The sequence below is a fragment of the Panthera pardus genome, unplaced genomic scaffold, assembly GCF_024362965.1.
Source record: "Panthera pardus isolate Hobbes unplaced genomic scaffold, ASM2436296v1 HiC_scaffold_17, whole genome shotgun sequence".
Classification (NCBI taxonomy): domain Eukaryota; kingdom Metazoa; phylum Chordata; class Mammalia; order Carnivora; family Felidae; genus Panthera; species Panthera pardus.
The window spans coordinates 33026495-33130592 of record NW_026526732.1 but is presented as its reverse complement, the minus strand read 5'-3'; the positions used below and the strand labels follow the sequence as shown (position 1 = coordinate 33130592).

General features: G+C 37.7%; 1 protein-coding gene across 2 annotated transcripts; it reads left to right on the top strand.

Moving 5' to 3' along the window:
• Nucleotides 1-12934: 12934 nt before the first annotated feature.
• Nucleotides 12935-88465, top strand: ENPP3 (ectonucleotide pyrophosphatase/phosphodiesterase 3). 2 transcript variants are annotated; one of them, XM_053904484.1, is made up of 25 exons: nucleotides 12935-13083; nucleotides 16638-16713; nucleotides 23068-23190; nucleotides 24944-25069; nucleotides 28061-28121; nucleotides 29592-29689; nucleotides 38170-38249; nucleotides 41378-41497; nucleotides 42015-42124; nucleotides 43575-43640; nucleotides 44382-44454; nucleotides 52161-52269; nucleotides 53326-53454; nucleotides 54194-54225; nucleotides 56795-56922; nucleotides 62180-62246; nucleotides 64827-64914; nucleotides 66463-66641; nucleotides 68141-68192; nucleotides 69530-69684; nucleotides 76567-76702; nucleotides 79225-79302; nucleotides 79916-80048; nucleotides 81645-81801; nucleotides 88211-88465. In XM_053904484.1, exons 1-25 carry the CDS (start codon nucleotides 13006-13008, stop codon nucleotides 88379-88381), a joined length of 2625 nt encoding a protein of 874 aa, XP_053760459.1. In that variant the 5' UTR covers nucleotides 12935-13005; the 3' UTR covers nucleotides 88382-88465. The 2 variants fall into 2 exon arrangements, with proteins under 2 accessions (XP_053760459.1, XP_053760460.1); XM_053904485.1 differs by lacking the exons at nucleotides 12935-13083; nucleotides 16638-16713 and adding an exon at nucleotides 20272-20387.
• Nucleotides 88466-104098: the final 15633 nt, after the last annotated feature.

Below are 104098 nucleotides of genomic sequence, written 5' to 3'. Positions count from 1 at the left end.
GTTTCTCATTCTGAATTTAAAAAAAATTTTTTTTTAATTTTAATTATTTATTTTTGAAAGAGAGAGAGTACATGCATGTGAGTGGGGGAAAGGCAGAGGGAGGGAGAGAGAAAATCTCAATGTAGGCTCCGCTCCCAGCACTCCCAAAGCGGGGCTCTATCTCCGGCCCCTGGGATCATGGTCTGAGCGGAAACCAAGAGTTGGTTGCTTTACCAACTGAGCCACTCAGGCGCCCCTATGTCTTTGCATTTCCATATAAATTTTAGAATCAGCTTCTCAATCTGACCAAAAACAAAACAAAAAAAAACCAACCTAGAATTTTTATTGGGATTAAATTGTATCTATAGAATAATTTGGGGATAATTGATACCTAAATAATATTGAGTCTTTTAGTCCACAAACACAGTGGATCTCTCCATTTATTTAAGTCTTTTACTTTTTCAGCAGTATTTAATGATACCAGTCCTCAGTGACAGAGTGGTTTTGTTAATTCTGTATGCCATAACCAAGAGTCAGTCCATTCAATTAAAATACTCCTCTAAATCCTTAGCTTGAAATTTCTATAAAATGGCATATAATTTCCTTAGCAGAAAATGTCAAATCACTAAACGCTCACTAGAAGGGGGGAAAAAAAAAGCATACAAGGAAAGGACTGGTTGGAGATATGCTTGAATGAGTAATGTATCAACTGTCTTAGTTTTCCTCAAAGATGACCAAGCCTTCAGCAGGAAGGAAATTACCGGGAGCAGGTCAAAGCAGACTGAGTGAAAGTGCAAATGTAAAACTGCACCTAGGGAAATGTGCTAATGGTCAAACCAGTGCAACTAGATTGGTTCAAGGTGGAGGCTTGGTGCTGGGAACAGTCACTAAGTCAGGAAACAAATAAAGGCAGAAATGAAAATAGAGGTGACCAGCAAGACTGGAACAAACTGAGAACAGCCAGGACATCTCTGAAAAAAAGCTGGTACATTCAGATCATTGTTAGTGCTGGACTCAAGATAAACAGTTTGATCAGCCCGGAGGGTGAGGCCAGGGTAGACACCTTTCAGAATTGGAGGGCCCTGAAAGCCACAGTGTGGAGTCTGAGTCAGCAGCTGATGAGATGACTGCTTTGGGTTTATAAATTATAAGAAAGACACAAAAAATAATAATAAGCATATGGTTTAGAAGAAATACTGGGCTAGATTTGAGGGTCTGGGGGTACACCTACCTCCCTAAGGAATGGAGATAGCAAATGTAATGGGGAGTCGGAAACCCTACATGTTGAGGGTAGAGATGAAGTCGTTTAGGACCTTGGGAGGAAGGAAGTAGAGAGGAGGAATACTCCATAAGTCTGTGAGCAACATAAAGGCATCGTCTGTATAGTCATGTTTTCTATTCCAAATTGTAGTATAATGTCATAAAATGAATGAATGAATAAATGATGAATGAAAGACTATTGATATTGTAAAGGAAGGTGTGGAGAGTAGGCTGGGTTCCAGGTTCCAATCAGATAAATTATCTCACGGAGTCATCAATGAAATGAAAATCCCATTAGCTTACCCATAAAAATCCCATTGGTGAGGAATCAGCATTTGGTGGTTTTTGAGGCGGGCAGCTTTGACCTACTTCTGGGGCATGAACCATTGCACATGGATGACAGGAGCAGGGTAGAGGATGCTAGACCAGGAATGCTGGAAGTCTGTTCTTTTTAGATTCTAGAGCGAGAAGTAGAGTTAATTAACCTGAGAACAGTCTCCCCAATGCAAATATGGGGTTTTCACATGGAATGGAGATGACACAAAGACTGGAAGAGTCTGTTAAGCTCCCGTGTCAATCTTTCTGAGTGACCTGAGTCTACATATATAGTTGTAGTCACACACACACTCACTCACTCACTCAAGACAAATGGACTCTGGCATTAGATAGCCTAGGTTCATATCCTGACACATCCCACTTAACTAAACAAGTAGCAAACCCCTTCATTTCTTGAAGCTTCAATTTTACTATCTGCAAAACACCTAAGTCCTGTGGGTAAGAGAAGTGAATGTGTTCAAAGGATTCAGTCTAGCATCAGGCATGCGGTAAGCTATCAAGCATCAATAGCTCTTGGGAATTTATGCGCTTTTTAGAACTCCTTCACTCCAAGATGGCTGGGACCATTAGCAGCGTTCAAGTTGTGTAGGAAAACTATAATATAAATTTAAAAGATGGGAGAGGTGCTTGGGTAACTCAGTCGGTTAAGTGTCCGGCTCTTGGTTTTCGATCGGGTCACGATCTCACAGTTTTGTGGGTTGGAGCCTGTATCTGGCTCTGCACTGTCAGTGCGGAATCCCTGCTAGGGATTCTCTGTCTCCCTGTCTCTGTGACCCTCCACCATTCATACTGTCTCTGTCTCTCTCAAAATGAATAAATAAACTTAAAAAAGAAAGGTGGGAGCAAATCCTTATCTCATGGATAAGACCTTTGGTGGAGACATTGAATCTTTGCTTAATGCATGGATAGTTAAAGAGGAAATTATCCTGTTGTTATAAGACTGGAAGGATATCACTGGAGAGCTGTTCTGGGAAATCTTATAAAGGAACATCATCTAACCATCTCAGTGTAGGTTTTTGTGATGTAATGCAGGAGTGGGGACAGAAGACATTGTGCAGTAATGAGGATTATATGATCCTCAATAGGAAAAGAATTTAACTTTGACCAAAAAGAGATCTGGCCTTTGCCCTTGAATTCTGAAGGATAATGTTTAAACCCTTTGAATGTCATGCCTGATAGAAATGTTTTGGTTTTCCTGGGGCCCTTGGGTTACCCCAAACAGTCTGACAGTGTGATTTGGAGTGAGGAAGGTTGGCTCATGAGGTCAACCTCTGGAGGCACTGGAGGTTGAGTTTGGCTACATGGGTGTCAGCCATACCTGCATGATGGATCCCCAATAATCTCTGGACACTGGGATCAAGCAAACTTTACTGGTCAGTAATGTCTCATGTATGTTGTCATGTATTGATGCCAGGAAAGTAATGCTGTCCACAACTTCATGGGAGGAGAACAACTGGAACTTCCCTGAACCCTGTGTTATGTGCCTTTTTCCCTTGGCTGATCTCCATCGGTATCTTTTAGTTATAATAAACCATACCCATGGGTATAACATGAGTCTTTCTAGAAAATTATCAAACCTAAGTGTTGTCTTAGGGACTCCCAAACTTGGAATGGGTGTCAAAAGTGAGGATAATCTTGATGACTGCTCTTTTTAACTACGCACACCACAATTCCACTTCTCTTGGGAAGGAAAGAAGGGAGGAGAGAAGGGAGAAAGCCTGGGAGGGGAGGAAGGAAGAAGGGAAGGAGGGAGGAAGAGAAGAAGGGAGGAAGGGAAGAAAGAAAACGTCAACCACTATCTATCTGTATAGACATGTGTTCGCATGTATCAGGAGAAAGTATGGAAGTATTTTTGCCTCTGATGGGCAAAATAATTGCCCCCCAAGGATTTCCATGTCCCAATCCCCAGAGCCTGAAAAGATGTTAGATTTCATGGCACAGGGGAATTAAAGTTGCATATGGAATTAAGATTGCTAATCACCTGACCATAAACAAGGGGGATTACCCTGGATTATCTGAATAGATCCAATGTAATCAAAAGGATCCTTAAAAGTAGAAGAGGGAGTTGGAGAATCAGAAGATGTGACTAAGAAAGAATAGTCAAAGAGATGTGAGATTTCTGGCTTAGAATATGCAGAAAGGGAACCATTAGCCAAGGACTGTGAGTGGCTTCCAGAAGCTAGAAAAGTTAATGAGCCCGATTCTCCCCTGAGAGCCTCCAGAAGGGAACCCAGCTCTGTTGACACTTTGGTTTTAGCCCAGTGAGACCTGTAACACACTTGTAACAAACAGAACTTTAAAATAAATTTGTGTTGTACTAAGCCACTAAGTTTGTGGCAATTTGCTACAGCAGCCACAGAAAACTAATCTAAATGGTAACTATCAATATTGGCTACCTAAAGAGATAGAAGGGATTGACTATTTATTTTAAAGTGATACTTAGAAAAATAGAGTAGAGACTTCTTTCCTAGAAGGTAGTCTCTTCACTTTTGATGCTGAAGATTTCAACATGTATGTTCCCTAAAGAATCCAACCTTATTAGGTCCAAAACCTAACTTGTCATCTTTCTAGAACACTAGACATTTCTGCTAAGGGCATCCCTCTTCTACTAGTTTAGAGTTGGTCTCTAAGTTCAGAGGTGCTGCTGTCATATTTCTCAAACTCAACACATCCCTGTTTCCATTGGTTTCATTGACCTTGTCACCTCGCTCTAGGAATGCAACAGCCACACCTACCAGGTGTCTCTATTTTCATCTCTCCCCATTCCAGTCTACTCTATTCTCCAGATCCAGGTAAATATTCTGAAAGCACATCTTCCATCATGTAATTCTTTGACTTTAGATCCTTCTTTGGCTTTTCCTTTCCTACAGACTCACAGTTTAAATTTCTCCAATCCCAGTGACTTCTTTTTTCTTTCTTTTGAAAGAATGGATTTTTAACTCCAAATGTATCATTTTCTAAATCATACCACACAGATTTCACAGCCTAAAGGATTTTGATTTTTATCATTTATTTTTGCCATGTAAAAACGTCATTTTTCCTGGATCATTTTATTTGTATAGAGATGATTTGATTCAAACAGTACTTTGACTCATGCTAGTAGTGTTCATTGTGTTGTCCAGAATTAAAAACTTTAATTTTCTGGTTAAACACCATGAAATCAATTTATAATACTATTAATATAATTCTTAACTCCTTTGTGCTGTTATTATTTTTCAAAATACTATCTGTAAATATTTTAAAAAATGAAAAATTCTCCAAAGCTTATGTTAAAAAAATAAGTTTTCAACCAAACTCCTCCTCATCTTTAACTTCCCTTTCTCAGAAGTTAGTCACTTGCAATTCTTTTTCTAAATATCATGCTTCATTGCAACTATTTCTTGCTGTTTCGGTTTTAGATATTATATTTCAACTTGTTACCGTGAAAGACAAACATTTAGTGTTCTTGGACACGACTCACATTTCCTCCTTCTCCAACCTACTCATATATCAGAATTTGTTGTGTAGATAATTGCAGACCATTCATACTGTTCTGACTCTGTAGCTATTATTTACAACTTAGCAATACAGTGCATTGTGATTGCATTTTCCTTTTCTGTACAATTTTTTTGTTTCGTATTTGGAGTTAATAATTGTCTTGTGGGTTTTTTTGTTTGGTTTGGTTTGGTTTGGTTTGGTTTTCTTCTTTGCTTAGTTTTGGATGTGACTATTGCTAATTCATCCAGAAACCTCTGCCTGAGATGTAAATCTCCTCTCAGGAACTAGACACGTAAGGTATTTATAAACTTCATCTTCCTGTTAGGGGCATCCTCCTGGATCCTCTGCCTGTCTGGATTGGCTGTTGTCATACCTGCCACACGACTACTGTGTATGTGTGTGTGTTGGGGGAGGGGACAGATAGCATCCTGGTGATTCTCTTTCGCCTTCTCCTACATAACATCTTCCGTGTGCTCAGCTTCATGACTTCCTCTTCCTCAATATACTCCCTCGTTTGGAAGATGGAGGAGAGCAGATCCTCCGTTAGCTTCCTCAAAAAACTATTCCTTTTCCCCGAAACTTTTATTTTGAAAAATTTAAAACATGGAGAAAATTTGAAGAATTTTTCAATCAACACATATTTTAAACATTTTACCACATTTACTATTTATCTGTCTCTTCCTCTCTCTCACTTTTCTCTGCCCCTCTCCCTCTCCCCACCAATCTAATTATCTCTCTGTGAACTATTTGAGAATTATTTACAGACTCATAACTTCAACCTGAAATATTTCACCATGTGCCTTCTGAAAGTCATGCATGTAGGACCCAAATTTTCTAGCCACAATACACTCATCACACTCAGGAAATTATACATCAATATAATATTATTACCTGGAATGCATCCACACTCACATTTCCTCCATTATCTCCATACTGTCCTTCAATGATCTTTTTTTTTTTTCCATTTTGTTCTTCCAGGATCCAATCAGGGATCTCATCTTGCATTTAGTTGTTAGATTTCTGTAGCCTCCTTTCAAATTATAGTTCTGTAACCCCTCCCTGTCCCCACCTCATAAAATTGACGTTTTTGAATATTCCAGGTAAATAGTTTTGCAGAATGTCCTTCAATTTGGTTTTGTCTCATTCCTCATGCCATGTTGGTCCTGTTATCTCCTTTAAAGTGTTTTCTACAAGGTTTAGCTCTTTGCCTGATGTAAGCTATAGAGAAAGCAAATACACACTTATCCATATGCATACACATATTCACAAATTCAAGTTTGTGCATAATTTCAAGTGGCTCACTGACCTTCCCTTGAAGCCTACACATGCAGGTGCACAAAACCTGGGCAAAGACTGTTCTCTAAACATAAATGGCATGGGTGATGGGACTTATGATCCTGCTACTCAGCAATAGTGCTTGAGTTACTTTTTAAGTCAGATAATGTTTATTAGAAATGTTACCTCTTAAGTTATGGCATTATTTGTTTCCCTAAAATTCATATGTTGAAGTCCTAGTACTGTAGAATAGGACTGTATTTGGAAACAGAGTCTTTAAAAAGGTAGTTGAGTTCAAATGAGGTCAATAGGGTAGGCCCTAACCGATATGGCTAGTGTCCTTTGAAGGAGAGAAGATTGGGATGCAGACAGAGACAGCAGACAGGTGCATGCACAGAGAGCCAGCCATGCAAAGTCATAGAGAGAAGGTGGTCATCTGTAAGCCAAGGAGAAGGGCCTTAGGAGAAGCCAGCTGTACATCAACTTGATCTTGGACTTCCAGCTTCCAGACTTGTGAGAAAATAAATTTCTGTAGTTTAAGCCACCCAATCTGGGGTATTTTGTCATGGCAGTCCTAGCAAACTAATGTTGATACCTTTCTGAATTCTCTGAGAAAATTAAAAAACAATTTTTAACATTTTTATTTATTTTTGAGAGACAGAGAGAGACAGAGTGTGAGCAAAGGAGGGTCAGAGAGAGAGAGGGAGACACAGAATCTGAAGCAGACTCCAGGCTCTGAGCTGTCAGCACAGAGTCCGACACGGGGCTAACACCCATGAACCATGAGATCATGACCTGAGCTAAAGTCTGATGCTTAATCAACTGAGTCACGCAGGCACCCTGTCTCTGAGAAAATTTCAATTATTTCCTCCTCCATTCCCGTAGCACTTCATTAATGCAACCAAGATAGCACATATCACACTGTATTATGGTTAAAAATGTCTCTTCTGCCAGACAGAAGATCTTTAGAGTAGATGCTAAACATTCTTGCATCACCTGGCATAAAATCTAGGGCTTGATGGTGCTCAGTTGTTATTTCTTACTCTGAATTAAATGAAAGCATCCAAAGGGCTTTTATTTCATGGGCAAGTCTTACCTCTGAAGTGATAGCTATTTCTGAAATGCTATAGATATAGGAAAAGATGTGGATCACATACAAAGTTATATCTAATAAAGTTATCATAATTTATTATAATTTGGTTTATTAGACATTTATGAGAGTGGGCTTAGACATCCCAGGTTGTTTCTGAAACCATTAATGATTTACTTAACAAGTGTCTATTGAATGTCTTCTAGGTGCTGGCCATTGTCACAGATAATGGACCAAATGGCAAGCCAAAACTGAACTTGTTCCTGCCTGCATGGAGCTGACATGCCAGAGAGATTCCAGAGTTTTGGGAAATAATTCAATTCCTTCCAAGCTTCAGAGAAGTAGAACAAACCCACAGCCTATACATTCATAGACCTTGGATAGCCTTGGAGAACTCAGGTAGTATGATAGCCCTCTAGTTTTAGGATGTCTTTCTGGAGATGTCTCTAGAACTTCAGTTACAAATGAGGTCCACTTGAGAACATTGAAAACACAAAGAGCCTACTAAAGCTTGGAAAATTTTTGGAAGTAAAATTATTTCTGAGTTTTGAAGTGAATAGGAAAGAGTCTTAGAATTCTGACATTACTGGGCCATATTTCTGCACTTGAGACAAAGTAAGAGAAATAGTGTTCCAGGACCTAGAGACGACCTTAGAAATGTTGATTATTCAGTAGAAAATAATTGCAATGCTTTAGGAGGCATCAGACCAGCTTCCTGACTTCTGAATCACAAGAGGTGGTAATTGGTGGTTCAAATGACAGGCTGATGCATGTTTCTCTGGGTAAGTACGTTAGTGGCTGGGTAAGTAAGTGGCAGTCTTTGAAACTTGGGAGAATTTAGGGGTAGATTAGGGATTAGCAATACTGTAAAGGTCCAGTTAGTAAATATTTTAAACATTGTGAGCCAAAAAGCAAAACTAAAGATATTATGTAGTTATGTATATAAAATCAGAGATGTGTGCATATTTATATACGAAGTTAAATAAATTTTTGCAATTTTTTATTGATAAAATTCAAAACACAATAATTATAGAGAAAATGTTTTATTTACCCGAGGTTCAAAATTACTGTTCCCTATCTCTAAGTTGATTATAAATGTTCAACTGTGTTTATTGGCAATGAGATTTTATGTGTTTTATGTTGGAAAATGTCATTTCACACACATAGTACTGCAAAATATTGATCTCAAGCTATGGGAATTGATTTTACTTTATTATAGTCATCGTTTGGATGTCTAGTAACCCAGACACTTTATTTATTTACTTATATTTCAGTTTTGAGAACTTGGGTCCTGAGGCCCACACTGAGCTTTTGACCTTCAGGTAAAATGTTGCCTTCCAGCCCTGGTTCAGCATTGCTAACACCAGTCCCACCTGGACTGCCAGTCCTGGAATTAGCTCCAATACGGGATCTTCACTGGCCAAAGACTAGCATCTGCCTTTCCTATACTAAGGAACTGCCTATCAGGGTAGCTTTTTGCTTGCTAGGCATGCTCGTCAACCTCTCTGTAGGTTTTTTTTGCCTTTTCCGTAAAAGAGGCCCTCCTTGAAGTTGGCCACCTGCCCCTCTGTTACTGTGTTATTTGAAGTCTTTCAACTTTGACGGACTCCTTCCTACTGCTGGGCCTGAGCCCAGTATCTGCCTCAACTTCACCACCTCCCTCAGTGTATCCAGTTTCTCTGGGCCTTCCCAGTCTGGCTCGTCCAACTACCACCAAAGCTCTAGTGCTGGAACCAGGAAGGACGGGTTTATGAGCCTTAAGGAAGTTGATGTTGGCGTGCCCCCGGGGCTTTCCCAAGACAGCAGCATACTTGCTGTTTTTTTCTTTGATTTTAGAAAAGTTCTCAGTATTCTGTGGGCACAAGGACCTTGTAGAGTGTGAGAAATATTTATGATTGGTAGGAGATGTAATGATCGCTGCCTTTGAGAGCATAAGTGTTCTAGGCCATTAAGTATTACAGTCCGCACAGGGAAGCTTTCAGAGGACCCAGAAGGTGCAGATTGTTCTAGTTTTTACAGGGGTAAAGAATACAGTGGCTTACAAGGTTCAAGTAACTTAGAGAGTAATAGGATCGGATCCAGGTGACTGTACGGTGTATTCCAAAGTCTAAGTTGCATGGAAGGTATGGATTTGTCCAGAGTCCAATGCTCAGGTGAACTGTTAGGAATAAGTGTTTCTTTTTAATGTTTATTTATTTTTGAGAGAGAGAGAGAGACAGAGACAGACCGTGAGTGGGGGTGGGGAGAGAGAGAGGGAGGCGCAGAGTCCGAAGCAGGCTCCAGGCTCTGAGCTGTCAGCACAGAGCCTGACATGGGGCTCAAATTCATGAACACTGAGATGATGACCTGAGCCATAGCTGGATGCTTAACCAACTGAGCCACCCAGGTGCCCCTGTTGGGAATAAGTTTTAAGACTTGAGACACTCAAAAAAGGTTGGGGTTAGGGTTCATTTAGGGGAATTGCTAATAGCAGAAAATATGACTAGAGACTGGACAATCTAACGTCTCTACTACTCCTGCGTGTAAGTGTCTCAGGTAAATTCCCTGAGGTTTGCTCACCTCAGGATCTGAAGGACTGATATTTTTCCGTTAATTTAGTAAATTTGAGATAATTTGAGATCACCTTAAAATGTAGAATTTGGTCTTAAGAGTCAACCAGTAAGTGAGACAGGCAAGACTTTATCAGAGGCCGCTTGACTTTCTTATCTGGTGTTTTTGTGTTCTCAGGGTTGAAAGAAGATAGAGGATGAGGGTAGAAGCAGAGAGGAAGGAAGTTTGGGCAGTGGGGAGAGGTAATGAATGTAGTAACAAAAATACAGAGCCAGAGTCGGTGGCATTCCGGTGAACAAAGTTGGTATAGAATCAAGTGACATCGTGGAGGGTACCAGCAAGGAGCATTTGAGTGCAACTGGGGTATCAGTACCAGGTAAGCCTTCTGGAGTCAACGTATACAAATTATTATAGAAAATACCAAGACAAAGAGTTAGAAATCAAGAAGACAAAAACCAAGATAATAGATCCTGGAGGGCCAAATAAGGAAGGGAGTTTAAAATAAGGTAAAGTCTTAACAAGAAGGAAAAATGTGAGATGTTCAAAGGATGTATCAGTCAAGATTCTCCAGAGAAACAGAACAAGGTGGAGGTGGGGGGGCAGGGGGAGAGGGAGAGGGAGAGGGAGATGGACAGAGAAAGACAGACAGACAGACAGACAGACACACACACACACACACACACAGAGAGAGAGAGAGAGAGAGAGAGAGAGAGAGAGAGAGAGAGAGAAGAGAGAGAGAAAGGAATTGACTCACTTGATTGTGGGGGCTAGCAAGTCTGAAACTTACAAGGCAGGGCAGGCTGACAGGCTGGAAACTTGGGCTGATGGTGTAATCTTGATGCAAAATTTCTTGTTCTTTTAGTCTGAAACTGGATGGAAAGCCACCAACATTATTAAGGGTAATCTTCTTTCATTAAAAGACAAATGATTGTAGATATTACCACCTTTACAAAAAAAACCATCATGGCAATATCCTCTGTTAGCTTTTGATTAAATAACTAGGTACCGTAGCTTAGCCAAACTGATGTGCAAAACTACCATCACAGAGAGGAAGGTAAAAGTAAGAGCACTGTTAATGAGAGTCAAGGCAGACTAGATAGATTGTCATAAGTGCAAATAGAAAAATTGAAGCTATATGTCAGAAAACTAGATAAAAGCCATAATTCCTAGGAATCTCCTAATTTTGATACAAATTGTGGTGTAGACTGGATTTTTCTTTCTTACAATCTGTTTGCTACAACAGCAATGATGACAACAGTACCCCCTGAAGCGGCAGTTTCCACACCAGGCAGAATCTGACTTCTGAGATAGCACTAACCAAGGTGATCTTGGGCAAGAAGTCAAGCTCTAGAGGTCCTCTAGTCTTATCTTAAACCTAAAGTTTAAGTAGAATCCCTAGGAAATATTTGCAAAAGAGAATTCAAAAGTGCATGTGCTGCTCAAAACAAAGTGTTTACACTGAACTTGGTTACATATAAAATGGCTTGGAGGGATATTTTAGCCCCAAATCCAGAAGATTCTAATTCAGTTGAAGTGGACTGGGCTTCAGGATTTAAAAAATAAAAACGAAAATTAAAAAAAAACTTCTTGGGGTATTTCTAAGTCTATCCTGTGCAGAGAACCTTTTGCCAAAGGCATCCAAACGTGTTTTTGTTTACTTCTTTGCTGTCCATGTAAAGAAGGCTTTGGACTTTGATTTAGGTTTAGGTTATCTCTATGGCATCATCTTCTAAAACTCATTTCTTCTGTGTCAGCAACTCATGCAGGTACTTCCAGTGATTAGGCATGAAGGTAAAGTTGGGGGGGGGGGGAGGGTATCCTGAGCTGAGAAAGAACAGCACAAACCCTTAAAAGGAAACATGGCTCTTATTCTGCAGTTTTCCTTAAGGGCATGGGCTCCAATAGTAGAAAAAGGGATTTTGACATGACTTTCAGAAATAATATTCATATTTATAAGTCATTGTATATTGGGATAGATTCTTTTCCTATTTCTTTTCACTGCTTTTAAGATTGTAATAGTTTAGTGTTTTCCAAAGACTATACTGAGCCTACAGGATTTTTTTTAATAATCTTTACATTAGAAAAGAGTTCTAAAGCTTTATGTAACCAAGGAGGTTTTCATAGGACTAGTGTTCCAGGGAATCACATTTTGAGAATTACTGCCTTAGGGTCATTTAAGCTGGAAGAGCTTATGCCCACCATTTACCATAACTCTCTGGCTACATTGCTGTTAATTTATTTCTTTCATCATAAACCTGTACTCCCCTTCTCAGCATGAAGTGCATGTATGAGGATGCTCTTGTCTATGTAAAGAAGAAAAGAGCGAGTTTAATTGCTCAATGAAAGTTAACTTGAATTTGGGGAGTAGAAGACTTGGGTTTCAGTTCTACTTCTGGAATCTAGTAAATATGTGACTTGGGACAAGTAAGTCACAGACCTGACTTTGAATAATCAGACCTTTATTTGACTCAACTACAAAATAGGAATAAAATGTTTATAAGGGATGTTGTTAAGTTTGATATGAGATAATACGTATGAAAACATTTCAAACTGTGAACCCTTTAAAACAAGAAGACATAATTCTTTTATAATTAAGTACTTTATATAAATTCAACAGAGTTATGGGATTCCTATATGGTTAAAGCACATTTTTAGTAGTTGACTTTCAACTGTGAAATTAAGTGTATTACAAATGTAGAAACTCCCTGGAATTTCTATAACAAAACCATTTGTTTTGGGTTATTTTTGAAGAAAACAAATGATCAAATTGTATTAAAATTTGATTATTATTATTGTTACATGTATTTTGATTAATATGTAGTATTTGTCTACAATGTCCTGGAAGAGGACTTTCATCTCATGACACTATTGTCATTACAGCCTTTTTCCTCCCTTTTGATTGTCCAATCATTAACGAGCTGTGACCTTCCAAAACATTGAAGTTACTCACAGCTGTGTAACTCATTCAGTTTCTCTTTGCTGGACTAGAAAAAGGAAGGAGTACTACTGTCTTCTAGTAAAACAGGTTTATACAGCTAATGGAGTCTACGCAGACTCTATCAATGGAAGAACCTGTCAAGAGGAGCACTGTTAGGACGTATAAGATAATTTGTATTGTAAGTACAGCTTTTAATTTTAGTCTTTGTAGCTTTGTGATAAATGTTAAGTGTATGACTCCCCATTTACATTGGTGTTGCTTTTTGAGTGTAAAGTTTTAAGTGATTGCATTCACTTTGGCCCTTGTGACAGCTCCAATGCCACGTTAATATTTTGAATACCATTTTGCCCAAGAAATTTGAATACCAAGTTAATATCTGATCCATCCTAAAAAGTTGGCATCTTGTGGCAAAACACTTTGCAGCATTGATTTTAGCACGATTATAATCCCATCCCAAATCACCATTTTATTGCGTGAATATTTTTAAGACCACAGAGTAAAAAATCAAAGATCACTGTATATCATATTCTTTGTTGGACTGTTGCTTTTATCTAGTTTTCTTTACTCCTAAAGATGGCCTCTTTTACCTTTTTTCTCTTTGCTTTTTTTTTTTTTTTATATGTTAAGATCTTCCCTGTTCTGAAAAATAAAGCTTTCCTTGATTTGATTACTCTCAAATGTTTGGGGAAGGGGAGCTCCATCCACTGCCCCGGTTTTCTCACCACTCACCCATTCATTCCCTGTTCCCTTGCTTGTTTTCACTCTCCTGAAGTCATCTTCTTGAAAGTCTTTCCTTCTCCTCTGTCCTCCTGCTGTGTCTCCATAACAACAATATGTGGATATTGTTTTGTTCTCATCTTGAATTATTCTCTCCCCATGCTTCCGTGATGGCATTAATATCCCCATTTTTATGACTTTTCTCTTTATCTGCATTCTTGGCTGACTTTCTTCTTTCTTGCACATAGCATTCCACCAAACCTTGTCTAAATATCTTTCCTTTAGGCAATCTCATCTTTTCATGGTTGTAAAAGTCATATTCTCAACCAAGAATTTCAAGTAGGCCGGTAGGTCTGACTTCTTGCTGAGTTTCTGGCACAAGATTTCAAATGCCTGCTTGCTGGCTCTCATCCAGTAACTCCAGCCAAAAACAGTTGCATAATTTCTCACACCTATCCTGCTGCATTTTTCTCCTAAGTTCCCTGCCTTAGGTAATGTCACCACCATTCTGTCACTCAAGCATTGTTTCTAGAAGTAAATGAAGCAATGTGTGTGAGCATTGAGCCCAGGAACTATAACAAAGTAAACTGTCAAGATACTCTATTTAGTCATTATCCTTCTGGGAACTTTAGAGTGCTCTTTTAACTCTTATGCCATTTATTAGATTTATTCCATCTATAAATTAAAGAAATTATAAACTCCTTGAAAGCAAAATTTTGTGCATCACTTATGTTCCTTCTTTCTATCCTTCCAGTGGTTTACTAGTATGTATAATAGAAGCTCAGTACTTTAATTTTTTTAACACTTATTAATTATTGAGAGAGAGAGACAGAGAGAGACAGAGCATGAGCAGGGGAGGGACAGAGAGAGAGGGAGACACAGAATCCGAAGCAGGATCCAGGCTTCGAGCTGTCAGCATAGAGCCTGACATGGGGCTCGACCTCACAAACCGCGAGATCATGACCTGACCCGAAGTCGGGCACTTAACTGACTGAGCCACCTAGGGGCCCCTAGAAGCTCAGTATTTTAAAATTGTAGTTTCAGAAATACCCTGTTTCCAAATTTTAACATAGGTTTCATTCAAGAAGCTTTAGATGTATCTACTGTGTTGCTGGCACTCTTTATACAGCTTTCTAAAGCCAAATGTTGGCTTCTTGGTGATTTTTGGAGTCCGAGTTCTCCCCTGTCCATTTTGTAGCTAGCATAAATAGTTTAAGATGCATATGCACCTAAATATCAAGAAGCTAACTCAGAATTACTCATTTAGGGGAAGTCATTATAGGAGATTAAAAATGAAGCTTCTTTGGGACACCTCAGTGGCTCAGTCGGTTGAGTGTCCGACTTCAGCTCAGGTCATGATCTCATGGTTTGTGAGTTGGAGCCCCACATCGGCTCACTGCTGTCAGCCTGTCAGATCCTCTGTCCCCCTCTCTCTGCCCCTTTAAACAAAATTTTTTAAAAATGAAGAAGCTTCTTCTCAGGGAATTTACAGAATAATGCGAGAGCAAGCCAAAAATACACAGAACAAGTAGAGTCGTCAAGAAACAGACACTAAGATTTAACAGGAGAAAGTTCTAGAGCATCCTAGGGACAGCTAGATGCTGTTTATTTTCCCATCAAGTTTGAATGGTAAAAGGACTAATGATAAGATGTAAACCAAAATATACCAATTTTTAAATCTATGATTTACATAGATTTTGTAAATCTATGAGGTTTACCATAGGGACTATGTCCCAGTGTTTCCCTGCTTTGTATTCCTAGTCCTGGTCATGAGTGGCTTTTTAGCATCATAATAAGGGACTCAGTGCTAGTGATGCTATTTAGTAACTATTTATGTTCACTTTTTCCCTCTCCATTCTTTCCACTGAATGCTGGAAGGTCACTGAAACCTGGGCGAAGTATCAGACTTTATGTAAGAATTGTTTTCATAGGGGGTGCCTGGGTGGCTCAGTCCATAGAGCATGTGACTCTCGATCTCGGGGTTGTGAGTTTGAGCCCCACGTTGGGTATAGAGATTATTTAAAATAAAATATAAAAAAAAAAGAATTGTTTACATAGTATTTTCACATATTTTCCCAGTCCCTGAATCCACTGCTGTTGTAAAAATTAGACATGTTAATTTTCCAGATGATTTTCAGAGTGAAAACAAAATCAGTGGTTTACAGTATTATCGAAGCAAATTTTGTTATTGTGTTTTTTATGAAAGTGATTTTTTAAAAAGCTATAACAAAGGTTATTGGAGTTGTAAAATACATTCCTAAGTAATTCATGTGTTTGTTGTGTTCATATTCTATGGCAATATATGTTTTTCAAGCTCTGTCATCCAGCATGCTTATCATTGGACTTACTGGGTGGGGAAAAAGGTGAGTGGGAATAATTCTCTGCAATTATATCACAGTTTAATTCTAGTCATTGCATAAAGTCCACTACACTGAAGAGCCTTGTCAGCAGTAGTGATAATGAGTGACACACACAATCTTTGGTCACAGAGCTTCCACATCGTTGTCTGTGCTAGAGATCAAAGCGAATCATTTGCCAGTTAATTATTTGAATGCTGTATTTTCACACGTATTAACTATTCTCATCCCCTCCATAGGACAGAGCTGGGAGGGAAACCCCTGCTCCCTAGGAATGAGGTAGTTAACGATTTCACAACTCAGGAATGCTCTTAGATAAATCATCTCCAAACAGGTACCTAGTTAAGAATGAGAAGTGGGCAAAGGTAAATGGCCCTCGTAGTTTCATCCATGCTTTAACTCAATCTGGGGTTATGCTAACCAGGACTCATACATTGGAATTTAAAGATCTGTAGTAAATACTATTTTAAACTTGTGCCCAGAGCTTTCTTATTTTCAGGCCTTTAAAATTGTACGTTCCCCTGTCACTGTTGGATCTGGTGTTATGAATAACTAGCTTGCTGTGGGGCTTTCGATTCACTGATGGAGGGCGGGATCTTTGCACCTTTGTACATTTTTTAAAAATTGTAAAGGCCACTTTTCCTTATTTTAAATATAGGTTCTCCTTGCTTTGTTGGTGATTGTGTCACTTGGACTGGGCCTGGGGCTTGGACTCAGGCGACAAGAGGAGCAAGGTAACCCCTCAGTGTTTTCTCAACACATTTCCTGATTCCTCCTTTCTCCTCACCTTTACCGTTGAAACTTGTCCCCTCTCTCGAGCCCCCTCTCTCTTGCGTGGAGCAGTCTCATCCAAGGTTTCTTCTTCTCCCACACCGCACTTATCGGGAGCCCACATCTGTGGTTAGCATTATCCAATGTCATTTCTGGACTTCACTCTTTTACCCTCACCCCTTACTCCTTTGAGAGTCATATCATTCCTGTATTTTCCCCTCATTTGTTCTCACCTTCATAGAGTATTTGATAACTGGATCAAAGACTCCTTCTGTCTCAACATCTACTCTAGTCATTCCTACCTGCTGATAAACTTGGCCTCAAAAGTCTTGGTTACTCCCCTCCCAGGACCTCCTGGGAGAAGGTATCACTTTCTTCTTGAAATCTCACTATTTCTTGGCTAGGCAATGACACATTCTTGAAATGTAGTGCAGACTAAAAGCTTCATGTTTCTTTATTTTTCCTCCTGAGAAGCAAAGAAAAAATTGGAGAAAGATGCTGCAACATATCAAAATACATCTTTTTTTGCAATATCTGGTCAATATGAACAATAAATAAATCATTTACAAGCATTGTCTAAGTTTTGTTATGTATTGTTTGGGTACTTTTATTAAGGGGAAGTAGGAGGTCGAACATGAGATCATTTGTTCTCCTTTTTAATTTGGCTGATTAACTTTTAGTTTGACTCCCTTGGGGAAGGTCTTTTTGCTTCTTCATTAGGGAGACTCTTGGTGAGACTGATAAACAATTTTTCAGTTATGTTTTCACTTAAAAATTAACAAACATTCAGTACTCCCAGGATAGCATGGGAACACGGCAGAACTGAAAAGGTGGACCTTACCTGGAAAATTACTATCTTTTTTGAGTCACTTGGCTGTTGTGTTTCTGAATTATAGTACAGAGCTACAGGTTGTGTTTCTGAACTACAGAGCCCTAGGCTTAGATCTAACAAGTGTTTCTGGGCCACTTTAGTAGTATTATTCTGATGTAAGTGTGCACAGAAGTACATCACTTCTTGCTTCTCTTAAATTACGTAAATTAATTGCAAGAGGCACATACTAATCTCTGATTATTTTGGCTGTTTCTCTCACCTCCTTATTTTATTGCACCTACTGGCTGGCTTCCCAGTGTCATTGTTCCTTATTCTTGTCCTTTTATCTCCGTCTGTCAACCCTCATGTGGCACCACCCCCTCCAGGACTTTGGTATTTAACTCCAGCCCCTCCTTTGCCAGCGCTCTTGAAATAGTCACTTCCTCATTCTTTTACCACTGATTCCTAATCCCCAACCCTGGACCATTTTCACCATTCTCCATTCCAGTTAACCTGCTTTTCATAGGCAGTGTGAATTTTAAAAGTAGTTCTTCTAGTTTGAGTTTGTATGTATTCTTTTTTTTTTTTTTTTTTTTTTTTTAAACATTTATTTATTTTTGAGACAGAGAGAGACATAGCATGAACGGGGGAGGGGCAGAGAGAGAGGGAGACACAGAATCTGAAGCAGGCTCCAGGCTCTGAGCTGTCAGCCCAGAGCCCGACGCGGGGCTCGAACTCACAGACCGTGAGATCGTGACCTGAGCTGAAGTCGGACGCGTGAAATGCCCAGAGTCTAAGAGACCCCCAAAAATGAACCACCAGAGTCCAGAGTCAAAGCTAAGCAGCAAGGGTCATTTATTGCAGGTTCGAACCTGGACCTCTGCGCCCTTGTTGCCGGTGATGCCGAGAGGTCATGAGAGAGGTTTTTACACCCCTTTTATAGACAGGTACAAACAAGTCATGGGGAAATCAGGAATTTTCCACAGTTACAGAGCTGCGATTGGTTGGTGTTTAAAGTTGGACACTTAACAGTATTCGATTGGTTCCTGCCTTTAGGTCAGACCACAACCGGGGGTATGGGTATCACAATGATTGATCAGGAATACACGGATGTGCCAGGCAACAATGATTGATCAGGAGTACACGGATGTGCCAAGTAACAATGGTTGACCAGGAATATACGGATGTGCCAGGCAACAATGATTGATCAGGAATACATGGGCGCGCCAAGCAATTGTACAGAAGCGGAACAAGCTGGTTAAGCTTGGTTAGGTTTCAGTTTCCCATAACTTAAGCTTTTAAGTTTTAATTTTCTCAGCCCTCTCACGCGCAACCGACTGAGCCACCCAGGCGCCCCGAGTTTGTATGTATTCTTATAAATGTGTTCTTTTGGGGCGCCTGGGTGGCTCAGTCGGTTGAGCATCCGACTTCGGCTCAGGTCACGATCTCGCGGTCTGTGAGTTCGAGCCCCGCGTCGGGCTTTGTGCTGACAGCTCAGAGCCTGGAGCCTCCTTCGGATTCTGTGTCTCCCTCTCTCTCTGCCCCTCCCCCGTTCATGCTCTGTCTCTCTGTCTCTCTCTCTCTCTCTCTCTCTCTCTGTCAAAAATAAATAAAACATTAAAAAATGTGTTCTTTTATGTACACATGCTTTTTACTTACTCTTCAATAATTGAACACTGACTGTATGCTAGGTACTATTCTAATTACTGGGAGACTTCAAAGAGTTTACATTCTAGCATGGAAGGGAGACAATAAAAAATAAATAAGTCATATATATATATATATATATATATATATATATGATAAAGTGCTAGGGAGTAAGTAAAGCTGAAAAGGGGATTATAAAATATTGAGTTGGGGTAGGATTGGGGGTGTATGTGAAATAACTTTTGTAAAGAGCTGAAGAAGTAAGGGAGAAACAGGGATATTTGTGGAGGGACATTCCAGGCGAGAGGAAAAAAAACAAGTGCAAAGGCTTAAGGCAGGAGCTTGCCTGGCAAGTTCATTTAACAAGTAACAAGATCAGTGAGTTCGAACTAAGAGGACAAGAAGGAGGTTGGTCATAAAATGAGATGGACCAAAGGACTGAAGAGAAGCCAAATCAGTGAGGCTGATAGATTGAATATGGCCACAGGCTTTTATTCTGAGAGTGCTGGGAAGTGATTGGAGCAGAGAAATGACATGCTGTGGTTTGCTTTCGGTACACTCATTCAGGCTACTGTGTTTGAATAAATGGCAGAGTGAAACGAGGAGACGTGGGGAACACCAACTGGGAAATTATTGCCATAATCCATACAAGTTTTATGTCTTGAACTACAGCAGTGATTGTAACTGGTGAGACATGTTTAGGTCCTGGATATCTTTGATGTGGTAGATAGATTTTATTGACAGAATGGATACGGAGAAAGAAGAATGACCTCAAGATTTTTGATAGGAACAGCTGGAAATACAGAAATTCCCTAACTGAGATGGGAAACACTGTAGAAGAAGCTGGTTTGGGGAGAATAATCGGGAGCTCGTTTTTGGACATGTTAAATTTGAAATATTTACTAGATGTCCAAGAGGAAAAACCACGAAGGCAGTTGGATATATGAGGCTGTCTTTTGAAGGGAAGTTCTAGATGGACATACAGTGAGGTGGTTATCAGCATCATATGTGGGACTTAAAGCAATGTGACTGGAACACACTAACCTTACAGAATTGGGAACATGCGGTGGGGGAAAAAACCCACAGATGAAGCCTAGGAAGAATTTGTCAGGAATGTGGGAGGAAAGCCAAGTGATTGTTGTTTCCTAGAAACCATGTGCAGAAAATGTTTCAAAGCAGGTGAGTGAATATAAAAATGTAAAGGCCTTTTGTATAAATGGTATAACACTTTTTTGGTTACTTTTTCACTGAATGTTTCTTAAGATCGATCTACATTGTTATCATGCATCTATTCTTATGCATCTATCTACTTACTACTTAATACTCTTTAGCATGTATCTAATGTACTATTTAACCTATGCCCTCCCCCCAGTGCCTGACTGACGTTAGTTCCTTTACACCACATATATCCTGCAGGTTCCCTTATGGACTTGTGTGAGATTGCTTCATCATCTACCAGGGATAGAATTCCCGGGTCTTAGTGATGAAATTTGGGGGTGATGGAGCGTTTGTGGGGTCTGGAGCTGATGGCCAAGAAAGAATTCTTGAAGATGTCTTTGGTGCAAAAAGGTGATTTTATTAAAGCATGGGGATAGGACCCATGGGCAGGAAGAACTTCACTGGGGTCCTGACCAGTAACTCATTACATACCCTCAGATTGGGAGAGGGTCAAGGATAGAGTAAGTCTCTAAGGAATTTTGGAAGCAGGGTTTCCAGGACCTTGAGGGGCTAGCTGTTACTAGGGAAATGCCATTTATTACCATTTTATAAAACCTCAGTCATGAGACCCTTTAGATGTATATCGGGGGGCCATAAGCTTGGAGTATGATTGCCAGCATATATCTTGGGGCAGTTGGGGTAAAGGAAGCAGACTTATGGGATCCTCAAAGTTGGGATAATGTTATGCCAAGATTCCTTTTTGCCCCTAGCAAAGCATTATCCAGCAGCTGAGCTCCTAGAGGGAGGTCACTCTGCCTGTCTCAAGGACTTGTCAATGGGCTGTAGGCAGTAAGGGAATTTAATTTTTCATTTGCTTTAGTTTCCCGAATTACCATGGCAAGCACTTAAACCCCTTTCCTTTGTTCTTGGGTAGCCAGGAGTGTCCGAGGAATATCACACATATTCCACCTGGGTGTGTGTGTGTGTGTACCAACCTATATTTTGCCTTCAGCTTGCCCCAAGCTCCCTCATAATTAGGGTTTGTATTTTAACTCAGTTGAGTAGCCCCAGATTGCTTCCTAGAATGGCTGCTACAGCCTACTCTGTCTTTACCATGTATCCCCACCAACTCTTGGCATTCTCTGGCTCTCTCATTTTTGGCAGTGTAAAGTTAGGTATAGAGTGATATCTTTTATTTTAATTTTTGTTCCTCTGTCCTGCTGCTCTGATCTGTGTTGTTTGCTCTCTTAGTTTTCTCTCTTTGTTTGCTCTCATATACCTATGGTTGTTATTTCGCTAGACTCTCCATTGTGTTGGATCTCATAGTTTTTGGATCTCTTTGTGTTACTTCCTCATTTTGCTAAAGAACATCTTTAGTAGTTTCCTAAAATAGGATGCATATGAGATTTAACTTGAGTTCTTACCTATATAAAGATATCTTCATCACCCTAACTTAACACTTAATGGTTTGGCTAGATACTGAATTCTGAGATGAACATAATTTTCCTTTAAAAAAAATGAAGACATTGCTTTCCTATCTTCTAGGTTCCAGTATTGCTTTTAAGAAATTTGATACCATTCTGACTTGTGATCTTTTACAGATTGCTTATGATTTTTCTCCGTGAGCTTTCAAGATCACTTTATTCCTGTTGAGCTCTTGGTGTGAGTTTTGCCCTGCGAAATGTTGATGTAATAATTTAAGCTTTTCAGTTCTGGTGAATTTTATAATGTGAATTCTTTAATAATATCATCTCCACTTTCTTTGTTTTCACTTTTAGGTACCACATTCCTGTTTTAAGGTCAACTAAGTAATAGCCTTAATTACATCTGCAATGTCTCTTTGCTGTGTAAAACAGCATAGCATATTCAGTCTTGGGGATTAGGGGAACAAATCATGTTGGGAACCATGATTCTGCCTACCACAACCCCTCTACTGAATTTTTCATTACCGCTCTTATGTTTTTATTTCTCATGTTTTTATTCCCAGGATGTTATTTCTCTTTTTTAAATTATAGCTTTCTTTCTTATTTCATGGATACAATGTTGTCTCTTCACAGGATCTCACCATTAGCTGTGCGTGTGTATATTTGTGTTTAACTCTTCCATTCCTTGCATTGTTTCCTTTTCAATCAAGCTTTTCTTTTTCCTTTTCTTTCTTTCTCTCTTTCTTTCTTTCTTTCTTTCTTTCTCTTCTTATTTGTTTTGGTCTATGTTTTTATGTTGGATATTATCTTGCCATTCTCAAATGTCTGGTAACCATCTGTTCACGTTTGTGAATATGGCGTGTTCCTCTTTTCTCCTCGTAGCTATCCTCTGTGTCTGCCTCTGTGAGGAAAGCTACTTTTCCTAAATTTCTCCAGATTATGAGCCTTCAATGTGAAGACAGAAGTGGGGTGGATAGTTGCTGCTCCAGCTCCAGACTTTCACCCAATTCCGCTACATTTAGCCTCTGCCTGTGCCTCCTACCTTCACCTAATGGTGCCTGGTATTTCTGAGTCTGGGACCTCTCTGGAGTCCTACGGAAAAATCGCTTATTATTTATCACTTTGCACTGATGAATCATACAGCGCAATAACAAAATACCTGTTTGACCTACAGAGGTCAGAGGTCTGTACTAGGTACCTCTTCTGTGTGCTTCATCCAGCTCTGAGATACTGGATAACTCCTAAGCACTGGTTTTCTCATTTCCTCTACTCTGCAGGCAGTTGCAGGAAGAAATGCTTTGATTCTTCATTCAGAGGACTGGAGAGCTGCAGGTGTGATATGGAATGTAAACAGCGGGGTGACTGTTGCTGGGATTTTGAAGACACCTGTGTGAAATCAAGTATGGACTCTGAGGATAAGTTCATTGTAACATGTTGGTTGTGCTTTCACGAATGCACGTCCGATGTGTATTAGTTTTCTAGGGCTGCCATAACACAGAAACTGGGGAGGGGGAGACTTAACCCACAGAAATTCATTTTCTCACAGTCCCAGAGGCTAGAAAGCCGGGATATAGCTGTTTTGAAGGTTGGTTCTTTCTAAGGGCTACAAGGGAGAATCTGTTCCTTGCCCCTCTCCTAGCTGGTGGGTTGCTGGCAGTCACTGGCAGTTGTTGGTTTGTGGTAGCGTAACCCCAAACTCTGCCTCCGTCTTCACGGAGAGTTCTCTTGTGTCTTCGCAGTCTTCCCTGTGTGTGTGAGTTCATGTCCAACTTTCCCCGTTTTATAAAAATACCAGTCGCACTGGATAGGGCCCACACTAAGGACCTCATTTTAACTTGAGTGTCTACAGAGATCTTTTTCTAAGCAAGGTCACATTCATGACATTGGGGGCTAGGACTCCAACATTTTGTGGGGACATTATTTAACTCATAACAGCTTGTGTATGGGATCTATGATTACCATTCCCCCCTTTACAGTACTAAACATAGAGTCCACACTTGATCTGATTGAGGTTGAGGAGTACTAGTCTCTAGCAGACAAGATGCTGTGTATGTTGCATGGAGTACAGATGTCACAATGGAGTTTCACTATGACTCAAGTTAATCATCTTAGTTTCATTGGCAGTGGCTCTTAGATTTTAGGATGCATAAGATTCACTTGGAAAGCAGAATCATCTTGGTGATTCTGATGCCAGTGCTCCACAGAACGCAACTTGAAAAACACTATTCTCTGGGGAGAAGAGACCGTTCACAATGTTTAATTTTTTAAGAAACCAGCGACGGCATGTGCATACGGGGGTGGCTAGTGATTCAAGGAGAGTAAGACTGGAATAACAGAACTCCTTACATTACGCTTTCTGAAAAGGATAAGAGGGAAGGGATAACGTACTGTAGATAAGATGTGTATTCCCTTTACTAAACCTTTCCCAGTATTTTCTAATAATAAGTGAAGGGCAATGAAGAACTTCGTGCACAATGGAAGCACACAGCAGTTACCTGTTCAATGCATTTGTCTCCGCACAGGGCTGATGTTGATTTTAGACACTGACTCCTAGCAGGTGGCACTAGGAAACAACGGCGGTGCAGTCTCTTGCTGTTTTTAGCCCAGATGTTTATTTACACTGATGTCATAACTGAGCACATAGCCTGGGATAACAGCAAGGGCATGGCGGAGGCTCATCCACCAGTTCTGTCACCCTCAGCTGCGAGGTGCCCTGACCTCCCTACATCCTTACCCACCTGACCGTGTTCCTGCTACTTCTGTTGTCACTGCCTCTTCCTTGCTGCCTGTCCTTAGATAAAACTGCTCTTGGGTGGCAACAATCATTCAGGCATAACGGTTCATCGCTGTTGGGAACTCCTATTTCCCAATAGGGTGGGGTGGGTGGGGACAGAGCCAGTGTTCAGAGTTTCTCCAAACTCAGAGGTGTACCTGCTAGGTGGATCAGAGCTGCTGCTTGAAAGACTGCACCCGTGCCAAATGAAGAAAAGCGGTGGATAGCCCCTTGTTTGTCTTACATATTCTCATTTATTAGGGCGATAAGCCAAGACTTTGACTGCCCAGTAATACAGGGATAAACGCATGGAATTCATGTTTGATATTGGATACTTACAAGAAGTTAAATGCTGGCAACCGAACTGTGTGATTTTACAGCTCAAATATGGACATGCAATAGATTTCGTTGTGGGGAGACCAGACTAGATTCCAGCCTCTGCTCTTGTTCAGATGATTGTCTGCAGAGGAAAGACTGCTGTGCTGACTATAACAGTGTCTGTCAAGGTAAGCAGAGGAGATTGAACCATTTGCCTCCACGGGTTCAGTGACTCCAGAGCTGACTGGTCTAGGCTGCATAAACGAAAACGAGTCAGAGAATCTTGAGCTACTCCACGTAGAAGAAATGGCCAGTGTGTTTACCGTGGGAAGAAATGCGGCTTGTGTGCTGTAGAGAGAGGGAGCTCATAACATAGGGACTATAGAAAAGAAGAGAAAGGTGAAAGTTCTGTATTTCTTGGTAAGGCAAGGTTTCTCTAGTCCAATGACTATGATAGAAATACTTGTGGTTTGAGACAACAGATGGCAGATCCTAAAGTTAAAACATGAGGAAAGAGATTATCTGGCTTGTATATCAGTCTGTTAAACCAATGTGACTGTTGAAACAGCTGTGTCCTGACTGGTTAAATTACTGATTAAAGACCATGAGAGAGTTAATGCAGAGCCAAGATTAGGATACAGGTTCAACTCCTGATTCCAGCTCTAAGTGAGATACTGTAGATTTTTTTTTTTAATTACTAATCCCTCTGAACACCTAATGAAATTTATGAAAAGTGAGCATAAACACACAGCAACAAAATTGCTTCAAGCTATCAACCTTTTTTTCATAATGCCACACCCGATAAGAGGACTAGGAGGAAGATGTTATAGAAGAAACATTAACTGTAATCTCTTAGTAGAAAATAGGTTTTGCACTAATGGATGAATCAGTTTTTATTACAAAATGTAATTGAAAACCAACTAAAAAGAGCTATCAAAAAAAGAAAAATAAAAGCCTGAAATGGTAACTTCTTTTTCAAATAATTATTGCTTGACATTTAGTATTGTATCATTAAAAATTCTGCTACATTCACAAAGGCAAGCATAATTTCTTGCTTGCTTATTTCTATAAGTTCACTGACCACACTGCCTCTGACCTCTATATTTTCCCAGCTTTTACCCCAAATATATAACTTTTAACTTTTTATCTCAAGACTGGTCCTCAGGTCATATGGTAAAATTTCCTACTGAATTCCTTGCACAATATTGTTCAAACTTAATAGATACAAAAATAATTGTTTAGCAGTGTAGAAGTTTACTACCACCACTAATTGGGCACTTTGATGGAGTTAATTTCATCATTTCAGCTTATTTTTCAAAATAAATGTAAATGTGTTCTTACTGTAAGGGTTCAACATTTTGTTTAAAGAGGTTACATGATTTTTGCCAAAATTAAATCTTTAAGCAGTAGCTTGAAGGCATTTGAATAATTTTGGAAGAAACCAGCCAGTTACTCTTACATTTTAAGTTTGGAATTTTAAAGATTTTATGATAAACTTCTAACACATGTACAGAACAGAATAGTATGGTGATCTCCCCATATGTCTGGCACCTAGCCCCAGCAGTTATCAACTAATGGCCAGTCTTGTCTCATCTTGACAAAGTATAATTTTCAAAAGATAAAAACACAACTCTCATATAAATGTAATGTGAACATGTCAAAGAGTAATTAGCTCATTCATGAGATAACCAACTGGAATGTTCAGTTGGCTTAAAGAGAATGAAAGAGACTAAGTATATATAGTATGGAAAGAATGTTAGAATGAGGTAAAAAGTACTGTAACTTTTGGTGGGATAGAAATGATTTGCATTTCTACAGGAAAATTTCTTTGTTATCAGACAAGAATCAGTTATGTTGCTATCACTTTTCTACCAATTAACTGCTATTGTTACTGTGAAGTAAAATAAATGGTAAAGAATAAGCTAAATAAAGGTATACATTCCTAGGTAATTAGATAATCCATTTGATTAGATAACGTCCATTTTAGATAATTCCCAGAATGATATTAAAATGAAGTTTAGTGATCAGTCCTCCTTTTGCTTATCTTCAAGTTTTGGATTTTGTTTTTCTTAAAAAAAATGTAATTTTATCCACCCCAGCTTTTCTCCCTAAATTTTAGATTATTTCTAAGTAAATCCTAGAGTTAATATTCATCTGTAAATATTTTCAGGACATATCTAAAAAATGTAAGTATTTAACAAAATTATAATACCATTAATAGATCTAAAAATATCAATTGTTGTTTGTTGTCATCAAATATCCACTGTTCTGATTTTTCTGCTTGTTTCATAACATTTTTTAAAAAGATTGTCTGAAGTAGGATCCAAATAGATTCCATACATTACAAGTGGCTGATGTATTTCAAGTCCTTTAAAAGTAGGTTCTCTTTCTTTTTTTCCCCTTGCAATTTACGTGTTGGAGTAAAAGGGCCATTTGTTCTAGTTTTCCAGTCTGAGCTTTGTAGACTGCATCCCCTGTAACTTAAGCAGTTTGTCATCTCATTTCCTGAAAATTGGTAGTTGCAATCAGAATCAGACGACTGTTCAGATTCAGGTGCTATTTATTTATTTTTTTATTTTGCAAGTATACTCCGTAGACGGTGGTATTACTTCCATCAAGAGGCACATCTTGACTGCTTGTCACCTTTTCTGGGATGTTAGCCATTGATGATCTTGCGTATATCCATCAAGGGGTGCAAGTGATGACATTTATGCACTATCATTTCTACTTCATTAATCAGCTGGAATGTTCTATAAACAGAAACATTTATGGAGTCAAATTTTTTTAGTTAAGATCTTTGTTCAGGTTTTCCCAGTTGATATCAATTATTCTCATTGGCTGCTTCTGCCCACCCCCCACCCCCCACCATGATTTCTTTCCTCCTTTCTTTAGATGGTATATCTGTATTTGTTAAACTCATTTTTTCTAATTGTCCCTTTCCAGTTAAATGAATCTCCTTTGTTTTTCTTGGTAAAGATGAGCTTCTTGATATTCGATCTGTGCAAATATCTGGACGCACTGACCTTTTCACCATGTGGAATAACACTTAACATGTTCTGGTGGAATTAAATCATTGGAATAACATGGACTAAGTAGTTTGGAAAGATCAAGGTCATTGAACATTTGTTCTTTTTTTTATGGTGTAGTTGTCTAAAGATTTTGATCTTACATTTTTTTAGGAGAAACCCCATGGGTGAAAGAAGAGTGTGGCACAGCCCAGCCGTCTCAGTGTCCAGAAGGGTGAGAATAAGGGCAGTTTTTATTCTCCTTTAACAGATGGCACATGGAATGTAGTTGAGACACAGGGTGGAATTTCCTCCACTATATTTATATTTCAAAACAATAAAGTTAAGAAACGATGAGGATTCTTCTGACTTCAAACTCAGAGTTTTGTCTACAAAGCATTTTTAAATTAATTTTTTTATATTCATGTCTTACAACAATGACTTAAAAAGATTTGCTGAACTATTACATACTGACATTCCCAAGGTCCTATGATCAGGACTGGAATTTAGATCTGAATTACTCCAGCCAGAACTCTTCTCTATTCACATCCCGGTACCTCGAATTTATGCTTACTGAGGGGAGGGGAAGAAGTTTGCCCATGGAAGGCCTCACAAGGAAAGGTAGACCTTGAAGGATGAGGAGGACTCGTTATGTGTACCTGCGTGATGAACATGTGAGGTAGAACCCCTCGCTGACCCCTCCTATGCATCTCCTCCACACATTTGGGGTGGCTGCTACTGGACTTTTCCCAATCCTGGAAACATGCCCACAGCATGTCCCAGTCAGGATGGATTTCTTCTCCAGTGGCCCCTTATGCCCGTCCCCTACTTCATTCTGGCCCAAGCAGTGGGAGGAAGATGATGAGGTAGAAGAAAAAAGGAGTACCTGGCTATAGGAAGACTTAGTGCAGTCATTTTTAGATAGCATTATTTTATATAAAAAAAATGTGTGTGCATCATGTCTGTTTTTGTACCATGCCACTTTGGTTTACCCCAGTCCTCAGGTCCAGTTGCCCAGTTCAGCAGCATCCAGGAGGAAGAGCCAAGAATTTAGAAAAAAAATACTTGAGTTTGACTCCTGGTCTTGCCCCTGAAACTCTGCACTAGTCACTTCTCTGAACTTCATCTATAAAATTATAGTAGAGGGGCGCCTGAGTGACTCAGTCAGTTAAGCGTCCAACTTTGGCTCAGGTCATGATCTCACAGTTTGTGGGTTTGAGCCCTGCATCAGGCTGTGTGTTGACAGCTCAGAGCCTGGAGCCTGCTTGGGATTCTCTGTCTCCCTCCCTCACTCACGTTCCGTCTCTGTCTCTGCCTCTGTCTCTCTCTCTGTCTCTTTCAAAAAATAAACATTAAAAAATTTAAAGTTGTAGTAGTAGTAATAATAATAATAACAATAATAATGCCAAGTTCAGAAGATTTCATGTGAGAATTAAGTCAGCATCATCATCAGTGCGGATCCTGCTTAGGATTTTCTCTCTCTCCCTCTCTTTCCGTCCCTCCCCCATTCATGCTCTCTCTCTTTCTCAAAATAAATAACATCAAAAAATAAATCTTTAAAAAGGGAAATAAAAAAACACGGTAATTGTCTTAATGTGCTTTCTAAGGATTTTCTAATTTACAGAATTGTAAGTAGTACAGACGTCTTTGTTTTTGTTTTTTTTTTACAATAAAAACATGTACTAATTCTGTTTTCCACTTTCAGATTTGAATTGCCGCCAGTTATTTTGTTTTCCATGGATGGATTTCGAGCTGAATATTTGCAGACCTGGGATACTCTCCTACCTAATATTCATAAACTGAGTAAGTCCTCCACAACCACAGGCACACAAACGATGAGGACACCTAGTTAGCCATCCTGTAGATGTGCACCTTTCTTCCTGACCTTCCATATTAGTAGTTTGTCTTCTCCCAGGACCTCTGGAGATCCTGAGGACTTCACCACTCAGGATACCTAGTTTCATACTTTTGGCTCCTCCTCTTTTTTGACGCATGCTCATCTATTTGTTTGTTTCTTGTGATTCGTTTTGTATTTGAATATAACTTCATCCTATGGAAATCTGTTCACATATAATGTCTCAAAAGCGGTGTTTGTCAGACTTGGGTTCTGGGTCTTAGCAACAAGCATATGACCAGCAAGGACATGATCCTGAAAGAGTCTGAATGGCAGAGCAGAGTCAGCACATCATACGCTCCAGAAGGCAAAACGTCTAGTATCTCTCTCTGGTTCTGGAATGAAACTGCCTGGAACCTGGCTTCACCACTTATTAGCTGTGAGACCTTGGGCAAACTTATCTCATCTATTGGCGCTCTTTCTCTCCAGCTGTAAAATGGTCACTTCCTACCTGATGCAAATACTGTGAGAATGTATATGTGGTACACACTGAATGGTTTTAAGCTGTGATTGTAATTATTGTTTCTGTTATCATCTTTATCAGGATGTGACGCTTCTTTCTAGGACACTTGGCCTTCATACAATTTTATAAAGTTATTAATAAGGAGAAATTAAGTACCTATGGATACAGAGCCAAGAAGTGTATCAGAGCATGGTTGGAACCAGAGGGTTGGTTCCAGAGTCTGTATTCTTCACTGCCTGACAATTCCTTTCTTTCTTCCCCCTTCTACTAGGCCTTCTTTTGCCTCTAAGGTTCTCAAAGTTTATCACAATTTTACTGGAAGCCTGTTTTTATTTTTCTCCAAATTATTAAAAAAGAGCTGTTTGAGCCTGAGTAAGTCAATTACCTCATCTGGGTCTTCGTTTCTTCATTTGTAAAATGAGAGGATTAACTTTATGGAATTCCACTGTTAATTCCAGCTCTAAAATTCCATGACTCTAGAGAGACGAACTGCTTCCCCCTACAACACAAGATACTTTGTCTCTTCAGCTTTTTTCTTATTCCCTGAGGCAGAACTACAGCAAAGACATTGAGAGTTTGGGGCTCTGACCGAATTAGCTTCAAATTCAGGATTTGTCGTTTAACTGCTGAGTTACTTTGGCCTGGAAAGTTGATTAACACTTCCCAGTTTGTATTTCCTCATCTGAATTTTCCTTGACAATCAGGATATCCAATTCTGTATCCAAAAGGGAATTTAGCTAGCCAGGCTGAACCGAACCCCTTCTGAAGGGGAATTATTTGATTTGCTCATCCCACTCAGGGTTGGAAATGACACAAATGAAACATTGGGCCATTGAGAATGTTCCCTTTTTAAAGCTTAATATGTATTTTTTAAGTCATGCAGACAACATTTGATTCTTTAATGTGTAGACATCACTAACTAGGTCTACCAAGGCAAATGGGCTGTTAGTTTCCAGGAGGCCTGATTAAGAATAGATGTGAATGAGACTTAGGATTAGGACTTCCTGGGAAAAGTAGGCTTGAGGTGAGGTGTGTGACAACAGACATCACTTTAAGGAAGTCTAGAACCCCATCTCCAGTATCCCAAGAAGCTGCCTGAGTTGGGTGACAGCGGTCTGGGAAGCTGAACATGAACAAATACCACAGCACAGTGAGTCATATTGGTGACTTACAAGGACTCAGACTCAACTCTAGTGAGAGGACAAGGTCATTATCTTGTCTTAGTGTGGGTGGGGACAGGAAAAAAAGGGTCAGGCCCAAGAACAGCAGACTGTCAGGTGAGATGGAAGTGATTCGACTTGCACCACAAGTCAGGCTTCCTGGAAAGTTAGGTAGGAAATTGGGGATAGATTAAGACTAGTAGTAACAGGTGTATCTGGCAGGCAACATTTGTAGATTTTTGAAGATCAGAGTTAGTTAGCAAAGTTTACTTTCACAAACAATAGAATTCTTAACTTCTCCACAGCAGATGCCGTTTGCTGTCTGCTGCCTCTTCCTCCTCCCCCTCTTCCTCTTTCTTTCTTCTTTTTAATTTTATTGTGGTAAAAATACTTAGGAGATATAACCACTTAACAGACTTTTAAGTGTATAATGAAATATTGTTATCTATAGGCCCAAAGTTGTATAGCAGATCTCTAGAATTTATTCATCTTGCGTAAATGAAATTTTATACCCATTGATTAGCAACTCTCCATTTTTTTCCTCCCCACGGAACCTGGAAATCACCATTCTATTCTTTGTTTTAAGACCTTGACTCTTTTAGATCTCATATAAGTGGAATTATTTGTATCTGTCTTTCTGTAACAGGCTTATTTCATTTAATGTCCTCAAGATTCATTTATATGGTTTCATTTTTTTAAGGCCAAATCAAGTTCCATTGCAATATACACCACTTAAAAATCCATTTATCTATTGATGGACATTTAGGTTGTTTCCACATCTTGGTTATTGTGAATAGTATTGCATTGAACATGGGGGTGTTAATATCTCCTCAAGAACTTGATTTCAATTATTTTGGATAAATATCCAGAAGTAGGATTGCTGGATCATATGATAGTTGTATAACTTTTTTATTCTGTCAGTGCACAAGGGTTCCACTTTCTCCACACCCTCACTAACACATGTCTTTTGTGTTTATGATAATAGCCATCCTAACAGGTGTGCAGTGATATCTCATTGTGGTTTTGACTTGCATTTTCCTGATGTTTAATGACATTGATCATCTTGTATGTATTGGTCATTTGTAGGTCTTCTTCAGAGAAGTATCTATTCAAGTCCTTAGCCTATTTTTTAATTGGGTTATTAGTTTTTTTTTCTATTGAATTGTAAGAATTTATTATCTATTTTAGAAGTCAACTCCTTACCACATATATGGTTTGTAAGTATTTTCTTCCATTCCATATGTTGTTTCTGTTGATGGTTTCCTTTGCTATGCAGAAGCTTGTTAGTTTGATGCAGTCCCATTAGTTTATTTTTGCTTTTGTTGCTTGTGTTTTTGGTGTCATATTCATGAGATCATTACTAAAACCAATATCACAAATCTTTCCTCCTCTTTTCTTGTAAGATTCTTGAGTCTTTAGTTCATTTTGAGTTAGATATTGTTTATGGTATATGAAAGTGTCCTTGCCTAGTTCCTAATTTTACTGGAAAAGCTCTCAGTTTTTCTTAGTTGTGGGCTTTCCATACATGACCTTTACTATGTTGAGGTAATTTCCCTCCATTTCTAGTATGTTGAGAGTCTTTATCATGAAAGAGTATTGAACTTTATCAGATGCCTTTTCTGCATCTATTTAGATGATCATGTGATTTTTATCCTGTATTTTATTAATGTGGTATATCACATTAATTGATTTTCATATGTTGAGCCATATTTTATCCCAGGGATAAATTCCACTTGGTCATGGTGTGTGATTCCTTTAATGTACTGTTGAATCCAGTTTCCTGGTATTTTGTTGAAGATTTTTTTCATCTATGTTCATCAGGGATATTGTCCTGTAGTTTCCTTTTCTTGTGGTGTCTTTGTCTGGTTTTGGTATCAGGGTAAATGCTGTCTTCATAAAATGAGTTTGGGACAGTTTTCTTCTCTTCAGTTTTTTGGAAGAGTTTAAGAATGATCTCCATTGATTCTTCTTGGTTTCATATGAATGTTTATTTTTGAGAGAGACAGAGACAAAGACAGAGCATGTGAGGAGGAGAGGCAGAGAGAGAGGGAGACAGGATCCAAAGTGGGCTCTATGCTGATAGCAGAGAGCCTGATGAAGGACTCCAACTCACGAACCATGAGATCATGACCTGAGCTGAAATTGGACCCTTAACTGACAGCTCCCTAGGAGCCCTGTGCATTAATTTGTCTTTAAATACTTGAGAGAATTCATCAGTAAAGCCTTGTAATCCTAGACTTTTCTCTGGAGAAGGTGTAGTCTAGCTAAAGATTTGTTAATTTTATCTTTTCAAAAAACCAACTTTAATTTTCTTGACTTTTACAAGTACTTTTCTTACAAGTATTTCTCTTTGTTTCCTTTATGTCTGCTATAATCTTTATTGTTTCCTTCCTTCAGCTAACTTTGGATGTAGTTTGTTCCTTTTCTTCTTTGAGTTGTAAAGTTAGGTTGTTTATGTAAAATTTCTTTTTTAATGTAGCTGTTTGCTGCTATACACTTCCATCCTCGTACTGTTTTTGCTGTATCTGTCAGCTGTTTCACCTACTACGCATTTAGTTTTCTGCTCTTTCTTAGAGTTTATAGTTTCTTTTTTAAATTTTTTTAATGTTTATTTATTTTTGATAGGGACAGAGACAGAATGAGAGTGGGTTAGGGGCAGAGAGAGAGGGAGACATAGAATCCGAAGCAGGCTCCAGGCTCTGAGCTGTCAGCACCAGAGCCCGATGCGGGGCTGGAACTCACTGAGCTGTGAGATCATGACCTGAGCCGAAGTCGGACACTCAAGCGACTGAGCCACCCAGATGCCCCAAGTTTATAGTTTGTAAGGATATGTGTTTATTCTATTTATGTTTCCAGATTTTTGGGGGGTTGGTACTTCCTTTTTGAAAAAGTTCTTTAAAGAGTAAAATACACAAATGATAAACTTTTAAAAATGATATTAAAATGTATATAGTAGAATAACAACAACCAACTAACAAACAAAAAAAACTCTTTCCAGATTTTTCTAGCTTTATCTCTGCAGAAGCATCTACTCTTGTTGGCTTCTTGTGTATCCTTCCTTCCTTTATGATTTAGATTATTAAGTTCTAGAAGAAACAATTATAGAATTTTTTGCTTTCTGTGAGCTGTTCTACAACAGCTCTTGTTCAAAGGCAGGTGATCCAAAATTGTAGCATGAGTCATGGATAGTCCGCAGGTGTGTCCTATTTGGGACATCCCAACTAATGTCATGTTTTTACATTACTGGTAGCTTAGTTTGTATTTTATTTTATACTCCATGACTTAAGGCATTTAAGAATTTGATTACATCACCCATGTTTGAAGGAAATAAAAAGAAAAACTGACTTTAATATTTCTGTTTATTGTATGCTTCCTCCCCCACTTAAATTCTTTTAATTATATAAGAGAATTGGATCTCATTTTATTTTCTTATTGTATGACTTCTTAAAAATAATAAATGTTGTCTTTCTCTGGTTAAGTATGAGACTTATGGTAGTATTGACTGAAAAAAAAGGTTATTTTAATCTTTAATTATACTTAGAAATCAAATCCTAGGGCAGGCCTCAAACTTAGGTACATCAGAACCACTTTGGGTGGCTTGCCACAAATGTTGATTTTTTTTCCAGATCTCTTTTCTTCATCTTCTACTTACCCCTCCATTCCTACCAGAGTCCTATTTAGTAAACTTGATATGGAGCCTAAGAAGGTTCTGAAGGAGATAATCCCTAGGTCATATTGGAAACACTGCGTATTGGACCAACTCCAAGCCTATTTGAGAAAACTTTCATTGTTTCCAACTATAAACTTTGTAACTTTCTGGACAACAATCATTTTTGCTTTTTGTTTTAACCTAAATAAAATCAATAATGGTGAAGCTTTCTTTTAGAATTTGAGTTGACAGTATTTTGAAATGGAAAATTTCTTATCCTTCACCGTTGGAGAGGAAATAGCAATGCTGGAGTGGTTCTGACCTTGAGTGGTGTTATTGCACAGATCGAAAACAGCAGAACATTTGAAAGCAAAGTTGATGCCGCACTTTGTGGAAAACAGATCACAGGAAACTTCACTGATCAAATGGAAACTGTACTGAAAATAATAAGTAGTAAAGTTATTTACTACTTATTTTATAAATGTTACTACGTGACATAGGCTTATGCTCGTATATAGGGCAAATTCCTTTTCAGTTACCTAGATAGTTGTGTTGACTTTTGTTATATTGGATGCTGTCACATAAGAACTATTAGCTGGGATGAAAATGTTATATAGAAATTCTCATCATAATGACCTGGGTCAGAAAGAGAGGAGCAACACAAACATACAAAGCTGGTGGCAGTGTGTAATTTGGGGTATGCTTAGCTGAATGATCCCCAAGATGTGGCTCATGGACAAAATGTGGCCCACTCTATTTTTGTGTGGCCTAGTAAATGCTAAGAATTGTTTTACATTCTTAACTGGTTGAGAAATAAAGAAGAGAATATTTAGTCATATGTACAAATTACATGGAATTCAAATTTCAATGTCCACAAATAAAGATTTATTGGAGGACAGCCATGCTTATTTGTTGGTGTAGTATCTATGGATGCTTTTGGCCTCAATAGCTGAATTCAGCTGCTATAACAAGGAACATATGGACTTACAAAGCCTAACATTTATGATCTGGCCTTTATAGAGAAATGTTGTAGAGTCTTTCACTTCTCTATTAAAAACGGACATTCCTTAGAATGTAGGAATTGTAGGCATCAGAATTTCAACCTTTTTGAAATCAAGGAATCGATCCCATTTACAGTTGCACAAAAAACCATAAAATACCTAGGAATAAATTTAACCAAGGAGGTGAAAAATCTATACACTGAAAACTGTAGAAAGCTTATGAAAGAAATTGAAGAAGACACAAAAAAATGGAAAAAATTCCATACTCCTGGATAGGAAGAACAAATATTGTTAAAATATCGATACTACCCAAAGCAATCTACATATTCAATGCAATCCCTATCAAAGTAACAACAGCATTCTTCACAGAGCTAGAACAAATAATCCTAAAATTTGTATGGAACCTGAAAAGACCCCGAATAGCCAAAGCAATCTTGAAAAAGAAAACCAAAGCAGGAGGCATCACAATCCCAGACTTCAAGCTATACTACAAAGCTGTAATCATCAAGACAGTATGGTACTGGCACAAGAGCAGACACTCAGATCAATGGAACAGAATACAGAACCCAGAAATGGACCCACAAATATATGGCCAACTATGCTTTGACAAAGCAGGAAAGAATATCCAATGGAATAAAGACAGTCTCTTCAGGAAGTGGTGCTGGGAAAACTGGACAGCGACATGCAGAAGAATGAACCTGGACCACTTTCTTACACCATACACAAAAATAAACTCAAAACAGATGAAAGACCTAAATGTATGACCGGGAGCCGTCATACATTCTCCTTAAGGAGAAAGCAGGCAAAAACCTCTTTGATCTTGGCCTCAGCAACTTCTTACTCAACATGTCTCTGGAGGCAAGGGAAACAAAAGCAAAAATGAACTACTGGGACCTCATCAAAATAAAAAGCTTCTGCGCAGGGAAGGAAACAATCAGCAAAACTAAAAGGCAACCAACAGAATGGGAGAAGATATTTGCAAATGACATATCAGATAAAGGGTTAGTATCCAAAATCTATAAAGAACTTATCAAACACCCAAAAAACACCCCCAAAAAAACAAATAATCCAGTGAAGAAATGGGCAAAAAAACATGAATAGACACTTCTCCAAAGAAGACATCCAGATGGCCAACTGACACATGAAAAAATGCCCCACATCACTCATCATCAGGGAAATACAAATCAAAGTACAATGAGATACCACCTTACACCTGTCAGAATGGCTAACATTAACAACTCAGGCAACAACGGATGTTGGCAAGGATGCGGAGAAAGAGGATCTCTTTTGTGTTGTTGGTGGGAATGCAAGCTGGTGCAAGCCACTCTGGAAAACAGTATGGAGGTTCCTCAAGCAACTAAAAATAGAACTACCCTACGACCCAGCAATTGCACTATTAGGCATTTATCCAAGTGATACAGGTGTGCTGTTTCGAAGGGACACATGCACCCCCATGTTTATAGCAGCACTGTCAACAATAGCCAAAGTATGGAAAGAGACCAAATGTCCATTGATGGATGAATGGATAAAGAAGATGTGGTATACACACACACACACACACACACACACACACACACACACACACAATGGAATATTACTCAGCAATCAAAAAGAATGAAATCTTGCCATTTGCAATTACATGGATGGAACTGGAGGGTATTATGCTAAGTGAAATTAGTCAGTCAAAGAAAGACAAAAATCATATGACTTCACTCATATGAAGACTTTAAGAGACAAAACAGATGAACATAAGGGAAGGGAAACAAAAATAATATAAAACCAGGGAGGGGGACAAAACATAAGAGACTCATAAATATGGAGAACAAACTGAGGGTTGCTGGAGGGGTTGTGGGAGGGGAGACGGGCTAAATGGGTAAGGGGCACTAAGGAATCTACTCCTGAAATCATTGTTGCACTATATGCTAACTAATTTGGATGTAAATTTTTAAAAATAAAAAATTAAATAAAAAAAAAGAATTTCAACCTCTTTCCATCTTCAATCCACTCTTTAGTTAGCTTTTTATTTCTCTGTAAAAACTTTATGTTTAGATTTTTACTTAAAAAAAACTTACCAGGAAAAAACAACTTCTTCATTTCTCACTATGTTTTGTTGCAGAAACATGTGGAATTCATTCAAAATACATGAGAGCTGTCTATCCAACCAAAACCTTCCCAAATCATTACACTATTGTCACGGTAAGTGGCCCAGTGGCAAGACTGACAGGCCATAGACAGGCAACTGACCACGACAGACACGCTTACACAGGAAGTGGCTGAGTCCCATGTCACACACACATTTCAGAAGCACATGTGGCTTCATTCAGGCTAGGAGGTAGCATCTCATTGTGAGGCCATCCAGTGCTCTGAGATGTTACGTATGAATGAATGTCCCAGCAATAGGCTAATTCACCTGTGTGACAGGCCAGGATAGCTTCTTGGTTGTGAGAAATACCATTCTCCTCTGATCTTTGGATTTGCCTCCACTTTTCTGAGTCTGCTGGGAATTGTAGGTTATGTGTGAAGACAGCCACTTTGAAGTAGGAAATGTCTTTTTTCCCTAATATTTTCATTGTATTTAATTTGACAAAGACTTCTGTTTGATAAATAAATGCATGCTGGCTATATGTCTTTAGATAAAGCAAATAAACCAAGTGAATGCTCCTTAATGTGTAATAAGACATAAGTGAAATGATCAAAATGAACTCAAAGGCAAATTAAATTTTTTAACATTTATAGATTTACAACACATCTTAAGGAGTCCTCTACCTCAGACTTTATTACCAAAGGATATTATGTCTTTACCACTTTGCATTTACTCTTTTATTACTATAGGACAGTAACTATAATTTATTTAAATTTTAACTCTTAAGTTGCAATGTCTAATGTATGTAATGTATATATATATTATGTGTGTAATATAATATATATAATTTATATATAAATATAAATAAATATATAATTTATATATAAATATAAATAAATATATAATTTATATATAAATATAAATAAATATATAATTTATATATAAATATAAATAAATATATAATTTATATATAAATATAAATAAATATATAATTTATATATAAATATAAATAAATATATAATTTATATATAAATATATATATATATATATATATATATATATATATATATATATTTGCAGATTTTACCTAAATATTTGAGTTGCCCAGCTCACATATTCCCAGTTGAGGTCTAAAAGGTGACACTCTGCCTTTCTTGTTTTAACTCTCATGTAGCAAACAAACGTTTTCACGGTGTACTGACTATATGTGTGTTAGATAAGCTTCACTCAGGCATGAGTTATAGTGAACCAACAATATCTATTAAATGATAATTTTTAAACAGAAATAGATAAAAACAAGATTATGTATTGATCAGCAGATAAAAGTGTTGTGACTAGAGGCTTGCACTTTATTTTCCCTAGGAGCAATGGTTCAGTATTCACTCATTCAGTGTTTGTAGCAACTTTATAGAACATAATTACCACAGATAACAAGAATTGACTACTAATCATTAGGGAAATGCAAATAAAACCACAATAAGGTATCACCTTACACCTATAAGGATGGATAGTATGAAAAAGACAACAAATAACAAGTATGGGCAAGGATGTGGAGAAAAAGGAACCTTCACACACTGTTGGCAGGGATGTGAATTGGTACAACCACTGTGGAAAGCAATGTGGAGGTTCCTCAAACAATTAAAAATAAAATTCTATAAGATACAGTAATTCCACTATTGGGTATTTACCCAAAGAAAATGAAAAGACATATAAAAACGAGCATTATTTGCAATAGCCAAGATACAGAAGCAACCTAAGTGTCCATTGATAGATGAATGTATAAAGAAGATGAGTTGTATATGGCACATTACCATCTGTAAAAATGAATGATATCTTGCAATGTGACAACATGGAGGGACCTAGAGGGCATTATGCTAAGTGAAATAAGTCAGACGGAGAAAGATAAACGCCCTATGATTTCACTTATATGTGGAATCCGAAAGCCAAAACAAATGAACAAACAAGCACAAAACAAAATAACAGAAACAAATCATAAGTACAGAGAACAAACTGGTAGTTGCCAGAGGGTAGGGAGTTGGGGAGAATCCGCAAAATATATGAAAGGTATTAAGAGGTATAAACTTCCAGTTATAAAATAAATAAGTCCCAGGGATGAAGAGTACAGCATAAGGAATATAGTCAATAATTACGTCATAATGTTGTAAGGTGACAGATGGTAACTACACTTACCATGGTGAGCATAGTGTAATGTGTAGAAGTGTCAAATCACTGTGTTGTACACCTGGAACTGCTGAAACACTGTATGTCAACTATCCTTCAATAAAAAAAGAATTGACTATATGTGTGCATATATACATAAATATACACACATTATATATAACACATATGTATGTATATATAAATAAGGTGTTATACATAAGTGCTATTAATTTACTGTGTATGTGTGTATGTATCCATATAGTGATGTTCTGAAATAAGGACCCTAAAATCTATCTAGAAATAGTTACAAATGCATGGGATATCATAGGCATTCAATAAAATGTGTGGAATAATTGAATAAATATGTGTTAGTGGATTGAAAAAAATGATTGGATTGATGGATAAGTGGAAGGGAAGATGGAGAGAAATTTGGCAGGCTCCCTTCTAAAGTGCTGGTAACACACTTTAACCCCTTTAGCCAAGATATTTGATACTTAAAAGCTTCTAAGTAGTGCATTTCTTGCTATTATTGCCAGTATAACCAGTGGCTGATCATTATTATCATATAAGAAACTTTAATTAACAGTTATTAATCACGTAAGGGTTATATTAATGTCATTTGCACAAGCCATCTGCCTAATATCATTCATTTACTGCTCTAGACCATGGTGGAACCATGCCTATACTTACATCTATACCTACACTTACACCTACCTATACTTACACCTATACCTATACCTATACCTATACCTATACCTATACCTATACCTATACCTATACCTATCTAGATACATATCTGTACCTATATCTACACTTACACCTACCTATACCTATACCTACCTACATACATACCTGTACCTATATCTGCACTTATACATACCAATACCTACACTTGCACCTATACCTGCATATATACATATACATGTATATATATTTGGTATTTAGGTTCAGACCCAGGGGTTTTGTATTGAAAAGTATATGATGTCTTTCTAAGATATGAGTTATAGATCCTATGATATTTTAATTTAAAAGTGATTGATTGATATATTATTTTAAATCTTTTTTGAAATTATCATTTTAGGGATTATATCCAGAATCCCATGGCATCATTGATAATAATATGTATGATGTAAACCTCAACAAGAATTTTTCACTTTCATCAAAGGAGAAAAACAATCCAGCTTGGTGGCAAGGGCAACCAGTATGTAGCATCTACATGTGGCATCGAAATAATCTCCATTTTTCAGTGTGATAGTGGATCACTTTCCTTTCTGCACTTTTACATTATCTTTCTAATTTCTAAGTGTGGGGTGTAATGGGAAGGTGTTTCACCATTTATAATTTTAATTTAAATCATGTAAATATTCATGATTGTTCACTTAACTTGCCTTCTGTTGAAACTTGGATGTAGTATTCTAAACATAACAATCTAGAGGTTTCTCAGAAGGGTTTTCTGTTAATTTCCTCCCCCCCCTTTCTGTTTTATACTTCTTTAAAAGCAAAAGAGGAGCTATACAGTTTTACCAATTTGAAAAAGAGTGATCTTTCTTACTACCTTACTATGTTCTTGACTTTTGGGGTGGATCCCTACGTAATTAAATTTTGTGAATGTTAATTAATATTGTTTAGTTGCTAAAAAATGGCACCATTTCTACAAGTTCTACCCAAACAGATTATTCTTTTGACTTCCACTTACCTTAGGTTTTCTCTTCTTATAGATCTGGCTGACAGCAACGTATCAAGGTTTAAAAGCTGGTAGCTTCTTTTGGCCTGGATCAGACGTCGCTATCAATGGCTCCTTTCCTTCTATATATATGAGTTATAACAGGTAGTCGTTAAGATATGATTGCTCCTAGGCAGGTATGATTACTAACCTTGGTAGTAATTCTATTTTTCCAGTTGTTTGGGTCAAAAATCTTTTTTTTTAATTTTTTTTATTATTATTTTTGAGCGAGAGAGAGAGACAGAGAGCAAGCAGGGAAGGGTCAGAGAGAGAGAGCGAGACACAGAATCTGAAGCAGGCTCCAGGCTCTGAGCATTCAGAACAGAGCCTGACGGGGGGCTTAAACTCACAGACCGCGAGATCATGACCTGAGCGGTAGTCAGCGGCCCAACCAACTGAGACACCCGGGTGCCCCTGGGTCGAAAATCTTGAAGTTATCATTGATTCCTCTCTCTTACATCCCTCACCTGGTCTGTCAGTAAATGCTTGTGACTCTAATTCAAAATATATGCCATCTATGAACTTTTGTTATTTCCAGCATTACTGCTGTGGTTGGAGAAACCATCATCTTTTGCCTATATTATTGCATTTTCCCCATCTCCCTGCTTCTATTCTTGTCTCCTACCATCTATTCTCTATCTACCAACCAGAATGTTAACTTTAAAAAACAAGTCCAATTACGACGTTCTTTTGCACTAAAAACTTTAATGGCTCCCTGTTTCACTCACAGTAAAAGCCTTCAGGGTCCTATTGGTATGACCCCAACCACCCCACTGTGTCTCAGACCTTGTCTCCCATTATCCCATTATTCCACCTGGTGCTGACCTCCTGGGTAGGCCTTAACACGCCAGAATTGTCTGCTTAGGGCCTTTGTGTGGGCTGTTCCCTCTGCCTGAGATAACTCACTCCATGTATCTGCATAGCCTGCTCCATCACCCTCTTCAGGCTGTTGCTCGAAAATTACTTTCTCAATATTGTCTTAGCCTGATTAAACTAAGATTTCAAATTCCAAACCACCCCCACCCTGAATTCTCACCTTACTGTACTCTGGTGTTTCTTTTATCCCTAGCATTTGTCACCTTGAGACACACAATAGAATTTATTTATGAATCAGATCTATTGTTTATGGTTTGTCTTCACTAGAATGTCATCTCTAGGAAGGAAAGCATCTTTGGTTTTCCCACTGATAAATATTGTTTAAAATGAACAAATAGGTGCCCAATATACACAAATGTATAAATAAATGAAATAAAAATAAACCGAATGGATAGTAATTAATGGTGTTTATTTCAATTGGGGGAAAATCGGAAGATGGAAGGATGAGAAAGAAAGAAAACAATATATATTTAATTTACACTGAGACAAACGTATCTCTATATAAGTATCGAAAACAGGAATCCCATTGAGTAATACTGAATCCCCTTCAGTATTCTGATCGTATATGAACACAAAATGGACATCTGAAAATATTAACTGTCTTTCTGAGTAGGAATATAGTGGAGTTATTTTTTTTATTTGAGTAGTTTTTGAAAATTATTTTTTCTCTCCTTTTCAGAAGTATCCCATATGAAGAGAGGATCTTTACATTGTTGAAATGGCTGGACCTGCCCAAAGCTGAAAGGTATTACTTAGAATCAGAGAAGGGCTGGCACACTGGGATATCTGCGAGTATAAAATGCAATTATTTCTTTACTTTAAATGACCCCTTCTGAAAGAAACTTGGCGTTTTCTTTTTTAAGAAATTTTCAAGAATTATTCCTGAGAGCAGTTGAGTTGACTTTTTGCTCTTGAGAATGTGACTGGCACTATGGGGCAATAGAGATAGAGCCAGTACCAGGAGTAGAGGCAAGTAACACAGAACCTGATGTAGACTGGAGGCAGAGTGGCGAAAGGGTCTGAAACTTCATTATGAGGATTGATTCATGGAGCTAGAGGTGCCAGAGCAAGGCCCTGTCAACAGTCCTGAAGTCAGAGCATCCTGAAAGAGAGCAACATGTCAACAGCGGCTCAGAAACCAGCCATCTAAAGAAAGAATTCAAATGGCAGAACAAAGAGTGGGTGGAAAGCCAGAGACTGGGAACTATAGAAGGCTGAGGCGCACCAAGAGAGGTCTTGGCAGAAAGAATAAGGGAGATTTTCATAAGTGAGTCAGACCAACGCTCATGCCCAGGAAGGTCTTACTTCCTGTTACGAGTACCTCCCCTCTGGGCCAAGTGGAACGACTGGGCCTGGATGAAGACAAGGAGGCCAGAGAAAAGGAAGGAAACTGCCACCAAGTTCTAAACCTATGCACTTGCCAAATCCAACCCGTAGGTTTATTCCAAGTTGATAATGTCTTTCTCTGCTTCAATTTTACCCCTAGACCTGCTTTTTATACCATCTATGTGGAAGAGCCTGATTCTGCAGGACATAAAAATGGGCCAGTCAGTGCCGGAGTAAGTTGGTTTTATTGAACAAATATAAAATCATCTAGCCCTAACCCACAAAGTAAAATATTCTTTAATTCTCACTGAATACAAATGTATCTGATATGAACATGAAGACATTAAAATAGCGAACAGTCTAAAAGTATCTCTACCTTATTAAAAATTTTAAAAATTACCAAAAAAATTAAAAGTCTAAAAGATATACCTGGTTTATGACAACATCTCGATTCATTTGATAAACATTCATTGAAAACTTAGATGTAGCACTGTTATTTCATACAGTGGAACCATCAAGGCTAGATACTGCATGCCAATTCAACATGCTAATGTAGCTCATTCCAAATTAAGTCACTTGCAAGTCTGTTGTGAACTATCCAGCTGTCTATTCACACACTATGTTCCATTCACAACATCCTTATAATTGGACTTTATATGCTGGTGCCCCCAGCAGAGTCCTTCCTCTCCTGGGCCTCCATTAAAATTGAAGTAGACTTTTAAATATTAGTTTTGCCATTATCTAAACCGTTATGTTACATTTTTACTACAGAAATAAAGACCTTAAATATTACTTAAAAAAAAATCATCTCCTTTATTGCTGTTATTATTGTTACACTGAAGCCTGTATTGTCCTGGACATAATAATGTAAAGCTATGAAGGCCTCCATGAGTATGGAGGCATTTTCCTGCTTCATGGAAACTTATTTAACAGTTATCCTCCATTGGAAAACAAAGCATATTTCTTCTGGTACCCTGACTTTGTGGTTTATCAGAAATGATAAACCATTAAACCAAAATGATTCCTGATACAAGGCCTTGCTCAAGTCCTACCATTTTTTTTTTAATTTTTTTTTTAACGTTTATTTATTTTTGAAACAGAGAGAGACAGAGCATGAACAGGGGAGGGGCAGAGAGAGAGGGAGACACAGAATCGGAAGCAGGCTCCAGGCTCTGAGCCATCAGCCCAGAGCCCGACACGGGGCTCAAACTCACAGACCGCGAGATCGTGACCTGAGCTGAAGTCGGACGCTTAACCGACTGAGCCACCCAGGCGCCCCATCAAGTCCTACCATTTTTAACCCATTAGTCCTCCATATTCCAACACCACTTCGGTGATATCCCAGAATTTAACATTTAATCAGGCTATTTTAAGGGTGAGTGGCATAGTAACTATCTGAAGTACATTCACCACTTCTTTTCTGTTTTAATTCTTATCCACACTTGATATGGCTAATTGTTTTGAGAGGGGACACTATAATCTGTATTTGTCTGACCCATACAGCTGAGTTAATATTAGGCACCATATCTTTTTTTCTAGTCAATGCTCTAGTTTAGCTCCCAAATAAATTTTAAGTGTAATGTTGAAAAGTGCCACAAAGGAAAAGATCAAGGTGCCCTGAGGGGTGATTGAGGAGGTCCTAACTAGTCTGAGGAGGGGCAGGGACTGTGACTGGTTAGAAAGTTCTCTGAATAAGAAAAAGGAAAAAAGTTCACAAACAGCCTGGTTGAGGGAGGAGGTGAGCATGGTAGAGGAATGCACAGAATGAACAAAGGGACAGACAGGCAAAGGGACAAATAGACATGGTGATAATGGTAAGAATGGTAATGGCAGTTAACTCTTCTTGTGTGCTCCTCTGTGCCAAGTATTGTTTGGAACGCTATGAGGATTATCTCCCTCCCATGTCTGGAGCATTGTGACCCAGGGGCAATGGCTAGAAAGAAGCCTAGAGAAGGAGGCAGGCACCAAATCATGCAGATCCTTGTTGGCCATGTAATGTGCAAGGGAAGCACTGAGGCATTTTAATCAAGAAAGCAACATGACCAGATCGGGTTGTATCTAAAGATCAGTTTTACTATGCAAGAGGAATGGGTTAGAGGGAACAGAGGAAGGTGGGGAGAGATGGGTTAGCTTTGCAACATTCCTGAAAAGAGATAATTGCACCTTGAACTAGGGTAGTGGCAACCATCATGGGAGGAAGGAGTTGCATTTGAGATTCATTTGGGAGATAGACCTGGCACGGCTTGGTAGGATTCGGGTGGTGGAGTGGAGGATCAAGGACAGTTGTCAGATTGCTATCATTAGCTGGCAGGTGTTTCCATTTACATCAATGAGGCGACTGAAGGGGGTCAATTTTGAAGGAGAAGATCTTGTCGTGGTTAAGGGGCTTGTGGTGTCCAAATGAAGATGCCCAGAAGGCAATTGAATATGGATTGAAACCTCCAAGGGGATGAAATCAGGCAGTTTGGCAGCATGTAGATGGTGCATGGAAGTGAAGATGTCCTAAGGAGAGAGTGAAAAGTGAAAATAGAAGGATTAAGACCATGCCTCATTTAAAACTTTAGAAGAGGCAAAATGGATGGAGAACCTGGAAAGCTTTATGGCTTTATTGCTGTTATTATTGTTAGTCATATACTTTAGTTTGGAGTGAATGTGACATAATTTGAAAGCAAAAGGCTACTTTAGTTTGTTCACTCACTCTTTTTCAAGCTTATTAACTTCTACATTTTTCAGTCATCAATACTCTCTTGCTCTTGCTCTGCTATCCTTTTAAGGTCTACTTTTAATAGTTTCTGGTGGGCGTGATGTTGTGCTGGGCATTCTTAGGGGTTGAAGAAAATGAAGCCATTACCCAGTAACTATGTTGAAAGGACAAATAAGTAATGACTTAATGTATAGCAAGGTTTTATTTTAAGAAACCTTTAAAATTTTGGTAGCTGAAACAGTGTTTAGGGGTGTCTAGCTCAGTCGGTTGAGAATCTGACTCTTGACTTCAGCTCAGGTCATGATCTCATGGTCATGAGGTCAGGCTTTGTGTTGGGATCTGTGCTGGCTATGGAGCCTGGTTAAGATTCTCTCTATCCCTCGCCCTCCACCCCTCCCCAACTTGCATGCTAGCATTCCTGTGCACGTGCGCTTTCTCTCTCAAAAAATGAATTAAAGCAACAAGTGTTTATTTTTTTCTCACACCTACATTTTTTTAAAAATTTAGGGGCGCCTGAGTGGCTCAGTCCGTTAAGCCTCTGACTTTGGCTCAGGTCATGATCTCACAGTTTGTGAGTTGGAGCCTCACGTGGGGCTCTGTGCTGACAGCAAGGAGCCTGGAGCCGACTTCCAGTTCTGTGTCTCTCCCTCTCTCTGCCCCTCCCCTGCTCACACTCTGTCTCTGTCTGTCTGTGTCTCTGTCTGTCTCTGTTTCTGTCTCTGTCTCTCTCTCTCAAAAATAAACAAACATTAAAAAAAAATTAAAAATGCAAATCCAAGTTGGTTAGCATACAGTGTAGTCTTGGTTTCAGGAGTAGAACACAGTGATTCATCAGTTAGATGCAACACCCAGTGCTCATCCCAACAAGTGCCCTCCTTAATGCCCATCACCCACTTAGCCCATCCCCTCACCCAACACCCCTCCAGCAATCCTCAGTTTGTTCTCTGTATTTAATAGTTTCTTATGGTTTGCCTCCCTCTCTGTTTTTATGTTACTTTTCCTTCCCTTCCCCTATGTTCATTTGTTGTGTTTCTTAAATTCTACATGAGTGAAATCACATGATATTTGTCTTTCTCTGAGTGGCTTATTTTGCTTAGCATAATACACTCTAGTTCTATCCATGTTGTTGCAAATGGCAAGATTTCATTCTTTTTGATTGCCGAGTAGTATTCCATCGTGTATACATACCACATCTTCTTTACCCATTTGTTAGTCAGTAGACATTTGGGCTCTTTCCATAACTTGACTATTGTTGATAATGCTGCTGTAAACATTGGGGTGCATGTGCCCCTTCAAATCAGCATTTTTGTACCCTTTGAATAAATACCTAGTAGTGCAATTGCTGGGTTATAGGGTAGCTCTATTTTTAATTTTTTGAGGAACCTCCAGACTGTTCCCCAGAGTGGCTGCACCAGTTTGCATTCCCACCAACAATGCAAAAGTGTTCCCCTTTCTCTGCATCCTTGCCAACATCTGTTGTTTCCTGAGTTAAAAACAACAGTGTTAAAATGGGGAGAGTATTGTGGCCTGGTATAGCTGGAGAAGGCTTTATGAATTAGGGATGTAGAAGGTGGTGGAGAGATTTAAAGTCTTGTGAAACCAGGAACTTCTTTTTTTTAAATGTTTATTTATTTTTGAGAGAGAGAGAGAGGGAGACAGAGAGAGAGAGAGAGAGAGAGAGAGAGAGAGAGCAGGAGAGGGGCAGAGAGAGAGGGAGACACAGAATCCAAAGCAGGATCCAGACTCTGAGCTGTCAGCACAGAGCCTGACGTGGGGCTTGAACTCACTAACTGACCTGAGCTCAAGATCTTGACCTGAGCCAAAGTTGGACGCTTAACCAATTGAGGCACCCCAGAAACTTCTTGATACCAAATTTGTTTCAATGATTCTCTAGTATTGAAGTTGAATTAGGCACAGAATGTCCTGATGGGTCTTGAATGACCTTAAGTAATGTTCTAATACTTTAACAAGTTTCACCTGTTAACTCATGATTGAAAAACAAGTTATTACATGTTAGATGGAAAGAAAAGTTAGGAAGAAAAATTCAATTTGGAAAGAAAATTGAAATTAAGAACAGATCGACTTAATTCTTGATAATGCTCATGTACATGGTAGAATGATTCTACAGCACTGAGGACCTCCACTTTTGAGAAAGTGTCATAGACTCTGGGTCTAAAGTTCTCTCTTGTCTAGTAAAAGAGTGGGATGCAGGATTGAAAGTGAGAGATGGCTAATGTCCGGGAAAAGACAAGAGCCCAGAATAAGGGTCCTTGCCCTGTATTTATTCAGATCATAAGGCTTACAAAAGTGATGGGTGTGTACAAAGAGACAAAGAAACTGGGAACGTTAGCTTGGGGACGTGAGGGAAAAGGGGATTTTTGAAGACATACAGTGTTTGGGGTTTTGGTCAATATAAAACAAAATCTGTGTGCTGGGCAGTCGGGAGTAAGGTTGGTTACGGGGGACAGGAGGCAGCACCTCTGTTTATCTTTGCCAGCCTAGGGGATGAGACAGATAGGGGAAATAACCTCAGGGTTAATAAGGCATCTTTCCTTTTGTTAGCCAGCTCCACTCTGGGCTGCTTTGCCTGCAGCACAGGGGTCCAAAGTCCAGTTCACCAATTTACCTAACCTGGCCCTATCCTCCTGTGAAAGCAGCTTTTCTGCATAGTACTTCGAGCCTGAATATCTTATCTTGTTTATTTCATACACCTATGTATTGGGCACCTTTGTGCCATTTCTATTTCAGGCCTTTGCCTCTCCCTCTCTATTTTGGGGGCTCTGCAACCCCTCTCTACTTTGGGGTGCATTTGCACCCCCTATTCTTGGGGTGCCAATCTGGTTTACCCAAACTCGGGTGTGAGCATTTCATGACTTTGTATTGCTTTATGCCTTGTCAACCCATTGGTGTAAACCCGGGGGATTCCTAAGCTTATCCCCCACAAGAAAGCATGTGGAGGTAGAATACACAGGAAGGATGTTGTACCTATTGAAAATCCCACTATGTTAATGCTGCATAGAGCTTCCTACTAGCAGGATCCTCTGCAGTCTTGAATTTCATTTTACAAAAGGGAATGTTTGGATCCAAAAAGCAACTGTTTATTGAGGGTCTTAGCATTGAACTCATTTTATCAGTATTGATTTTACTGTTTCCACAATATCCACTGTGAAAGTGAAGGATCATGATTCCATGTGAAACAAGCAAGGTTTTCTACCCAGACTTGGTTTACCCCAAAGCTGCAGACATTTCTATTCCTATTTATTATCTTACCACCCCCCAAAATGCTCACTTGTGGTCTGTCACAGGGATTTCTCTTCTTTCCTTTGTCTGGGCTAGAGTAAGGGGCTGGCATCTAGTCATTTTACATTCAGCAATATGTGCCATCTGTGGAGTGGATACTGTGTGAAAAACCCTATGCTTGGAAAGCGTGTGGTGAGTTAGGTTGCCCGGTTCCTTCCCTGCAGGAGCTCACACTCTTCTTGGGAGGCAGACATACGCACAGATGATTTCAAATCTGTGGAGAGTCCAATGGTAACAGATGCCAGGGTGCTGGGAGAGGACAGAGAAGGGGCTATTACTGCAGTTGGGAGGAGTGAGTAGGGTGACTGTGAAAAGGGACATAATTATGCCATGACAATGGGCGGGAACCATAACTCATGCTCGTAAACCAGAGTGCATGGTCACTGTAAGAATGAGAGTCAGGAAAGTTATCTCCGAGTTGATGGATTTTAGCAGTAGATAGAGCTGGTTTGAAGTCAGTTCTGTTCTATCCCTTGTTAACTGTAGGACCATAAACATGTTATTTAAAATTTTTAAGCCTCAGGTTTCCTGGTATTTCCAACTGGAAATTCCAGATGGTGGAAATAGCACCAACCATGCATGTTTGCCATGACAATTTCATGAGATAATGTACTAAAGCTCTTAACAATAATTAGCTTGTAAAATTCCTTCTCAAAAAATAAAAAAAGCGATAATTTTTATAATAGTACTATAAGAGATTACACATTTTCCCCCAATCCATTTGCTATTACAGTTTCCTCTTCACTGAAACAAATAATGAACAGTTAGTCAATTAAAAGTTATTCATTTAAGGGACACCTGGGTGGCTCAGTCAGTTAAGCATCTGACTCTTGATCTCGGTTCAGGTCATGATCTCACAGTTTGTGGGATTGAGCCCCATATCAGGCTCCCTGCTTGGGATTCTTTCTCTCCCCCTCTCTCTGCACCTTCCCTGCTCATTCTCTCTCCCTCTCTCTCTCAAACTAAATAAACTTAAAAAAAAGTTACACACTTAAAATAGTTTAATGTACTATGCTGATAAGGCGTAGAAAATTTTAAAACACAAAAGAATATAAGCAATAAAATAAAAATGAACTCCAATTCACTATACAGAGACAACCATTGTTAATATTCCCTTGATATATTTCTTTTTTGTTTTCTGTGCATGTGTGTTTACTAAGGAGTGCTAAATATATTTAAACATGAAAGGATTATGAAATATCTGTGGGTACATACAGTTTAGTTTTAATATTTTATGTTTAGCATTGTATTTATGAGCAGTTCCCCATGCCATGGTTTTTTAAAGTACATTTTGAAATGTTTGTAAGCATGTGTGGCATATTTATTTTTATATTGAAATTGAAATTTATTGAAATTTTATATTTTAAATTGAAATTAGAAATGAATGAATGAATGAATAATAAATAAATAAATAAATAAAGTAATGAATAGTCCTAGGTGTAAATAGCCATTTGTACTATAAGTGTTTATGAGGACAAATTTCCAGAAATAGAATTGTTAGGTTATAGGGTAAGTCCTTTTTTTAACGCTCTGGTTAGGCATTGTCACATAATCCCTCAGCACCCAAATAACCATGTGGACTTCTATAGAAGTGTCTATGGACTCCCCTCTCCAGCATTGGGTATTATGATGAAAGCCTTTGCAGCTGAATATTTGTTGAGGCAGAACATTTTTCTCAGATACTAATTGGACAGTAGTCTATATTCCTTTGTGGAAAACATGGTTTACTTTTTTTTATTTGCTTATAGAAATTCAGGGAATTGATATTTGGTAAATGTGGTAGCACAGTGCTGGGCTCTGATGTCCTATTTCAAAATCCAGAAATTTCAGAGAAGGAAATGTGTTCAGTTTTTACTCACTCCCTTGGATAATGATTTCATCAATTAAATTTTAATTTATGAAGACAGTCTTAACTCCATTTTTTTTCCCCCTTAGGTAATTCAAGCCTTACAGTTGGTAGATAAGACTTTTGGAATGTTGATGGAAGGCCTAAAACAGCGGAACTTAGACAATTGTGTCAATATAATCCTTTTGGCCGACCATGGTACGCTTTTTTTTTAAATTATATTTTATCATTGATGATATCTTCTCACTTCAAGGAGCATGCAAAAAGGATAGTGATATTTTAAAGTCTATACTTCTAGACCTAAAGGTTCTCGAACAAGCAAAGAATACGTTTTGTGGTAGGCTGTGATGAATAGAATACTAAAACTAAAATTTCTACTTTAATTATTTTAACATTCATTATGAAAATCCATCCTTATACTTACTTTTTTGTGAAAATGGAGGTCATAGTACTTAACAGAGATATGGTTGGGTTGTTAGTCAACCAAATATTTTTTGAGTGCCTACTCAATGTCAAGTACTTTCCTAGATATGGTGTGTTTGGAGGTATGTAAAGCAGAAATAGGCCTTTTCTAGATGGGGTGACACTTTCTACATTAGTCAAGCTAAGCTCCAAAGGCTTTGAAGGAACCAGTCAAGGAAGAGAGGAGGAAAAGGACCATGTCTACAGAACTCTTGTTTTTATTTTAGGACATCAAGATAATGAGAAACAGAGTAATTTATTTAAAAATTTCTGAAATGTTTTCTTAACACATTGACCTATTGTTTTAAAATTAAAGGGAACCATTTTAATGTGCATTTTGATAAAAGATACTATAAAACATGAAATAAATTTATAAATAAATATGAAAATAAAAATTTAAGGGCAGTCTGAAGAATCTACAAATAGAAGAAGTTTTAACTACCAAATCTTTTTTTTAAGCACATGCTACTTATATAAAGTTAAATAATACACCTAAGATCTAACGAGCTTTCTACAGAGGATTTTCTTCTTTGAAATTAATTGATTTATGTTGAACAAATGATCTGTTTATAATTCTTGTTTATTCTTCTCTGATCAATGCGACCCTTCTCCTCCACTGCCAGGATTTTTTAGATCTGCCATTTAGAGTGAAATAATAGGTTAAATTAATATAGATTCTCAGTGAAACTTAGTTTGAGATCTGCCACATAAAATATCTCTGATTTGACATCATGAAAGACAACTAATTGTTACCATCTATATGCATTCAGTGGATTTTTTTTTTTAATTCAGGAATGGATAAGACTTACTGTGACAAGATGGAATATATGACTAATTATTTTCATCGAATAAACTTCTACATGTATGAAGGGCCTGCCCCTCGTATCAGGGCTCGTAATATACCTCAGGACTTTTACACTTGTAAGTACGAAGACACCCATGTGAAAAAAGGGGTAAAATTGAAAGTGTGTAACCTTAACTTCCTGATTCTGAGGATACAGGGATTGCCAGGCCCCCTCTTCTGTCTTCTTGGGAAGACCACACAGAAGCAAATAAGAAATCCCCGTCCTTGTTTAAATATCATCAGCCTATAAAGTCTATGGTAATATCAAATATCGTTAGGTAAAAGTATACTCTACTTAACTATATTAATATGAATAAAATATTAATTAATACAATCAAACATTACTATTAATAAAATATTGATATTTCCATGTAATTATTAGGTTATAATTAAAACATCAATTAAACATTAATATTACAAAAATATTAATATATTCTACTTAATCGTTAGGTTAAAATATATTCTACTTATACGTTAAATTCTAAAATAATTCTTTGCTGAAAATAATTTCCTATTTAGGGACACCTGGGTGGCTCTGTCTGTTATGTGTCTGACTCTTGATCTTGGCTCAGGTCATGATCTCAGTTTGTGAGATGAAGCCTGGAGCTTGGGATTTTTCTCTCTCCTCTCTCTGCCCCTCCCTGGCTCATGCTCCCTTTCTCTCTCTCTCTCTCTCTCTCAAAAAAAATCAATAAATTTTAAAAGAATTTCTTATTAATTTTACCAGGTCATAGTCATTAATAAATGTATGTGTGAAATTCATCTGATATGTTCACATTTGTAATGTGGTTTATTTATCTTTTTCTTTTGAAACAGTTAATTCTGAAGAAATTGTTAGGAACCTCAGTGTAAGTATACAGTGTCCTAATACATATATCTAAGTTAATATAATGTCCTTAAAATCTGGATTTGAGGAAATTTATGTTCCATATTTCTGAGTCCAATCCACTTGAAATTTATTTCTTAAACCCTCCGTTAATAGTATTTTACCTGCAGATCAGCTGCTTTTGTCTTAGGTGTTTTCATTTACAGTCGCTACCACTAGAGATTAGTTTGTGACAACAGTGGCCCTGACTCCTGGCTTTTACTGAGTGTGTTGCTGTCCCATTCAAAAGGGCCATGCCAGTCACATGTGTTGTGTGACTTAACATAAGAAAATAGTGAATCATGAACTCTTACACATCTTTTCATAGAGGTCAGAAAAATCATCTCTTTACCCTCTAATTCCAACTTCTTTTGACTGGTTCCCACATTCCAGGTTGTGAGTAAACTTAGTGGGGCAAATTCGAGATACAGATCTTAAAGCAAACTGGACTTTTCAAAGTAGAATTCCCTACTCCTAGAGAGACCTGAAATGTTCTTGCATGTAGTTTTAATACTTCTGTATTCAAGGTATACTCACAAGCATATTATCTATTATATGGAATTCATGAGTTTATCATTGCTTGGGGTGGAGCTATGTTTATTTAAGTATATAGGTCGTGTGCAATTATAGAAGAAAACTGTTAGGATGAACTGGGAATGATTGAAGGTAAGAAAACACCGCATGAAGAATGTTACTGTCACCTAGGACCCACTGCAAGTCTGATGCAGAAATGACCATTAGAGCAGCAATTCTTTAGAGTGTTAATCACTTCTTTTTTCTCTTATACTTTGATATTTTGGTCTTGAGTAAACATGGTGGACAATGTCTCCCTCTGCTGGCGAAGGGCATACAGGCAGTGTGTTCATGCTGATTGGATGGGTACTTCAGAATTTTCAACAGATGGACTCTCTAAAACCACATATTGTTGTCCTTTTCCCCATCACCTCACGAGCCATAAAGCAGAAGCCCTGTTGCTGAGGAAGGGAAAATCTCTAATAATCCTGTAGTGGAGGAGGATTGGATACCACGGGCTTTGGAAACCATTAATGGTATCGCAAATAAAGACTGGGCCTAGAGCTATAGAACCCCGAAGAAATGGACCATCATTTCCTGAATAGTCCATTATTCCCAGGAAATTTTCCATGTGGGGGTACAGTATTCCCAGTAGGCCTGTTTTGAGCTTATATTGGACAAACGTAATCAAACATGAACGGATGACTCTTTAAGTTCAACAGCATTCTGGTTGCATGACAGACAATGGCATCCTTGTTCTTAGATAAAATGAGCACAGTCTTCCCAACTCTAAGGTCTTCATCCTAAATTCTCAAATGCAAAGTATAACCCCGTCCTGCTTCGGAAATTGGCAGTGTGCCTCCACTTTCCTCTGGATTTACTCTGGCTACACACCAGCTAGGAAAGTGTGACTTGTCAGATGATCTGTGGTCCTCAAGGGCACATTCTAGTTCTTTGTATGTTTGAAGAAGCTTCATAACCAACTGCTGCCATCATGTACTTGCCTGGATGTTACAAAAATATTGACTTCAACAGGAAGTAATGATAAATTAGAAAGAAAAAGAAGCCCGGTAAAGATACCAAAATAAGCAAAGAAAAACTGGCCGAAATATCTGCAATAAATAATTTCTCTTCCCCTTTTCATTCTGTTACTCTCCTTGCTCTATTGTTTTTTTTTTTCAATTTCATAGTATCTTTCTTCTTACATAAATTGAGCCCAAAACAGCAGTGACACAGACTTAAAATATTTGTGTGATTATCAAGGCTTAAAATAAATAAAATGAGAAAGTAGAAAAAAATTATTTTCCCATATGCGTACCTGTATTTTTTTCCTCTTATTTCTCAAAAAAAGTTCACGAGGGAGAAAAAATTCCTTTGTAGTTCTGTTTCTCATTTCCTCACTTCTTTTTTTAGATGACTGAGTTGCATCTTTACACAGTTTTGAAATATGCCATCTAGTTACAGCAGTAATTATGAAAGACACAAAATTTCACTTCAGTTTGTGAGAAATCCATGAATCGTTCACAAATAAGGAGCCTGTACTAGGTTTTGACTTGACTTGAGAATTAAGCAAATGTAGGTTATTTCAAGGGTAAATTGAATCAACTGTAAAAGGATTTTGGTGCAATTAAACTGGTTTTTAAAATTTTTACTGATATCTACTAATGTGTTATATAATATGCATACATAATTTAAATTCAAAAATTGTAATTGCCACTTGAAATCTAGACATATCTATTGTCTGTCAAAAAAGGAGGGGAGGGTTATGGTGGCTAAAGATATAAAAACTTAGAACATCAGACACCAAATCATAATTTAAATCACATTTTAATTGCAATTTAAGTATTGTTGCAACAATAAAAGCAACCTAATTGGGGAATTTGGCCACACTGAGAATAGGGTTAATAGCCTTATTTTATTAGCCATGCTTAAATCTTCTTACTTTTTAAAGAGCGCTTAATTGTCTTAGCAAATGAAATTGTTAAATTAGCCTGCATATTTTATAACTTACACAAACAAATAATCTACCTATTATTTAGTGCCGAAAACCTGATCAGCATTTCAAACCCTATTTGACTCCTGATTTGCCAAAACGACTACACTTTGCTAAAAATGTCAGAATTGACAAAGTTCATCTTTTGGTGGACCGACAGTGGCTGGCTGTGAGGTTTGTGCATCTATTTACTTGTTTCATAATACTTTTAACCACCATCTTTCATTATAAATTGCCTTAATTTTACTGGTCTATTATGATCATGCAACTTTTCCTGAGCATTGGTATTTCCTTGACTTTTTTCAATATGTATTTTTTTAAGTTTATTTCTCTTGAGAGAGAAAGTGAGCGTTCGGTGCACTTGAGCAGGGGAGGGGCAGAGAGAAAGGGAGAGAGAGAATCCCAAGCAGGCTCCACACTGCCAGCGCAGAGCTCAACCAGGTCTCACGAACAGCGAGACCATGCCCTCAGCTGAAATCAAGACTCAGACGCTCAACCAACTGAGCCATCCAGGTGCCTCAATCCTTGACTTTCTATATGCTACCTAGCATTTGTGCATTTGAAATATCAGGGGCCAATCTTAGCATCGTAATCCTCACAATATAGATGCACAGAAGGGAGAGGGTTAGCACTGTTGATTGGCCGTTCCAGAAACCACAAGTACCAGCACATTCTTAACCCCCAGTTAGATCTTTTTTCAGGTAGTTGACAGGATGTAAAGATGACATCAGTTGTCTTCCAGGTTGGCAGTAAGTAATTGATTAGATAGGTCATCGAAATTTTTGTCACCTTTGTGGTTTTTAGGAAAGAGCACATTTGTGGCTAAGCTAACCAATTAGGTGAACATTTTTTTTTTCTAGTTCTAATTCATGTTGATTGTTGAGCATCTGCAAGTTACAACTGCATTTAGGGAAGATAAAAACCATTCTGGATCGCTTCATCCCAAGATAACCAATGAATTCGTTGGTTTCACAAAATTTTATTGATGCTTGTTATTGTGTATGCCAGGCTTTGTTCCAGGCATTTGGGATACAGACAGGATTCCTGCCTTCCTTGTCAAATGAAGAAGACTGGTAATAAGCCAGAAAACCAAAAAATATACACTTTCTGATAGTTTAGCTAATATTTCCTTTTTTTTTTTTTTTTGTATTTTATTCCAGTGTTTTGTTTTGTTTTGTTTTTTTCCCTGTGCATAAGTGGTTTTAAATGGAATCAGGATCACATTGTTTTCTGGCCTTATTTGCATGCTACGTCATGTCGGGGGATACAGAGGACAATGGGATTACAGATGCTGGAAGATATATTTAATAAAGAGGAGACAAAAAAGATGAGGGAGTTGGGAGAGCCTGTTCTGTGAGGTAACCAGGAAACCCAAGCAATACACCGCTAGGCCAGAGAGTGTGCATGTTCACACCTGGCCACTAGATGGCACTGGCCTCTCTTCTTGGGATAAGAAGTTTCATAACCCTTTGTGAAGGTCCTTGGCTATATGCTGTGTGGCTCAACATAACATTCTCCAGGAGATTTTAAAAGACTAAGCTTTACTTATATTAAGTATATCGGGTTTTAAATAATGTATGCGGGTAATATGTAAGCAAATATAGTCCCAAATGTGGGTATATTCTCCAAATACTTACTGTTGAGAGTATGAGATCAAAGAAGTTAGGAGGCCACTGGTACAAAACAAGAAAGTGCCCATCCATCCTATAACATGCCCTGTGGGTTGTAGAAGGAGAGTCCAGCTGCCAGGGTACCTCTGGGTATTACATAACACCCAGTCTCAAATTATGAGCTTTTTATATTTAATAGCTAGCAGTGAGATGTAAAAAGAGCAGCAGGCTGAGTTCCAGACCCGCCTCCACGCCTAGCTTGGGGGAAATGTAAACAAATTAATGTCTTGGGGCTTCATTTTCATCATCTGTAACACAAGATTAGCCTGGTTTTATTATTCTCTTGATGTTAAAGGAAACCGACTTACCCCAAAAGAAATGTTGATTATAGCCCTAACCAGAGCAACCAAGTTCTCATCTGGTTAAGTCACTCTACCTCCAGTTCGTAACACATGAGCGTCAGGCTACCTAGTTTCTATGGCAAAGTATGTTGTCTTTAGTTATAGTGTCAAATGTTTGATAACTAGATTGTATTCCCTTCCCAGAGTTATAGCAAACTTTGTCATTTAGTACACCCTATCATCATCATCATCACTATCCTCATTTTGCCTAAAACATGTTGGATTTCACTAATTTGGGGAAACCCAATTATTTGAAACTACAGCTGAAGTATTTCCCCCTTAGAGAACATGAATAATAGCTTTTTATTTTATGATCGGAAAGTGACAAATACTTTCCAGGCACGTTTCTACGAAATGGGGATAGACCCAGTCCTCACCCTAAGGATCTTTGCCCAGGCAGGGAGGAAGACAACAATTATAATCAGGTATAACAATGGCCACACTAGGATCACCACAAATGTGCTCTTTCCTAAACAATAAGAGTGATTACACAGACTAGATGTGGATGTCACAGAACATCCAGAGGATGCTTCCTGGTAGGTGTGATTCCTGCTCTGGGCTTTGAAAATTAAGGATGAGATCAGCTAAATGCCGTCACATACAACAGGTCTGCCCCAGGCCGTTGGGCAGTCTGTGCGTTGTACAGAGGCACTCAGCCAAGAACATGAGAGGCAGTGGAAAAGTAACCCTTGCTCAGCTCACTGAGCCCTGATGGGGGGCCTGTCTGCAGGAGGCCATGGACCACTTTTCTTTTGCTGGAAGGCATCCATATTCTTGCCAAGCCTTGAGTACTGCCAGCCTGTGTCTTCTCAGGGGTGCTTCTTTCTCTAAATATTCTGCCCAGAGCAATGGGGCACCTTTTTAAAGCCAGCAGCTGCTCTGGGGTCAAGGGAGGGTCTGCAGGCAGACAGGCTAGATGCCCTCGATTGCACTGGTTCTGTGTTGCCAGAGCACCAGGTAAATGAAGTCACTCTCCGCCTGACAGACCTTACCTGTCATGACTGAAAAGTGTGACTTTGCCTGGGAAGAAAATAGACCATTGGTAGATACAAGGTGGCTGCAGGTGAATATGTGGTTGTGTGGATTTGCATTTCTGAGAGCTCACAGTGTTCAATGTGATTAGGTGTGTGTGCGTGTGTGTGTGTGTGTGTGTGTGTGTGTGTGTGTGTGTGTGTGTTTTATGTGGGAAGATTCTGAAGTTCAGAGTCAGGATAACCAATTAGGAACTTCGTGCAGTTCAGAAGTAATAAGGGTCTAGCTTAGAATGGTGGCAGAGTAGGAAAGCAAGGGAAGATGTGAAAGGACTACACAGGCAGATAGTTGGCAACTGCCTGGAGGGGCGGGGGGCGGTCAGGAAAGAAGTCTTACTCGTCTCCCATCTGTGTCATTACCCGACTGTGGCAGAGACACTGGCCTTGATTTTGACTTTATGAATTAGACATGGAGAAGATAAAAGAGAGTTTGTTCCAGAAGATTTAATATGGTACTTGGAAGTTGAGCTAAATCATGACAGATAAAATCAACTCATCTTTTCCAAATGTCAGCTTCCATTTTTCCATATGGATTTCCAGAGCCAAATTAATGGCTGGAGAGCATAAACATGAGCAGTTAGAAGAGCAAATTTGTAACATTTTCACTTGAGAAGAGAAAATAGAGCTTTTTCAAACACTAATTTTTATCTTTTACTTCTGAATAAAGCTTTGCAATATTGACTAAACTTTTCTGATTGAGTTGGGTTAGGAGTTGAAAATATTATAAAAAGAGATATTTCTGAAAATAGAGAGATATAGAACAGACCAAATTTCAGAGAATTTTACCAATGACTTGGTTCTAAAGACCTTTTTGTTCTTTCATTAATGAATACTCTAGCCTCCCACACAGAATTTAAAACTGAATTATCCCCAAATGGTTACGGTAATCTTTTTTTAATGTTTATTTATTTATTTTTGAGAGAGAGAGAGAGAGAGAGAGAGAGAGAGAGAGAGAGAGTGCACAATCAGGGGAGGGGAAGAGAGAGAGGGAGACACAGAATCTGAAGCAAGTTCTGACAGCGCAGAGCCTAACATGGGGCTTGAACCCACGAATGGGCAGATCATGACCTGAGCCGAAGTTGGACACCCAGCTGACTGAGCCACCCAGGCACCCCTAGTTCCAGTAATCTTGAAGGAAGCAAATATGTATGCAAGAAGGATAAAAATATTTTTAAGACAACTCTTACCTTAAGCCCCACATTTTATTGGAATTAACTAAGGTAATGAGCTGGCATCTTAGGGTAATTGAATTTAAACACCTTATAAATAGGACTCCCTTTCTTTCCCCATCCAGCTAGTAAGTAAGTACTTAGCCTCTCCTTTCTTCCCTCTATTGGGTAGTGTTGAGTGTAGCTGAGTGTAGCCTGCTCAGTGTGATGATTTATTTTTTATTTTGTGATTTGTTTTTAATTAAGCTGAGACTCAGTTATGAATGTTTTAGAAGCTGATCTTTTAGGACACTAAATTAAAGTCCTGCCTACAACATAAAAACAAAAACATTGTGTGTGTGTGTTTTCCCTGAGGAGTGGGAGGTAGGGGGTGGGAAAGCAAATGAGACAAATCTCTTAGGGAATAAGAGTCTCTTTTTCCATTAGAGACCTAATTTGAACCAGTATGGCATTGTTGTTTAAAAAAAAAAAATCTAGGTTTATTTATTGCCAGTTTGGACTGCTAAAATTGCTCAATTCAAATACTAAAATAGGAGAAGGTGGGTAAAAGGCAAATTAAATTTGAAAAGTCATTCAAGTAACAGAACACAACAGCCTATAGAAGAAAAGCCCAAAAGTTAGAAATAAATTCTAAATTTACCAGAATATACTAGCTTCTTCTTACCGAGTGTTATAATGAACTTTCCTTCAGTATTCTTTATACTTTTACATTATTTCCCTACCTATCTCTACTGTAGAATTGGAATCAATATTTTTCCCAGTTTCAAAGACATATTTCTAAAGCACTGAAATGCTTAAAGTAGTATATTAATTAAACTATTCTTAACCACACAGACATTAATGTGTAAAGATACAGATAAGCTTGAAGACAATTTTTTACATTTTTAAATTAATAGATTTTTATTGACATATAGCTGACATGAAGTTATATTCATTTTTTTTTAACCTATGCCTTTGTTATTATCTTGTCAATGTCTAAGAGTCAAAGGCTTTTGAATTCTACTTCTGGTTCTGGAGTTCTCCTTCCTGCTACCATTCTGCTACCATTCTGTTTGTTCCTCTGTGGTTATGAACTTGAGCATGAAAATATATTTATGCTGTTGTTGACAGAAAATTTACCTATATAAAAGCATAAGCTGCATAAAAATCCGTTAAAGGTCAGTTTACAATAAGGTCTCATATTAATGTATTAATTGCAATGTAATATCATTTCTTTAAAGGAGTAAAGCATATTCATCCTGTGGAGGAGGCAACCACGGTTATAACAATGAGTTTAAGAGCATGGAGGTAACTTACTGCTTTATTTTATTTTTTTTAACAAATATTTATTGAGCACCTACTTTGTCACAGGCAGTCTTTAGGGCCCTTGAATACACCTGTGAACAACACAGATAAGGATCCCTGCCCTCATGAAGCTTTCATTCTAACAGAGGGATATAGACAATTGGCATAATAAGGAAATATATTATTTGGTATGTTAGGGGATAAATGCCATGGGAAATAAAGGTGACACAGAGTAGGTGGAAATTGGGCATGTCCCAGGGTACCATGGGGGCAGTATGCAACTTTACATAAGGTGGAGAGGGTAAGATTCATTGAGATGACATTTGAACAGAGACTTGAAGAAGGTGAAAGAATCAGCCTTTCAAATGTTCAGGGGATAGGTGTACCCAAAAGAGGAAACAGCCAAGTACAAAGGCCCAAAGGTAGGATTGTGCCTGACGCGTTGGGGGCAGGAGAGCCTTCATCGGCTATTGGAAGGATGTAAGACTGCGTGGCTGATTGGAGAAGAAGGAGTGAAGTTTCAGTTGGGCATGTTAAGTTGAAAATATTTATCAGACATGTAAGTAGAGATGCTTTATAGGCACCTAAAGGGAATCTACCCAGAAATAAACAAAAAATTGAGTTTTAGGTATATCAATTATTTAAAAGATACGCAGCTAGACAAGATCCTTAGAAAGTGAGTACAGGTAGAGAGGAAGACCAAGTCCTGAGCTCTAAGCACTTCTACTTGAAGAGGTTGAAAGACACCTAGAAGTATAGCCAGTGAGCAAAGAAGAAAACCTGGAGTGGAGTATGTCCTGGAAGCCCAGGGAAGAGACTATTTGGAAGAGTCCATGAGAGAAGTGTAGCGGATATGCCCACATAGGTAAACTTCATGATTTTCTGCAACCTCATTATCTTTTTAAAAAATTTATTTCTTTAAATTCAAGTTAGCTAACACACAGTGGAATCTTGGCTTCAGGAGTAGAACCCAGTGATCCATCTCTTACATACAACAGCCAGTGCTCATCCCAGCAAGTGCCTCCTTAATACCCATCACCCATTTAGCCCATCCCTCTACCCACCTCTCCTCCAGCAACCCTCGGTTTGTTCTCTGTATTTAATAGTCTCTTATGTTTGCCCCTCTCTCTGTTTTTATCTTATGTTTTCCTTCTCTTCCCCTATGTTCATCTTAGTATGCTTCTTAAATTCAGGTGAGTGAAATCATGTTATTTGTCTTTGTCTGACTGACTTCTTTCGCTTAGCATAATTTCCTCTAGTTCCATCCACACTGTTGCAAATGGCAAGATTTCATTCTTTTTCATCACCAAGGAGTCTTATTCCACATCTTCTTTATCCATTTGTCAGTCAGTGGACATTTGGACTCTTTCCATACTTTGGCTATCGTTGATAGTGCTGCTATAAACATTGCGTGTGCCCCTTCAAATCGGCATTTTTGTATCCTTTGGATAAACACCTACTAGTACAATTGCTGGGTTGTAGGGTAGCTCTATTTTTGATTTTTTGAGGAACCTCAATACTGTTCTTCAGCGTGCCTGCACCAGTTTGCATTCCCATTAGTGGTGCAAAAGTGTTCCCCTTTCTCCACATCTTTGCCAACATCTGTTATTTCCTGAATTGTTAATTTTAGCCATTCTAACAGGCAACCTCATTGTCTTTCCTATTTCCTGTGTGTGTTATTCACACACACACACACACACACACACACACACACACATTCCTTCTCAAATAAAGAAAATGTGTTGGGCCCATTATGAATATACTGCCTTTTAACATTGCTGTGATGCATTATATCCCCTTGTAGACATTTGAAAAGTCTCTAGAGACAGAGTGCCTTTCTATCAAATAGAGTACTATTTGATAATTAAGTTAATTGCTAGAAAGAAAACCTATGTCTCCATTTATTTGCTATCTTGGAAAAAAAGGATATATATGTTTTATATAGTCCTATTACCAAAAAATAATTATGTTTGACACTTTTCTTCTAGTTATTTGCAATCTGAAAGAATTAGATTGTTATGAATAACATAATTAACTTAACATTAATTATTTAAATATAAATAAAAAGTATTTAGAAGTCTTCATCCGAAAGGTAAAGGGGAGATATATTTGAGAAATCGGTGGGTTAGTCTAAGCTGTGAAAAAACTTTAGTGTTTAGAAACTTCAGCATGTTTTGGTCATGTATTAACATATTTGAACAATGATATGAAAAGACAACCAAAAGAATTCCTGATGTTATATTATGAATTTGTAATTTATACTGTCCAGATATTGTAGAATTGTGCTGACATTGATTGTCCATTGTTGCTTGTTTTCTCCTCGTCTGTTGACAAGCAAGGTGCTGTGGAATCAGGTACATTTAGAAAAAAATAAATACAATATGCATTATATTTGATTGGGATTTGTGGAATCCCAGTCACGGGTGGAGGTAACATACAAGTCATTTTCAAATCTGAAAAGAAATCCTTATAATAGCAGGAGACACAGCTAGGAGAGCTGTGACAGAAGGCAATTGTGTCTCTTCCACCATTTGTTTTTGAGTTTAGATGGCATCTAGTAACAGTAGGACTGTCATCACCTAGGCTATCTTTTTGGCACATGGACCCAGTTTTAAAGAGAAGACTGAAATTGAACCATTCGAAAATATCGAAGTCTATAACCTAATATGTGGTGAGTATATCTATATAAATTTAACATCAAAATGTGGATGTAGTTTTAAAAATACATATTTTGAAATTGGCAATAAATTGAATCCCAGAGGGGGCTGCTCTGCACTAAGAAGACAGAAAGTAGAAAAGATAAGAATGAATCACCATTCTGAATTATTCAGCCATAGTAGTTTATGAAATTATTGTTTCTGATTGCTGGTAATGACAAAGATTAGATCTCAGGAGATGAGCCTTTCTATCAGTTAGTTACTACTTGAAAACTTAATAAAACTTAGGTGAGTAAGATCACATTTCCAACTTTTCAGAGTAGGAAAAGAACCCCTAAAACACAACTATTTTCTTGTAATTACAGAGAAAAAGCTTCTGGCATAAAAGGATGATAGAAATCCTATTTGTATAGCTGCTTATTATTATACTCAGTGTTAAAAAAAAAACCTTAAATAATTAGAGTTTTAGGGGATTTCCCCTATCTTTATGCCTACATGCTTACTTCAAACCATTGTATTAACAAATCGTTTAGGCAAGGTAATGGGTAAGTTGCAATTTCACCTTGAGCTTTAGAATTCTGACATAAATATCCTCACCATTGTTACTCTTAATCTTGCCAAAGGCGTGTGGTGATTGAATATGACTTAGAAACCAAAGAGTATCCATTTGAAAATACTGTGTTGTAGCCTTAACAACTTTGATTCTTGGTTCCCCAGCTGGATGTGTGGTCAGAGATGCTGGCCCTTTGTGGGGAAGCTTAGAAGGAACCAGATAGGATTTAAGTTCTGGAAGAGATCTATTAGGCGGTATTCAGCAGGAGCCACTTAAAAGGCTATGTCCATAAAATATTTGTATATTGTATTGTTATAGAACAAAATAGAAAAAGTTATCTAAATATTAAGCAAAATCTATGAGTTTAACTTTTTAAAGGTATCTGTCCTTAGAGAAGTTTCATATAACTAAGTAAATATACTACCAATAAGATTGTAAATTATTTAACTTCTTCAAAATTGTTTTTTGATAAAACTATAGCTTCTTATGCTAGAAAGACCATGATATGCTTAAAGAACAAAGTGATCCTTTAAGCAATAATACTTTTCTGTAGAGGAGCAGACACAGTTCCTGAAAATTCCTATAGCTCTTACAGCAACGGTCCCCATTCTCTAGAAAGAGGAGGTGGTGAAACCATGGGGCAAGAGTCGGTAAACCCAATGGCACATGCAGTCCAAGACTGTTTTACGGCAGAATTTATTTATTTATCTATTTATTAATTAATTAATTATTTATTTTTTGGGAGAGCACAAGCTGGGAAGGGGCAGACAGAGGGGGACAGAGGATCTGAAGCGGGCTGTCAGCCTGACAGCACAGAGCCTGATGTGGGGCTCGAACTCACGAATCACGAGATCATGACCTGAGCCGAAGTCAGATGCTCAATCGACTGAGCCACCCAGGTGCCCCTTACTGTGGAATTTATTAATGGAAATTTTGTTTTCCTCCATCTCCTAGACAGATATTGTTGCCTTTTAACTTAAAACTACTTTGAACTTATTTTTAAAAACAGACCTTCTACACATTCAACCAGCACCAAATAATGGCACCCATGGTAGTTTAAACCATCTTCTGAAGGTCCCTTTTTATGAGCCATCCCATGCAGAGGAAGTGTCGAAGTTTTCTGTTTGTGGCTTTACTGTCCCACTGCCCACAGATACTCTCCATTGTTCATGCCCTGTGCTACAAAGCGTAAGTAATAACTTCATATATTCATAAGAATATAAAGGGGCAAACTAATTTCCATAACCAGGGTTATCGTCAGGGTAGCTGACAACCAGGTTTGTGTTCTAGTTAGGATCTTTACTAAGTAAATGTATGTGGTTTCTCTGAACCTTGTCTGGGGATGAGAGATGCATTGTCAATTAAGTATGTGACTATGCTTTGTAAATTGGAAAGCACTATTTGGAAATTATTAATTCCCTTGTGAGCTAAGTGTCCTTAACCATTCAAAATGGTAGAATCTTGGAGCTCTTTTTTATTTCCTTGGTAAACCATCCCTCTTACAGCTACAAGACCTCTTACAGGTCTTTTTAGTGCATCAGGCACTTGGCTGAGTTCAGGAGCTTGACTTCAGATCCCAGGAGACCATCAGTAAGGTGAGATTCCAGTGCTAGGAACCCCCACCCCCACCCCCAAAAGGCAAGGAGTCAGAACAGGAGCTCAAAATGCAAGTTCTCCTTGTGAGAACTAGAGCACATGGATGGGCCTTGGGGTTTCAGAATGGAATCCGAGCCCAGTTATCAGGAATCCATCAAGTTAAAACCAATGTCAACGTGCATTTGACGCCAAGTTCAAAATGTGGTTGTAGAGTTCAATAAGCACGGGCTGCCTCCGCCAAGAATTATTCCTTATAACCAGGAGTCAGCAAAGACTTGACCTTCTATAATCCTCCAAATACCATTACACCACACAGATCAAAAAGTATATAGATAGATGCCAACCAAAAAAGGCTTTAAAGGGTAAAAGTCCAGTCAAGCTTCCCAGTAGAAATCAAATCCACAGTCAAGATCAAAGTATGGATGCGGGTTTCTTACCTACAGACAACTTTGATGGAAATGCCATTCAAAATAATGGTAATAATAATAAACATCACAATGTGGGTGTTTTAGTCTACATTTTAGGAACAAAGAAGGGTCAGAGAAGTCAGGTGAATTGTCCCAGGTCATGGATGTTTGGTCTACCTCCGGACTGCCAGCTTCCAAATTCTTCTCTGTGAAGAATGCCCTTTGCTATTCAGAGTGTGGTCACAGGATTCAACATCTGCCTCACTTGCAAGCTGCTCAGAGATCTAGAATCTCAGGCCCCACTGAGCTCAGGTTTTCTAATCAGAATCTGCATTTTAACAAGACCCTCAAGTGAGTTGTACTCCTATTAAAGCCCTAGAAGCCCAGAGATGTTGTTATTTCAGTTTAGCAGTTGATTCTAGCTGTGGTCAAAATGCTTTGCCCCAACATCAATTGCATCTTTGCAAACTCCCACACAAAGTCTTTTAAGGAGTAATAGTATCTCTGTATTTCTGAGTAAGTGGCAGAATTGGAATTTAAACTCAAGTTAGTCTGGCTTCTTTGTTGAGTAGTAAAATATTCATGTGATTACTGCAATCCTGATCAGGAAATAATCCTGATCACCTTTTACAACATGTGTTATCACTTTGACTTACTTTCTCCCTTCCCCGCATTGTTTTACAGAATGCTGCTTTAGAACATGTGAATCTAATGCTAAATCTCTCCCAAAATGAAAGTAAGTCAGTAGAAAACATGTCAAGTCTTTGATGTTTAGGCCCAACAAAACACAATATTGCCTTTTTGGGGGTTCTTTAAAATAAACTCACAGAGGCTTTTGAACATAAAGATCGTATTGCCAATATATAGGAGGGGGAAAAAAACAGAACTAGATCTGGTAAGATCAGTTGCAAGCCTGGGTAGTTATAGTGGTTCCAGGAACACAACAAATTCCTTGAAATGGTTGTGCCTTCTCTACGGTCCCCTGTTCCCTTTCTTAGATGTGAACAGGGTTCACTGCCTGGGTTGGACTCCTACCTCTACTGCTTCTTGGCTATGTAACCTGAGCCAAATCACTTAATGTCTCTGTGCCTCTGTCTACTCATCTATAATAATGGTACCCACCTCATGTGGTTGTAAAGACTGAAGGAATTAATCCATGGAAAGAATTTAGAACAGTGCCTGGCCTGTAGCAACATTATTATTATCCGTTATCTTTAAAGTATTCTCGTGTTAAACTCATTGGGCTTGTTTCATCATTTATAAAATGGGGATACCGTCTTTATAGAGTTTTTATGAAGATTAAATGAGTTAATCTATGTGTGCACTTAAAATAGTGCCTGACGCACAGTAAAAGTTCAGTCAATGTCTTGGTTGGTTGAAAATCTTTTTATAATCTATTGAGTGTTATTCCATGGCATGAATACCTTGCAGGTTTTTAAAGTATCAATAATTGATGGAGTTTTAGAATATACTAACAGGCAAATAAAAATAAATACATTAGGGCATACTTTTCTTTATAAAATTGCAACATTGTTCCTATGATAATTATTAATGTAGGTCATCTTTGTTACAAAGTATGTCCTTTTGGTTTTGAGGTTTTCCCTCTTCAAATATGCCCTGTGAGCTGTTAGCTGCTTGGCTAAATATCTAAGCCCTAGTTTTGTAATATATAGAGTGGAATAATAACGCTTCAGAGTTGTAAGAATTAAAAGGTTAAGTATGTAAAATATTTAGGAGAGTAACTGGCATATAATAAACCACCAGAGAATGATGGTTTTTTAAAAGTTTTTATTTATTTATTTTGAGAGAGAGTGAGAGAGAGCAAGTTGGGGAGGGGCAGAGAGAGAGGGAGAGAGTGAGAATCCCCACCAGGCTCTGTGCTGTCAGCATAGAGCGCCCATGCAGGGCTCGAATCCACATGAAGGGAGATCATGAACGGAGATCATGAATGGAGCTGAAACCAAGAGTCAGACACGTAACCAACTAAGCCACCCAGGCACCCTGAGAATGATAGCGTAACACATAGAAGCATTTGCTAATTTTACAACCATTTTTATGTTATTGTCATTTTAGTAACAGCCACAGAGAAACTAAATGTGCCATTTGGGAGGCCCAGGGTCATGCAGAAGAACAAGGAGCACTGTCTTCTCTATCACAGGGAATATGTCAGTGGATTTGGAAAAGCTATCAGGATGCCCATGTGGAGCTCATATACAGTACTCAAGCCAGTAAGTTTCTCTGTCCATTGATCCCCAAAGACTGGGGAAAAAAAACATTTGTAGCTCTCTAATATTGTAAGAATTGAATTTTGATTTTCAATAGAGATCCCAAAGTGAGTTTGTCTTGTAAGACAATAGCCCAGATATTGTTTAAAGGTATTTATAGGTGCTGTATGGGTGCAAAAGAGGAACACACTGAGTTTTGCCTGGAGAAATTAGAAGGTGCTTACAGGCCAATTGGTAAGGCAGGTAGGAAAGATTTCAAAAAGAAGCAACAGGAAGTACAGAGACACACCGTTTATTTTGTATATCCTACGTACACAGTGGGTGCACCTGGAAGGTGATGGTAACTAGATTATAAAGGGATTTATATTTATTTGATTATTTAACAAATACCTTACTATCTGCTGTGTATATTATGGCAGGCACAAGGAACACAATGTGAGTAAAAAGTAATCCTTCCCTGAAGGATGCAGTATTCTAATAAGTCAGGCTGGACTTACATGTATAGATGTCCCTTGTCATAGAGCTCTCCAGACTGAAGTTGAGAATCCAGCTGTTTATATTCTCTTCCTTTTTCACTGTCTGGAAAACACCTTTTGGGTAAGTGACCCTGGGACATGTGGCTAGCAAAATAAAGAAAATGTCAGATCTCTAACTCACACCATATACAAAATTAAATTGCTGGTAGATTTATAGACTTAAACGTGAACAGCAAATCTGTTTTCCTTTGCGTATATCCTTATGACCTTGGGATAGAAAAGGATTTCTTAGGATCCAAGAATAAAAAAAAATTATTAATTTGACCATATTAACATTAATGTGTGACAAAAAGACAAAGTTATGGATGAGACAATATATTTGCATTGCATATAAGAAACAAGAGATGGGTAGTATCCAGAATGGCAATTAGGATCTAGAATAGCTAATAAATTTCTTCCAATAAACAAGAGAACAAGAGAATGATAAACTTCTTAGTTAATAAATGGACAAAGACTATGAGCCATGCAATTGAACTTCATTAGCAATCAGGGAAATGTAAATGAAAGCAAAAATCAGTCTGCCAAAAACCAGTCAAAACCCCCTTCAGGGCATGGATGGTCCTGTTTAACGTATCCGCACAATAGAGCTGCCCTGTCAATACTTCCTGAATGACTGTGTTGGCCAGATTAATCCCAACCATTATTTTTAAAGGCTTTAGGACAATGCAGTACTTTCAACCAGCAGGGTAAATAAATAATCAGGAAGCTGTTTTGTAAAGAAAATCTTGATATCTTAGATCCAAAGATTCTGATGACAAACGTCAACCTATACTGTTCTTCCTAAGGGTACAGATATTCCACCCCTTTTAATGGCAAGGAAGTGATTGGTTTATTTACTTATCTTCTGTTCCAATTTAAGATTTCTGGAGAAAAATAAGCATATTTTCCCACTATTAATTGAAGCTTTGTGTGTTCTGAACACCAGCTCTGCTGCTGACAATGGTTTAATTGTGGTCAGTGGTAGGAGAGCCCTGATATTTCCCAATGTGGGCAAATATTTTACCAACAGTTACCTGAGTTCATGTGTATGGTTAATGGCAACATCACTTTCCTAATACACAACATGGTGTTTGTGATTTTCTTCAACATACTGTGGAACAACAATATGAAGTTGTTTATTCCTTGAAATAATTTCTATTTGTTTTTGTTTTTGAGAAGGGCAGTATATTTAAGGCCAGTCTTATTATTCAGTTCTCTATTTTGAAAAGTCTAGGTTATCAGGGACTCTGTGGAGTTAAGGGGAATGTTGATGTTTTTAATACTTTCCCCTGCTGTCTTGCATTCCTGAATTTATATGAGCTTTAGCGGAAATCAGAGGCAGAGAGATTTTAAGTGGGCTCAGACCAGGCGTTTAGTACAATTCTTTTTTGTTATTGTTTTAAAACTGGCTTCATTGTTACCAAAAGTTCCTGCCCTTTCACTGATCCCACAGACCTACTTGTATATTTCTCCCTCCATGTGACAGGATGGAATTCTAGCAATTTTCTGCTTTCTAATTCAGAAATTACTCTGTTAGTATGTTGTGGTTCAAGAAAATTACATACAAGGATGTTTTGAGATTCACATAAAAATGTTGTAAATCAGCCCTGTGTTTGAAAAAAAAAAAAAAATCAGACTTTAAATAAGCACTTTTTGGAGCATGGGCCCAATTGGCTTGTGCCTTTAAGTTTTATGGAGCTTTTGTTTTTCTGTGGTTTTGGTGGGTTTTCTAATTTTTGTTGTTGTTATTATCTCAGAAGAGTTCTGGAGAAGTAGCTGTGATTTGAAATCATGGTCCTAACAACAACTGCTTCAAAACCATTAGAGTTGATTAGACTGTATATGCATTTTGCTTCTGGGCCTGCTCAGTAGGGCCAGATGAATGGCTTTTTCTGTTGCTAGGTGAAAAATTGAAATTAAGAGCAAGAACTATGATTATGTTTTAGAATGTATGCCTTATAAATTTAAAATAAATCAAAGAACTTTTTCAGAGAAGAAAATCTAGCACACTTGCAAAGCACTTCTCTCTCTCTTGATCTATATTCGTACATACCTCGCTTATCACTGGATTTTGGCGGGGGTGGGGGGGTGGGGGGAGGGAGAGGTGGACGGGGAGGAGGGGCTCAATCTCACTACCGTGAGATCATGACCTGAGCCAAAATCAAGAGTCGGACACTCAACCGACTAAGCCACCCAGACATTCCTTCGCTGGATTTTTAAATAGCCTTGTTTTGTTTCCAAAGTTTCCTAGCGCTAATATTATAAATTATGACTTAATCGTATTTTGTGACTCTTTAAAAAACTAGGAACGTTATTATGTATTGCAAACATTTTTTTAACTATAAGAAATATTTTTCCCTATAGAAAAAACCCACATGCCCAGAAGAATAATTTAAAAAGTATACAGTTAGTATTCTTACCATAAGTTCAGATGGTAACAATCCAATCTTCAAATAAATAACTAGCTTTTATGATCAGCCTACAGGTAAAGAGAGTCTGTAGCTTCAATAAAAATACTTTTATCTCCTATTCAAGTTTTATTTTAACCCCATGCCAGACTAGAAATGAAAGTATCTTGCTTTCCTGTCTGTGCTCATCACCTACTTCTCTTGAAGAATTTTGAGAGCTAGGGAGTTCAGATTTTATCTGAGTGTCTGAGTTCTATTTATTCTTTTCCTGACTTTTATCCCCTGGCTTAAAAAACTCTAAGGAACTCTGAAAAGCTAGCAGGGCTGAACCTGTTTCTGTGTGTGGAGGTGGGGGGTTGGGGGTGCGATGGTTCACTGTATCTTCTCTCAGGAACCCAGGACTCAGAAATGACGTGACCACACCTCCCCTCTATCCTTTTAAAGGGCTGCCTAATGCATAACCTCATGTTCATACAGGAGGCCACATCCTGTCTTTCCTAGTCTTGATGCACTTATATTTGGGGTTCAAGTTTGGTATGTAAGAAACAGGATTTTCGGTAAGCAAAAAAAGTGTAACTTTTTTTTAGTACTTTCTGACTAAACCCATTTTGATCCATGTGCCCCAAAGTCTATGCTACTTAGAGAAAATAGTAAATATTTTTGCCAGTTATTTGAGTACAACTTCTACAGCTGCAGTCTCATTAAAAATTACAGTACACTTCCCTCCTTAACATTTTTATTATTTTAACTGTTGAATGCAGGCATTTCACCTTGCTTACATTACGGAAAATGTGACCGTGGCTACATTCATGTATTGCACACTTCAAGTAAAGCTTACAAAGCATGTGAAGATTTAGAGGAAAGCGATAGGGATGTGTGGTAGGAACCATCAACTCACAATATTCTGGTTGTCTACGCAGCTGACAGTCGATATTGTTGGTTCTCCCATTTTGCAACATCTTCACGTGCCCCTTTATGTCAAGTGGAGAAACCTGGTCATTGAGAACTATTTGCTAGGGTGTGTTTTTGAAAGAATATAAACAGATGTTTTTAGCTTTCCAGTGTCTGCACCAGGAGAGTGAAATAAATGGTGAGAGCTAATCCATTGCCTCTAACACAAAAATCTTCATGTTTCTTGGTTTACTTTTTGGTTTTGTAGATTATATCACTCAGGAACTTCCTGAGAAAGGAAGACGGAAAGGTACATTTTTGCGACTTTGTGCATCTTTTTTTTTTTTTTAACGTTTATTCTTGAGACAGAGAGAGACAGAGCATGAACAGGGGAGGGGCAGAGAGAGAGGGAGACACAGAATCTGAAACAGGCTTCAGGCTCTGAGCTGTCAGCACAGAGCCTGACGCGGGGCTCGAACTCATGGACCATGAGATCATGACCTGAGCCGAAGTCGGACGCTTAACTGACCAAGCCACCCAGGCGCCCCAACGACTTTGTGCATCTTAACAAATTCTTATTCTATCTACACACTTACTTGATGGGTTACGTTTAGATTTTAGAGGTGATTTTTCTTCAAATTAATAAGACTTCCTGGACTGATTCTCTAATGTTTTTATATGTTCTCTAATTTTTTTCCCATCTTTTGTTAAATTCTACTTTTTGAGAGATATTTCCAACTTTATCTTATAACTCTTATTGAATATTTTGTTTCTGCTGTCATAACTTTTTATATCCAAGAGCTCTTTCTGCCTTTTTTTTTTTTTTTTTTTTTTTTTTTTTTTTTTAGCATTTATTTATTTTGAGAGACAGAGACAAAGCATGACTCAGGGAGGGGCAGAGAGAAGGAGACACAGACTCTGAAGCAGGCTCCAGGCTCTGAACTGTCAGCACAGAGCCAGACGTGGGGCTGGAGCTCACAGACTGCAAGATCATGACCTGAGCTGAAGTCAGATGCTTAACCAACTGAGCCACCCAGGCACCCCTCTTTCTGCTTTTCTATTGTGTGCTCTTCTTTCTGTATGGATGCCATACATACTCTCATCTCTCTAAGGAGTGAGTTTTCTTCTCTCTCTGCATTGTCTCTTTTTTGTCTTGGTTCCTCCCCCACCCCGACAAAATGCCTGATGATCCTTGGCTGTAATTTTATATGTTAAGGGAGAGGAACTAAGCTATGTGGCTGGGGCTTGCAAGATGATAGACTTCGCTATAGGTTGATCAGGGTGAGAACCAGCCATTTTGTTGGGGATTCCCAATGGTAAGCATCCAGGTTTCCTTTCAGGCTGGCTTTTGTTTCCCTGAAAAGGGACACTTTTAATCTGATCCAGCATATATAATTGGTAGCCTTCATGGTAGCAATGAGACTGACAGGAGTCTTATCATTCAGTATATAGATTTTTATTTAATCCCATTACTTTCAATATGGTGCACCTGCTCTCTGGGCAGGTGTCCTTTAGTCTGGACATCCCTCTTGTTCAACCTCTCTAGTGAGAAGATGTTTTATCTAGCCTCTTTTACAGACTTTCAACCTATACTCTTCTTTCTGGCCCTATGTACATTACCTGTCTTTAGGAAACTCCCAAGTTCTACCCTTGGGGTTTGGCAGTAGGAATCAGCTTCTTTGTGCTTTCCCCAATCACAGGCTTTTGGTTGTCAGTGTTTACTGCTCTGTCAAGTCATGTTACAATAGTAAACAAATAGGATTTCCAGCTTCTGAAAATTTCTTATCCATTATGTGTCTTCATCATTAATGTTCTTTTCAACGGATTTCAGAAGGGAACAGAGATAAATGTGTTCAATCAAGTTGACAAGTCTATTCAATTTCTGTATAAGTGTTTTACAACCGAAGTGTTGTAGTATGTTAGGGGGTACATTCTCTGGGTGACTTTCCCCAGACTTCCCTCATCTTTATCTCCTACCTATTCTATGTCTATTCAATGTCTATTCTCCTACCTATTCTTCATCGTACTCTCTTGCCTATGAATGTGGTGTACAGTGTTTTTTGCCTTTTTCTTTGTGAATTGAGCTTATGCATATTATTTTTCTCCCACTTTATTGAGATATAATTGACACATAACATTGTATAAGTTTGAAGTATACAACATGATTCGTATATTGTAAAATGATTACCATATACATTTTAGACATCATAGCTTATTTTTGCTTTTAGTGCATGCAGTGAATAAAGGATATCTTAAATTAATTTAACCATTTTTTATAAATTATTTTAAAAATTTTGTTAAGAAATATACACATTGTGGGCAGTAGTGGGCATATGAATCAAAATCTGAAAAAAAAATGAATAACAAAATGTTTACTCACTCATGGTTACAACCTAATTGAAATATGATGATGATTTAATACTGTATTACCTTAAGTACTTGGGTTAGGCAGCATATTTATAGGACGCTTGCTAGTGGATAAATTATTGTATTAGTCTTTAAATAGAGTTACAAGGAAAATTATAAAAAACTTGTTCCTATATTTCATGATAAATTAAACATGGCTACAATTTTTTTTAAATCCCCAAATAAGTAAGATCAGACAACCATAGCTTCTTTGAATTAACCTCAGGTTGCCCAGTTGAAGAATAACAACATCCTTAGTTCATATGTGTATTTTTAAAATAAATTGTTTGTTACTTATTTTCAAAATTTACTTGCAGGTACAATATATTTCACCACCTAAAAGTTAGATCCTAAAAAGAATTTTGGTTTTTAGCAGTAGCTCCCATTATTCCTTTTTTTACTCCCAGTTCAGGATTTTATTCTGTAAATGTTCCTTTCCAAGATGTATTTGATTTGCCCTCGCAGTGTCCCTAACCAGAAGGGAACCACAGAAGAAAACATTGCTGAAGACATCCATTTCCATTGCTTGCGTAGACCTGATTCACTAAGAAAATAGGAAAAGGTTAAATGAAAAACATTCTAGGGAAGTTACAAACCATATAAGGTGATGGGTTAGCCACAACTGTGGGTGTAACTTTTTTTTTTCTTTTTCTCTCTTTCAACAGGGAGACACATCGCCTCTTCCTCCCACTGTCCCAGACTGTCTGCGGGCTGATGTTAGGGTTGCTCCTTCTGAAAGCCAAAACTGTTCCTTTTATTTAGCAGACGAGAATATCACCCACGGCTTCCTCTATCCTCCTGGTTAGTATAACTCTTTTTTAGGGCAACAACTTAGAAAGCCCTCATCAGCTGGATGTGGGCATGTGCCTTAAACATATGCTCCCCACCTAAACTACCTGCTTGGGCTAAACTAGCTGCCCAGAGGCTTCCAGTGGTTGTGGGCTGACCTGATACAGTGTAACAGCTATAATAAAGACTAATAAATTTTGCAGTGGGAACCACACATTGGCTCTAATCTGGCCCAGATGTTCAGAGAGTTCGTCAGGTTTAAGTTTAATTTTAAAACGGAAGATTCTTTGGAGATGGATGCAAAGCGTCTAAAAAAATATTTTTTCTGGCTGCCACCCCAGCTAAGGCCTGCACCGAGAGTGCAGCTGTGCCCGTGGCAAGAAATCAGGCTGGAATTCTGGCCTGTCACACATGGGGCAAGCTCATGTCCGACAATTTCACACCATGGATTAAATAGCTGAATGAACTTTACGTTTTTCGTTTGTTTGTTTGTTTTAGAAAACGTCTCTTCTCTTGGGAACATACAAAAGCCAGTGTCATTTTCCCTTTTTTTCTTTTTAAATGTTTATTTTTTATTTCTGAGAGAGAGAAAGAGAGAGCACAAGTGGGGGAGGGGCGGGGGGGGGTGTAGAACAGAGCATCCCAAGAGGGCTCCACGCCCATAGCAGAGAGCCCGACGCGGCCAAACTCATGAACTGTGAGATCATGACCAGAGTTGAAGTCAGATGCTCAACTGACTGAGCCACCCAGGTGCCCCACCCATGTCATTTTTCTAAACTCAAATCTTTTCCCTATTCAGCAGGAAATGTCATATTTGTTAACTCACTCATGGGATTTTCAACAATTTCAGCTTCTGGGAATGGGTTTGCTTCTGCTGTTTGGCTTCATTTTCCTGGAAGCCATGACCTATGAGGTCAGTTTAGAGATTTATAATTTAGGGATTCTTACAGTAAGGAAAGAAAGGTTTAATGAAACCAAGTAGCATGTCAGTTTAAATTCCTAACGCTGAATTAGGACAAATAAGCTGATATATCTTATTAAAATATCTTCAGACAAAGCTCCCAAACTTACACAAACCATAGGATAAACCTTACACAGTTGCAACATTTTATTAATAAAATTTTAAAATTGGCATATAATATTGTATCTGTTGAGCCATAAGGCATTTGTTGATATATAAATGTTTGCCTTGACAAAGAGATGAAATTAATAAGTAAACAACTTGTCTCAAAAAATATTAAGGATGAAATGAAACTCTGCTAACTCTCCACTACTCTGTTAAAAAGTCTGTTGTAAATTAATTTTATTTTTCTCTGAAAAGGAGGTAATGCTATATTGATGGCTATCCCAACTTTCAGAGCTTAGTTTAAAAAGTAGAAAAGGCTTCTAGGGGTTCTGAGGACTGTGAATAACATGTGAAATTTTAAAGAAAAAACCCAACAACTTGTTTTTCCTTGCCTTTTGGTGCCCCCTCATTAGCCTTTCATTTAAATATTAGTTAACACACCCAAATGTATGTTTAAACACAAAGAGCATTATAATTATAATAAACATTTACAGGCTTGCAGCTTTTTTAATCCTCAGTATATTTATATGACATAGATGCCATGAGACAAATGAAATGCAGAGGGACATAGCATTTTGCTCTAGTGGTTCAGCTGGTAGGTGATGGAGCTGGGGTTCCAACCGAGGTAGTCTTGGTTCTAGAACATGCTATGCCCAGCACTCACTGTGCTAGACAGCACATCCATGAGTCCTCAGAACCAATCCTGTGTGGTGTCATTAGCAGTCTTCATTGTGTTAAAACTAGCTCTCTGAAGAAAATTTGACTTTAGAATGGTTACTTATAATAGCATTATTATTTTGTGCACATTCAATAACTATGCATTCACGTTGGTATAGTGTTTGTTTTCTAGGGCTGTTGTAACAGATTACCACAAACCCACTAGCTTAAAACAATAGAAACGTATCTCTCACAGATCTAGACAGCAGAAATCTAAATCAAGGTGTTGGCAGGGCCAGCACCTCTCTGGTGCTGAAGGAGAGAATCTAGGGGAGAATCCTTTTTTTTACCTCTTCCTGCTTCTGGGGGCTCCGGGCATCATTTGATACATGGCTCATCATTCCTAATCTTTGCCTCCATCTTCCCAGTGCCTTCTCACCTGACTCTCTCTTGGTCTCAACACACTCTCTTTTTATAAAAAACACCAGCCCCCTCTAAGTCCAGGATAATCTCATCTTGAGACCCATAACTCAGTTCTATCTGTGAAGACCCAATTTTCCTGTATATCACATTCACAGGTACAGTGGGGTTAGGACTTGGACATATCTTTTTGAGGGTCACCGTTCAACCTACAGGCATCAAATGCGTAAAACTGCTGGCATTGTTGATAATGTCTGCTGGAGAGTACTTAGTATCCCTATGTTTTGACTGCTAATGAATTTTCACTAGTATGTAATTGTATTTTGCTTAGTATGGAGTATGATATATTTTCTCTTCTAGTTTGATTTAATCAAATTCATTTGTTTTGCAGCAAACAATAGAACTTCTGATAGTCAATATGATGCTTTAATCACAAGTAACTTGGTCCCTATGTATAAAGCATTTAAAAGTAAGTATACATTTAGATTATTAATTTAAGTGCCTAAGTGACTTTGTGAACTTACAAACTAAACACATCCTTTTGGCAATTTCTCCATGATATTGGGTCATTATGTTCTACTGCTTTAAATTTAGGAATAGGAAGGACCTCTGGCATATTTTTTTTTACTTCAACTCTGGGTGCCTTGGGACTAGAGCTTCAATAATTTATTTTTAATCCTAATTTAGCTGTAAATGGCTGTTCACAAAACAAAATTTTACTGGCACTTACCGTAAGTAAATGTTAGGTGGTTTGTCCCTAGAATCATAATCAATACAGCAGTCTGTAGGTTCTGACCATTATTTAGTATCACTGTCCCCAAAGCAACTCAGCACTAGGGAGGAATTTGGAAACAAATTTTACTGTAATTTCACAACGGCAACTACATCGGCAACAAGAAATATCATCAGTGTGGCTCTTTATTTAATTGTGTTGTATGGACTGTTTTGCAGAATTACCTAATCACCATGGACAATTACCGAAGCAATCTCTGATGCTATTTAAATGTACCTGTCTGTAATAGAAAATATTTCCATATGCAATAAGGGTTGATATTTTTAACATCTTATTCTATTATTTTTAGAAATGTGGGATTACTTCCACAGTGTTCTTCTTGTAAAACATGCCATGGAAAGAAATGGAGTAAATGTGGTTAGTGGGCCAGTATTTGATTATAATTATGATGGTCATTTTGATGCTCCAAATGAAATTACAGAGTAAGTAATTTGAAAACAAATGGACTTTTTGATTTAGCAGTGGGATATCATGAGGGGAAACCTCAGTACTCTAAATAAAAGCTTAGTATTTGAAATATTACACAATATATTTATATAGAGATGTTATCATTGACTATTTTCAACCATCTAAATATATAGCAAAACTTTTATATGGCAAACATTTAAACTAATGGGCAAGGAAGAGTTCAGCAAAATTTTTATTTGGAAAACTTCTAAACAAATGGGCACAGGGAAAATGTGATTTTGTAAAAGTTAAAGAGATAAGGAAGACTCACTGTATATCAGTAAACATAGAAGCATTCCAGCAAAAAAATAAATAAATAAATAAAATGTCAAGTAGTGACGATTCACAATGTTGTCCAATAGTGAGTGATCCATAAAATACCTTCCAGGAGAGGGTATAGGCTTCCCCTAGAAAAGCAGTCCTAGTAATCTGTACATTTTTGTACCAGACCTGGTCATAATACGTTGCTAAGAACTACCTTTGAGTGCAGCATACAGGCATACAGAGTTTTAGAAGTTTTATCTTTATTATCAAAATGTATGAAAGGCAAACTAAATCATTGTGCTGTCTAAGCCTACGTTGTGTAACACAACAATTTCTACCTATACCTTCTGATTAACATTTTTGGTGACTCAGTGTGTGGCCTTTTTCTATTTTCATTTGCCTTGTTCTTATTTTAGTGTTTATTAATCCTATATTTCACCAATTAATAATTCTAACAAACACTTTGATAGCACTTTACTATATGCCAACTATTTTTCTGTACACATATACTTCGTTTAGTCCATAAAACATTCTTAGGTTAGATTCTTTTAGCCCCCATTTAGAGAGGAGGAAACTGAGACACAGAGAGGTTGAGTATCTTGTCTATGTTACACAGCTGCTAAGTGGCAAAGCCAGATACAAACCCAGAAGTCTAGCTCTGGTTCATGTAAAAATCCTAAAATCCCAGTAATATCGCTCCTTGTAGCAGCTCATATTTTTTTTTTTTCACCAGGCTCATAATAATAGCTTTCCTTTATCGTGCTCTTAATTTTTTTAAAAAATACTTTCATGTTCATTATCTAAAAGACTGTCATCTGTTGTATGGATTTATTTCCATATCCGCACTGTGAAGTAGGTAGCATAGGATCACCTCCATGTTAAAGTTGAGGAAACTTACTAAATCATAGAAAGAGGATCAGCACCCACCCAAATATCTAGTGGAAATGCACGGCTAGGGTTGGAATTGGGGCTTCTTTGTCCCAGTCCCTGCTCCCCTGGAAAATGTCTCTGTGAAGTATAAAGTCAACAAAGCTGGGAAACACAGGAGGCAAAATGTCATGGTCTGCTTTTCTTTGGATTCTAATATTCTTCATTTATGCTAAAATGACCAAGTTTGGACTTCTATAAATTTCTGTTCTGGCTCATGGAAGTCTAAAAATATGTGATAAGATTTTGTACTTCCTATTCACGTACTTTTTTCTTGGACTATATTTTTACCTTGGCATTTAAAATATTTATATAATGACATTTATAAATTTTAGAAGCAAAAGTATAACAACATCCAATCTTTTCCATTGTGTTTTTAGATATATAAAGAACACTAGTGTTCCCATCCCAACTCATTACTTTGTGGTGCTGAGCAGTTGCAAAAATAAGAGCCACACCCCCAACGCCTGTCCTGGGTGGTTGGATGTCCTGCCCTTTATTATCCCTCACCGACCTACCAACGTGGAGAGCTGCCCTGTGAGTATGCTCCTGGAGAGTCCTCAGGACCTGAGAAAATGATTAGTCAGATCTCCTCCAGGCTTTTATAAAAGTGGCTTTGGCTACAACATGGGCAGGGTTGTACTAAAAATTACCACATTTTTAAACTTTTCCTTAGACTATTGATCTTTATGTAATAGATATCAATTTAAATATGGATGTGCCTACATGAACATGTTTTTAGATATGCATATCTTATGTATTTTATTCATACACATTTTATTCACACTCACTCAGAAGGGAAGGGTTGGTACCTTATTAACATTTTGATTCTTAATATAGAAATTTAAGGTGCTGTGCCAAAGTTGGCACTAAATTAATGTTTCCTGAAGGAATACGTAAAAAAAACTCCATCAACTTGAAACGTGAGGACTGAAATTAATTACATATACATACACACAATGAGTTAAAGTAACTCTTTTTTAAACATCATGTGTTAGTCTACTTCAGCATCTTAATGGATCAAGGAAAATTGTATGTAACTAGTTACTTAAATTTGCCTGAATTTTTTTAGAAAAAAATACGTATTCTTGTAATTCGGTTTCACTAGTCATTCAACAAATATATTTTCACAGTGTACAGCACTGTGAAAGAAACTTTTTAGAATGCACCAAGGAGAAATACATAGTCTCTGCCCTCACGGAGTACATCTATAACTTTGATATGTAAATGAGACATAAAAATGAAATATAAATAAGGATAAATTAAATATGGACATGTAGATGGGTCAGTTGATAATATAAAAATTATTTTAAAAATATAAAAGTAAGAGATGTCACAAAGTTGTTATTAATTGCTAAATACTGTTATAAGGATTTAGTGTTTCAAATTTGAAACACATTTGGCAGGAATAATCAATGAGATTAATGAGATTAATGAGAAGGGAGTAGGGCTGGGCCCTGAGAATGGGCAGAATTTGTACAAATTGAGAGGATTAAGAAGAACCTTCAGTGGAGAAAAGATTTGGTAGCGGGTTGGATGCAAGAGCCAAAGAAAAAAGGAGACTGGAAGATGAATCAGAGATTTTAAATGTAGGTAATTAGAAAAAAAAAAAAAAAAACATAGAGGGAAGTTAGGAATGAGAACTATTTTGGCAGGTAGATAAGATAGTTAAGTTTAGGCATGTCCGTTGTAGAAATAGGCGTTCACATGGAAAATCCCATAGGCTAGTAGAGACTGGAAAAAGCGTAGGTTCTAAGCCAGACTGGGATTCATCTTTATTCTTTTAGATGTTCAACACATAACTGCCTTCATCATACTATGTATTGTGGGAGATACACAGATGAAATAGACATGAATTCTATCAAAAGTGCTCATAGGCTAGCCCATAGATACCTAGTAAAATAGAAGAAAGAAGAGAAAAGTGGCACAAAGGACAGATAAAATTGTTATAGGACTTCAAAGGAGAAATATTTCCTGGTAGGGAAGGCGACATTCTAACTGGGTCTTGAAGATAGGATGTGAACTTGAATGTTTGAATGGTTTTTCAATGACTAAAGATGGAGGGCATAGGTTAGAGGCTAAACAGTGGGTCTCTCATAGTCCTAGAGTGGGGAAAGTTTTCCAAAAACAGGGAAGCCATCATTCTTCACTTACTCTTCCAGTGGCAGACAGTGGTGACTAATACAGTATGGTGCTGGCTACCACTGAATCAGAATTAAATAGTTCTTTACAACGGGTTCTAGGTAGAAGAAACTATTGGATATCCCTGATCTAGGTCCTTATTACCTTTTAGCAGGACTTTTGAAAATGAATCTTAAGTAGCTTCATTGTCTCTTGTCCTCCTCCCCTTCACCTCTGTAGTATACCAGTTTACCTTAAACCTTAGGTTTTCATTATGACATACTTTTTCATCCCAAAACTTTATCTACCCAGAATAAAAAATGAAAACAAGCAAACAAAAAACTCCTAGCCTGCACTTAAGACTCTTCACAATTTATCTTCAGTTAGACCTGCAAACCCAAGTTGTGGGCTAACTGAAGTCCTTGAAACTACTTGACATATCTTGGGTTTCCCTACCTCGACGCCACTGCTCCTACTTTTCTCTCCTATAATGCCCTTGTTTTCCATCTGCTAAAAATTCTACGTACACTTCAAGGTAAAGAACAAATGCTATAAAGCCTCTGACATCCCAAGTAAAGATGATCTCGGAATTAATAGGGTGTCATCTCCATGGAATAAGACATCAACCCTAATGAATTGAACATTATCTAAGATTTTAAGGAATTTGAAGTATACTAATAAGGGTATGGCATTTATAAAGGTAATTATGAGACATAATATGACGAGTGTAAAGCAAATTTAAACCAAGCTATGAGAGAGATTGTGAACAAGATGTGGCTGTCAGACATGAGGGAGGTGAGAGGCAGGATGGAAAGGGTCAAATGTAACTGAAAAGTTAGGCATAACTGACTAGGACATATATAAGACAATCAGTTGTTTTGGGAAGGATGAATTCGCTCTTTTTAGTCTTCACGTTGAGAGGCTAGTTGATTATCTAGGAGGATACAGGAGAAGCAGCATAGGATAGATCTTAAATGCACGGATTTGGGAGTTGGACGTCTTGTGTTCAGTTATTGATATGGCTTCTTTGGGTAAATAATTGAATGTTCATCTCCTCAACTGTATAAAAAATCACCTTCCCTAATAAAATTGCTGTGAGCATTAGATAAGTTTTAAAGAAATCACATCTTATGTTGGAGCTACAGTCAACATAAAGTGAAATTGCATACAAGCAAAATCCTCTACATATCAAATCACCCAATAAGTACCAGTACATATACAAACTATATCCTAATATGGCTAAATCAACCAATATTTCCACTAGCATTAGAAAAGGTACGAGTGCTTTAAGCCCCCAATGAAATTGTTGTCTTTCTTTCAGGGGTATGTTGTAAGGAAACTGCACTTTTAAATAATCACTCCACCACTGGAAGAGGTTTGAGGCAATTAACACCATTTGTAGAAACGATAGATTCATGATTCCACCCCACGCTTGGTCTAGGGAATTAGATTCATGCTGCCTCGTTTATTTTCTTCCTTCTCTTGTCCTTTCCATATTTTCTGCCTTTTTTTCCCCCTTTTTATTTTTTTTCCCTCAGCTTTGTATTGTTAAATCCCTGTCAGTTAAAAGAGAATGTTGTCATGAGTCCAAGTGACTGTCATTATTGTAGCTTGCTCAGCAGATATCGGAAAATGCAGGCATGGAACTTGGAAGAGAAACCAGAACTGTAGAAATAGATCTGATATTAAATCATGGGAGTGAAGTAAAGTTGCCAAAGGAAAGAAAGTGGAAAGAAGAGATCCAAAGTTCAAACTGAGGGAAATGTCTATCTGCTAGGATGGAAATCACTGGAATCAGTTGAAGAGATAGAGGGTGTTCACTGAACAAGTCATCAGTTAGAGCTATGCAAGAAAAAAGGAAATTTTAGAAGCCTGTAGTGATCAACTAAGTGAAAGTTCGAAAAACAAAAACCCACTCAGTTGGGTTATCCTTGCCAAAGCAATTTCATTAGTGTGGTAGCAGCAATAACCAAACTGTATGTGGTTAAGGGGAGAAGATAAAGAAGTAGGGTAGAAAAATACTGAGACTGATATTGCCTGAAAAACCCAACAAAGGGCATTGTATTTTAGGGGTATATAATACTTCTGTTTATGTAACAATTTGAACACATACACAGTTGACTCTTGAACAATATGGGGGGGTTAAGGGTGCCAACCGCCACACAGTTGAAAATCCACGTATAACTTTTAACTCCCAAATCTAGCTACTAATAGCCTACTATTGGCTGGAAGCCTTACAATAGCATTAGTAGCCCATTTAACACATATTTTATTACATGTATTGTATACTGTATTCTTACAATAAAGAAAGCTAGGGAAAAGAAAAGGTTATTAAGAAAAGCACAAGGGGGGCGCCTGGGTGGCGCAGTCGGTTAAGCGTCCGACTTCAGCCAGGTCACGATCTCACGGTCTGTGAGTTCGAGCCCCGCGTCAGGCTCTGGGCTGATGGCTTGGAGCCTGGAGCCTGTTTCCGATTCTGTGTCTCCCTCTCTCTCTCCCCCTCCCCCGTTCATGCTCTGTCTCTCTCTGTCCCAAAAATAAATAAAAAACGTTGAAAAAAAATTTAAACAAAACAAAAAAAAAAGAAAAGCACAAGGAAGAGAAAATACAATGACAGTTCTGTATTGTATTTATTGAAACAAATCTGCATATATGTGGATCCCCACAGTTCAAGCCGATGTTGTTCAAGGGTCAGTTGTTTTTAAATATAGCTCATAATCACTCTATGTTTGCAAGGCTGCTCTTCTGTTGGATGCATTAGTACAGTAAGAGTTGTCTATTGCTGGCTTCTGTTCAGATTACTTGGTGCAGGTGAACTACCTGGTATTAAAGAACTTGAGTATTACCCCTGACTAGATAGAGTTAGGTGGCCTGCTTTAGGTTTATTTCATTGCAGTTTTAAAAGAGGGTAGACGTAGTCAGGTGTCGAGTGAACGTTTAGTTGGATGGGTACCAAATAAGCCATGAGGGAGCAGAGTAATATAAATCAAGTGGGAGAAAACTTTGTGAAAAAGGTGATAAAAAATAGTGAATGCTGCTGAAATGGGAAATAAGGGCAGAAAAAAAAAAGAATCAATTAGATTCTCGTTGGAAATAGGCTCAAATTAGTACACTGCGTATTTACTTAAAAAATTAATGCACATCGTGAATCTCACAGAGAAATGCTTTAGTGGTTAGAAACAAGAAGTAGTTTCCTCTTACACTTCCTCTGTCTCATATAATAGCTGCCTATGTTAAGCTTGCGTATTTAAAAAAACAAGTAAACCAGGGGCACCTGGGTGGCTCAGTCAGTTAAGCATCCCACTCTTGGTTTGGGCTCAGGTCATGATTTCATGGTTTCGTGAGTTCGAGCCCCATGTCGGCTCTGCATTGACAGTGCAGAGCCTGTTTGGGATTCTCTCTCTCTCTCTCTTTCTCTCTCTCTCTCTCTCCCCCTCTCTCTGCCTCTCCCCTCATTCGCGCTGTCTCTGTCTCTCTCAAAAAAATGAATAAACAAAAAAATTAAAAAAAAAAAAACTACTATGCTGAAGTCAAATGAGAGTTATTAAAACACATTCATCTAAACAAACCTTTAAATTTTCTTACTTTTAAAAAAATCTAAATGGAAATTAGCAGTACCATATGAATATCAGAAAATTAATATATAAAAAATAAGAAATTTTATAGAAATCCATAGCTCTAAAGGATCGAACTAATTTTTATATAGTAAAAAACCCATTAAAAGTCAGATGGCCAAGAAATATGTGAAAAGATACTCAACTCTGATGATACTCAGCGTAATAAAATCAAACAGATAAAACACTGTTTCACACTGTGGTTTGGCAAGGATGTGGGGAAGTGGGTATTCTCTTCCACTATCAATGCAAGTGTAAATTGGTATAAATAACCTGAGGAATGTGAGGTTTAATATCTGGGAAAATTAAGTTGTGTGTACACTATGATCCAGCAATTCCATTTATGTATCCTAGAAACTCATATTCTTGGATATGGGAGGCATGTGCCAAGTTATTCATTACAGTATTATTTACAGTGCCAAAAATACTATCAATATGGCAATAAAAAGAAAATAAACTATGCTACCACAAACCACAGCTAAAAACAACCGATTTAACTGGCTCTGGATATATCTCTATGGATAGATTGCACACATAATTCTTTTTTTTAATTTTTTTAATGTTCATTTATTTTGAGAGAGAGAGAGAGACAGAGCATGAGTAGGGGAGGGGCAAAGAGAGAGGGAGACAGAGGATCTGAAGCAGGCTCCAAGCTCTGAGTTGTTAGCATAGAGCCCAACATGGGGCTCAAACCCATGAAATGTGAGATCATGACCTAAGCTGAAGTCAGAGGCTCAACTGACTGAGACACCCAGGCGCCCCTGCACATGTAATACTGATTGAGAAAGTAATTATAGAATACCACTTATAATACCGCTTATATAAATTGGAACACTCATAACTCATGCTTTATATTGTAGATTGATGTGCTGTAAAAATTTTAAAACATGGACTCGTGCTAATTATTAGTTCTGAGTAGAAGGACATTGGGGATTTAACTTCATCTGTACTATCTTATTTCTTTTATATCTGAAGTAAATACTAAAGTAGCTAAGCTTTATGACTTTGTGGTGGTCTGTATTTGTTATAACGTACTTTTTGTACTTCTGTTTTCCTTTTATTTTAGTAAACAACAAAATTTAGCTGTATCAAGTTAAGATTTAAGGCAATAAAAAACACAGGGAAAAGGAAAACCTCTAAATAATAGAAGATCCCTCTGTTAATGAAAAATAATGCCCTATGAAAAACAGGCTTTTGTTTCGCTTTTACAGGAAGATAAACCAGAAGCTGTTTGGATTGAAGAGAGATGGAAAGCCCACATTGCCCGGGTCCGCGATGTGGAACTTCTTACTGGGCTGGACTTTTACCAGGAAAAAGTACAGCCTGTCTCTGAAATTTTGCAACTTAAGACATATTTACCCACATTTGAAACCGTTATTTAACTTAATATATAAATGAATTGGGGCAGAATGTAAATGATTTTTCTGTTAAATAATCACAAAATAAAGTGTTCTATTTTTCCTTAACCCTTCTAAAAAGCCATGTCACAGAATTTTCATTATTCCCTTCTCTTTTTCATCGCTACAAGTGTGTGTTATTTTAAAGTTCCTCTTTTTTTTTGCACAGAGATTGTGCTGTGGTATACCTACCATATTATATTTATTATCTTATTTATAATCTTTGGCCATATTTTCTGCCCAGCATTATCTAAAGAGAAAGGAGACCAGGCTAAGTGTCACTTTGGTGAAGGTTATACAAGAAATGTTGCATTTGACAATTAGACAATATTTATTAAAAGAAGCACATTACCTCATTCAGTAATTTCACTTGTAAAACCTGCCAACAGGGGTGCCTGGGTGGCTCAGCTTGGTTAAGGGTTCAACTTCGGTTCAGGTCATGATTTCACGGTTCCTGAGTTCGAGCTCCACATTGGCTCTGTGCTGACAGCTCAGAGCCTGGAGCCTGCTTCAGATTCTGTGTCTCCCTCTCTCTCTCCCCCTCCTCCATTCGCACTCTGTCTCTCTCTCTCTCTCTCTCTCTCTCTCTCTCTCTCTCAAATAAATAAACATTAAAAAAATTTTTAATAAAAAAAACCCCATGCCAGTATATGTTTTACTGTAGGAAAGACTAGGAAACAACCTAAAAGACTGGTTGAACAAATTCTGGAATTTGTTTATACAAACAATATGAGTGCAATGCTATTCCAATACTATGAAGAAAGAAGTAGATCTATATATTGAATGTATGTCTATTGTTAAATAAAGAACAAGGTAGAATAGCATTCTATCATTTTTTAGGGGTCAGCAAACTTTTTCTTTAAAGGTCCAGATAATAAAAATTTTTAGGCCATATAGTCTCTTTTGCAACTACTCAACTCTGCCATTACATCAAGGAAGTAGTCATAGATAATATTTTAAAAAAGGGGGAGAGTTGTTGTGTTCCAAGAAAACTTTATTTACAAAAAACAGACAAACAACCAAACAAAAACAAAAACAAAAGACACCATGGAGGGCTAGATTTGGCTTCAAGAAAACTTTATTTGCAAAAAACAAAAAAACAAAAAAACAAAAAAAAAAAACAAAAGCCAGAACAAAACAAAACAAAACAAAAAAACCCAAACCCTTGGATGGGCTATACTCTGTCAACCCCTGATTTGCATAATAAAGCTGGGGTGGGGAGAGGTAGGAATTAATAGTAAAGAGAAATAGGGAAATAAAATTTTTATTTTGTGACCTTCGGGATTATCTAAAATTTAAAAAAATCACTTTGTATATGTTTATCTTTAATTTTTCAAAATATAGTTATTAATCAAAGAGATCCCATACTCATTTGAAGAGCAATGCCATTAGTCAGATTTTTGGATTACTAGACTAGCAATGTTCCAGATTATTTTCTGATATAAAGACCAGTTCATTCAGGGGACAAAGGCTTTGCTAGTGATGAAAAATCCTGTGACATGAGCTTCAAAAAAATAAATAAACTATTTCTATTAGGAGGTCAATTGAAGTATGATCATTAACTACAACTAATTGAAATGATAGTTTAAATGCCATTGGATTTTTTAAATATATTTTCTCCACTTGTAGGATTTAGTTTAAAAAATTGTGCAGTGAAAAATGTAAGGCACAAACTGAAAACTATTCCCAGCTACATGGCAAAAATTAATATAGTCAGAATTCCTCCAATTCATGTCCTCTGCCCACCACAGTGTGGAAATTAGATAAGATCACCTGAATTTAGGGGTGCTTGGGTGGTTCAGTTTGGTTAAGGGTCCAACTTCGGCTCAAGTCAGGATCTCAAAGTTCATGGGTTTGAGCCCTGCATGGGGCTTGCTGCTGTCAGCTCAGAGCCCACTTCCGATCCCTCTGTTCCCCCCTCTCTCTTTGTCCCTTCCCCACTTGTGCTTTCTCTCTCAAAAATAAATAAGGCTGGGGCACCTGGGTGGCTCAGTTGGTTAAGTGTCCAACTTTGGCTCAGGTCAAGATCTCACAGTTTTTGAGTTCAAGCCCAGCATCGCGCTCCGTGCTGACAGCTCAGAGCTTGACAAGTGCTTTGGATTCTGTGTATCCCTCTCTCTCTGCTCCTCTCCCACTTGCACTCTGTCTCTCAAGAATAAATAAACATTTAAAAAATAAATAAATAAGGTTATACTTTTCTATAACCTTCATCCAACTTTACCAATTGTTAATATTCTCATGATATAATTTATATACGTCTTTATTTTTTTCCCTGAACTTTCTGAGAGTACATGGTAGTCATCACACCCGTTTATGCCCAAAACTTCAATGTGTATTTCCTAGGATCAAGGACATTAACTCATACAACCGCAGTGGGAGGTTTAATGTTGGTACAATACTGTTATTTAATTTATAGGCCTAATTCAAATTTTCTCATATTTTCAGTAATGTCCTTTATAATATTTTCTCTTCTGGGATCCAGAAGGGAATCACTCATTGCATCAAGTTTTCTTTCCACTTTGTTCTCTTATAATGTACAACTGTTCCTCAGCCTTTACCAAATAATGTTGACATTTTTGATGAGTCCAGATCGTTTATTTTGTAGACTGTTCCTCAAACTGGGTTTTCTGGCATTTCCTCATAATTGGATCCATGTTTTGCATTTTTATAAGAACAATACTACATCAGTGATAGTGTGTTCTCAGCACTTCATATCAGGAAGCACAAAATGTTCAATTGTGCCATTATTACTGATGCCAAATTTGATCAGTTGGTGAAGTCCGTATTTACCTGGCTTCCTTTCTGTAAAGGTAGTATTTCCCCCTTCATAACTTATAAGATATTTTGGGGGTATACCTGAGACCCTATAAACTTCCTGTTTTTCATTAAATCATCCACTGTCTTTAGTATCCATTAATAATTCTTCCCTGATTAAATTTTTACTATGATAGTTAGCAAAAGGGTGATTTTTTAAAATTCCATTAGTCCTTCTACATTTATTAGCATTCCACTGTAAGGAAAAGTTTTCCTTTCTTATGTGTTCATTTGTTTATGATTTATATAGACTCACGGATTCTTTTTATCCTAATGAAATAAAATACACTATTATTGTTTGTTCTGGTACTCAAATCGCTCCAGATTTGGCCTGTGGGAGCTCCTTTAAGTGGACTCTGTGTTCTTTGACATATCCTTATCATTTTTAGAGCACCTCCTTACTTTGTGGTATAAAAAATGTTTAGGTTCATCTTATACTTTCCCTATATTAACTCTGGAATCAGCTCTTTCTCCAAGGAGCCCTGGTTCTATTTAGTGGGCACTGGTGCCCTCATTACTTCTGGAGTATCATTGAACCTGTTCCACTTGAGTCAACGAAAGTACAATTGATGTCTACATCTTTTTTTCTAGGATCTTTTTATTTGTATCTCTACTCGTATTTATAACTATGTGTACAAAAAATCATGAGTCCATTGTCTGGATATACTCATTTATTTATTCATTCACCTACTGAAAACATCTTGGTTGCTTCTAAGTTTTGGCAATCATGAATAAAGGTACTATAAATGTTCATGTATAGGTTTTTGTTTTGTTTTTTTTTTTTTTAATTTTTTTAACGTTTATTTATTTTTGAGACAGAGACAGAGCATGAGGGTCAGAGAGAGAGGGAGACACAGAATCTGAAACAGGCTCCAGGCTCTGAGCTGTCAGCACAGAGCCCGACGCGGGGCTCGAACTCACGCACCGCGAGATCATGACCTGAGCCGAAGTCGGACGCTCAACCGACTGAGCCACCCAGGCGCCCCCATGTATAGGTTTTTGTATGGGCATGAGTTTTCAGTTCCTTTGGGTAAATACCAAGGAGAAAGATTGTTGGAGCATATGGTAAGTGTGTATTTTGTTTTGTGCAAAATTGCCAAGTTGTCTTTCAAAACAGCTCTACCATTTTGCATTCCCACCAAAAATAAATCAAAGTTCCTTTTGCTTCGCATCCTTGCTAGCATTTGGTGTTGTCAGCGTTCTGGATTTGGGCCATTCCAATCGTGTGTAGTTGTATCTCATTTTTTATATATATATATATATATATATATATATATATATATATAAGAGCACACACACAGACACTGTATTGTATATATGTATATATATATGTATATATGCATATACATTGTGTATATATATATGTGTGCATAAGTATATCTATATATCTATATCTATATCTATATCTATATCTATATCTATATCTATATCTATATTAGAGAAAGCACATGTGTGTGCCAGTGGGGGAGTGCAGAGGGAGAGAGGGAGAAGGAGAGAGAGAATACTAAGCAAGCTCCACACCCAGCTTGGAGCCTGACAGGAAGCTCCATCTCACGATTGTGAGAGATCATGACCTGAGTCAAAATCAAGAGTCAGATGCTTAACCAACTAAGCCACCCAGGCACCTCTCATTATTGTCTTAATTTGCATTTTCCTGATGATATATGATATGGAGAAGCTTCATATGTTTATTTGTTATGTTCTTTGGTTTCGTGTCTGTTAAGGTCTACAGCCCATTTTTTTTTTTTTTTAATTTTTTTTTTATTTTTGGGACAGAGAGAGACAGAGCATGAACGGGGGAGGGGCAGAGAGAGAGGGAGACACAGAATCGGAAACAGGCTCCAGGCTCCGAGCCATCAGCCCAGAGCCTGACGCGGGGCTCGAACTCACGGACCGCGAGATCGTGACCTGGCTGAAGTCGGACGCTTAACCGACTGCGCCACCCAGGCGCCCCTACAGCCCATTTTTTAATCAGATTGTTTTCTTATTGTTGAGTTTTAAGAGTTCTTTGTATACTTTGAATAATAGTCCTTTATCAAGTGTATATTTTGCAAATATTTTCTCCTAGTCTGTGGCTTGTTTTCTAATATTGTCTTTTTGCAGAGAAAAAGTTCTTAATTTTAATGAAATCCAGCTTATTATTTCTTCTATGGATTATGCATTTGGTGTTATATCTAAAAAGTCATCACCAAATTTAAGAACATCTAGATTTTCTCTTAAGTTATCTTCTAAGAGTTTTATAGTTTTGCATTTTACATATATGTCCATTTTGAGTTACTTTTTTTAAGGGTGTAAGATCTGTGTCTAGATTCATTTTTCTGCATGTGGATTTTCTCCACTTGCTTCAGGACTGTTTATTGAAAAGACTATCTTTGCTCCATTGTATTGCCTTTGCTCCTTTGTCAAAGATCACTTGACTATATTTATTTGGGTCTATTTCTGTGCTCTCTATTTTATTCCATTGATCTTTTTGTCTGTTTTTCACCAATACTACTCTCTTGATTAGTCTAGCTTCATAGTAAGTCTTGAAGTCAAGTAGCATCAGTCCTCCAACTCTGTTCTTCTCTTTCAATATCATGATAGCTATTCTGGGCCTTTTACCTCTTTATAAACTTGGAACCAGTTTGTTGATACCCATAAAATAATTTACTGGAATGTGGATTGAAATTGCATTGAATCTATAGATCAAGTAAAGAACTAACATCCTGACAATAGTGAATCCTCCTATCCATGAACATGGGATATATCTCCATTTATTTAGTTATTTGTTTTGTTTACCACTTTTATAGTTTTCTTCATTTAGATCTTATACGTATTTTGTTAGATTTATACCTAAGTATGTCATTTGGGGAGCTGCTAATGTATTGTGTTTTTAATTTCAAATTTCACTTGTTCATTGCAAGCATAAAGCAAAATGATTGACTTTTATAAATTTTTCTTGTATCTTAAAACTTAACTAAAGTCACTTATTAGTTCCAAGAGTTTTTGTTGTTTTTATTGTTGATTTTTTTGGATGTTCTACATAGACAATCATATCATCTGAGAAACAAGACAGTTTTATTTCTTCCTTCCCAATCTGTATACCTTTTGTATCTTTTTCCTGTCTAATTACATCAGCTAGAACCTCCAGCATGATGTTGAAAAGGAGAGGTAAGAGGGAACATCCTTGCCTTGTGCTTGACCTTAGTGGGAAAGTTTTGAGTCTCTTATCATTATGTATGATGTTAGTGGTAGTTTTTTGGTAGGTATTCTTTATCAAGTTTAGGAAGTTCTCTATTCCTAGTTTACTGAGACTTATTTATCATGAATTGGTCCTGGATTTTGTTAAATGTTCTTGTCTATTCTATTCTAGTCTTTTTTCTATTTATATCTATCTATTGATAAGACTATTAACATTTCCTTTTTTAGCCTTTTGGTGTGATGGATTACATTAATTGCTTTTCAAATGTTTAACTAGCCTTGCATACCTAGATAAATCCCACTTGGTCATGTAGTACAATTATTTTCATACATTATTGAATTCAATTTGCTAATATTTTGTTGAGGATTTTTGAATTTATGTCCATGTGAGATATTGGTCTTTAGCTTTCTTTTCTTATAATGTCTTTCTCTGGTTTTGGTATTAAGGTGATGTTAACCTCATGAAATGAGTTAGGAAGTATGCCATCCACTCCTATCTTCTGGAAAAGATTGTAGAGAATTGGTATAATTTCTTCTTTAAGTAGAATTTACCAGTGAACTCTCTAGGCCTGGTTTTTTTATGCTTTAGAAGTTCATTAATGATTGAGTCAATTTTTAAAAAGATATAGGTCTATTCAAATAATCTATTCCTTCTTGTGATAGATTATGTCTTTCAAAGACTTGGTCTGTTTCATCGAGGTTATCAAACCTGTAGTTTATTAAGTCAATCTTCTATGTAAGAGCAGTTAGATTTTCCAATATTTTATAGTTACAAATATACACCAGTGTATAACCGTATGCATATGCAGTTTTGTTGGAAGAATATCTCTTGTGAATATTCCTAGAAGTGGGCAAACATATATATAGTAGCTTTATTTTCTAAAACTATAAGTACTATATTGATACAACTTTAATTTCTAAATTGGTGTATTTAAAATCTGAATTTAATGAAATAAAGTTCTCCCCCACCAAAAATGGAAATAATTTATGCTTTCTGAATCATAAAAGTAACACATACTCACTGTAACACTACACAAACTATATATATATATATATATATATATATGTTGTTATTTTATAGATAGATAAATAGATAGATAGATAGATAGATAGATAGATAGATAGATGTAGCTATTTTTTACTTTTGGACAAGAGAACTATGTCATCTCAGGTGATGTGATTATCTTTTCTTTTATTCTGCTAACATAGGAATATGTGATCAACTAAATTTTGACAAGTGCTTTTTATATAAATTATAATTTAATACAATAGAATTACTTGCCTTTAAATAGAAGAACCACATAGCACTACTATTTTAAGTTATATGTATTTTGGTAGACAGGCATATAAAAGGAAGATTTTATGAGTTCCAATATTACTGAATCAAGGATTATAGTTAATTTTGTTTGTAGAAAGAGAACTTTCTAATCCAACTGAGGTCACCTAAGGTCTTGGGAGTAGACTTGGAAAGAAGGAAAATTCTAAATGTTGACTTATTTTCCAGATTTAGTTAAAATTCTGGAAGTTTATTTTCTCAGTGCATTTGCTTCTTTTTCCTTCTCTTTCTACTTTTTTTCTTTTTTTAACCTTTCAGAGTTTTTAGTGCCATAGTTGGAATTAAGAGAATTCAGGGTCCATTCTTCTAGAAATTCTGAGAAATAAATTAGTTTTCTGGACAAATAGAAGTGGAAGAGTGGGATGAATGGAAGAAAGGGGTATACCTTTTGATGTGCCAAAGATTCATCTTTAGCCACTAATTTAGCTGTTTAGTATAAGAGTGCCCATCAGTGTTTGATCATTTTCAAATAAGTAAATGGAACTTCTAGGAGTCTGTTTTTATGCTTATAGATTGGGCTGATCTTGTTGGTATAAATCCCATCTGGTTTGGCACTTGAGTTCATTTCCAAATTACATTTGGAAATCCTTTGAAAATCCTCTTGCCCTGGGGACATCTCTTTCCTTCCTCCACCTCCATCCCCACCCCTGCATCACCGCTATCCCACCACCACTACTTGTCATCTGTTTACTTTGGGAGGGCTGGGCATGGGAATGGAAACAGAACATAAACTGAAACAGTTTTTGAAAACACAAACAAGGCTGTTGGGAGAAACAACTTCCTTTTTACACAGCACCCTTGGCAGACCACAATCACTCCCTCAATCAGTGGACTCACGCTTGAACAAACTTCCAGACAGGAACAAACCTCAGTCTTCCAGTGACAGAGAATTCATGCAGTTTTGACTCCCAAATCCACAGTATCGAGATGGTTGATTGATGACTAGTAAAGCAGGATTGGCACTTAGAACTATACTATTTCCATTCTCCTATGATACTATGTTTGTTAATGTGTAAGTTAAAGACTCATAGGTCTAGAAGAAATCTGGAGAGGCCATCTAGTCTCTCTCTTAAGGCTAATCAATTAAGGAATAATGTTCTATATCTCTAAGAGATGAACAAAGATCTAAAAATGTTCTCCTATTTCTTGAAATTAAGAAATTTGCTTAATGATTACAACAGTATCTTGTCTATTTAATGTGATACTTATGAGATTTGTTTATGATAGTCTCCTAAGGAATATAGAAAGCACTCATTTTGAGCTAACCAGGCAATTGCTACTGCTTCACTTGGGTTTAGGCACAATCTTAGTGACTCAGATTTGTGGATTGTGTCAAGTTGATCTTTGTCCTGTGATTTGTAGGTTTGACTCCTATATTTCCTGCCAGGACGAGTTAGTCACATTAATAGCATCCTCCATCATGGTTTGTGGTTGCCCTGATCTTTAAATTTGGCCTGCCTCTATTACAATCCTTATGCATTAGTTAGGTCCAAGAATATTTTATAAGTTATGGCCACATAAGCAATTTAAGGGTGCGGGGGGAGGGGGGAAAAGGAATCATGGCATGGTTAATCCTGTTACTCTGGGATATTGGAAAGAAAGAAAGAAAAAAAAAAAAAAACGGAAATGGATTGACCACAGTGGCTCAGATCAACTGGCCTTGGCAGTAGTTTCATGAGTTTCTTCCAGATTTGTGTGGATCTCATCTCAGAAAATAAGCTTATTCTGCAGAGATTTCACCAAGTATCACTTCAGATTCCAACTTTGGCCTCTTAAAGCATTTAAGCAATTTTTTTAAATGAAAATAAGAAATTTAGAATCAAATCTTGGTAATAATCTTAATTAATCCAATAATCTTTTTAAAAATTATTTTGATACTAAATACCTTCTTCTCTTGCTCTCCCTTTGAATCTGGAACCAACCTACCTTTTCCTAGCCATTCAGCAACATATCTTGCCTATTCAAGATCTTCTCATTAAATCTATTTATTCAACCAATGTTTATTGAGTTCCTATATCCCAGGCACTGTTCCAGGAGCTTAGGCTAATCAATGAACAAACTTGACAAAGATCCCTGCCCTTGAGAAGCTTATATTCTAGCAAGGCAGACAAGCAATAAATAATAAATACAACAGATAAGAAAATTAAATTATATGTGTAAGAAAGTGATAGGTGCTATCGAAAGAGAAAGAAAGAAAGAAATGGTAGAAAGCATCAGGAAAATGGGTTGTGAGGGCAGTTTGCTGAACATATAAAACAGAGTGGTCAGGGTAGCCTTCCTTGAGAAGGCGAGATATGAGCAGACTAGAAGATGAGGTATTAACCAGGCAGATTCATGGGGGAAGCTATAAAGGCACATGACAGGTATGTTCAGGGAGCTGTAGAAAGCCAGAATGGCTGTTAGAAAAAATTTCTTGTCTTCTCAGACTTATAACCATTTCCTGGGATCCACCTTACAAAATAGATAAGGGAGATTATTTTCAAAGTTGCAACCAACTCAGGAAAGTGATCGTTTTTTTTTTTTTCCTTTTTGTTGTGTTTAATAGGTACTCTGAGTCACCCTGTTCCAGACTAAAATCTCCTTGTGGGCAAAGACAATAATGAATAGGGTATATCAAGTTCTAGTTTGCAATAACAAGTCTGTTAGCAATAACCTCAAGTATTATAACTCTGCATTTTATGCTCTATTCATGTTATAGTATCAAAAAAATTCGTACGAAACTACAAATATGCTAAACATTGACAATTTCCTATGGTTTAACCGATACCATGTTTTGGTGACATTGAAATAAAATGAAGCATTTTGATTTTCAGAGATGTACTTTGACATTGCCATATTTTGACAGTCTTTTGTCATGGAGTTATCATTGTTTGCTTTATGAAACTTTTCAATTCATAAAATGCACCACACACTTTCACATATCTCCTCATTTAATTCCACAATCTTTTGACACAGTTATTATTGTTCCCATTTCACATATAACAAACCTGATAAGAATGGAGTTTGAATTATTTACTCAAGACCTCAAAGTTCCTGGAACGTTAAGCCAGGATTGGTCTCCAGGTTTTTTAACTCCAAGTTCAGTGCTCATTCCATTTTACCATAATTACAGTCTATTACTATCAATCAATGATAATATTGAAGGATACAAGAATCTCAAACCTCAGGTCTTGCCTTCAAGGAGCTAACAATTCAACCAAGGCAGTGTTTTCTAAGATGATATCTTTGGAATCCTGATCTTCAGGTGTAATGTCTCATTGTGTGTGTTAACTTGGATGGATATATTCTGGATGTTTCTGAGAAAATGTTTTTGGATAAAATTTGAATTACATAGGTGGACTTTGAGAAAAGTGCACTGCCCTCCATAATGTGGGTGGCCTCATCCAATTATCTGAAAGTTTGACTTCAAACAAGAGGGGATTCTCCAGAAGACCATCTTCAGACTTCATCTGCAGCATTATCTCTTTGGAGTTGAACTGCAAATTGGCTCCTCCCCAGGTTTCCAGCATTCTGGAGCACCCTGTAGATTTTGAATTCTCTGGCCTCCATAACTGTGTAAGTCGGTTTATTATTAAAATAAATCTTATTATTTATATAGATGTATGTGTGTGTGTGTGTGTGTGTGTGCGCACATATCTAATTAGTTCTGTTTCTCTAGAGAAACCTAACAAACCTGGAATGCTCAATTACCCAGTAGTCTATATGTTTGGGAAGCATTAAACACTATTGTGTCCTTCAGAAGTATATACAGTGCACATTCATATATCAAAGGCTCCAAGGACTTTTTTCAGTTAAAAAAGAAAAACAAAAGCTTTGTAACTAAAAACAAAAGACACCAGTAAGCTGTGCATATAGTGCTAGTGTTCCGAGGAATATACTTGTAAATATGGAGCAGTGGAGACAATTTGTAAGCCCAGTACTACATGGAAGGGCCTGCCAAGTGCTTTAGGGAAAGCACAGGGAACCGAAGTACAGCACAATGGTTAAAAGGTGGGGCTCTTGTATCATACTGCATGAACTCTGTGTGGATAGTTCAGTGCCTGTTGTAAAGATTAAGTGAGTTAACACAGGACACATGCTCTGAAAAGTGAAAATTGCTGTTATTATAATCTACTTGCCCTGAGAATTAACCTTGGGATTATAGATTCCAATGTGGAAGAATTTAGTCTTAAAAGTTGGATTGCAGGAAAATAATGCATTTTTTTGGAAAATATAAAACAATCTACAAATTTTAAAATATGATCCTTTGAACCACTATAGATGGTACTATTACTAGACACATTATTGATTCAATGACATTGCTGGATAGAGTCTTAGCGAAAAGCTGGCTGATGGATCTTTGTTTCCTCCATAACTTCAGAACTTCTGCTGATACCATTACTCTTGAAAGTAATTTTAGTGCATATATTCATTACATCATAATTATTTATTTATATGCTTGTGAGCACTTTGTGAGTAGAAATCTTATCTCATTCATCTTTGTCCCAGCAACCACCAGGGTGTCTGATCGGGAAGCAGTTCAGAAAATATAAGTAAACCTATCTGCGCCCATTTAAACTTGCATTAGAAAAGTGCTAAGAGCTTCAGCTATACTAAACTATGCTCAGAGAGACTTTACTCGTGACGATGCAATAACATGATTTGTCCTGACGTATATTGAAATCTAAGTGAGAATAACCTCTGCTCAATTTTAATCTTTTTTCTTTTCTTTAGCTTCCCAGGTACACTGTAGAGTGCCCGTAATTTATAACACACATACACAGAAGACTAAAATAATCTCTCATCCTAGAGTGTCTGAATACTACCCAAAACAATTGTTTACATTATGAGGTCACAGTAGGCTTTAAACAGGACTAGACTTGGGTTCAAGTCTTCTGTGCTTAGAGGTAAATTCCCCTCTGCCTTGCCATGGAAATGCCCTATTGGTCTCCAGCGTTGAAATCTACCAGTCTGAACTCAAGGTCCACCTATTTGGCTAAGGCACCTCAGCATCATCTTTTCTATCCAGCTGGCCTCGAAATCCAATCCTATCCCCGAATGTGGGATTTCTTCTCACACAAGCTGGCTCCAAACCAGGATCTATGCCACAGGGAAACAGTAACTTTGGAAAATGAGCTTCAGGGGCCTCATCTGCTCCATGCCTCCATGACCGTGCCCCGTCTCCCTGCGTTGGTTCCAGGCAGCTTGCTCCCAAAGTCCACAATGCAGGGCCACCTCCCCTGTATCCTCATAAGTTATTTCCTCACAAACCTACCACATTTGGTCTGCAGCCCAGGGACGTAAAAACTGACAGGGACAACTAATTGCTGCCATTTTCTTTTTTCTCCTTCTTTCCACAGTCCAACGAGGCCAAAAAGGAGCAGCCTCTTCTCCTTCTGGATCTGCTGCACTGAAAGCTCTGTGTTTTGGCAGTCAAGTCCGTTTCTGAATATTTTGAAGAGGAGACCAAGGAATTCACATAATCATTTCCCCAAATAATAATCTGTGGTGAAAGGTTAATGTCTCTGGGCAAAGTCCTAGTTTTGACTATCAGAACACCAGTGTTTTTTATTTGATATTTGCTAAAGAATGAAAAACATATTAATTTTCCCTACTTCACCCTTATCCACCTTTGGGCAAGTCAGGATGAATAACTGTGCTCAAAATAGGCACAACAGAAAAATTACAATAATGCTTTTCAAAGATAATTTTTTTTTGAGAACTGAAGATGCTTCTTGTTTATGAGTTATACTGAGGGGATAACGTTGCTCTTCAGGACACAGAAGATAATTGGAAATGAGACATAAGATTTTAATATTATTTCTTCAGTGCACTGTACCTTTCTAGGAAGACTCTAAAATCCTTTCTCATCTTTTTAAAAAGTATTTTTGAAATAATATAGACTCACAGGAAGTTGAAAAAACAGTACAGAGTCCAGTATACCCTCCTCCCAGCCTCCCCCGGTGGTAACATCTTATGTGCCTACAGTGAAATATCAAAACTGGGAAATGCCATTGTATGATACTGTTAACTAGACTATTGGCCTTATTCAGACCTCACCACTCTTTACATGTTTTACACAATATTATTTATTTCTATTTACACAATCTCATTTTCTACACAATCCTGAGGTTAGAGATGCAGCAAGTGAGGGTCAGAAAATTTAGAGTACTGTTCCTATCCCAGTGTGATGCCCGCCCCCCCCCCCCTGAAAAGTATGTCCTGACATGTTTTCCTTTGTAGTTTTAACTATTCCCACCAGAGATTTGCTAAATTCATCCTAAATATGTGTGCTTTATTTTGAGTTGTATGTATCCCTAAGAGATTAACTCACTCAATTCTTTATTATTATTTTATTATTATTATTAAAGATATCTAGAGATGATAGTTGCCTGAGAGTTCTGGGTAAAACTTGGAGGATAGATGCTGATAATGAGAAAGGATCCACAAAAGGAGAGCTTGGGGCAACCCAGGACAAATAAATCCTCCTTCACGCTTGCTGCCGGAAAGCCGTATTCCGTATTCATCAGGTACGTCTGGGACGACCATGGAATGTAGCCACTTTAGACAAGCGGGTGACTTTGGTTTTGAGGAGCAATACCAAATGAAGAAGTGCAATATTAAAATCTAAAGTGGCAATTATCTTTATTTCAAAATAAGAATGACCTGGATAACACACAAACATAAATTTTGAAACCTCAAAACAACAAAGAAGAGAATGGAAGAGTTAGACTCTCTTACGTTTCAAGAGGCAATTAGGGAAAAACAGCACAGCACTCCATTAGGCTGGAAACCAGTTGTCTGGAGGTTTTAGCGGTGCCAATGAGTAGAAAAAGTTTCCATATAATTTCAATAACCAAGTAGACTCAGAGTGACTCAAGACATGTCTGGAGTTCAGACTTATTTGATGGAAACTTTGTAGGCTGGGTTTTCCTTTTTTCCCACTCCGACTTTACAAGCCAGAGCCTACATACTTGGAAACAGTAACTAGGCAATTACTAACTGGTTGCTGAGTGATGGCGTCAATAGTTGGAAAAACGCTTGAATGTGGCTTCGTGACAGCTATCAAGGTAAGATTTCTTATTCTTATGTTATAGATAACTTTATATACCAACAAGACCCATGACTATTGAAGCAAAGTAGAAGTTTGCTTGGTATTTCCAATTAAAACTCATCTTGATCAGTCAAGTGTGTTATATAAAAGTATAGAGAAAAAATTTTTTTAAGTTTTCTTAAAAACTGCTTGCACTGGGTGGGGAGGGGGACATGTGGGTGGCTCAGTTGGCCCAGGTCATGATCCTGTGCTTCATGGGTTCGAGCCCCATGCCAGGCTCTGTGCTGACAGGCTAGGAGCCTAGAGCCTGCGTCGGATTCTGTGTCTCCCTTTTTCTCTGCCCTTCCCCCACTCTGTCAGTCTGTCTCCCAAAATAAACATTTGAAAAAAAATTATTGAAAAACTACTTGTACTGGGAGGTTCCATGTGTCCTCAGAAGCTACTGCTCTGTGCTTTCTGAGAGGGCATATAGATGGCTCCCACATACAGGGGACTTAAAGTCAAAGAGTCCTTGTCATTTTCCTGTTGTATATTTATCTATACGTGTATAAATACATGTATATTTATCTATACGTATACAGATATATGACAATATTGCATATTTGTCTATCTGGCGAAAATAATACTCTCTTAGCTGCAGAATTTCACTCCCACCACCAACACATACACCTGCTTTGGTGGGTGAATACTTTGATAAACTGCTTGAGATGAAGCATGAAACACCCACGGGCCAGACTTAACTAACACTAAATATCAACTGATCTGGTATTTTCACTGTGGTGGTGATGATGGCTGTCTGTGGACGGCATTGCCGGTCACCTGCCTGGGTTTCTTTTTGATAACTGAGGAACTCAAGTCAAAGCCTGGATCTGAATGTAAAGATAATAGAAAGATTTTGTTTGCTTGCTTGTTTGTTTGTTTGTTGATGAGAGACGGGAATGTGGGGACAAACAGTGAAGATCAACTTTCATTAAGTTTTTCTGGGTGATATGTGATGTAATTTCTTTTCCTCACTTCCCCCGAGAAAGCATCAGTAAAATTGGCTAATACTTACGAATGCATTGTAGTGTTGGATTTATTTGGGAGATGTGGCAAAAAGCTGAGTTTGGCTTCAGAGTCGGCACAGGAGGGGAATGGGAGCACATCTGGTTCCTCAAACCTCCAGGCAGTGATCTCCATGGAAAATGCTGTTATGATTATCATGTTATCTGCCATTAATACTTTCCTCCAAATTTAGCATGTTGAAGCCAAAGAGGTGACTACTTTTTTAGGCAAGAAAAATTTCCTTTCATTTATGCCTTATAATTTATGTTACTAACAAAAATTTGAACACATGAAA

Bases quoted from the DNA above. Each gene is read 5' to 3' on its own strand.
- ENPP3 (XM_053904484.1), top strand. From the start codon at position 13,006: ATGGAGTCTACGCAGACTCTATCAATGGAAGAACCTGTCAAGAGGAGC. The intron at 44,455-52,160 runs GTAAGTTGGTTT...TTTCCCCCTTAG, and splicing joins ATGGGCCAGTCAGTGCCGGA to GTAATTCAAGCCTTACAGTT. The intron at 62,247-64,826 runs GTAACTTACTGC...GTCATCACCTAG, and splicing joins ATGAGTTTAAGAGCATGGAG to GCTATCTTTTTGGCACATGG.